Source organism: Squalius cephalus (genome assembly GCF_949319135.1).
Source record: "Squalius cephalus genome assembly, chromosome: 21".
Taxonomy (NCBI): domain Eukaryota; kingdom Metazoa; phylum Chordata; class Actinopteri; order Cypriniformes; family Leuciscidae; genus Squalius; species Squalius cephalus.
In genome coordinates, this window is record NC_137142.1 from 24,978,955 (window position 1) to 25,122,717 (window position 143,763).

At 36.9% G+C, this 143,763-nt stretch overlaps 5 protein-coding genes across 7 annotated transcripts in view; 3 read left to right on the forward strand and 2 right to left on the reverse strand.

Moving 5' to 3' along the window:
• The first annotated feature begins 21,905 nt into the window (after positions 1-21,905).
• Positions 21,906-27,675, forward strand: LOC307148870 (uncharacterized protein). The gene is made up of 6 exons (XM_079854778.1): positions 21,906-22,009; positions 22,111-22,196; positions 22,321-22,438; positions 23,942-24,060; positions 26,462-26,576; positions 26,726-27,675. The coding sequence occupies exons 1-6, from the start codon at positions 21,958-21,960 to the stop codon at positions 26,899-26,901; spliced, it is 666 nt and encodes a 221-aa protein (XP_079710904.1). The 5' UTR covers positions 21,906-21,957; the 3' UTR covers positions 26,902-27,675.
• A 406-nt stretch (positions 27,676-28,081) lies between these two features.
• LOC307148869 (coiled-coil domain-containing protein 172-like) lies at positions 28,082-40,798 on the reverse strand. Its single transcript, XM_079854777.1, has 8 exons — positions 40,705-40,798; positions 40,425-40,510; positions 39,188-39,304; positions 38,729-38,894; positions 34,939-35,040; positions 34,735-34,837; positions 28,360-28,447; positions 28,082-28,203 (listed from the first exon to the last, which is right to left on the reverse strand). The coding sequence occupies exons 1-8, from the start codon at positions 40,781-40,783 to the stop codon at positions 28,174-28,176; spliced, it is 771 nt and encodes a 256-aa protein (XP_079710903.1). The 5' UTR covers positions 40,784-40,798; the 3' UTR covers positions 28,082-28,173.
• Positions 40,799-40,914: 116 nt separating this feature from the next.
• gfra1a (gdnf family receptor alpha 1a) lies at positions 40,915-121,077 on the forward strand (the record flags this gene model as incomplete). 3 transcript variants are annotated; one of them, XM_079854775.1, is made up of 10 exons in its annotated part: positions 40,915-40,977; positions 45,507-45,809; positions 46,365-46,448; positions 59,063-59,200; positions 104,258-104,609; positions 105,936-106,045; positions 107,150-107,284; positions 117,039-117,244; positions 120,147-120,191; positions 120,934-121,077. In XM_079854775.1, exons 1-10 carry the CDS (start codon positions 40,920-40,922, stop codon positions 121,075-121,077), a joined length of 1,575 nt encoding a protein of 524 aa, XP_079710901.1. In that variant the 5' UTR covers positions 40,915-40,919. The 3 variants fall into 3 exon arrangements, with proteins under 3 accessions (XP_079710901.1, XP_079710900.1, XP_079710902.1); XM_079854774.1 differs by lacking the exon at positions 40,915-40,977 and adding an exon at positions 44,591-44,975; XM_079854776.1 differs by lacking the exons at positions 40,915-40,977; positions 59,063-59,200 and adding an exon at positions 44,593-44,975.
• Positions 121,078-124,653: 3,576 nt separating this feature from the next.
• Positions 124,654-125,775, forward strand: apcs (amyloid P component, serum). The gene is made up of 2 exons (XM_079855941.1): positions 124,654-124,804; positions 125,049-125,775. Exons 1-2 carry the CDS (start codon positions 124,747-124,749, stop codon positions 125,720-125,722), a joined length of 732 nt encoding a protein of 243 aa, XP_079712067.1. The 5' UTR covers positions 124,654-124,746; the 3' UTR covers positions 125,723-125,775.
• An 8,277-nt stretch (positions 125,776-134,052) lies between these two features.
• Positions 134,053-143,763, reverse strand: part of atrnl1a (attractin-like 1a) — a 260,286-nt gene continuing 250,575 nt past the window's right edge. Inside the window, exon 30 of the mRNA XM_079856417.1 lies at positions 134,053-134,274. Coding sequence (XP_079712543.1) covers positions 134,150-134,274 — 125 coding nt within the window. The 3' untranslated portion in view covers positions 134,053-134,149. The remainder of the gene's footprint in view (positions 134,275-143,763) is intronic.

Consider the following 143,763-nt stretch of genomic DNA (forward strand, 5'->3'; position numbering starts at 1 on the left):
AGTGTACTTGCCTAAGAAAGTACTGGGTAATATAAGGTAACAACATGGGTTAAGGTTAGGTTTAGTTGTAGGTTCAGGGTTAGTACCTTATTACCTAGTTATTGTAATTACTATAATAATTACATATTATGTACATGGTGAACAGGACTGTAAAATAATGTTCAACCATATATGTAACATTAACATAAAAAAGATCTAAATAAAATTATTAATTAAATCTTACATACTGTTAATGTGTTCCATACTGCCTCTCTTTTTAATAATTGTGTTTGCCATGTTGAGATCCAGCATGTTGTTATGTAATCTGGCAGGTCACTTTTAAGGTCTTTTAATGAGTCTCTACTGCTGTCTCTTTGAATACATCCTCATAATGAGTATTTCCCAGAGTGAATCATTGAGGATCAGGCATGATAAAGTCAAGCCCCTATTGGGTGTGCTTAGACTGGTCCTATTGGGTCATTGCAAAGCACTGATAGAGTCAATCAAATAAATAAACAAAGCAAACCCCAGGATGCCACCTGCGAGATGAGTTAAAAAAATTGATTTCCTTTTTGTAATAAGTATCTGTTCGCCCTTTAAAACCACATATAAGTATGTAATAAAGTCTGGAGTAATTGAATACGTGACGTGAATGAGGAGAGACGGGTAAGAGGAGAGGAAAACAGGAGAGATGGTGTGAGGTAGAGGAGTCTTGTAACGCATCTCAAAGGGTGTATCTCGTTATGGTACCTAATGAAAGGGAATAGATGGTAGAATGGGTTCTGTCATTCTAGGAAGCCATCGTGTGTAACCATATGGAGTCAGTTCTATGTGTGTGTGTGAGGAAAACACACTATACCGCCCACCATCACAAAAAGCATGGCTTCCATTTGAAGCTAACATGACAACGAGGAGCCACAAATACACAGATGATGTTCTTCCCTGGTGTGGATTGTGACAGATCTATCATCATTAATTCTATTGATAATAATGAGTGTAGGGGCATCTCTCACCTTCTACAGAGTCTGGATGAACAATTACACAGATGCTGAGAAATACTACAGAAAGTGAACAATCATTCTAAAAAAAATTATGAAACATAGTACTGATTCTAAAATATGTCTGGATAAACCATGGGATCAATAACCAGCCCTAATAAATAGACTATAATAATGAGGACCTTAGTAGGGGTCCCATCGCCACAGGACCCAAGGCAGTATTGACCATGACCATGAAATGGAATAGTGAAAATGACAACAACAAAAAAACCTGATACACAACAAATTTTATCAAATGTTTATGTATAAAATGCATTAAAAAACAAAAATTGTATGTTATAAATACAAATGATGTAAAATAGAGAATTTTGAAAATGAGAGAAAAAAAATATTTTGCGTTCTTTTGCAAATGTTTTGCGTTCCCCAAGAAACTTTGCGTTCGCTCGCAAAATGTTTGTGTTCCCTTGAGAAACCTTGCATTCACTCACAAAGAACACAAAAGTTTTGCGAACGAATGCAAATGTTTTCGTGAGCGAATGCAAAGATTCTCAGGGAATGTCTTTTTTTTTTTTTGAGAGAACGCAAACGCATTGACGTATTATTTTAGATTCCATCTCATATTTATTCCACCACCATGTCCCCCTATGCCTAGTTCACACTACAGGATTTTAAGCCCGATTTGCAAGTTAACGAGCTCGCCGACAGGTCGGGCTGTAATCGCGTGCAAATCTGCGGGTGATCCGCGCTCGCCAATCTTGTGTGAAATACTAAACGACGCATCAAAAACGCTCGCTGAAAACTCGCCGACGCCAGACAAATATCCAGCATGCTAAATATCTGGAGCTGTCGACAACCTGCTGCCCGCGTGTGCTTATTCATCCTTTCATCCATATTCTTTATTTTCTTTTTTGGGGGGTTCTGAACAGATCATTGCGCAAACAACTTGCACCGCCAATTTTGTCCCGGCGTCCATTTTCAAATAGACAACTCCTATTTTGCATCATTTCCCATTCCACTTCTCGCGTGTGTTTTCGCGTGACCGGGTAGAGTCGTTGGGTGACAGAGTTGTTGTCAGCTCGTGTAGTGTGTAACCCCCTGTTGCAGATCATTTACGTAGTGTCACGTAGTGTGAACACCACGACTTCAGAGCAAGTCGTGTAGTCGAAACAGCACAGCGATCTAACGACGTTTACAGTTGTGTAGTGCATTAGGGGCTCCATACTTATGCAATTAACAATGCTCAATATGCGTGACATAATGCAAGACCCCAAAATTTGTCTTAATGTGTACATCAACTAACATTTAAAGATATAGGCAGACTGCATGGTCCTTCTGGCAGGTATTCAACAAATAAACTGGATAAATGCCTATAACCTTTCATTGCATAAAACTATCACAGTTCTCACAAAAATGGAGACCAATGCATTATGCATTAAAACGGGAACATTGCTCACAGTGGGCGATCTGAAGACTGACAGTAACTGTCTTGAAATTTATTACCGAGTGCGGCAAATTTGTTACACAAGCGGTGTTTTGATGGCTGTAGTGGCGGTGCTTTAAAGGGGATGAATTTAGAGATAAAACTTCTCTGACAGTGTAGCAGCATGTTAAAGCAAAACACACTCTAAGCCTGCTAAGAGCCTTCTGAAGAAGCTGCATCACTAAATTCATCCCATTTAAATTAATTATATGATTGGCATTTGACTAGTCAACCTTCCTAACCCTTCACTACTTGTGAACAGCACACCAGGTGAATTATATATTAATACGGTTCCACTATTTTGATAGTCCACTTTAGACATTCTACTAACTATAAGTAACTTTGCAACTACATGTCAACTAACTCTCATTAGAGTATTAGTAGACTGTAGTAGACTGTTAGGTGTTAGGGTTCGGGTTAGGAGAATAAGTTGACTTGTAGTTGCCAAGTTATTACTAGTACAGTGTTGTTATTTTATTTATAATATTGTTATTGTCATTTATAAAATATGTTGCTATGTAGTTTGTTAAGATGATCTGGGGTGCATTTCCCAAGAGCATTGTTGAGACGAGTTAAACTCAGCAAAAACTCCGCATCTGACTCGGATTCCAGATGAAAGACTTGTGAACATCTCTGCGTTAATCATCAGTGACTGACGAATTGGGATCTCGTCTTAGAGCCCAATTCATCAGTCACTGACGATTAACGTCAAACGTGACTGACTGATAGGGAACGCATGTTGTGTAACAATATATTGGACCCGTGCATAGGCTCTTAAAGTGACAGCAGCCTAATAAACCTCCTGCTGTTTGTCATGTTTATCCGAGAACAAAAGACAAAGAGAAAATCACTCACTGCTCTTGACTGAATAACTTTTGTAACTTTAATTGTAAGCATTAATCTGTTTTAATTTTTACAATGAAAACTATCTAGTGTTATTTTACATTTTATTTTATTTCTGTAGTATTTCTTATTTGAATACTGATGTTAGATCCACCTGAAAAACTCAAAGGCATGTTTATTTCATTTGTCTCTTTATTCTATTGTATTTATTTGTGCTATCGTTTGCTATTTATTTGTTCTTGTTTTATTACTGACTGTTTACTTGTTTATTTTATTTGTAAATGTACGCTCTAAAAAAAGATGGTTCTTTAAAGGTTCTTTACATGTAGTAACAGTTCTATTTTGTACCGTATCATCCTGAAGAACCCTTTATATGCTGAAATGGTTCTTTGTGTTAGAGTTTAGGGTTCTTTATTCCCGCTTTTTTGTTTTTCAAATTGTAACTGTCAAAGCCTCCTCATTACTGATTTTCTGGAGCTCAGCTATAGACCTTATTCAGAGCAGCACCATTGTATGAAAGTGAGGCTGTGAGGGATAGACTTGAAAATTGTAACAATCATTTCCTAACAATCATGTCTTTTTCTCTTTTTAGTTTAACAGAACATGTAAGTGTGAGCAGCTATGCTCAGTTAAGGATACTCTTTTTCTCTTCTTCACAAAGTAAAGGCCCTTGCACACTTAGTCCGAAATTTTCGCACGTTAAAAATTAATACGACCTCACGTTATGTCAATCACGCTTGCACACTGCCTCCAAAACTTTCGTCCGTCAAAAAAAATTTGATTCAGGTTCGATTTTCTGCGTTTTTCGCATCCGTAGCAAGCATTTTGAATGGTGTTTTGACAATTCAGCCACCGAATCATGAATGCGAAAAAACGCATGCGATAATTTCGGACTCGCCTTAAGTAACAGAGATATGGAATTTATGATCCACACTGTTTGATTCTTTTAATTATGACTTTATGCCTAAACATACCCAGTCACAAAAAAACATTAAAGCTATACCATGACTTTATATCACATTTTCCTTTTAACATGGTAATGACCTCATACTGTCCATTTTTGCTAATTTTGGCCTTCATAAACAATTGTTTTTACATAATCAAATGGTAGAGACACGATGTAACTCTAAACTCAATTATGTATTTCAGATGCTGTCACTCACGTATCATAACCTCATCATCTGCAGAGAGAAACTGCTCAGAATACACACATAATGAAGGATGTAAAGACATCATAGGGGATTGTGAAGATATGTCACTAGAACTTGGTCTTTATTACATGTACATCTATCATGTTCAATGTCAATTGTTATTTATTAATGTATTCAGCTAACCTCTGTTGTAAGAACACTGTAATTTTTGCTACAATCTGCCATGTCAATAAAAAATAAAAGCACCTAATTGACACAACATTTTTTTTTTTTTTTTTTTTATGTAAAACCCAAATAGAAGCAACAAGATATAAGACCAGGCAAACAGAGGGCTAAAAAAAAAAACAATATTACCAAAGAACACTAATTTGGTACCGTTTAGAACCATTTTTCTTAAGCGTGTAGTTCATCGATTCAAAATAAAGCCTCCCTGTGCTATGTGTAAGCTATTACAACAAAATTACTCAAATTATCAAAAAGGTTTTCCATGTGGTATCGAAAATGGTATCGAATATTGATATTTTTCGAGGTATTGTATTGAAGTTGGAAATTCCAGTATCGTGACAACACTCGTGGATACCATTGAAAACTAATTCGACAGCGAAACTATTTCGAACGTTAAATGTGACTGCACTTTTAGTGAGTTATTTCTAAGGTGCTCTAGGTTGTTGCTTACTGGCTTTAAGACAGCATTCTGACTGTAACGCAAATGGTGCAAGAAGCATTAAGGACCGAAGTTTAATACTTTTAAGATTTCAGATTAGCTACAAGTGTTAACTACAAGTATGAGCAACAGTAGCAGCGACCATTAATCAGACAGCAATGTTTATGATTCGCTGTCAGATTTGATACATTTTGTTGCGCAAGCCTTTAATGAACACTGCAGATGCATGCTACTTATATTCAGCTTCTCCTTTCTACCATTCACATAAAGAGGGACTTGATCAAGTATGTGGTCACAGGAAATATATTACACATATATATTAAATATATTACACAGGAAAATGAGAATGTGAGCTGAAAGTCATGTCCAAAAATACCAAATTCCAAATGACAACATCCTTGCTGATTGGCTTGTTTTTCAATAAAGCTTGGTTACACTTCTGATAAAGAGAGGTGACCAACAAGCATACTAATGACCTGCTTTACATGTGTGTGGGTGAATGAGTGTGTGTGAGAGAGGGAGAAATGGATGGAGAGAGGAAGTGAAAAAAATCACTGAGAGAAAAAGAGAAAGTGTGTGTCTCTGGCAGTTCCTGGCCCTGGCTTTGTCCAAAAAGGCTCATTTGGACTACAGACACTGCATTGTATTATTGCTGAGGAAAGTGGAAGAGATTCTGGACTCAAGAGAGGACTCTTGGATCGTCACTTCAGAGAGTGTTGTAGGCTACTGGAGGAAACAACAAATGATAGGACCACAATAACATTTGGTTGATGAGCAATGTTGCCCAATCATAGGTTTTACAATGCATTTCAGTGATTCATTTCTCACAGATTTGTGATGTGGCGGAGAAACAGGAAAATATGTGTATTTAGGGAAGGCGGTAATGCCAGGATCACAGATGCCAGAGCCACATGGACAAAACCACACTGACACCCAGAGGACTGTCTGAGAAATGCAGCATGTGTCATTTATTTTAATACACTTGCAAACCTTGAGGTTATAAAATTAAACTCTTGAAAAACTACTTAACCTTGCAGTACTTTTGAAAAGAACAGTGAAATCGCATCAGATCGACCTTTCTTTCAATGACTCTTCCAGTGTCCAGTTTTTAATAACATCCTGTTGTTGGTCTAATCCTATTAGCTGAGGATATATTTCACTTTAAGTTACAACTTTCTCTATTGCCTTTCCACTGTCTTTCTCTTTCAGTGCAGTGTTTATTCTACGTGTTTGTCTAGTGGGTTTTTCGCCAGCTTAACTCCTTGGCAGTTTAGTCAATAGGCTATAATGAAGGCTGCTTTCATGATTGTGTCAGCTTATTCCCATATGGTGGCTTGCCTATAATTCTAAGAGATGGTTTTCAGCCCGTTGATTTATTGGTTTCAGTGATTTGAAGCTTCAAAAATCACAAAAAGAAAGATAGATAGGAGATTCTTTTTTTTTCAGGTATCCCAACTTCTTTTGACATGGTAAGCATATGTTTATAGAGCTGTGTATTCATAACACCGATTGATTATTGAGTTTTTCATTAGCATGTTAATGCTCTAGATATACATGTGAATTGTGCAAAGGATAAAAGCCACTCACTGCAAACAAGGATCAATTTGCGACACCCCTTTCACATAATGTGAGATTTAATGTATTCAAAAATACATTAATACAATTAATACAAAAATCTTTAATTCACCTCTTCTATGATGAACTATTTAATATGTTATTAATTTAAAAAAGTCAATATGGCATAACCAACATACAATAAGCCAATTTATTTCCATATGACTAAAAAAATAAATAAATAAAATAACTCATTTAGACCCTCATATTTTATATCCACATCAGCAATAGATAGATAAATAAATAAATACATATTGACCTTTGAATGAAAAAGCAAATTTTCTGATGTCAGATTGAGCAACTAGAGATACTTTCTTAATATCCATAAATATGTATAAAAAATATTTTGTATACAATTTTACAAAATTATAATTTGTGATAGATAATTATATAATAATTAATATGGGGGTTGGGGTAACTGATTTAAAGGGATAGTTCACCCAAAATTTAAAATTTTGACATTTTTACGCACCTTCAAGTTGATCCAAACCTTTGAACAAAAAGTTAACCAAAAAGTTCCATTGACTTAAATAGTATGGGAAGAAAATACTATGGAAGTCAATGGTGCCACACACTTATTTGGTTTCAAACATTCTTCAAAATAATTTATTTTGTATTCAGCATAAGAAATCAACTCATAGAGGTTTGGAACAACTTGAGGGTGAGTAAATGACTATCCATTTAAGCTGTGCATTCAAAGTGCAAAGAAAATATTGAAATACTTTTTACTTGAAGCCTATTTTCATGTCATTAATCCTTTTTTCAAAGTTCTTGTTGAAAATGGTATGAATAATTCAACTGTTCATTTCTAAGAAATAAGACTTCTCCTTTTCAAAACTGAAACCGAAGTGGAGGTGGCTGTTGACAGTGACAGTGCATACTATTCACACAATGGCTTTAAATCATTCATTTGCTTCTCCCTATAATTCTTCTTTTTCATGTTTTAAATTTTCCTTTCTAAAAAGCGTGTTGCTTATATACACTCAGAAAGTCTTCTAGTTTGGTGAAATTCCACACACAGACCAGCCACTAGTCAGGTGGCTATAATTACAAAATTACATTTTAATTTTAAATGTGTATGACTTATTTAATTATTAGCTTTTCATTAAATTTACAAAACCTTGCAGTTCCTTTACGAACCCCAGTTTCGGAAACTCTGATGTAATGTAATGTATTTACTTTAATAAATAGATTTTCTTTCTCTTTGTACTTTTATATCAATTTGGTACACTATTATCCTATTAATTTCAATGTGATAAATGAGTTAGGTTAAAAGTAATCTAAAACTAGTCTGATTATATTACCTAAACTGTGTAATGTCATGATGAATTACATTACTAACTACAATATTTATCATGTAATTTGGAATCAGTGACAGATTGCAATTTGTAAGTAATCTACCCAGCACTAGCTGTTGAGAAGATCCAAATATATATACCTTAGGACAATTCATCAAACCTGAGCAGGATTCAGAAATGTTGTTGTACAGTAAAGTGCTAATCGTACAACAAAGCATTACAGGATTTCAGTAATTACAGTTTCATTTAAATAGCTATAAGAGGAATGGAGTGCTGGGAGTGAAGGTGACTGGTATTGAAGAGTTTTGAAGTGGCAGCTTGATGAATGCCAGTCCTAGTATCCAAAGACACGAGTTCAGACTCTAGAGCATTTCTTTTGGTTAGAATGCTGGCTGAACAGAAAAGCCTTAACATTTAACACTAAAAACTGTATTACTTTTTTTTTTTTAAGGACAATATGGCCCTTTATAGTAGTAAAAGTGTTGTTAGGTCAGTTTCACACCAAACACATAAGCAGAACATTAACACTTCAAAATTAAGTGATTTCTGGGTTACTACATTGAGTAGATTCTTTAATAACAGACATGGATAATAAAATGGCTAACATTTTATTTTAGTGTTTTTACAAATGTTACATGTAGTTATAGCAATTACTATAAATAGTCAATAATTACATGATGCAACAAATCCTAAACCACAGCCTAATCCTTACCCTATAGTAAGTGTAGTTAATTATTATTACTCCATATAATTACACTGTAACACGGACACCTTATAATAGAGTGTAGAGTGTATATATGTGTAATTATTATTGCAAGTGAGCTACTGAGAATTATTGCAAACTTGATAATCATGAAAACTAACTTGCATGAGGAGGGGAAACATTTACATCCAAATGATAATAAATTTACATGAACACAGAACCTTAACTCCAAACTATAGCTAAAAAAAACCCACTAAACAATTGTCTGGAATCAGTCAGACTTATTGAATAGAAAATATCAATACTGAAATAAATGTGTGCTGCTTACATCAGCTTTATTACTCTCTATACATTATAGAGAGAACAAAATGCGGTATTGTAGCAACCCTGGAGCAATTTGCACAATTTTTGATACTCAAGGGCAGAACTGCTATGCATAGTGTAAAAAGAGGAACCTTTAGTTTTAATTAGAGCCCCAATGTATCATCACAATTGGAGCCCTACAAAAGCTTTGAACCACTGACCCTAGTATGTACAGACACAAACACTGCACAGTGTCTTAATTCATTTGTTCTCATAAAGACTTGGAAAAGGCAGCCACAATTTCTAATCAGTTTAGCAACTGTCTTTCCTAAATGCTTCTGTAACAGTTAACCTCTGTAAGAAAAATACTTTTGTGTTCCCACAGGACAAAGAAAGTCAAACAGGTTTGGAACAAATGAGGGTGAGTAAATGATGACAGTCTTCATCTTTTGGGCGAACTATCCCTTTATTAATCACACTGCCACCAGCTTATATTTCACTTCCATTTGAATGGCTAAAAATATCAAGCAAACCATTTTTGCGGTCGAAATCAGATCTCTGCATGTAAGCCTATCCATCTCTGGTATTTTTACTGTACTTACATCTTCAATCACCAACAGAGTCACAATTTATATTGTGTTTAAAAGCATAATAATCACACCTACAAGAGTTAATTACCTCTCCATAAGGATATACAATTTCCAATATCAAAGAAAAGTACAATAAATTACTTTATACTAAGAGGTACTCTGTGAGAAAAGCTGTTTTTATCTCAGATTATCATTAGAGTGTTAAAATCACAGACCCCTGCTGGGTCTAAAACCACCACACTTCTCCATTCATGGGAAGTATTCTCTGTTCCCACACAGTATGTCGTCTCCTGTCTGTTTTCCTTCTTATCTCTCTGACCCCGGACATGATGTGCACATGAGCGACCCACATGCATAAACACACAAAGATAAGAACTGTGCTCTGTAAATCAATACTGGGGAATTCTATGCTATATGCAATACATAATTAAGAATATTGGAAATTCTATTTCATATTAAAGGCTGAGTATGGGATTAAGACACTTTCAGTGATAAGAACAACTCCAGTGTCTCTTAAAATAGGAGGAATCCCCAAAGAGCCATTTACATCTGGGGCTGAGATGGAGTGTGAGGCTTATCTGGGCCTGCAAGCAGAGAGAAGTAAGGCATCGAAATGCCATCTGTGCTCATCCTGTCCATATGTTCCTGATGGATACCTTCATTTAACATGGGTAAAAATGGTAAAGTGAATAGGGTTAGAGGGCAAAATACCAGTCAGTTCTAAAATAAGAACAAAAACACAAATGAATTACAAGCAATAGGGCAAACGACTACAATAAACACAAATGAAATAGAACTACCTGAAAAACAGTAAGCACTAGACATAGAATTACTACATAAATTTACATTCATATTAAAGTTAAAAATGTGATTAAGTCAAGAGCAATGAGAGATTGTTTGATTAACATTAATGGCACAGATGGCAGCAGGTATTAGGCTGCTGTCACTTCACAACCAAACTGTTTATGCTCACTTTAGACGTACGACTATGTTTACTTGTTAACTTGCAAAGACGGGCATTTTGACACATGGGTGTGTATATTTGACCACTCAAGCCCAATATAGCACCAAATAGAACTCAGACATTTCTTTATCTCTCAGCACATAATACAAAAAGCAATGGCAACGTCACATAAAAGTAACCGTGATAAAGACGATAGTCCAAAATTTCAACCAGTTGACAAATTTCTACCGGTTTATTGTGTCTACTGGTATATCGCCACCTCTAAGACTGAATAAGTCTCAAAAAGACAACTAAGGCTAACTGGAAAAACATGCCTGCGACAACATTTCTGCAAAAATATACTACATTGCTTCTTGCTTGTTTTGCGAAATTTCCCAAGTTTAATGTCCATTGAGTGGCACTAAATAGGAGTTCAGTTTCATCCGAAACAGATGAATGTGAATATGGCACGTTGGTTGTTGTACAATACATAATGTCCGATGAGTAGCGCTAAAAGGCTATAGTTCTACTGTGTTTGAAAATAACGTGAAATAAAAACGCATTTTCTGAAGCAGCTATGCCCTTTTAGCTTGCTTCTAGTCTTTAAGCTCTTTTATTCTGACTTGTATTTCAAGCCCAAGTGCTCCATTTCGCATGTGCAATGCTGATTCAGGTGAGCTACTGAGCAAGTTTACTACATCAGAACAGCTCAGCATATAGAGCTGGTTATGTGATGTCAAAATGTATTCGTTTACAAATTATGCTCTATAGTAAAAGTGTTGAGGTCCGAATATAGTATTGTGCAAGGAACTGTGCAAAAATCTTTCTTTATTAATCAATAATCTTCCCCATAGTCATAATCTGTGTGAAAAGGGGAGGGTAAAAAAGTGTTGCTGTTTTACTGCAACTACAGTAGTGTTCATTTCAGCTAGACACTGCAGTGAATTGTACATATACATCTTTGGAGTTTTGCAAAAATGTAGGTGTGGCACGTTAAGATTTGTGACAGCTATAATACACGAGTAAGGCTTACAATGATGTTAGGGACAATGCACATCTCACAGCTGTCAAATGTCCCATCATCCTTGCATTTCCTCTCTGCTCTGCGCTCTAATGAAGAATCCAATTAACGAAAATAGTGAAGCATGCCACAAGCCAACGAATGTGCTCACATTCAAATCACATCCAAAGGAAACTTCACAGAGGAGAGATTCTCTTTTAGAAGTTAAAAATGTTAAATTAAACTTTCATTATAATGTACAGTCGCTATAAAACTGTAGTATAACTGGCCCCAACAATTCAAGGAAAGCTAGATTCCTCCATTAGGCAAGATTTCTAACAGAATCCAAACCACAAGCAAGATCTATACTGCTGTAGTCTAATGGGGGTCAGAATGGTTCAGAAAAAGCCATTTTCTGCATAGTTTGGTCTATGAACCACAACATTCACATGGTATACTCGAGCACACGCGTTCTCAGAAATGCACTACATAGTCGTCCTTGTATTGTAGTACAGATGATGTTAAAAGCTTGCCCTTGGTTAAAAAAATAAAAAGTTGACCTCATACCTGTCAAGATTTCACATGAGCCATTTACTGTAACAGTCATCCCCAGCTAGAGGTGGGCGATATATCGTTTAGACGATCATATCCAAATTGTTGTCTGGACGATATGCAAAATTGGGATATCGAATATTTCATAATTTGTACAATCCGACCCCCCAAACATGAAAAGAGCTGAAAGAAGTTAAAGAGAAAACAAATAACGCACACTATAACCTTCTAAACAATTATATGTAGCGATTTTTAATACTGTAGGGCAGTATTCCCGGAAGCAACCTCCGAGTGGCTCAGCCCATGGTCCCGTGTCGTCAAAAACGCACATTCATACGTAAATTCGAAATAGTGCGCGCAGAAGCACATGCGCAAAACCGTTTTGTAAAATGATATATGAATTATTTTTATTTTATCATATGCCATTTTACAAACCTAGCCTACATTTTGCGCATGTGCTCCTGCACGCACTTTTTCAGTCACAACACAGCAATCAGAGGAGGACGCGCTGAAAACTGTAATGCTGTTCTCTTCCTTCATAACTCGTACTGAGAAGGTTTGAGTTGCAGAGGAATTTGTGACTGTTTCACCTGTTCAACCACATCAAAGTTTCGTAATTAGTAAGTCCGTGCTTTTTCTCTTTTTTTTTTCTTATGTGCTGAAGGGCCGCTGTGCCTTGGTGAAACGGTGTTTGTACGTGAAGAGCTCTTTTCAAAACGCCATAAACCTAAAAAGCTGCCTCAAAGAACCAGAAAAAGTAATGATTATGAATATGTAAAATATTGCAATAAGACATTTTAATTGTTTATTAATTTCTGTGTCGGCTGCAAAGATGAAGTTGACGATATAGGCTATTGACTCGCGATCTTCTCAGTAGGCTAGTGAACGCACCGGAGAAATGCACATTTATTAGGCTACATAGTTTTATTTTGTTTTGGATGGTTTTGTTTAGAACCAGCTTTCTGTAAATATATTTAACATTTTTTAGGCCTGTGAGGCGAGTAGGCTACGGTTCGGTTCATGATGAAATAATCTCCAGTTCAAGCACCTTAGGCTATGTTGTGATTGCTAGACTATTTACTTTTTATGTATTAAATCCAGGAAATTGGTTAATGAAAAATGTATTAAAATTAAGATACAATTAATACAAAACGAAATTCGTTTTAAAGAAAGGCTTTGTGCTTTCTGTTTTGAGGTCTCTGTGAAAGTTTGAAAGTCTGCCGCTTTCAGAGCACTCGCGTCCGGAGAACTGTCACGTAATATTTTTTTTTCCTCATAAATGCAAACACGAAAAATTAAAAGACAAAATACTTTTTTAAAAAGACAAACCATCAATTTTTTGGGGGAAAAATGGATGGATTTATTGCGTTTTGGGGAAAAAATGGATGGATTTATAGCGTTTTGAAAAGAAAATGTTTTACTTTGAATTTATCATCAACAATATTGTTGTTTGATTTAATAATCACTGTTGCAAGAGGTGCCTAGTTCGTTTTTTTTTTTTTTTTGTAAGTGGAAAAGTAGGGGCTACCTCAGATTCTGTTTAGTTAGCTCCTTTGTTTTTTCTATAGCCTACAATAATAGGTCAAATGCAGCAAGTCAAAAGACCAACTGGACCTTCTTTGCCAGTTTGCACACATTTCTTTGAAGGATGGCAAAAATATCGTCTGAATATCGATATCGAGATATTGAAAACAAATATCGAGATATTCATTTTTGTCAATATCTCCCACCCCTATCCCCAGCACACCAGGCTGACAGATGCAACCGATGGAGGTGGATCTCAACTGAGGCCTGCTGTGCTTCTAATAAGAACACAAAATCAATTCCCCACAACGATAATGGCAAAGGGCATGCACGGAACAGAAAATATGGTGCTAAACAAACAAATCCAATCAAATTAGCAGCGAGAGACTTCAAATCACCTGCTGTGAGCAATATTCCCATTATTATACACAATATGAAGGTCTCTATGATAGTTTGGTGCATATTAAAGGGACAGTTCACCCAAAAATGAAAATTCTGTCATCATTTACCCACCCTCATGTCCGTTCCAGAACTGTACAACTTTGAGTGTTTGAGAGTTTTTTTGTCCATACAATGGAAGCCATTGGGCACCAAAACTGTTCCAAAATATCTTATTTTGTGTTTTACAGAGGAACGAAATTTGTAAAGGTTTGAAATGACAAGAGTGAATAAATGAAAATATAAATTTTGGGATGAGCTATACCTTTAAGTATGTTTCTTTGTTGATATCTGTTAGTTATAATATGGTAGAATGGAAGATTTACTCACTCTATGTTTTTTCAGTATCAAATGGTCTCATTTTCTCCCTGTCTGAAGGGTTTGGAATTGTGCACATTCTTGTGGTGTCATCAGCCAATCAGCATTTCAGAGGAAACTGTCATATGGCACTCGCAGCTTAGAATAGAGGCTAGTGATTTATGTCATTTTGCACATCCTTAACAAGTACAAATAGCATCCTTCATGAAAAAACTATCAGGGAATTGCATTTTACAGTGAATTACTCTGACTTCAAAATAATAAAATAATAGTGTTCATTCAACTTGCCTGCACTACTGGAGATTTAAAACAAAAAATCACTTCACACAAGTATTGTGAGGCGGCATAAAAGCTTTAGTGGGGGAAGTGACTATGTAACTATATGAAAATATAGTCATTGGGTAGATTAAACTGGGTCACTATATGCTTCATTACACAGCGCTTTGGCCACTGCAGGTTTGCAGATGTCACGCACACTGGCTGCACTATACAGTATGGATGATGCTATGTTTGGGATGAGGGATTGCATGCGCTACAAAGTGCATGCATTAAAGCCACTCAAGGCATATTTACATTTAACAAAGTTTTGCTTTTAAAAATTATCTAGTCTGTGATCTAGTAGGGCGTTTTGATTAAAAAGTCAATCCAGAGATTGAAAGAACTATAGTCTAAATTAACATTACCACAAAGCATAAGCCACTGATTGTCTACCAACATCTGTTGATATCCTACACAAATATATTATTTCATTAATTTACTTTATTTATAAAGCACAACTAAAACAACGTGATGTTGACCAATGTGCTGTACAGTCACACAATAAAATTACATAATAAAATGTTGTTTTTTTTCAGACAAAACAATGACTAACAAACATCTGTAAAGAGCCTCTTACCAATTAACCTACTGAACCAAACGCTAATTCTAGCAAATGCAATTTCAGATTTCGTTTAAAATAACCTAAAGAGGGAGCCAGTCTAAGGTGTAAAGGTAGATTATTCCAGCGCTTTGGAGCTGCCACAGCAAATGCCCGATCACCACTCAATTTCAATCTAGTCCTTGGAATGTCTAGGATCATCTGATTTATGATATCTAAATCTTATTTTTTAACAACCAACAACACAAACCTGAGACCATAATATAGTTATAGTTGGCAGTGTGTTGCATCTATAAACATTTAATTTTTTTGAAAGAAATTAATACTGCCATTCAGCAAGTATGCATTAAATCGATCAAAAGCGACAGAAAATACTTCAACATTGTAAAAAATTACATTGTTATTTTTAACTATTTATTCAAAGAACCCCTGATATTTGCACACAAATATTAAGCAGCACAACCATTTTAATGAGGATAATAAGAAAAGTATCTTGAGCAGCAAATCAGCATATTAGAATGATTTGTAAGGATCGTGTGACACTGAAGACTGGAGTAACAATGCTGAAAATTCAGATTTGCCATCACAGGAAAAAATTACATTTTGAAAAATGGTAAATGATGTTGATCGTGCCAATGATTTTCTACAACAGACCAATCTAGAAACTCAAAGCTAAAAATGATTATGGGACATGAAGTGAGAAGCCAATGAAGCCCCAACCCAAAGAAATGGCTTTTCTGATGGAAAGGGTGTAAAAGCATTAAGGACACTGGTGACATTTAGAATTAGGAAAGCACTGGAGAAGGATGCTTAACCAAGCATTGGCTAAGGTGTTCTGGTGTTGAAATGCCAGCAGGGTTTTTTTCCTTTTCCTCCACGTTCGCAGCTTTGAGCCAAAGCAGCTGTGACATGGCCATTTTCCTGGTTCTTTACTGCTTTGCACCACTCATAGAGCAGAAAATGCTATATGCTTAGAATGCCCAAGGGTGGATTTGACTCATAATTTAATCCCAAAGGTGACTGAATCTTACCTGGGACAGTCAAAAATAGTCTCTACCTCTTCTTTCATTTTAAATGCTGATCACAACAATAATGAATGAATGACAGCATATGCCATGCTTTTATTGCAAATGCAAATTGTATGCACTGCTAGTGCTAACATTAGGTGAACAATTAAGTAGGCCATTCGGTAAACTCAAAGTTTCCAGTATCTTACTAAACTGTGCTGCAACGCTATCCTTTTGGAAAAAAAGAAAAAGTTATTAACATTTATTGTTCAAACCATTCAAAAGCTTCTATGTGCAGAAAAATTGAGAATATACAACCCGATCTCACGGCAATTCATACGAATTTTACGAGGTGGCTAATTCGTACGAATTCATACAACCTCACTCGTACGAATTAGTACGATTTTTGCTAAATCGTACATATTTTACGAGTTGTCCAATTTGTGTGAATTCCCCTGACCCTGCCCCTAAACCTAACCATCACTTGGCTTTAGACAAATCGTACAAGTGAGGTCGTACGAATTAGCCACCTTTTAATCACTCGTACGAATTCGTACGTGAGATAGCATTGGAATATACAGTACAGTACCTGTCAAAAGTTTAGAAACATCACAATTTAATTTGACTGTTTTTGAAAGAAATCTCATTTGCTCCTCACGGCATACTGTGAAATATTATTACAAATTAAAATAACTGTTTTATATTTGATTATATTTTAAAATGTAATTAATTCCTGTGATGGCAAAGCTGAATTTTCAGCATCATTACTCCAGTCTCCAGCCTCACATGATCCTTCAGAAATCATTCTAATTTGCTGCTCAGGAAACATTTCTTATTATTATTATCAATTTTGAAAACAGTTGTGCTCCCTAACATTTTTGTGGAAACTGTGAAAAAAATATTCTGGATTCTTTGATGAACAGAAAGCTCAATGAATGGCATTTATTACTTATTTATAAAATGTATTAAAGCATTTATTAAATAGAATTCTTTTGTAACATTATAAATGTCTTTACTGTCACTTTTGATCAATTTAATGCATCCTTGATGAATAAAATTATTCATTTTTCTTATCACAAATATTTGATCATTGTTTCCAAAAACTATTTTCAACATTGACAATAATAATAATAAATGTTTCTTGAGTACCAAATGCTTGAGTACGATGCTGACACAGGCATAAATGGCATTTTTAAATTGATTAAAATACAAAACAATTGTTTTACATTGTAATAGTGTTTCACAATATAACTGTTTTTACTGTATTTTTAATTAAATAAGAGATTTCTTTCAAAAACATTAAAAAATGGTAAAGTTTCCAAACTTTTGACAGGTACTGTATTGTTACATTTCAAACAGGCATTCATGTCCGATTTCTGGAAGCTCAACACAGAACAGCAATTACTATTTAATTTGATCAAGGTCTGAAAAGACGCAGCTACTTTTTGACTGAAAAAGGTGAGAAGAGGGAAAAGAAAGAAAACTCACTGTCTTTCTCAATCCCTTCCCTTGAGTAAGTTAGTCTGTGTTGAGGCATCATGAACCCTCACTCCTTCTGTTTTATGCCAAGTCTATAAATACCATGGCCCTTGTGAGGCCTTGCATCAGAATTTGCCCTTGAGCTCCTCTATCCAAGCATACATCAGAGAAGGTTTCCAGCTGTGGGGGCATATTGGATAGATTACTGCCTGGGACCCTCTATAACAATGATTGGCCAACACCCGGTCCATGCCAAATTCCCAGCTACACAAATTTCTCTGTTGAGTATACTGCTTAAGGCATGCTATTAACCAAACCCTCCTTCCTTATACTCCCTTTTAAGTCTACTTTCGTCTCTTTTATACTTTTCCCTACACACATGAACATGAAACATTCAATACATTGCCATGTCAGCTCCCACTGTTTTGTATCTTCTCTTATAGAAAATATAAACTTCTGCATTACTTCAAAACTATGTCTTCTTGCTGCCAGTCTATCTTTCAAATTGTTAAAACTCTGTTAAACACATGAGTTACACTTACATTATGAGTTCGTCTTGAGTTAACTCTTACCCATCCATTTTATATTCTCCCATCTATTTAAATGACTGAAACTTTATGAACTTGTCACTTTAATCGCACATGCCAAATCTACCCTGTTCATGTCTACCCGTTTAACACCATAATTAGTCTGAGTAGATACTAAAATATGTAATAGCTTAAATTTCCGTAAAAATAAAAGACTTCCATTAAACCAACGTAAGCCATGCAGGGATGAATCAATCAAAAGCATTAACATTAAATATTAGAATGAAGAAAGATCAATAGCTTGTTGATAGTGAAAATGTCACTCTGGTGCCACACAACCATTTTAAATTGATGACAGCGAGGAAAGACTGGACACTTCAGCAATGAAGGTTTGCTGATTTAAGGCCCGTTCACACCAAGGACAATAACTATAACGATAATGATAAAGATATCGGTCTAAAAATCGTTCTAAATTAAAAAAATAAAAATTAAAAACAGAGTTCACACACCACAACTATAATGATAATGGCACAGAGAAGTGATATTATTGGAATCACTTTTCAAAATGATTTTTTTTCCCAGCTCAAAATAAAAACCTTTAAAATAGTGAGTTTAATTGTGAGTTTATATTGCACAATCCTGATGTTTTTTCTCAGATTTCTGACTTCATAACTCGCATTTGTGAGAAAAAAAAAAAGAATTGCAGGATATAAACTCGCAATTGCGAGTTATAAAGACAGAAATTGCAAGATATAAACACAATTCAGAGAAAAAAGTCAGAATTGTGTTGCAAAGAAGTCAGAATTGTGAGATAAAAAATATTTATTTTTTATTCGGTGGCGAAAAAGGGGAAAAAATTAATTCAATCTGATCAGTATCTTTATTTAATTCCCTGTCACAATAGGCCGATCAAGTGCTTATGACAAAAAGAAGAGATAGAATCTAACAAGGATCTTGCTCAATCCAGGCACTTTTATGAGTTATTCAAATAGTCCTGTTTACAGCTGTGTAAAGTTAAATTAAAACTATAACTCAAGGGTAGAATGTCATATGGAGGATAATAATATAGATGTTGGCCTACACGTGCAATGGTATGTTCGGTCTTCACTTCTAAAACTTCGAAAATATTAAATTAATTGTTTACTAGTGCAAAACTTCAAAAACAGTTTTGAGTGAAAAACAAAATTCACTTTGTATATGTGACAAGATGTGTCTATACTTTTCCAATACATTATATTCAAAATGTTTAAAAAAGGTAACCATAAAAAGCCCATTTGTGTTGTTGCATCCTGTCTGTCTTCAAGCAATACTTTGGGGGGGGGGGGGGGGGGGGGGGGGGGCTGATGAAATCCTTCAGCAACATTACAAGAAAGAACCTTTTTAACTTTTTAAATATTAATCTGTAAATGCCCCTTAGACACCCATTAGCATCAACAATCTCTCTGAGATATTAGTGAGTACATCCGTGGTTTCAGATGTGACAGTGTGTTGGCGGAGGTCCCAGGCCTCCAAATTCCAGAGAGAACATGTTTTATGATTCACAAAGCGCCTGAGCACACCTCAAATCTCTCCCTGTCGTTCTCACAGTGATTTCTTTGTATTACCATCTTCCATTTAAATAAAAGATGCCACTGAAATGAGTCAAACAAAACCACCCAAGCACACTGATGTGCACATTTTTTCAGAAACATTATCTGCTAATTTGTGTATAAAACGGTTTAGGCAGCGGTTGTCCTAACACAACATGAAAAGCATTCACATTTGTCCCTCTGCCAGGCTCTCACAGTTAATTGCCTCAGACTGAAAATAGATAAAGAACTAGGATTTATGCTCAGTAATTAAAATCAGAAAAATGCAACATTTTTTCCGAAGTTCTCAAGCTTGAGCAGCTACATTTTAATTTTCTTATATTGCTAGACATAAATCCTTTAGTTTGAAAGTCATTACTAAAATGCAGAATGAACATAACCCCAATTATTTGGCTGAAAAAGAATTACATTGCAATAGCTTTAAGTACTCAACAAATGTTTGATGACAATGACAGAAAAGTGCCACTCTTTTTGGCTTGCAGGCCAGTGGCTGGGCATTAAACATTTAATAATGTAAAGCTGGGTTTAAGCCGCTTTTATGTGAAGATACTTAAAGAATAGGTTAGGACATCACAGGCATACAATCATCCCTTCCAAACCTCTTAAGCCACAACAGGAGAGCTCTCATTAAAACAGCATTCTCCCTCAAAGACACAATGAACTAAAGACTCTACAATCAAGTGAAATGAGTTTAGTTAAAGCCTTTGTCATCGTGCTGTGTACTGCAGTAATTAATCCTTAAATTAAACAAACGAGCAATTAGAGGAGAAAGTAATTATTATGATTTAATTTGTTTGAGCGAGTAGTCCTCTGAGGCATGATTTAATGTCTAGGTATTCTTGCAGAGTGAATATTCATTAGCCCCAAAAGTAGTGCTCCCTCTAGTGAATTGTTTGACAACGGTCTTACATACTTTTACTGCCTGAAACACACTAATACAGTACAGATTAACTTTAAGATGAACTCGCAGTCAATAAAGGTTACTGCAGAAGAGATTAACAAATGGAGAAAATGCCAACAGGTGAACCCACAATAAGGGATTGGATTTGTAAATTCAATTTAAATTTGACTTGACATACAGTATCATTCAAAAGGTTAAGGTCTGTAAGAAGTCTCTTATGATCACCAAAAAATAAAGTTAAATAGTAATATTGTTAAATATTATTACAATTTAAAATAACTGTTTTCCATTGTAACCTATTTTAGAATGTATTTTTTTCCTGTGAAGGCAACGCTGAATTTTCAGCAGCCATTACTCCAGTCATCAGTGTCACATGACCTTTTTCAGGATTTGATTGATAGATAATAGATTTAAGTTAAAAAGAAAAGCATCTTTTGTAACAATATAAAAGTTTTTACTGTCACTTCTGATCAGTTTAATGTGTCTGAATAAATGTATTAATAACCCCCCGGAGCCATGTGGAGCACTTTTATGATGGATCATAGATGCACTTTTATGAACTTCAAAACAGAAACGGCCATTCACTGCCATTATAAAGCTTGGAAGAGCCAGGACATTTTTTTTTTATATAACTCCGATTGTATTTGTCTAAAAGAAGAATGTCATATACACCTAGAGTAGGATGACTTGAGGGTGAGTAAATCATGGGCTAATTTTCATTTTTGGGTAAACTATCCCTTTAAGTGACTTGCCTGGTTAAATAAAGGTTAATAATAATAATAATAATAATAATATGTTGTTATATATTAAGAATACTAGATTTTAAAACGTACTAAACCATAGACTGTTGAGTAAAAAAAAAAAAACTCAGTAATCCAGGGTGCAAAACACATCAAAGCAAACAAATGTGGAAAACAAAAAATGAAGTTATGAAGGTTCCCAGACTAATTGTTGTTTTGGCAGTTAGTCTATTCTATTTGAATAGTTGAAGCAAAGCATGTTGTCTGATTCAAAATGAACTACTAAACGGACTCTTTCAAAACTTCTGATTGTTCAAGGCAGGTGTGTTGTAATTTGGTCAACAAGATGAGCATACATTAACCTATGATGCAATATATTTTCCCAAATAGAAAGATTAAGAGGTTAACATCACAGTCTTTTCCCATCAGCACAAACAACATGAAATCTACAACAATAAGCAGAACATTGAAGATGCTTTTCTTGCTCTTTGGTAAGCATTGTTTCGGTTACTATATCTCATGTTAAATCTTAAATGAATTGATTCTAATTTCTCTATGACAATTTTGAGATGTCTTTGTGGTTCTTTTACAGCGTTTCTCTTGACTAGAGCTCATGGACAGAATACTTCCTGCAATTCCACTGAATTCTCTTTTAAGATAATCAACAAAAACCTTCAGGTACAGCATCTCTGTATCGACAGCTAAAACACTATGTTAACAATTGTAATAAAAGAATGGTACTTTCAGTTTGGATATTTTTTTTTATATATTATATATATATATTTATTTTATTTTTTTTTAGGATTTGAAAAATTGTTTGGAAACAGTTGCTTCTGATATATGGACAAAATATGAAACCGCACAAATTTTTAATCAACTACAAATGCTGACTGATATCATCCAGAAGCAACAAAACAAAGGTAATTCAGTCTGTATCTCTCCTTCAAAAAACAACATTTCCAAACAACATACAGGGTTCTCAAGTTTTATCAAAATCTTGGAGTGAGATCACATGCGGTTGGGGGAGGAGCCCTAATGGAGCCCCGCCCCCACCTGTCTCCGCCCCCCAATTTTACCCATTGTTCATAATTAACCAGCACAAATTGAAATTATAACAATTGGTAAATCTGATAAATGACAGAGCAATTAATCACATCAAATATACTCTTTAATGTTATATTTCAAAATTACAATTAAGTTACAAAAATTACAAAAATATAACAAATTGCTCCAAACAGTTTGGAAAAACAAATATTTTTGCATTTTGAATGTGTCTAGTCGAAATGGTATAATGATTTATTGTGTGGTGGGACATTGAGAACAAATGACATATTAGAGTATTATTAAGGTATGTGTGTGTTTGTGTTTGTGTGTGTGTGTGTGTACACAAGAGTACACACTCCAGCTTATGAAATGTGTTTTGTGTTGCAAGTGTTTGAAAAATAAATGCAATGGCAATCAATGATTAATGTAACGTTATGTTTTGACAGGATATAAAATATTAACGTTACCCAGAGCACTCTTTAATATAGCCTTAATGTAACTAGAAATACTATTAATACAGTATAATATATAATATAATTTAAAATAAAATAAAATAAATACATTTAAATTTATTTAAAATAAAATGAAGAAATACATCTTCATTCCTTCCCATACCCACTAATTTCCCTTAGTTTCAGATAACTTAAGCTAGCCAAAGCTTCTGGCCTGGTTGCAAAGTAGTTGTAGAGTTTTTGACTGCATCAATAATAATGTATACGATGGGCTGTATATTAAATGTACCTTAAAATGTTAGACGAGCTTTCTTCCGACTTACCTTCTCCATCATCACGACGTGTGTTCGCGCGATGTTGTTGGTTACCTAGTAACGAACGTACGGTGGCCGAGAATGTTCCGTCAACTTCCGTGTGTTCGCGCATCTATGTTGCCGAACGCAATCTGGCCGAGATACGTGCTGGCGGCAGGAAACTTCACTTTGTGTGCCCGCGCCTCATATAAAAACGTTATATATAAAGCTTGTAGGACAACTTGGTTGGCATTGCCTTTTCAGCGTGAGAAATACACGGTGTGGCGTGTGAGCGTGTGAACTGGTTGAATTGCGTGTGTCTCACGGCCAATGCGTGAGACTTGAGAACCCTGAACATATCAAAGAGATAAAAGAAACAACCATCACATCCTTTCAGCTCATCCTTATGTTACTTAATATTTTAGCATATATCACATGCTATTTTTCCAAAACTTCAACACAGTGCGGTATATCACTTATCCTAATATGTTTTAAAATTGCAAATATAGCACAGCACCTAATTATCAGATGTGTACCATATATTCTATTTCTTTCAAATATAGTTAGGAAACAGCAAGTTAAACACAGCTAATATTTATATCCATAAAAGTACAAACATATCCTGTCGTTGCAGAGTTACGGACGTTAATGCCAAAAAACTGCATAGCTCCAACACTGCCCGAGGATGGAGGACTGCTGTGTGCACCTGTGACGGATAAGAATAAGATCTACTGCAAACCTATGTGCAATGCAGTATGTACATTAGTCTCATTGCTTTCAGAGCACATTATATATATATATATATATATATATATATATATATATATATATGGGTTTTTTTTTTTTTTTTTTTTTACTAAAAAAACGTATGCTTTCAGATACAGTACTGTGCTTTAAACACATTTTGGATTAATTTTCAATTAAAATTGAAACGGCATTTTTATTCAAGAAAATACATTAACTTTTCCACTATTAACTACATCCTCATGTTAGAATGGTATCTGTAGGTTTCATTTTAAATCAAATTCAAGGCTTTTAAGATATTTTTTAAGGCCTGCAAACAATTTCAATTAATACCATTTTGGGGGAGAGTAATATTATACTATACAATATAATTATATTATATATATGACAATTAATTTATATATACACACACATTCAAAATTTTATTATATAATATAATATTCTAGATACCCTATTATTCTACAATTTTTTTATAAACATTAGGAAGCACATTAGCTTCTTATTGTTCCTCCAGTTAACAATTAATACAGTGCATGTAAGCAGTTTAAAAAATATGGTTCGATCCTCACATTGGTCTGGACAAAAACAGCAGACACGCTGAATTACAATTCAATCTCTGACAGATGGTGTTTATGGAACAGCAGAAATATAGCGGTGTTCCGCTCCAATTTAATGCCAAATTTACACTGCCAAGGTTCCTGCTCAGAGCAGAGGTGGCATAAATGCATTTACACAGCGATTTCAATTGTATACTTTGATTCTAGGAGCTGAGGTGGGTCAAAGCAGGTATAATCTGGGCCGGGTTTCCCGATAACGATGTATCTTAGCTCTTAAGAGCGCTTTCTACGTGCAAGATTACGAACGCTCGCAGCAATTCCACGAGCGTTTCCCAAAAATGAACTTAACATGAACGCGCGAGAACGTGCTCTACGTGCTACTTAAGAGTCGCTGTCCATTCGTGAAGTTCTGAAACATAACCTTATATGGAATCGTATTCTGAACGTTTAACCTAATAATTGTCATCTGTTATGGATTAGCAATCAAGACAAGTCTATATAAAGCACCTACAGGTGGAGGCACTGACAAAATGGCTGAAAAAAAAAACGTAAAAAAAAAAAAAGATGTAATTTTTAACAGATTTAAAGGATTTGTTTTATTTATTTGTTGTTCATTCATTAAATTTTGATTAAAATTATTAAATTAAATTATTTCAATTTTTTTGTTTTGTTTTCTGACCTTTTTAATTATTTAATTTATACATTAATTTAACCAACAACAAAAAAGAGTAATAAATTGTACAATAAAGTACAATCAAAACCTTATATTATAATCACATACATTTGAATAAAGTTAAAGGTGTAATCTGCCGGTTGTCCTGCAGGTGTCCTCATAAATCTGTCTTCTTACGATGAACTTGAGGATGTATGATTACTCCAGAGCACTCGTAGATCTACGAAGATTTTCAAGTGCTACTTAAGCTACGATGCTTTTGGGAAACAGACCGTAATATTAAGATCAGTCGTACGATCGTTTTTACGATCAACTTACGATGCTTTTGGGAAACGCAGCCCTGGTCTTGCTTTTATGCAGCATTATGTCTTTACACAGCATTTTGAGCAGGCACAGAGCAGCTTTAACTCTGCTGTGTACAGAAGCCTTAAGACCTCTTTAAATTCAGGCTTTTGTAATACCATTTATATTTAAGGCTTTTTATGATTTTAAATTTGATAAAACCAAAGACTTTTTAAGATTCACGGGGACCTTGTAAAATGCACACAAACTGGTGCAGGTTATAGGACTAACACATTTACGGATATACTATAGCCCAGTTCTCTTATAGGGCCTGTTCCAATACCCTCACTTGCGGTCTTGGCCACTTAAGAGTAAGTGCACATGACAAGTAAGTGGCAAGCTTGTTTCAGGTCTGATAAATGCCAAAGCTCAGTACCCTTTACGGACAGTAAATCCCAAAACACTTTAGAGGAGTAAAATTTGGGAGTAAAACATTGTACATTTTATTTTATTACTTAATTGGACGCACCATCTTCTACACGCAGACTACCTTGGAGACATTTAGAAGTTTATTTTAAAGTGCAAAGTATTGAAAATCAAAATGTATAAATGAAGCTATGTAAAAACTTCACTTGCATTTTTATAACACTATCCAAACACTACAAGTGTGGGTATTGGGACAGGCCCAAATAGTTGTATTTGTAAGTTTGTGAAGTAAACACATTATGTGTTTAACCGACTTTAATTGACAGAACCCAATGATTCATCAGCACCTCCCAGTGGACAACCCAAGACATTGACAAAAAGCTTAAAACCAGAATCCAGGCCAATAGGGTACGAACCATCATGACAAAACAACACGTTTATTTTTCTATATTTAATCTTTCCATGCAAACAGGGTTATGATTTCAGCTTTCTTCGAAGATCACGGCTGTTCGAGGAATGCAGTGCTGCCACACAACACAAATGGACAACACAGTTTATTGGTGGCAACAGGCTGGCTATATGCGACAGTAAGTTTTGCACATTTGTCCAATTTGAGATTTATAAATGAAGCAATCTATGAGGTTCACAGGTTACATTATTTAATGGAAATTCTGAATACTCTAGTACTGCATGCTTAAGTGTACTGAAAAAGGTGTTTTCCTACATTTCTCTGAAGAGTCCAACATTGCGGTATCAGGAGCCCCCTCTGCCTACTTCCCTAAGGGCAATGACTGTCACAAAGTAAAGAGCCATGAAAAACTACTGGAGAATATAACAAGCATCTTCCAATCAGAGCTGGAAATGGCAGGCATCACACAATCATTAAAGTCTTTCAGCCTTTTCTGCGGCTAGAACAAAAAGATTCAAGGAGCTCTAAGAAGTGTTCAGGACTGGCTTTGTGCTGGGTATAAAATTAGAAAGAAACCAGGTTTTTTTGGGCCATAGAATGTAAAGCATGATTCATGGAAGTGCAAAAACATTAGTAAAATGTAAACTGTAGAAAATATAACACTTAAGGAAATTAGAACCTAGTGGTGTGATGAAGAAACATATGTTGTGAATAATGTGCTCAAATCAAATTAACCACAATAATTTAATAACTTAAAATTTAACAATTAATAATGTATTCAAGGTTCAGTATGGAAATGCCACAGTAGATGACAAAGGTAAAACATAAGGAGCAAGCCGGCACAGGCAGAATCATTTACAAAGAATATATATTTTTCTAGCTCTAATTGCTGGGGCTGGGGAGTTTTAGAAAATCTTCAGACATTAGTCATGTTTTTCTAAACAATTTTACAGTATACAATTAATCACCCTCAGACAATGGAAAAATAAAGCAGCCTATTACAAGGGGGATTCAGACGATTTAATTTCCGTGGCTGGAATAATCTGCCAATTGGGGTCTAAGGAGGAGACGAGAATCAGACAGATCAGATTAATGGCAGATGTGCACCAGTCATCCAACTTAACTAATCATAGCCTAAGACCAATGAATCTGCCCCTGTTTATTTCATTCGCAAATGCTGCATGTGCAACAGAAATTGTGTGATTTTATTCAGTCCATTTCCATCTGTCCAAAATGCATATTAAAGCATTTCTTTACAAATAAGCAGCCTATTTTTAGGATTAATATGAATCCAATTCAGTCTGTAATGCAACCCTTTTATTTTCAAACATGGATATTAAAAAGCATTCTAATGTTCTCTGTTTGGCTGTATTGTTGCAAAAGGACCACTAGATGCCAGTGTTGTCAGCATTTAAAGTACTTATATGTGAATACATACTGAAACACAGAATCACATAATCTGTGCTTGAGATGAAGACAGGTATCTATAGAAAAAGAACATTTCTACTTTAGAAAGAGCTAGTATAGTTCAACACATTGGATTTATTCAAGCTTTTCTAACAGTACAAATAAGCAAGATCAAAACTACAGATCACATCATCTAAAATTGTTACAATGTTGGTTACACTGTATATGAAGTCTGTGTCCAACAAAATTAAATCATTCCCAGGCAAAACAAAACGGTCACTATAAAAAAGACAATCAAAATGACAGATATAAGCCTACGAAACAGGGTTTTTCAAGAATACGTTGAAGTCTGACTGAAGTCCCCAGCATCAACACAAAATGCCCTTCTGTGCTAACTTCTGCAAAGAAAAAAAAAAGAGACTACATTTTTCAGATTAAAGCGCTTAAAATGCTTCCTTGGTGCCTTAGCTTTGGGTATATAAGGATATTGCATTAGCAGCGTCAATGAGAAAGACCATTTTTTCTATCATTGTGTTTGGAAAGTACATAGTTACCAGTCGCAGGGATTGAATCTCAGAGCTGAGGGTCTCTCGCAGAAGCTCAAGCTCTTCTTCTTTATATAACTCCAGCTCTTTCTTGAGTCTAAATGGCACACACAGACACATTCATGCAGGAAGAGCAGATCATGATGCCCAAAGCGAAATAATACAATCTTAAAATGACACTAGCTATTTTAATGTCTTTGTAATCTTCAAATCTTTCATTTAATTTAAAAATTAGTTTAATTTAATGTAAATCTTTAATCTTGTTCAATCCTACAAGCAAGACTTAATACTTTATACTGTATTGAGAGAGATAAAAGAACAGAAAAAATGCTCTTGAATAGTGGTCGACCGATATATCGCCGAGGCCGATATATCGGCCGATATTTGGAATTTTTTAGATATCGGCATCGGCCGATAAATCTTTCTGTTTGGCCGATATATTTCAAAACAGTTTGTGACTGTGCATTAGCGCTTTTTTCCACTGACGCGAACAGAGCGAGCGTGAATGAACTGAATACACTCGCTCTGCTCCACCCAGCACCGTAAGACAAGCCACTCAGAAGTGAAGCAGACATCTGACAGACACAGTAAATGACCATTCGCATTCGCTTTCTAACCTGACGCTACATTGTGTTACACACAAAAACACTCCGGCGTGCAGCAGAGTCTGTTCAAACAGTACCGTGATATGTCAGATCCGCAGCCCAGCGGTAGCTCCAGTGGGGGTCACAGATGTGATATAAACGAATTCAAACAAAACTGAAAACATTTTACCTCACAAACAGTCAAAAATCCTGTGACTGGCTGTTCCTCAGATACGCGCGTTGTTCTCGGGTTACATTTAAACTAGACGCTGTTTTCCAACGGACTCGCGTGCACAGAAAAGCTGGGTCGCGTGCATTACAGATCAGTTGGTCGCGTGAGGTGGATGAGAGGAGAACACTATGTAATAATATTACGTTTGAAAATAAATCCTTGAAAATGTTATTCACTATCTACTGTATTTATTTATCCATGATTGGCGTAATATCGTGTGTAGTATACATTTTCATATGTTCATGTATGTCATGCAAATAGGCTACATGTGACGGCTTGCAACGTTTTAAAGAAACAAACAAGCAAAACTAAACACATAAATCATTATTATTTAAATATACTTGAAGTAAAACAAGTATATTTAAAACTATGTAAACTATTTTAAAGTAAATAGTGTAAATAAACTATGTGAGATTTATATTTTGTATTGTACATAAAATGTATGTAATTTCACATACTATTTTGTCATTAATTTATGAATATTGTTTAGATTGGTTCATTAATTATAAATGTTATTTGTAACCAGCAGTAAGCAGCTGTAATAATTATTTATGTGACTGAAAAAATGACTGTAAATATTAAAGCAGACAAGAAGTTGCACTAAAACTTTATTTATTGAAGTGTTACCTTACCTTTTTGTTTACATTTTAATTTCTTAGTAAATATTTTTTATTGCAAAAATAATTTTGCATAAATAGTATGTACAATAAATGTTCATTTAGTTTCACCAATATTCTTTATGTCTCTCATTTACTGTATTCACATGTATTGTATCGGCCTCATATCGGCCAATCGGCCAGATTGCTTTCTCAATATCGGCATCGGCATCGGCCATTAAAAATCCCATATCGGTCGACCACTACTCTTGAATGCACTTAGTGAAATGTGAAATTGTGTTTTCTACACCGATATTCAAAAGAGCTGCAGCTGAAACTGCAGAACCATGGAAAAAACTTAGTTGTGAATTAAAAGGGTGGTTGATTATGATTTCACTTTTGGTTAGTGTGTAATGTTGCTGTTTGAGCATAAACAACATCTGCAAAGTTACAACGCTCAAAGCTCAAAGCAAAGGAAGATATTTGCTTTTAAAAAAAAAAAAAAAAATGAAGGACTACAACAAACGGCTGGTAGGGACTACACGGCATTCCTCCCGGGTTAGTGCCATCACCAACCCTAAAATTGACATAAACCCCACCCCCGGGAACACGGTCCATGTTGAGAAGAGGAAGAGTTGTTGTAGTTGAGCACATTTGTAGTCTACTCAAACTGTCGCATCCTAACTGTCGCAGAATATGCTAATCTATCTAATGACTTAGATAGTTAACTCCACATCGGCGACATAAATTAATTTACTTATAGTCAGTAGAATGTCTGTTGGAGGAGCATCAAAATAAAGTGTTAGCAAATGTTAAGCATACAGTCTACTAATCCTCTAATGACAGTTAGTTGACATGTAGCTGCAAAGTTACTTCTAGTTAGTAGAATGTCTTGTCATGTCATGTCAAACAAATGCTTGCCTTGAATAAGCACCTATCCACTGACTTGAGAGAATATAATCGCATAAATGACATGAATCAGGGCTCCAGACTAACTTTTCCACTGGTTGCACCGGTGCTACCAACTTTCTCAGTCTCACCAGCACCTTTTTTTTTTTTTTTTTTGCTACATGCCATGGGATTAATCAATGCATGCTGATGAATAGTGGTCTTAATCTGCATACCCTAGTTTTGCACTGATGTAAAAAGACTGACAGTGACACAAGACCTCATGTTAGCAAAATGTTTTAATCTTTTAACTCTCAAATTTTTAAAAAAAAAAAACATGTAGGCCTATGTTCTTTAATGTTTGATTATAATTTTACTGTCTTCACATTGACATGGGGATTGATAAGATTTTATCAGTATCAATGCCACTGACGATTCTGCTTATCGATCGGATTCTTTAACGATTCTCTTATCGATTCTTGATAGCAATGTGTGGAAAAATGTAGTCATATGCTTATAAAAAAAAAAAAAAAGTGGTTTTATTTATTTTAAAGCTTAAGCTTGAGTAAGCAAACTGTACTTTTTATGTAATTTATGTAATAAATAGAACCTTATTGTAAAGTGTTACTGATTAGTTATACACCGATTCAGACGTCTCCCGAGTTCACTGTTGGAAAGATCAGTTGTTTTAACCATTCATTAAAATTAATCGGTTCAAAGGAGTCATTAGTTCGCGAATTGGACGTGTCATGCACGTTGTGTGATTATCCCAGCAGTTAGGACATGGACATCCAAGATTTCTGTCAACACAGAAAACATTTCATCACTGCATACCTGTAGTTTTTTTCGTTTAATTAAAGTGTTGTTTTATGTCAGTTGAATGTCTGGAACGCTTTTCAGAGAAGATAAGGCAACTTATTTAGCACAATTCACACCCAGCGGTAATTCAGAAAAAAAAAAAAACACGTTTTACCACCGTGTCGATTTATTTTGATTAATATGTGCGAGGGAGAGAGAGCAAGACGGTGAAGTCTTGTTTACACTTTCGCCTGGCTACACTCTCTCTCTCTCTCTCTCTCTCTCTCTCTCTCTCTCTCTCTCTCTCAGTTAAACATGCACCCTGTCACAAGCGCGCAGTTCTTCTACATTACTCACCGATCAAATAAGACTTTGGCGGGACAAAAATTCACTTTGGCGGGCACTAAAACAAGTTCAATGCAGGAAAATTCATGCGTGAATTTAACTTAGTAGACTACATAACCATGCACTCGCACAAATGCGACCACATCAAATTTTAACTCGCACATTCTCAAAAAATGGTCGCAGCCTGAAACCCTGTGAATGGTATGCAACTTTGCTCTTCCTTCATCAGGCTACAGCTACAACATAAGGAGAAAAACAAGCCTTAAAGGAGCAGTAAGCGATTTTTGAAAAACACTGTTGAAAAGTGGTTTGAACCAAACACCAAAACACACTTTTAGCCAATCAGCAGTAAGGGGTGTATACACTCATGATGGGGAGGAAAGAGAGCTCAGTTCACAAGACAGACATTAGCAGAACTACTACAGAAAGAGAGAGATGGCCGAGAAAATACAAAAGAGGAAAAGGCCAGAGGAATACAACTTTAAAAAGAAGGGTTATTATGATCAGGCAAGAGTCTTACGCGTTAATATCAGAGAAGCATTCCAGCGCTGCAAAGATCTTAAGGAGCGGGAAGGCCTGAAACTGATGCTGAGGTTGCTTTATTTCTTCTCGATACACGAGCAACGTTAGCTTTGCTGTGTTTCACAGAACCAAGATATGCTGTCTTTTGCTTGAATATACTCATGTGTCAACTTTACTTGTTTGTTCATTTGCATTATTATTATTATTATTATAAGCCTGAAATCTCTAAACATCCTCCACCACCCGTTTCAAGCAACGGCTCCCAAAGTGTGTCCGAAAAGTGAGATAACATGCTCCTAATATATGTTTTATCTTTTGGTTTCTCTTTTAGTGACCGCTATAACCCCTTAATCTTGTCACATTTGTAATATATTAGTTACTTGGACTATCATGTTATGTAGGGAGCTTTTCATGAAAACGTTTTTTTGTTTTTTGGGATGGAAGGGATGACTTCAAAAGGAGTAGAGGAGCTAAATAACAATTAGACATTCAACCTGAATTATCATAGTGACACAAATTACTTTCCCTTATTGATGACATCATACCCTCGGGCGACAGGCACAGCAGATTCCGCCATAGTCGCTGCATAATGTGGGGACGAAGGCATCAAGATAGGGGTGTGATCCTTGGGTAAGGCCATGTTTGTTTTGGTGATTTCAAATATCAACAGCATTTACAAGTCATCGCTTACAGCACCTTTAGGGGCAAAGAATTTCCACACTGTATGTGAACACAACAGCCTTGGAAATCCAAAAATCCTGTCTGTATAGTATAAATCACTTACTAATTAGAACTGAATATGTTTGATTTTCATATAAAGACATTATTACATTTAGCCTGGCAAGCCAGACCTACATCAAGATGTTAGGTCTGGCAACTCACCATAGACACGGATCAATCCGAGGGGCAGGATAAACGGCTGTCTTTCAAATTCCCTCTGCACGCAATAGGACAGCGCTTCAACCAACCAGAGCGTTTTCCCAACAGCGGAGCTAACGTTAGTTGATGGATTCAACTTTTGAATCTGTACGGCAAAACTACGAACACATCTTCCTTTTTTAAGAATGACTTAAGTGCCGTTCTTTGATCTTTTCTCAAAGAAAAACTTAACTCCAAGTCCTCCAGAGTCGCGGCCAAAGCCAATTCGAAAGACTGTTCGCCAGCAGCAACTCTTCTTTGTTTTCAAGTAGCAGGGAACCGTCGCAACTCTGTCGTCATTATGTTAAGCCCGCCCCGCCTACTCTATACACGATGTGATTGGCCTGACCCAATTTAGGTTTTTACAGCTCCGAAAGTCAACGGAGAGTTGCTAGACTACCCTGGCTGCAAAATAAATTTTGCTGCCGCTAGGGTGCGTCTAGATTTCTAGGCTATATTACATTACTACTTTAGACTAAATGTTGCTTTGGAAAAAGAAGTAAATCTCTTTGAAATGCAGTGTTTTTTGTTCGGGCTGAATGGGTTTCCAGGATATAACCAGTTAAGGCAAATCAACAAATTAATTTTAATGCACACTTTTCAAAGAGATTTAAGGATTTACGAACACAGTTTAGAACAATCGGTAAACAAATGCACTATATGAACAAGAAAATTTTATTATAATGGTTTGGTGTAACTTGCATCCCAAAACATTATAATGAGGAATGTGAATAAGCTCACTAAATGCTACTGGAAACCAACTGGTTTAAAAAAGTCTTGAATTAACCCAAAGTGCCTGATAAAACACATGAAACCTGAAACATCTTTACATGTGCAAAATAACTCACTTCAACCCTGCCATGTAGTAAAGTTTGGAATGCTAATGGAGTCTTTCTCGACATAACTTCCACTTAAATAGACACTGTTAATTTCAACTGACGTGTTCAATGTCGGATGATCAATACAAGGGAAAAACTGCCCTCTGCACGATGGGGGCATGTGTTTAAGAGTGATTCATGACTACATAGGAGAGGAATGAACATATCCTGAGCTTAGCAGCGCTGTCCTAAAAGCCTCGTCCTCAGCACATCCTGAGGCCTTATACAGTCTTTCCTATTAACGAGGAAGATTTGCTCCACACTACCCCCACATATGATTTACACACCCCAGTGGAGGAGCTTTCTTCCTGAGACAGGACAGCTATCGATCCCCTTTCCATCATCACTTCCTAGTGGGGCGTTGATCTGAAGGGGTAGTGTTTATCAAACTCTGGACCGGACATAGTAAGCAACATATCAAAGACCTAATTAATAGGATGGATCTAATGCTGCATTATTTACACATGGTGAAGTGACAGGAGGAGGACGATGTTAAAGATGGATGAAGGGAAATTCAGCATTCTTTGCTCACGCTCCTCATGGATCATGTTTCTCTGGGTAGATGAAGACACACTAACATTACGATAGGTCTTTAACATTATGATATGTCTTAACTTTCTTGCCTGATACAGTTGCTGTCCGTCAAAGGTTTCTGACGGACCGTGAGCCTCTCTGTCTTCAAAATCTCTGTCAAAACCACTGCTTCCTTCAGATCTCTCTCTATATCTGCAGAAGAACAGAAAACTAGGGAGTGAGGCCTTGTTGACACATGGATACTTTTAAACTATGTCAGAGAAAGTACAAAAGTTAGCAGAGCCTTGTTTCACCTGTAAGCTGTGATTTTATATCCTGGAGCTCAGCGTCTAGTGATCTCTTCTCTGCCTCCATGGAACTCAGCAAAGTGTTATTTTGCTTCAGCAAGTCAATCTCTGAGGAACAGCAAAGGTGATAACTCAAGTAACCTGCTGGCAAGCAATCAGACTACAACAAAGAGACCTTTGAAAAGCAATAACTTCTTCAATGATACTTTGTGTATCTTTGTATCTATTAGTGTACTTCATGCCTACAGCATGTCGACAAAAGCTTGAGAGTCATTCAGTGCTCATTAACACTAATTTTGGCTCAAATAGTTTGCTAAATCTTGTGTGGTAATTGATTTGATGGTTAGTGAATTAACAGTGTAAAGCATATTTTCAAAACTTAAAATTAAAGTACAAAATAAAAATGTTTAGTTAATGAAAACCTATATATGATTCTTAATAGCCATTTTGACTAAAACAATGTCTAGTTTGACTTTATTAAAAAATAAAAATAAAAAATAAAATGCTCAAGAATATAAAGCTAGCACAGACCAATAAAATTTGCTTCAGAGACCATGGACTCTTTGGCATGAGGTACACTACAGTTCAAAAGATTGGGGTCAGCAAGATTTTTTTGGAAGATTGAAAGAAATGAATACTTTAATTCAGCAAGGACACATTAAATCGATTATAAGTGCACTAAAAACATTTATAATTAATGTTACAAATGATTTCTATTTCAAACGAATACTATTCTTCGTGCTTCTATTATGGATTTTTGAAAATGACCTTTCATGTAGTGTGTAACATACTGCAGCTCTAAGTGAATGAAAACATCCTGCAAAGTTTTAAATCTGAAAATGCACCGTATAGTTATTGTCTCTCAAAAGTAAGAGTCGACTCTGAGTCAATTAAATTAATCGTTTTTTAAATGAATCCTAAGCCGTTTCGTTGTGACGTCAAGACGAAACATTAGCATATTGCCCGCTCACTTATTGCGCACGCAGAAACCAGGGAAAACTTGAACCCCCTCAAACACTGCAGCTGATTCCTGTGGATACTGGATAGCATCATGCCGAGAAGACGCTGTGCTCTACAATGTGAAGGTAAAGCCATTTTTTTTCCACTGCCCAAGGACGAGCATGTGAAGAATCAGTGGTTAAAGGTTATCTTTACAACGATACCACAGCAGTATAACCCGAACCTTGTGCTGTGTTCCCGTCATTTTACTGATGACTGCTTCTTCAACCTAAATGAGTTCAACGGTGGATTCGCTACAGTAGCTAGTTGTTATTGAAGGATGGGTCATTACATGTACTAAGTGTCAAAAGCACAAGTATTGCAGAAACAATACACAACCTGTCGTACTTCCTTGTAACAAAGATTTTCAGCCTCGCTTGGCATTTTGATACAGTTCCCACATGTGAACCTAAATAAATTCGGCAATTAATTTGTCTGTGACGCGTTACACTGAACTAACAAATGGCGACAGACAGCAAGATTAATCAGATTACAGCACGTCACTTATCAGCAGGGTTGGGAGGGTTACTTTAAAAATGTATTCCGTTACAGTTACAAATTACTTCATAAAAAAAGTATTCAGTAACGTAATCCAAGTACTATAATATGAAAGTAATGTAACTGATTACTTTTGGATTACTTCAAGGTCACGAATATAAATAAAGAAAAAAAAAAAACAAAAAAAAAAACTTTTATTTATAAAGAATTTGGCCTTAACACATTAACACAGGCCTGAATATATATTTATGTAAAGGGCTATACAGACATCTAGTGGCTAATGTATGGTATTACAGATTATTTTCTTTTATTTTTAACAAATTTTTAACTTAAAAATAAAAACACATTTAATTTTTTTTTACACAATCTACATATAAGTTTATTTTAAAATAAGCCTACATGTTGACTAAAGCCGTGATCTTTCTTAATTTGCCTGACTGAACTTGTGGCGTTGGCAGTGGGAGTTCCCCTATGTTACCTAGACAGCGAACATCGCGTTACGTGAGAAAAGATTAAGAAAGGACATTTTGGGTACTAAAAAAGCTACCCTCCGAATTTCTACAAAATAGCAGCGGAATTTCCATGAATTAAAAGCGATTTTACCTGCAGGCAGCGTCGTTTAGCAGCAGTAATTCAATCTGCATCTGAGGAGATTGTAGACAGCTGTTATTTGCACATGCACCAGCGCGTGGCACACGTGAGTCATTACTGGCAACAGAACCAGGAACTACTGTATAATCAAGCAGCGCTTAATATGTGTTATTATGCCAAAATAATTATTTATATAGTTTTAAATGAAACCATTGTAATCCTGAAAGTATTCCCCCTTTTTTCAAAATGTAACTATAATCTGATTACTACGTTTTTTGACGTAACTGTAACGGATTACAGTTACTGGATTTTTGTATCCTGATTACATAACGCCGTTACACGTATTCCGTTACTCCCCAACCCTGCTTATCAGACATTCTTACTCTGATACTGCATGTTTCATTGGCCTGAAGTGTTATAAACTACATTGACACCTACCATTGAGAAAGGGGTACTGCTCCAGTTGTGTTTGCGATTAACTTTCTTGTTCATCAGCAACTCGTTTCCTCGTCGGACTCTGGCTCGAATTGTTAAGGCAAAATTGATGCCATGTCTGTTCTTACACTGTATAAAATGTTCAACACTTGACAAGCCGTAATCCAGTAATGGTGATGGGCATTCCGTTTCCGACAAGCTCTGCATGCAGTATATCAATCACAACTGACTGGGTCATCTGACCAATCACTGCAGATTAGCAACACGCAAAGGAGGGGTTTGGGAAAAATTAATCGTTGAGCGAATCTTTGGGAGTCGTTGAGCAAATAAGGTAAAAATAAATGCATATTATAGACAATGAAAGTGTTTTTTGTCCTTGCATGCATGTAAACCTGTTGTTGGGGACTACCAAAACAAAAATAGGAACCTTTCAAAAGCCATAATATGGGCACTTTAAACTTCCTATTCATCAAAGACTCCTAAAATTTTAATCATTAATTCCGCAAAAATATTAAGCAGCACTTTTGCAACACTCATAATAAGAAATGTTTCTTGAACACCAAATCAACATTTGGACCCTTTTCACATTTCCAGGGTTCCCAGTAACCGAAGTCATTATAGTTGGGTAAACGTCTATGGTGGTGAATGGGAGATGACAGGAAATATAATTTATTTATTTACATTTGCTCTAAAAGCAAAAGCAAAAAAAATCTGCATTAGTGTTTCCATGACTTTACAAAAGAGGGAAAAATATAGAGATTTATTACAACATTCAGAAGAGAGAAAGATGTCAAATTTGCCATCACTCCCTCAGCCGATGTATTAGAAACACCCTTGCAGGAGCGTTAATTTGTATTTTGTCATTTTTATAATTTACTGCCAAGATAATATAACACAAAGTATAGCTTAATAAATGTGTATTATTTATTTTTTAAATGAAAATATTAAAAACTTTACTAGATTTGCAATGTTGATAACTGTGGAAATGCATCATCATTGTCCGTGAAAAAGGATAGAATGATAAACTGGAGTAATGTCTGCTTAATAACAACTTTTTTTCAATTGTTTAAATTATAATATTTCACAATAACAGAGTTTTTACTGTATTTTTTATCAAATGAGAGACTTTCAAAAACATTAAAATCTTACAGAGCCGACCATTATTGGATTAATTAAGATCGGATTGGATTTATGTACAGTAGGCTAGTTTGTAATGCATTGATGAGCAGTGAATGAAATACTTTTGTCTGATTTTCAACAATAAAACATTTACCTCTGTGTAGAGTTTCAGTTTCCAACTCCAGACTCTGGATCTTAGAGCAGGTTTGGGTGTGAAAAACAGCATTTCTGTTGCTGATTAGGTTGAATTTATTGTTGAAAGTTATCATCTCCTTCAGGAATTTCTCTCTTTCTTCACAAAATTTTCTTTTCAGTCTGTCCTGAATTTTAAAACAATGGAAAGACTATTATGCAGATTACAAAAAGAGTACAAAAGCACTTTTAACACTTCAGCATGTACATTGTATTAGATGACGGATAATGCATGGCTCTGAAATCTTCAATGGCCAATGATGTCTTTCTTTATCAGTCCACATGATGGTTACAAGCTTCATATAGTAATAATATTGTTTCAGGCTTAACTTTGTGGTGTTTTAATGGGGTGTGTGATGAAGAGACAATAGCCTTTCCAAAAAGACGGAATAGAAATATTCTTCAATGTGAAAGTATGTACCAGGGTTTCTTTGAGGTCTCTCTGCAGTTCCAGGAGTTCCTCTTTCTTCCTTCCCAGTTGATCTCGTCGCTTTGTCATCAAAACCATCTGCAGTTTGTTTTCAGACAGGAGCTGAGCCTATGGTCACAAATTAATCATGAATTTGACCAGTGTCTTATTCAGATGGTCCCGAAAAGTGTCCCTCAAATGAACTTTGTATTCACAACAGTGAAGTTTTATAACTGGCTGCACAAAGACATTGCATCAGCACAGAATGTTGCTCATCTGACGGATCAGTGGCTTCAGTGCTGTTTGTTAAGGTAAGCTTATGTCATTGTATTTGTAGGTCATTCTGTAATTGACATAGCATTGCCTTTTGAATTCAAGTCCCTGCTTCTCTCCTTTTACCAGCTCAGTCAACTGTGAAAGACATCAAGGATCCTTCAGGTAATTACTCTCTACCTGGCTTCAAAGAATGCAAGCAAATTATGCTTCGTAATTACACGGCACACGTTGGTCTGACCAAATATAATATTACGCAGAAAATTAGACACGTCTTTCATGACATTCACTACCTTAGGTGGATCACTGAGGTCATTCAAGGAGTCGGTATTTTAAATGTTCTAAACTTTCCACAATGCAGAACGGATGAATTTAAAAAACTGTGAAAATGTTAAATATAAATTTTAAAATGTAAAAAGTTAATGGGTGACATCTGAAGAAATCTGCATTCAGAATCCTATTGATTCTGTATTGACCTCAATATTCATGAAAAGAGTGACCTCTTTAATCAAATGATTCAATTGCTCATTGACTTACTATGTCTGACATTGGTTTCAAACAAACGGTGTGCCACATGTTTGCAAGGATAATTGTATTTTTAAAGGTTTTTCAACAATAATACTAATGTAATCTGAAAGAAACGAGATTGATTTTGCAGTGCTGCTTTGAATTGATCCACTCCATTTTAATGTATCCTGTCCATTAGATGAAGTGTTTTAATCATGAAACAGAATGTCTTTTCACAGCGCCAAAGGATATTAATACTGCATATCAGCTTTCTGCACAGATAAACTTTAAAGTGAGCGACAGTGGACATTCTCTGCTGTGTGGCAATATTTATATCAGATGTAATTTAGGCCTATATATTCAGATAAGTTAACACTTTAAGAAAAAAATTACATGGGAAATGTATCTTTTCTAATCTTCCATTGTGTGTGTGTGTGTGTTTTAAACACTGGGTAATAATTGTCCAAACCTTATCGTCCAGTTCGTGATGTGCTTTCTCCAGTTTTTCACATGAGGAGTTTATTTTGTCCTGTACACTCTTGATGGCAGCTTTAACTGAATGAGCAAAGAACCGAACATTATTAACTTTTTCTTACTCTACGAACGTATTTTTTACAAAATACTTTAATATTCAATGTAAAATAACTTTAAAATATTGTTGTGTTGAATTTTATTTGTTCAAAAACACTCGCGAGCTCATCTCAATAAATTAACCGTTAACCTGCCCATGTACCCAGCGTTAACGTTACCTTCATGAAGCTGTTTGATATTTTCCGACACCTGCTGCTCTGTCAATAAAATTTGCTCGAAAAGAGATTCTAGGCTCATTTTTCAATCATTAAATGCCAAATACCAAAATGAAGGAAACTGGCTAACTTAGCTTAGTAGCAGTCAAACGACGAGAACAGCTTGGTTGATAATTTGTTTTGAGGGAAAAGGCGTTTCGTATTCACGCGACGTGAGCATGCGCAATCCTGCCGTTACTGCGCAGCCGCATTCGCAAATGCACGCGCGCCAAAGACGTAAGTGATTTGTTTTCTTTGTTGTTTTCTCTTCTAGTCCGCATTATAATGCTGATTCAGTGTTGTTTAAGACAAGAACATATTATTTTGGTAGGTCAGAAATAGTAAAGGTAAATTAATTAAGGCATGTTAAAGAAATAGTTCACCTGAAAATGAGATTTCTGTCATTATTTATTCATCCTCATTTTGTCCAAAACTAGGCCAAACTAAACCTTTTTTTTTTTTTAAGTTGTAAAGAAAACAAAGGTGATTGGAGCATATTTTACAGTAATTCAATGCGTTACTTTTTTCTTTTCTTTTTTTCTTCTTTTTTCGAATTAGGGCCTACAGGAAAACAGGACTCGTTGCATCCGCCTGTTGTAACAGCAGTACGAACTTACTGCGATATCTATGGACTTTTAAGGTAATCAGCTAACCTAGCCAGTTCTTTTTATTGTTAGCGTTTTATTTGACTTAAATGTCTAACTCTAAATGTTAGTGAGAATAAGAAAAAAAAAAGTAGATCCATCTGTATCTCTTTTTATTCATATATATTTTATATTTCTAGTAGCATGATATTTGTGTACAGCATTAAACAGTTTGTTTAAATGCATCTTTTCATATATGCTACATGCAGTTTCTGTGCTGCCTTTCATGAGTGAAGATGGCAAAAACGAGGAAGCTGTTCTTCGTACTTCCTGGAATCAGGTGACTTTATTCTCATTATTGTTTCAGTTCAAACTTTTCAGAAGTTGCACTGCCATTACCCCATTTAGAACATGTAGAGTGCATACAAACAATGGCATCAACTTCCAGGCAGTGGCTGTCTGACAAATAGCCTTGCAGTAGCCTTACAAACCGATGAAACACTGGCAGAGATGTACCATCAGTGTTGCAAATGTCCAAGTATCGTACCAGAAGGTCAAAATTATTGTACACGAGTCAAACGTACAGAATACAGCTATTTATCTAGACCAACAACTTGTTGACACAACCTGCAAATTAGGCTACTTTATTGTTGAACTATCGACCTCAGCTTGGAAACAACTGACCTAAGCGCCACGGCAGGAACGGATTTTTTCTTCTTCTTGCAAAACATACAGAGATGACATGTTTATGATATGCAAATTTGTATACAATATACAAAAGGAATGTTAACTTGTGCTCATGAGAGAGAGTCATTCTCCTCGATGATTGGCCGAGAAGACGCAATTTGAGATGAGATGGAAGACGTGTAACACCACATTCACGTTCGTTCTCCTCACAATCATGACGATAGATGTAGAATCCACTGCTTCTAGATCAATGAGTATAGAAACCCAATGATTACAACGACCATCATTTGAATTGTCACAAAATTCTGAAATTATCGTACAACATGGGAATTTATTCATTATTGATCGTACAGAGGTCAAAGTCATCGTACACATATGATAATTATTGTACGTCTGGCAGCACTGTGTATGTACCATAGATGCACCACATGTGAGAAATGTGTCAGCCCATGGGATAGCTAAGTCGTTTGGCCTCCTCAACTAACAGTTTCATTCATTACCGGCATACTTTGAAGTGCAATTTAAACTGCCAGTCACTGTATTGTTTGGCGTTTATAAGCACAGTCAGCAATCAATAAGTTTAATTTGGTGCCATTTGGTCCTGCAGTATTTGGCATGTCTTTCTTTACTTTCTACATCTTCCCAGACACTGCTGGAAAGGATGGTTTTGATCTGGTGCCACACAGCACATTAAAGTGTTCTAGTTTATATGACTACGACTATATCATTTTGACATTCATTTGCAAAATGAATAGTCCATATTGATTGAAGTTTATGTTTTTCAGACTTTTTCTTCAAGAATCCGAGTGAGTCTGACCCACCTTAAATCTTAGAGCCGAAGCCAGGCCTGGTACAAATACCCTGCTTGTCACCCATGGCCTGTAGAAACCCAGTTCTCCACTTAAGTGTATTAAACTGAAATGAGCTCAGGTTAATTGAGAAATGCATTTAAATCAGACATGAAGCATGCCTATTGATTGAACAGTTGTCAATAGATTTGGTCAAAATTATTGATCCTCATTGAACAATGGACAAACGTATATAGGATAAACGTCAAATGGTTTTGATTTTTCGTATGTAAAAATTAATCTCATTCATAAAGAGAAATTGATCTGTGTTTAACCAAGTTAACTACTGTATAAAGCAATTCAATTGTAAAAAGCATTTTAATAAGTAGAATGTAATTCACCAGCCAGTGTCTTCAGAATAGGATATTCCAGTGGTTCTTAAGTGGAGTGACGTCTTAAAGTTATTTAAACCAATTATATCTAAGTAATTTAACAATTAAAATAATAAATCCATTAAAACACACAAATATATATATATAAAAATGTAGGAATACCTCTTAGCCACTAACAGCTTGGTGACCTTAATCATTGTAAACTGTAAAAGGTTTAAAATGCCAAATTCTCTTGTGTTTTTTTTACCTTTCAGAGACAGTTACTCATGTTCAACTGTAGGTTAGTTGAACTTAGTAGGGTGTTCTTAAAAAGAATTTCCATAATAACCAATTCTGCATCTGGAGAATTTCTACAGTTAATAAATAAATAAACATAATCATTATCACTTCAAAGTATTGACATTCCTCTTGTACTTTATTTTATTATGTGTTTTGTTATTTTATTTTTATTTTGAATTCGTTTTTTTTTTATATTTCTTTTTGACATTTTTACGTTTTGACGTTTTTGTCATTTTTCTTAGTTTAAAAAAAAAATTATGTCTATGTAGTTTTTTATTTTTATTTCAGTTTTAGATGAAATAAAATATTTTTTTTTATTTTACTTAACATTTATTTAAAATATTGAAAATAAAAGGGGTTAAGCTTTAGTTTCGTGTTAATAAAAGGTTTGAAAACAGACACCTTTGTTCTTTCAGCAGAAGTACAAAAGGGGATAAAAAGCATAGACTGTTTGGATGACCATCTAATACTGACTTTGACAGTGGAGGACCCAAAGTTACAAAGGCAGAGAACCAGTGGTCTTGTAGTCATTTGTTAGCTAGATGCATATACGGAGGCTACCAACAGATGGCGACCTCCACCAGTCTTTCACCGTGAACCAGATCGCAACAAAACTTTGTGAAGTATGTTTATCCGCAAGGAAAGCCATCATAACTTCAATATATTGTCATTCTGTTAAAGTAGGACCTACAATAAAAACTTTTTACAAATGTTATGGCATGTTCCCTATAAGTATTTACAAGAACCGAGATAGACTTTGATACACTGAACAGTTTAATACATGCAAATCATTTACTTGATTTCACTGGTTAAATATGCAGGCTACTAATCTTCCCAATTCTATTCAGACCAGATTGTCCTACTAACATCTACAAGTAAGGCAAACAAAAGCGATTTCAACGTCTGCAATGTAATTTCTAAGACATACTCGGATCACCAATTGACAAGGGGAAAAAAAGCATATTGCATGAGGCTACTGAGTGAAGACACTCAATAATTGACGTGAAAAGAACGAAAGAAACATTATATCATATACTGTAAACATTAGGTTGGAGTGGCAAAACGACACGTCTTTGTCCTGTTGCCGTGTTTTACGCAGAAACGCTGAGCGTGCAGTGAGTCGCGTGTGGTTTTTGGTTTGGGTTACAGCACAACTGAATGCCACAGTGCTGTCGCGCGCTCAGTCGCACGAGCATATCTTGAGAGCTGGAGTTTTATTCTGCTGCCTCGCGACTCATTTTCTGCTTGTTTGTTACATCGTATATGCGTCTTAATCATAGAACCCGCTAAATATAGGTTACTGACAGTTTTGGACCAGGTTACGGAGCATTTGTTCTTATGTAGCCTACTCTGGATGTACATTGGACCAACGATGTTTCAATGGACCTGAATGAGAAGGATTATTCTTTTCATCAAAACTATATATTGCGTGTTTGAACCAACTTACCCACGGATAAAAAGCGCAATGATCATCTCCGCGATTTACATAATTTTACCACTGCTGGGTGAGTTAGAGTGCGGTTTTACATATTCAGTGATTGGTAAATTATATATAGTCTACTGGTACATAGACGAGCTGTATTGTATTTAAGTTTAACACTTAAATGTCATCATAAGACCATAAAAAAAAATGTTTTTACACTGCTCTTTTTGATCCCGTCAAATATATTGCCATAACTATATTCTAGATATGCACTTAGGATGTGACAAATTTTAGCTATTGAGAATCGGCTCTGTCATACTTCCACTTAAGTCTTCTTAAATCTTCTTGTGTTAATATTTTAATCTCTGTCTAAAGCACCTAAAGTTTATTAAATCCCTTTGTATTCTTGAACAATATTAACAAATGTTTAATGGGACAACAATATTTATGCAAATTAAATATGAATTGTTCATTTGTTAGTAGCCTAACAGATCTTGTTTTGCTTGTAACAGTCTGAGTAGGCTAGTTCTTGGAGCATTTGAAATAAAACGGGATCCTGTCCGTGATATGCTTTTTTTTTTTTTTTTTTTTTTTGTATTGTCGCCCTCCATAGATGTGCTGTTATCTGCCGAGGAGTCTTACTTTACTAGTTCAAACCGGCTGGACTGTGTGAAGGCGAACGAGCTGTGTTTGAAGGAGCCGGGATGCAGCACAAAGTATCGAACTATGAGGCAGTGCGTGGCGGGGAGGGAGACCAACTTCAGTATGGTGACTGGAATGGAGGCGAAGGATGAATGTCGGCTTGCCTTGGACGCTTTAAAGCAGAGCCCTTTGTATAACTGCCGCTGTAAAAGAGCCATGAAGAAAGAAAAGAACTGCCTACGCGTCTACTGGGGGATCTATCAGCATTTACAGGGTGCGCGGACCTCATGCACTAATAATCATTAATTATAGCTGTGCCTGTGATCATATTTAGGTTTAGATTTAGATTGATGTCTGAAGTTACACACATCTTTTTTTCTGACATTCTCTTTATTTGTAATACTTAGCAAGCAATAATACTAAGCCAAGGAGTTGCTTTTCTGGGTTCTGTTATCAGATAGGGTCGGTGTAAGTCTTCAAATGCCTCTCTGAAGTGTTTCCATTAAAGTTTATGGAGTGTGAGGTCATCTGATGCTTTATGTTAGTCTATGTGTGTGTGTGTGTGTGTGTGTGTGTGTGTGTGTGTGTATGCTGGAGGGGGAGGGGACTTTTTCAGTTCAACTGACCAGTGTAGCTAATCAACCAGAAACTGGCTCCAGAAATGTAAACCAGTCCCATGAATCAATGGCCCAAATACTAACAAACATAAAGGACAGTTTGCAGCTTTGTTGTTTAATAATAATATTAAGAGTGCAGTTGAGAAAAACAGTTTTAATAATTCATTTAGCATTATTGGTATTTAATCACATTTCATTTGTTAATATTGCAGGGAATGATTTACTTGAGGATTCTCCATATGAGCCTATGAACAGCCGGCTTTCAGATATATTTCGACTGGCCCCCATCTATGCAGGTATGTGCTTATTTAATAAAGATGCTGTTTGAGAAGAAGAAAAAATAAGACTTTGAGATTGTACAGTTCAACCAGTGGGGTTGGTATCTCATGTCATACTTGTTTTCCTCCCTCTTTTTCCTCTATATGCCCTTGTGGATGCATGCTATCTTCCGGTCTCTGATCCTCTGGATCTTGCATGGGGAGATATAGTTCTGAATGTTCATGGTTAGTGCTCAATGAACCATTATAAATGCTGTACACTTCACCGAACTCTATGGGAAATGGAAATCGCTCGGTTCTGGGATGCAGCCTATGTGAGGTGCTGCTGATGTGACAGTAGTAGCAGTTGAATGTGTTTTATTTGGGGGAGGGGTTGCAATGAAATTACTTTTTAAATGTGCCTCGGGTTACTTACAGTAGGAAAAATGGTCGTTAGGGTAGCAGGGGTTGTGTGAATCTGGCCTGAGATGCTGGATGCTGACTTGGATCGTCCTCTAGGTGGCAATGTTGTTCCCTACTTCACCATGTAAAGGGCCCTAATAAAAAGAGCAGAGATGCACTGCCAAAGGTGTGCACAACAGATGGTGACAGCAAAGGTTTAAGAGCACCAGATGAAGGCAGAGGGAAAGTTTGAGTTTTCTGAAGCAATTGATTTCCTCAACATAAGAGAGTGTAGATAAAGAGAACGCTTAATTTAATTAACTAATATTAAAGCATTTGTTAGAGATTTGTTGTAAAAGAAAAAAAAACTTGAGAGAAAACTTAAACCTTCCAAATTCAATGTCACTGGTAAGTCATGTCAGTCAAAATAACGAAAGCGAAGAACTGCAAATCCTGGTTGGAGCTTCCCTCAGGCTCAGGGAACCGGAATAAGGTGGTAAACACCTCAGTAATTAAAATAACATGTAGATAGCTACTTCCCTCAGACTCTCTCACTCTGTGGTTGTGAGAACAGAGAGAGTCACGGCAGATTGCTCTAAATCTGAGGGTGCTCCTTATTCCCCATTGGAAAGCTTTTTACATTGATTGACGGCTGAGTTCCATGGCTAAGAAACAGGCCAAGCGGGGAATCATTTCCCCACCTACATGGGGATTTATGACATATACACTGAGACAAGCCAGACTACATTCTGGGTGTCTGGAAGTAGTAGGTCAGTTTGATTAGCACTTTCTTTTCAACAGCCAAAAGATTCAAAATAACTTGCATGTTTCATTGGTCTGGGCTAATTTAGTTTTCATTTTAAATTGAGTTCAATTATTTACATATGTTCGTTTTTAATGTGGTGGAGATATGGTAACAATAAAGGAAATGTCTCCACAATATAGTTATGCTTATGATTCATTTATAATTTCTGCCCGTTATTGAACCATTAACTACATCTTTAATTTGTCTGGTCAGTAACGGGCAGAAATTATAAATGAATACAAGGCAGATCTAACAAATCTAAATTCTCACATCCGAAATTATAAAAATTTAGATTTGTTAGATCTGCTGAGTGTTGCATAATTAATTTATGTCAATTTAGATCAGGGGTGTCCAAACTCGGTCCTGGAACCACTATTGTTCTGCAAAGTTTATGTCCAACTTGCCTCAACGTACACCTGGCTGGAAGTTTCTAGTATGCCTAGTAAGACTATGCCTGGTTCAGGTGTGATTAAATGGGGTTGGAGCTAAACTTTGCAGGACAGTGCCCTCAGAACTTTTTGAATTTTCATGTTTTTGAAATCCCACAAACACTGAGAGCATATTTTAAAATAAAAGCTGAAACAGCCAGGGGTCACAAAAACTTTGTTCATGAAACGGTCTGCCTTTATAAAACACAGCTGTGCTCTATTGGGGTGTGGAGCATGGTTGTGTGTTCTCTATGTGAAACATACTGAGTTCTCATGAAAACTACCTCTCCCATGTCCGTTTTCCTGCTGAGAATCCTGCTGCGTTTTACCTGTATTGATGTCTGCTCTCCACTCGATTAAATGACTTATTGAATGCTGCAGGGCTCCTCTCTCTTGGGACTATTGGCCCTTATTTGCCTGAAGTGCCCTTGTATGCCTCCGTCACAGTGCCAATAAAACAAATCCAAAGACAGGGTAATGCAGGGGTCAAAGTTTCTACATTTTCTATAACAGAGCTGCTGCAGATAGATTGAGTGCAGAAGTCTTGCTTCAGAATGGCCTGAAATGTCAACAAATAGGTGAGGACAGGGAAATGTAAACTGTTTGAGAGATCCATTTCGCCTGGCCTGAATGTTTCCTGAGGTGTTCCAGTTTTTTTCTTTTCCCAAGTTTTGCCAGTTAGGCTATTTAAAAGGGATAGTCCACCTAAAAATGTTATGATTTGCTCACCCTCACATCTTTCCAAACCTTGTGACTTTCTTTTTATTTTTGTGGAACATTGAAGAGGATGATTTGAAAAGTGTTGGTAACCAACACCCATTAATTCCCATTAATTTCCAAGGTTTAAACTAAAAATACAATGGAAGTCAGTTGAAACCAAAATTGTTTGGTTACCTCAGATTTTTTATTTTTGGATGGACTATCCCTTTAAGAAGCCTGGTGGAAACACCAGAACACTGCCATCCAAAATGCATCTTACTGTATGCTGGTCTTTTCAAAAGAAGTAGCTGGTTGTAGGTGTGATGAAACAAAAACTTACAAAAATGACACCTAATTGGGTAGAATTTTCTCACTAACGGAACTGGATGTAAATAGAGAATTAGTTAGTAGGAAGCAGTATGCTTAAAGGAGCGAGGAAACCACCACTTTTCACAGCTAGTTTATTCACACTTATTTGGCACTCTCTCGTCCTCTGATCTGAGTTGACTTTGCATTACCTCCACATCATTAGGCTTTATGCAGGAGGAGAAAAGAGAGAAACGAAGCGCCTGAACACTCAGAGCACCCTTTACTCTCCTATGCTGCAACATTTCGTACTGTATCTCAGCAGTATCTGTTTCTACAGTGTTCTGTTGCAGAATATCTGAACCTGGCCTTGGCAGTAGTAATTTAACCTTGTCAGGGGAAAATAAAAATGCACAAGGTTGGAAAACAAAAGCTGTTATTGTCATGGAGAGATGCATGGTGTAAAATTTGGAGTTTGTTGATAAAGTCCTTGGCAATATCAGGCAATTGCCATTTAGCGTTCAGTGGCCCTGTAAAACAAATGGGACTAGGTTTGTTGGATGCAGGGGGAAGATGTAACACAAAATGTAATAGCCAGCTATGCTGCTTGAGTTGTCTGGGATGAAATTGCCTAAATGATGGGGTAGCCATGAGAAAAAGAACAGGACATCAAACAATTTCGGAAAGCACGGCTCGGCTATGAATAAGGATGAGTTGCCGTATAAATGTGTTGTTTCTTGGCCTCTCTGGAGTGCTCTTTTTGTTATAACAACTGTTTGTCTGTCATTGTGGAGACATAGCTCTCAGATCTATTCTTCTGTCTGTCTGTCTGTCTGTCTGTCTGTCTGTCTTACTATATCTGTCTGTTCTTCTGTATGTCTGACTCTAAACTTTTTGTTTTGGCTAACTATGCTTTAGTTTATGTAAGGGATAATGTACATCAAGCCAGTTAATGTAGCCATGTAATAAGCTTATTACACAGTTACTTGCCATGTAAGTAAACAATTAGACATGAAATATTGATTTGAGTTGAAATATTTTATTAGCTCATTAAACACAAAGCTTCTGCGAAGAAAAACAGTTCTTACCAAGCAGCTTTGAGCCTAGACGAACAAACAAATTCAAATGGATAATGTACAGAGGCATTTAAAGTTGACAATTATTATTTTGATAGAATATTGTTGTATTTATTATAAATCATTTATCCATGCACATCATCATTATTATTATTATTATTATTATTATTATTATTGTTATTTTAAATTCATGTGTAATCTTTAATTAAAATAACTTCCCCATCCCTCTTGCAACGACATCTCTTCTCTCACTAGCTGCGTTTACATGGACCCTAATTATCCGATTGTAATCGGACTAGTGGCTTTTTTATTCCGACTGTGCTACATGTAACCACGTCAATCGGAATGAATTTGCCAAATTCAATTAAAATTTCATTCAGATTATAAGGGGTGGTTTAAACCTTTTCTACTCTGATCGTTTTTTATTTTATTTTTTTTGTTCAAGAAGCTGGTTTACTCAGATATACGTCACAATAGGGAAGAAAAGACTGTCTTAACTTCCGTTTCATGCTGACTTTAATACTGACATCCTCTGGTTTCACTTTACAGTAAAAACAGTCAATAACTGAGGAGCAAGATGGCACCAGCTGCATTTGAATGAAACAAGAGAGAGCGCGTCCATCCGCGGTGTGATGGTCATTATCATTGAGTAATTATGCATCCTGTTTGCGGCTCAATTCTCAGTTCAAATTCAGGAATTGAAAATATTCTCAATTCATTTCTGAATGGCAAACACATTTCAGAATGCAACATACAAAATTAAGTTTGTATGAGTTTGTCATCATCTCTACATGGTGTTATGTTCGATGTTTGGTATGTTTCTCGGCTAATCAAGGTCTTGTTTTACTTTGTAATTTTTATGTCATTTTGAGGTCTGCAGACGGTTATAGAATTCCCTTTCCTTTTGGTGTCAGCTTTGTGCAGTGTGAGTTGTATGACCTTCCAGGCAACCTTGTCTTTTTTTCCGCAGTAGTTTCAATTTTGATATTTTTAGGTCAAACCGTTCTTGTCTGTCAGTCCTATAATGCAGGTCTGTGGTCACTGTCACAAAGAGCATGCACAGAGTCCAAATTAAAACAATTCCCCATCGTCCAAATTAAACAATTCCCCATCGTAAGTACACATTGATGGCCTAAGACACGAAACGAGCGGTTTGTGTGAGAAAACGAACAGTATTTATATCGTTTTTTAACTCTTGTACACAGCCACGTCCAAGTGATCTGAGGGCGCTCGCGCATCCTGGTGTGTGACGTGTAGATATATATAGATATATATACACTAGAATAGATGCCGCCTTGGCTACGGCATTCGTTCCAATGAGCGCCCTCAGATCACTTGGACGTGGCTGTGTACAAGAGTTAAAAAACGATATAAATACTGTTCGTTTTCTCACACAAACCGCTCGTTTCGTGACCTGCATTATATGACTGACAGACAAGAACGGTTTGACCTAAAAATATCAAAATTGAAACTACTGCGGAAAAAAAGACACCTACATCTTGGATGCCCTTGAGGTAAGCTAAAACATACCAAAATTTAATTTCAAAGTGAACTATCCCTTTAAGTTTGTATGAGTTTGTCATCATCTCTACATGGTGTTATGTTCGATGTTTGGTATGTTTCTCGGCTAATCAAGGTCTTGTTTTACTTTGTAATTTTGGGGTCTGCAGACGGTTATAGAATTCCCTTTCCTTTTGGTGTCAGCTTTGTGCAGTGTGAGTTGTATGACCTTCCAGGCAAGCCGTCTAACACTTCTGAAAATCCCTATACTGACATGATGCTGTGAAGCTGTCGGCACCTGGCTAGAGTTGCAGCAACACTCGGTTAATCAGTTCCAGACCGAGAACACGTTGTTTCACAGAGTACGCTGATCACCGTAAACTCACCATGACAGCAGAACATGGATATCATTTGTGTAAGATTATAGTACCATACCAGTAATGTTGCATAATGTTCTCTGGGTTTTTAATTAGCAAGTATTTAGTGTTGACATGATTCACATGCCACTTACAGCTCTGCTGTTTCCACACACTGCCTTCCCAGCATTGCTCTCCACTGCACAGGTATTTGATGCCTCTCTTGACACAAAGCACCGGAACTCCTTTCATTTTAGAGGGAGTGGGAGCACAGCACTCTGCAAGCGCTCCTTAAATGATTCACCCTTCGAAGTCAGCCTCTATTCCCCATTATAAAAGCTTTGTGCGCTGCGGTGCTGTTCTGGGAAAGTCCATCACCCAATACAAAAGCCTTTCATGTTGGCAACTGTACGCTAACTGTGCTTAAGCAGGAACTGTTAGTGCAGATCAAGCAGGCCAAGGAAGCATCAGTTTATATCGTTTCCCAGCTCCCCTTTCTCTATTTTGTGGGTTTTGTTCTGCTAAAATCTCTTCTATCCTCCTGAGCGAGCTGCTGCTCAGGGAGACTTCAGATATGAAAGCTAATCAATAGCAGGCCATGTTAAAATAGAAACCTGAAGCTGTGAGTACAAGAAACCATCGATTTCTTTGTTTCTCTCTTATTCCTCCCATTCCTTCCTTTTAGATGGATCAGAGGAATATCTGTCTGTCGTTAATGCTCAGGTATACAATTGCAGTACAGTATAGAACATTTTAAACCTCAAGTGAAATGCAGTAGTTCCAGTCTGACATGCATATACTGTATGTATGTATGTGTGTATATATATATATATATATATATATATATATATATATATATATATATATATATATATATATATATATATATATAGGCTTATTTCTGGGCAGTACATGGTAATATTAATATTCAATGCAATCTTTTTGAGGACATTTTTTTCACTTTTTACTTTTTTATTTCTTACTTTTTTGGGGGGCCATAAGATGATGTCCAGTGTACGATCTGGGTAAAAAAAAAGTAGAGAGCCACTGATCTCCAAAAACTAGTAGAGAGCCACTGATCTCTATTAACAGTGTTCCCCTTTAAGAGATCAGCTCACCCCTGTCAACACTGAGCTTGTTATTGGCTAAATGCCAATGATGAAGTGTAGAGATGTGAAGAGTACATTTAGGGCTTTGATGGAGGACTGAGAGCTCTTGAGGGAAATGTTAACAGACTGGCTATACAGCATGATGTCAACTAGATTTTATGTGGCATAGAGCTCATCACATAACCCAATCACATCCAGTCCACCATCTGTCTTTCCGCTTTCTGGAGGTCAAACATTCTCATGGCCTAGGGGGAGATGGTGAGAGAAAAGCGGAAAGCTAAGGAAAGTGATTGATACCCATTGACCTTGACTTCTAACTTGCAGGACCACACCAATGAAAAGTGAGACCAAAGAGATGATAGCATATCTACTTCATGATGCAGAATGGTGGTGGAACAACTGTTCATGTAGTATTTTTTCAGTTGCAATTAAATGCTTGCAATGTTTATTTTAGACTTTCAAAAGTCATGCAAATCCAATATCCGATACTGTGTGTCTGTTGTAGCAAATGTAATGGCTGTGGTAGCATATACAGCTGTGCTACCAAGTTTTTGCAGGTTTGCACTTTTTAGTGTTATGGTTTCCACTGTTCGCTTTCCTCATTTATTCATGCTGTTGTTTTGCACTCCTCTGGGGCTCTGAGGGACTGTTTAAGGACAGCGTTAGGGGATACAATAAATAATGATGTCTATGAAAAGTCCCCATAAAACATGAAAACCCAGTATGTGTGTGTTTGTGTGTTATTTTAGTATTATTTTAACTAGAATAATTAGAATAATTGTTTTTTTGGATTAGATTTTATATTTTTATTTTCTGTTTTAATTTCAATTTAATTTAAGTTTGTTTTAATCATTTTGTTATGTGCTTTTGTCATTTTCATTATTTTTTATTAAATATTTCTATATTTCACTTTCATTTATTTTTAATTCAGGTTTAGTCATTTTAGTACTTCAGGTTAAACATATTTTATTTCAGTTAGTTGCCAAAGCAACATTACTATTTTCAATTTTTTGTGTACTTTTTTTTTTATTAAAATTTTATCATCTACTATTTACATTTTATTTGATTTCAGTTTTATTTCAGTTAATGAAAACTATCTTTAATAGTTTTAGTTAATAATAATATACAGTCTATGGGTGAATTGGCATAAATGTCTATATTGCTCTACTAAGGCAATATGCAGGAATTGCACCAACACTGAAACTGGCAAAAAAAAGTTATTGGATTGAATTTTGATAGATTGTTTTCCTCATAGTCAAAACCAGGGTATAATTTAGTTCTGACAACATGTGAAGTTGCTGTGTCTTGTCTGTGCATGACAGTATAAATACAAAGAGCTACATAAAACGGTGAGCTCTACATGTTTTGGTTGTGTGTCTTTCTTTGTTGTTTGAGTACCACAGTTACAAGGGTAGGCTGGAGGATGTAAAGCTCAGAAGCCTGCTGGCTAATAGCGTAATCTAACACAAAACGTCGACCGGGTGCTCTGGCGTGCCGCCCCACGCTGTCCAAAAATCATTTAGTCAGAGGTGACCAGATCTAAGGCCTGCTGTGGTCTCTATGATTGGATTGAGAAGTGGGGGAGTGATTCATCATTGTTAATAGACACTGCTGACAGCTGGAATCAGTAGGGGCGATGTCTGTGCCAGCTCCAGCCTCGGCCAGTCACCACAGATGCATGCAAAATTTACACAATTACCAAGGCAACAAGTGCCAGTCAGGAAGCAGGTAGATGGGGCAACCACGTAATTACTCTGTTTTTAAACAGTTGGGAGGGATGCACCCAGGAGACAGTAATAAATGGACTTTTAGGCAATAGCATAGAAACTAATCCTGTTAATCACTCTACCAGGATTTATAAGCAGCTTCTATATATGACTACGCCGAAACTGATTTTTTCTTAAATAATTTTTATATATTCTGTTATATACATTTTATTTGATTGTTTATTAGATAAATATATTATATTTTTCCCCTAAATGTTCATCTCTTCTTTCTTGTAGCATAGATATGTATAATATTTGAATAATGAATAATAAAAAATAAATAATATTTATGTTTCTAGGTTTTTTTCTTCTTCTTCTGTCGCCTTTATCTTGCTCACTAATCACTATTTTAAAACTCTGTTCTGTAAAGCTGCTTTGGAAAAAAATATGTACAAGATTTGGGGTAAAAATAAATAAATAAATAAATATATATATATATTATATAACCTAGTACAAAGTAAATTTCACGAAAGCCAGTCATAACTCTGCATCAGTATTGTGGAAGATATGGGTCCATAAGTTTTAGACCACATTGAAAATCAGGGATTTAAAAACTTTTAAACAATGTTTTATTGGTTTTCAATAAAAAAAAAAAATATATATATATATGAATAAATATAAAATAACTGTTTTAACTGTTTCTGGGTCACTAATCAAATAAGTAAATGTGACCTTGATCATGTGATCCTTTGTACAGATGGCCAGACATGTCTTAAGAACTATGGAAGCATATGGGTAGCAATATTCAATTTGAAATGTAATATGCAAAATGACAATGCAATATGTAAAATGACAATGCATTTCTGTATTTAAATGTAAATTTTCCATAACATTTGTGCAACGTTTGGTGCAAAATGAAAATGATAATTCAATTATATAATTTACATTTGTCCTTTCATACACTAGTTTTAATATGTAAATTGAATACATATTTTAACGCTTTATAAGTTGATAAATTAAAATTAAAATGTATTACAGAAATCATTAGATATGTTTAACATGTTCAAGCAAAAACTACAGCAAAATGATAATGCATTTTTTTAAATGATAAATGTTATTTTTCTTAATTGCATTTACACTCACAGTTAAGACACTTGTGATGCATTTTCATTAAATGTCCCGCAATGAATTCAGTGTGCAAATTGAAAATGCATTCCGAGCCGATCACGTCCCCGCTCCGCCCCGCTCTGTTAATCACTGCATCAAGGCGGGGCTCGGCAACAGGTAAACATAGGCTATATATGTTACGTATTTTGAGGTGTTGGAAGGAAACATGGCGGTTTAATTCACGAGCAGATGAAGTGGAGCGTGAACAGAGAAATTATAGTGTTTCTGAAGATTATTACATGTCTGCAGGTGATCAGTTATATAATTGATTTTTCATTTTACACCAACGTTGCACAAATGTAATGGAAAATGTAAATTTAAATACAGAAATGCATTGTCATTTTACAAATTGCATTGTCATTTTGCATATTACATTTCAAATTGAATATTGCTACCCATATGCTTCCATAAAGAACTAGTATGACCAACCAACAGTTAGTTAGGGGTCTTACTTTTCGGTATCAGTTCGGTAAAGAAAAAAATAACTTCAGTTTATGCAACCGGCCTCAGGTTTACACTTTAACTCTAATTGCTTTTCTAATAAATGCAGTTTCTACTAAATAAAACTACATTAAATTAGAAAAAAATAGCAAATTAGAAGCAATTCACTAATGGTCTCAGACTTTTGCACCCCATTGTTGGTGGTTTTGTCCAGACAGTTGAGAAATGTTGGCTTTGTCTCACCAAGACTTCTGGTTCACCAAGGATTTGGCGAAAGCTTGGTGGGAGGGGAAAAGAGAGGCTGGCAGGGCTTGAAAGAACAAGAGATAGAAAGGAAGATAAAGGTTGCAAATTAATGAACGTTGAAAGCCAGGGAAAAGACACATTAATACATGATTTTCATCTCAGCATGCTTCCTACTCTTCTAATCATGCCTTTGCTTCATGACCTACAATTTGACCAGTCTAGACGCATCGTACTTCCTCTCAGAGCATCCCTCTGTTTTATTCTCTCTGTTCATCTAATCACAGCTGCTCTCCACAAATATTCAGGACAAAAAAAAAGAAATAAAAGAAATAAATAAATGAAATAATTAACGAAAAAAACAGCTGCCCTGGTATCCAGCTGTTCCTGGCTGTGTTCCAGTCTTACAAATTATCAACCCCTCTCACTCAAATCCTCTGTTGTGTTTTCATTTCACTCCTTTTTATACTAGAAATATAAAGTCAAGTACAAAGGCCATTAATCCATCAATCCAAGTCACAATATTTCATAGGCTGCTGAGTAAATATATTCTCTCTGTTAAATAGTTATTCTTAGAAAATAAATTTGATACTTTTTTAAAATATGTCATGTTTTTTTTTTAAAAATTGTAATATATAATCGTTTTTGCATTTCTCATGTAACCACCTTGCAATTGGTCTTTATCACATCTCAAAGTACCTTGAATTTGTGTCCAAGAGTTTCTTGGACTTTCTGTTACTGTCTGTATTGTGCTGTACAATATCTCACACTGCATCCAAATTTGTTCCCTGTCAGTATATATACTGCAATACTTGACTGCTAATAAAGTGCGCTTTATGCATGTGTGTAGTATTAATAATACAATCTGTAAAAACTTTCAGTTATTACCTTAAGGTGCTTTTTCTAACAAATATACACTACCTTTCAAAAGTTTGGGATCAGTAAGAATATTCTAAAAGAAAGTAATGCTTTTATTCTTCAAGGGTGCATTAAATTGATCAAAAGTGACAGTAAAGACATTTACAATGTTACACAAATGATTTCTATTTCAAATTCTTTTTGAACTTTCTATCCATCAATGAATAAAAAAAATAAAAAAATGCACCAATCCACACAAATATGAAACATCAAAACTGTTTTCAGCATTGATAATTATAAGAAATGTTTCTTGAGCACCAAATACAGCATGTTGAAATCCTTTTTGAATGATCGTGTGACACTGAAGGCTAGAGTAATGGCTGCTGAAAATTCTGTTTTGCCTTCACAGGAATACATTAATTAAATTAATTATTTCAGAAAATAGTTATTTTAAATTGTAATAATATTTCACAATTTTTACTGTTTTTACTCTATTTTTGATCAAATAAATGCAGCCTTGGTGAGCATAAGAGACTATAAAAATATACCGATCCTAAACTTTTGAATGTTTAAATTAATTTTGAATACCTTTAAATTCATTTTTGTTATTGTAACCTAATATATTTAGGTGGATTCAGTGATTTTACTATTTTTGGCTTGAAAAAAATCAATGAAGTTACATACTACCTTAGGAATAAATGCATTTTTTTCCCAGTGTACTACATCCACCATGTTGGTATTGGCATGTGACCTACTGTACAACGTCAGCCACATTGCTGTTCTGCGCTATTTATGAATATGACTACTCTTACTCCTCTCCCATGGCCTCATGGAATAGTAAAGTGTCCATCTTTTTCTCTTACTATTTCATGAACACTGCATATTTGGACATAATACTCATTTGACATACTACTTTTGAGCTGATATACTATATTCTTAAGGAGAGAAGTACACATTCAGATGCTGGGTTTCAACTTCTTGTTCTTGCTCTTGTTTTGTTTAGAACTATACTCCCATAATTCTCTTTTGTCTCACCTCTGCTTTATGCTGATTCCCTCTGTTTTAACCTTGCCATCTCCTTTTATTTGCTTTTGAATGCATCTTCTTCTCATTTTTATACACAGTTTTTGGGTCTGACTACTGTAGCTCCCTTGTTCTGTTTGTTGAGTGTTCCTGGTTGTCAGATCTTTTTGTGCTCTTTCCAGCTTTGTATTACATGGTTTTAATCTTGTTTTTGTCCTCGCCTCCCTAATGTACAGATCTTCGTCTTTGTGTTTAGCTGAGCATTGTCTGTTTCAGATGGTCTGTTAATTGCTCTGCAATGTGATTGAGTGACTTTGAATGCAAAAATTACTTTCATTAGTATGATAGCAAAAATTATTTCATTAACAAGATAATCTGTATCACAGTAGCATCTGAAGATCTGTAAAAATGACTAGTTTATTCTTACTTTGTTAAACAGAACCAATTAATACAGCCCGCAAAATGGACTTCCTAATCTTAGTTGGCGTCTTTTAAAATAACTTTGGAAGGTACTGAGTACTAGTCTCTTTGCAGAGGGAGGGACTGGTGGCGGTCCCTGGAGCAGTCCTGTCACCGTGGGCCCAGGGCGAGGGTCCCAGGGCAGGTCAAGACCACTTGAGCCTCAAGATCCCAGTAGAAACAGAAGGGCACACCCAAACTGGGCAATTCTGGGTAAATACGTCACTAATAAATACGCTGAAAAAGACTGGAGTAAGTGGATAAGTGTGCATGCCATTAATAAAGTTAATATTCTCCATTGTGTGCCACAATGACTATATTGTGACGTTGGTTTGTAATGTCAGTAGGGGTCGTGTTCTCATTTTGCTCTAGGTGGCTGAGGGAATAGAAATAGAAGAGGAACGGATTAAAATAAAAGTTATTCCGTTACGGGAACCAATACCTATATGCAAAAGGAGCCACTTCAATTTCAAAAGGTCTTGCAAATAATGAGCTCTTGAACCTGATCATTGACAACAAACAGATATACCAGGGAAAGGGTGCAATGGGTATTTATGAACTCATTCAACTAAACAGGTAGGGTTCCAAGTTGCATACTTGCCATCTGTTGATCACAGTTTTGTTATATTTAGCAATAAAGCACTTTTGTAATTCACTTTGGATAAGAGAGTAAATGCCCTAAATGTAAATATGAATAGCTATTCAGACTTACATGTGCTTGCTTGGTTGTTTAGTCTCTCTGTCCTCTGCAAGTCACATAATGATCTCTAAGGTTCAATAGAAAATGGGTAATGGTTATGAGTTTGTGCACCAGTAAATGTGGCAATTTAACATAAAGTTGAATGAATTTAAATGAAAACAAAATATTTGGCTGTCATAAAACATGCCAGAGGTTAGATGGCCTTCATTTGGGGTGTGTTCAAATACAAGACAAAATGTGTATGAACTGCCTTGAACCAAGTCAAACGCTGCCTAAATGTTGACAGAAACTATAATACAAGAGGAACATTACTTTTTTGCTATGTATGACTTTTAATTTTCAGTGCAAACAATGAAAATATGAGCTTTTTGCACTGACATTCTTCATCTCCACTCAATCCCTCTCCATCAGCAAAGCTTGCCAGAAACAGCAAAGAAAGCTAAATGGCATATGGTGAATCATTTGCATAAAGCAAACAATCAACTAGTCAGCTAGTCAATTAGTTTTCTAGATGACTAGTTAACTATTAAAAATGAGTAGTTGTGCAAGCACTGGGATTTGGCATGCGTTTGTATCACAATTACTAAAAAAACAAATCTGTGCAATTTTTAACCCTGTTTGCCAGCAAGGTGAAGGCAATTGACGGAAAATGTTACATAGTGATATATGAAAATTACACAGAACTGTTTTCTTTGTTGTCAAAAGTAAGAACATAGCTAGACGTCTTAGGAAAGAAAAGCTCTTTATCTCCCTTTCGGAGTAAACAAAGCTGTAAAATATAAAATGGAATATAAAGTACAGATTAAGAGGCTGGAGTTTTGGCTCTGAGTGAGACCCCCGCGTTCGTACATGATGAATAATTTAAGCACCTGCAATATTGTGTGTGCTGCAGAGGGAGACAATTTCCCTCTTGTACTGCTGAACAAGTGGCGCTCATTCCCTGGGCCTCAGATGCTGCTTTCCGATTGCCGCAATGGTATGTTATTGGCATGCTCTGAACTCAAAAGGTTATAAAACAGAAAATATGTAAATGGCAATTCATGGGTTTGATGTTAAACCAACAGAACAGTGACAAGAGAACTTGAATATGGAGGCATTATTCAGATTTGTCAAGAATAGCACTTTTCTGTACAATGAATATGAATGGAAGACTTAAATTAGTATACCATATGCAACAGGGAACACCTCAGAGAGACATGGATGCATACAGGAATACACACACACATACACACGTATATCAAGTTTTCCTCTCAGATCTTTTCTGCATTGTAATTGTCAGGGCACTGACATGGAGATATGTCAGATGATCTATTTCATATTTAACATGGAGTCGACTAACCCATGAGTCACTGAACAGAAATTAACGAGGTCTTCTTTTTTAGGGGATAAAAAATTATGATATTTAATGCATGAGCATGATGTGCTTCAGTTGTTTGCATGATAAAACCCTGTCAGAGGCATTGTGTCTTTAAAAAAAACACTGAAACAGCCATACACGTCAATGATTGCCATTGGCCAGTGCGTCGTGAAATGTTTTCTGAGCATCTTGCATTTGTATGGTGTCAAGTTAAAAATAGTTCAGTAACCAATGACATTGTCATGATTTCTTTATTCTGTTAATGAAAATGTCCGATTATGGTAGGATTACCGAGGTAAAGAAAATAGCATTTGGCTGAACAGGTGATGTCATTTTTGGACCCATGAGGCTCAATGTAAAATTTATTTGCATTATTTTATTTAAAAATGTTAATCAAATAATGAATTGTAAATTGGTTATTAAATATTATTTATTGCTTTATGGGTAAAATAAATAATGAGAAAAAAATTACACTTTAAGACAATTAGCCGACTAGTAGTTCAGGCAACTCACCGACTTGTTGATTTTGAAATCGTAGTTTGAAGTATTTATCATCACTATTGATATTTCATTCCCGTCCTTCCATTCTGCTTTTAAAATATATTTCCTCAGACAGCTGTATGATCCTCACTGTAGTTTTTTTGAAGTGTGCTACACTGTATCAATATTTTAAATATATATATATATAGCCAAATATATTAGCATTCAGAGCCTCCAAACATGGGCCAAGGTCTGTACACACAGACCAGGCTGGGTAATATTAATAATTTTATTGAGAACAGTGGAATAGAAATTAAATCCAGCTAATTTGCATAACAGACAGTGCTGTTGAGGCATTGGTGAATGTGCTCAGCTCTGCGTGAAGATTCCAAGCTGTTTACAACGGACTGGGGAGGGGATTGTTTAGCCATGTGGCCCCTCTCCTCCACGCTCAGCGCCTTTCATGTGCTGTTGATTTAGTTCCTGGCCGTTTGAGTCAGTATTTAGAGGAGGGATGAAAGCAGGAAGCAGGTCAGCGAGCCCTCTGCGAAAGAGCCTGGAGGATTTGCATGGGCCAGGCCCAGTCATGCATGCAGTCATCACAGCCACTCGACAGGTGACTCTGGATAAAATAAATAAATATAAAAAGGCCGAAAAGCGCTGGCTATTCCCGGAGACCTTGAAATTATTTTCCAGTTTTAGAGCATTAACTGGATCCAAGCTGGCATGGCAGCTGGCCTACAGGGCAATAGACGAGGGGTAATGGAAGTGTGGCGTGAGCTTTAGAGAGCAATCTCACTGCTGCTCGTTACAAAGTGCCGGGTTTTATCCAAGAATTTACCAGCCTAGTTTTATTCTCTTTTTTCTAGATGCTTGTTGTCTGTTATCACAATCATGTATTTTCTTTCAAATTAAATGACTGTGTTGGCCCAACAGGACTGTGGATCTGAATAAAAGCCATTACTCTTAAAATGAGCATTGTCTGGAAAAAGGTCATAGGGAGGTTGTCACAGAAAAAGTGTTGTTAAATTTTGCTCATATTTAATGACTTATGATTCTACTACACAGATATTGATTGATTTTTCATACATTGGTGTAGGGGAGCAGATATGATGTCATTTACTGCTGTTTTTGAAACAAATCTTTTAAAGTCCCCCGTAGTCAATAATTGTATCCCTTAAAACTCACCTTTAATCGCCAAAATGACATATTTAAATGCTTTTTCCTTGAAAAAAATATTCATGCCTTAAAATAGCTTGAATGTAACTCTACACCCTTGCTTTATTTAGTATATGCGGTTCTATGAATATGCAAATTAGCCCTGCCTCCACTCACTCACACCAGTTCAGAGATCCACTCGTTGACAATTACACGTTGACGTGATTGGTTACAAGGTATAGACCTTATGCGGCAGAGAAACGAGGGCGCCGCCATCTTTAGAATATTGTCTTTTAACTAGCGTTTTGTGGTCGCTCTGTATATTTCTATGGCATTGCTGTCCAGGAGTAATTAGCTTTTGAAGTGGATTTACTTAATGTAAAGTTAAGGAAAGTTATCATGAGGACTGTAATATTTAAAGCAGATGACTAAACAAATGTCAGTTGACTGGGAAGATTTTAAAACGAGCCGTTCATTAATAAACACGCAAAATCGCTGTGAAAATACAGACCGGAAGTCAAAAGATAACGAGCGCAGCGCTGAAAAGGGGCGGGGCTACATAAGGTCTATACACTTCACTCATATTGTTTGTTCATTCAAGTTTCTTCATTTTGTTGCACTCAACTGCTTTACTGCCTTCAAAGACTGACTATAGCACAAACCAGTAGCCTTTGAGTGTGAACTGTAAAGAAGCATTTCATTGATTGGACTTATTGAATGAATACGCCCTCTTCACATAATGAATCGATAGTTTTATCTGAAATCGCATCCTATACCCTCATTCACTGTTCCCGACTTTACTCCACTAATGAAGTCCACTTGAACAAATGAATGAAAACGAGTGAGCTACTTCAGACACGGAGTGCACTGAAAGGGCAGTTCTAGTGAGACATGAGAATAGTCCATTTGGGAGTCAAACAGCGATGACGTTTTTGTGGGTGGAGTAGGGCTGTCGCGATAACCGCAATATTGTAGTACCACAAACCTTTTTGGACAAACCTCAGTAACCTTCAAATGTTGCAACCATAAATGTCTGAATGCAACCATAAATGTCTGAATTTAGCATCAGAGGGCATCTTCAACAATGGTATTCACTAAAAATGGAGACTATTTTTTTTGTTTTCCGATTCTGACATCCAAAAAGGCACAAGACATTTTTTGTCTTATTACATGGATTTTGCCCATTTTCCTCCACTTGTTTAGCCTGGGAAAACCCAGACAACTTCCGGCAAATTTAGATTTGCTCTGCAAGTAATCTGGCAAAGAGCTCATTCAAGCCCATTCCAAGCCGTCGAAATCGCTGCACCAATCAGAAACGTTGAGGCGGGCTTTACACGATGACGATCGCTCTGATTGGTTTTAGGTCTATCCAATTGCGCCCAGAGGCATTTGAGTGACGTCCGTTGGTGAAGCGCACCAACTTTTAAATGCATTATTATATTCAAATTGCAAACACATGAGGACAGTCTCCATGAAAGACCCACTGGCAGATGAACGTGCTACTACATTTCTCTCCGAAACAGTAGGAAATTAAATTACATTTAATAGAGGATTTTAACTGTGACACGATGATTGACAGGGCAGTTTACGTGACAGGATGCACGCGACAGATCCGTCCAATAAAGATGACGAAGTAGTATGTCCCAAAACTTGCCTACTTTTTTGCTACACATTCAAAAGTAAATACCTTTTCTTCACAAAAAGAGTACATACTTTTATGGCGTAGTTTAACTTAGGCGAATTGGGATGGGACGCAGCATATGGCTTTACACGATGACGATCGCTCTGATTGGTTTTTGGTCTATCCAATTGCGCCCGGAGGCATTTGAGCGACGTCCGTTGGTGATGCCCCTTTGGAAATGAGTTATTAAAGAAGCTTTGCCAGACCATAACTCAGTTACTACTGAGAATGGTCTGGTTTTAACCAAGCTACCACTTGTTACCACTGTTTTTCTTCCACCACAATGTGCACGCAGCTGCAAGTGACGGAAATGAAAGCGTAAGCGTAAGTTCTACCAGAAAGACTCCACTGCCACGTCATTAATTTATAATCTCGCGCAGCCAATCACAGCTTGACATCAAATATAAAAAGACTGATCTTACCCTCCTATTTTGCTGCCTGTATGTGTCGTAGCAAAGTTCCCCTCCATCCTCCCCACCACCACCAGGATGGCTCCCGTCCACTCATCCGGGGGTAGGCTCCGCCCCTGCCTCTATCATCAGGCAGGACTTACCAGTTTGGCCTATGCCAAAGAACTTTGAGACGGAGCTTGTCGAGGGTTTACTTATTTATTTTGTCTGTAAAATCATTTTACAAAATAAAATCTATTCATACGAGAATCCTGCTCCAAAATGGTCTTTTCATTCGACATAATGTTTACAGTGCATGGGTATTCCCTAGTAACCAGTTGTTTGCTGCTTTGTGAAAGTCTCACAAAGACTTTGCCATCACCTACTGGCATAAATAATGTAACCTGCAATGAACAAATTTCAACTAATCTTTTTAGCGAACGGATTTAAAAAATGTAAGTCACTATGAATCAAATCTCCAACCACTGACTAAACCTTACAGAAAGCAATGTTTTGTGGCATACCTCTCAGACAGCTTTTCAACAGCTCATGCCAACCTCTCCACTGTGCTAATGTGAAATAAATTTTAAGTTTTACCATTTTTTCTTTTATCCCAGCCTGCTAACTTGCAATTTGGCAATCTTCTTGACTTTAAGCACAAGAAAATGTCTGCCAATTTTTCCCCTAGCAGTTTCCTTCAGTGGTGTTATTCTACCCTTAATGGCATAATTTCTACAAACAGGCACTGAGCAATTCATTTCACTTTTTAAATGTTTATTTTATTTTTATTTTATTTTTTTTATGACAGGCCCCTTTAAGCAAAGCAGAGCTGATGAAGATACCAGTGTCTGTTGGTGGATACGGCACAGAATACCGTCTGTCTGCTCTAAACTTTCATTTTGTCGCTGCCTGCAGTGCTGTCCAGGTTTTCACAGCTTGTACCTTATACATTATTCACCAGGTCTGATTCACTGAAACCTGAGAAGTCAGGCGCATGAGAGAGGTAGTGAAAGAACAAGGGAAAGTGATAGAGTATGTATAGAGGAAGTGGGCAGTAATAGGACCTGTCTGGGGTACATCTATACATGTGGTTGTTTGTTTCTTCACCATAAGCATATATAGAAAGCCTGCAGTGTGTGAATTTATGTGAGTATATCTGAGATGCGGCAGGTGTTAGGCTTAAAGGAATAGTCCCCCAAAAGAAAAAAAAAAAATCAGCTGTATTTTTCCATACAATGAAATTCAGTGGGTTGAATGTGGTGACAGGATTGTAACAATGCATGCAGGGAAGCTGAAGACAGAAGACTCAGGTTCTCAGAAAAGACTAATAAGTTTAATTAATCAAAAAGCAAGCAAACAGGCAGTGCAAACACATCTCAGCATAACAGACGAGTGAAGGCAAGGGTGAGGCTTAAATAAACCTGAAACAAGCTAATAAATGACACACAGCTGAAACCAATGAACTAATGACGGTAACCATGGAAACTGAACAAAAGTTGGAAACTGAACAAAGGAACATGTGAAACAAAACAGGGAAACAGATACATAAAAACAAACATAACACTGACAAGGATATATAACAAGGATATGGAGACTTTTTTTCTCCATTTTTTGGGTTAACTGTCCCTTTAAGTATATCTTGCTACATCCCAATTTGCCTACTTATACTTTACTCTATTTTTGTGAATATAAAGTACATACTTTTGTAGCAGAAGGGTAGGCAAGCTTTGGGATATACTCCCACATCAATTCCATCTTGAAACCACGCACCGTTTTGTCGCATAGTTATGTGCGTCATGGCACTGTAAACTGGTGATCTTGTCATAGATATCATCCTCATATGCACACTCCACATTTACGCTACTCAACATACTATCATATAGAGTAGAAAAAAAGTGTTGTTTTAGTATCATTTATATACTTTTGTTGTTTATTGATATTTTGAATCCGCTTTAATATTTTCAGTTCACTTTAATTTTAGTTTTAGTATTTAAACCCTCTTGGAATTGCTCTGTTTTTAGTTACTTACTTTTTCAGTTAGCATTTCTAATTTTCTTGTTTTTCATCTAATAATTATATTTTATTTTTTTCCAGCTTTATTTCAGTTAACGAAAACAAATTTTAATAGTTTTAGTTAACAATAACTTTGGAAAAGACAACTCATCTCATTGTTAATAATGTTGTTACAGATGAAATATGACACAGATAATATAAACAAATGTATATTTTTCATCAGGTTACATATCGATTATTAATCACTTAAACCCCTTTCAGGGCGTCTCTGCTTTAACCACTGGTCTCACAAACATCTGCCATGTTTGTAGTTCTGGGCCGAATCCTCATCCAAAGCACTATAATAGCAGGTGGAATGTGCATGCATCCATACTTCAAAATCTACCAGAATCAGTTGACAATCCGGGTAGTTTTGGCATACTCTCTTCACCATACAGCACTATGCTTTGCCATACCGCTCTGCTGACTAAATGACGGGCAGAGCAATTTTCCTCAAACGGATCCCTGTGGGAAATGATTGCCCCAAGCAGCAGCTTTAGGCTTTTACTGTAGTACTGACTACATCCACTCACCCTTCTTTCGACCACCTGAAAGTCACTGTTGACCCATCAACGAGACTGGAGAAAAGAGCGAAGGAAAGAACAAACTTGAAAGCGTGGTTTTGCTTGGGTTCCTCCTTTAATTCTCCTTCCCTCCTTGCGGTAGGTGAGTCACGGCAGCTGTATTACAGGCCAAATCCCCACAGTGTGATGAGGAGGGATTTACTGGGCTGCTTATGAGAGAGACGCACCCGACTCTGTGCTTGAGTTTCAGATTTACATACAAAGAACGGAGTGCATGGGAGAAAGCGGGTCTGAAATAGTAGTGATGACTTAGAAATGCCCCAGCAGGTTAAGTGCAGCAGAAGCACAGTTTAATATCCATAATGGGAAATGCCAGCCTGGTGGCTTAATAACTCTGTTGTTATTACTGATTTTACCCCTCGCTTCCCTTTTATGAGAACATCTCTGTGGATGTTCTATTGTGTTTTGCATGGTCATTTCTTTGAAAGTTTTTGGAAACTGAAGGTGTGCATGTGTAACAGGTTAGATGTCCTAGCTAATATTATATAAACTTTTATAATACTAATACTAACATGATTAAAAATCCTAATCATAATTTGACACTTAAGGTGCAGAAGTTTTAAGCTGTTTTAAGGCCTAATGTGGTTTGCATAAAAAAGCACCATAGAAACACAAATTATGTATTTATTTATTTTTGGTTGTGTGATTTTATGGATTTGAAAGAAGTCTCTTATGCAGACCAAGGCAGCATTTATTTGATAAAAATAGAGTAAAAACTGTATGTAAAATGTAAAATATTACTACAATTTTAAATAGCTTTTTTTCTATTTTAATTTATTTTAAAATGATGAAAAAGCTGAGGGGTTTTTTTCAGCATCATTGCTCCAGTCTTCAGTTTTACATGATCCTTCAGAAATCATTCTAATATACTGATTTAGTGCTCAAGACACATTTCTTCTTATTATTAATGTTATACATTTATGTACATGCATTTGAAATCTTTTTTTTTTTTTTCAACATTCTAAATGTCCTTACTGTCATTGTTTTTAATTGAATTGAATGCATCATTGCCTAATACAAGTATTTTATATTAGAAAAGTAGATTTAGTTGATCATTATACATTTAAGTACTGAGTAATATATTAATTAACTACATGTATTTAATATAGGTCAGAGTTTGGTTTAGTTGCATGTAATTATGCATAATTTAGAGTTAATATACACAATGAAATAAAGTGTTACCGATCTTTTTAAAAAGCAAAATAACCTTCCTGACCCCAAACTTTTCAACGTGTGTGTGTGTGTGTTAGGGGTGTAACGGTACACAGAAGTCACGGTTTGGTACGCACCTCGGTTTTGGGGTCACGGTTCGATTCAAGTTCGGTACAACATGAAAAAGCAACAAATCCCTAATTCTAGGTTTCTTTCAATTTATTTTGAAGCGACAGTAGTGCAAATTAGAGTTTGTTCCACCTAGCGCCATTTAGTCCCCCCTGAGGTAGTTGGTACAGTACAGAATTCACACTTGCATAGGTCATATCTTTTTTGTAGGGCTGATAAAAGAATGGAATTACTTGGTCACTAATTGATTGACGCATTCTCATGTTCATCTATGTCCGTGTCATTTTTCCATCTATTCAGGGCTTAAATGATTTTGCCACAACTGGGATTTGATTCAGTGCAGTGTCTCATTTCAGATTGAGTTTTATAAGTACAATGGCCCATATGCCATCTCAAGTGACACCAGGGTTACACGGGTGAGACTAATTGGAAAAGTCTGCCGTGAAGCATAGCAGCAGACAGGCCATGTGAATGAGAGAGGGGGAATGAAAGGACGAGTTCAGGTTTCAGGGGGGACTGTATCAGACGACGCACCTGTTCTTCCCTCTGAACCAGTGCTGGCTGAATGAGGATGGTGGGTCATGTGTCCATTCACCATCTGCTGTTGGCTTAACTCACAAAAAAACACTCTCAGGCTGGTGCACAACACTCACTGTACCATCACAAATGTCGTGCCATGACTACAAAATAGTATAATGAACTGCTTTATACAAATATTGAAATCGGTTTCCTGAATTGTCTAAAATTTGATTGTGAATGAATGTAATTGTAATCTCAGTGTCAGTGTGCCCATGTATCAGCCACAGTCCGTCCACTGTAATATACATAACTTAATCATTTACATTTTAAATTGCAATGATAATTCACAGTATTACTGTTTTTACTTTATTTTTGATTAAATTAATGCAGCCTTGATGACCATAAAATACTTCTTTTAAAAACAAAAACAAAATATTCTAAATACAAACGTTGAATGTGTATAGTCTGGTTGTTTTTGTGCATTTATAATACCTTTTTTATGTCCACCTGTTTTGTATGTTGCTGCAGCTGAACACACTTGAGTATTCCACTCTATGGCTGCGTTTACACTTGGCATTAATACGACCTATATCCGGATGTTGTCCACATACACATTGAAAAGACAAGTGTAAATGCGCTTCTGATCGGAATGTTATCCGATCAGCGTGTCCAGGTTCGGAGGTAGTCGAGGACGCATTGTGATCGGATCTCAGTGTAATGTAAACGCAATCTAGCCATCGTGTCTGCATTCACAGGTGGACGTCACACAAAACCCCGTCCACTGTCATTATTCCCCCTCCTCACTCCAGGAATTGCTGCACGTAGCTGCGTGGTTTTGCGATACAGTCGAGTGTGAAGTACATCGCAAATATATTGAAATGTTTGCCTTCGCAGTTCTCACCCAAAAGTTGCAGAACCATTCAATTTCTGTAAAGAATGCGCATTTTTTCCACCACAGCTGGCAACGTTCTCAGACCCATACGTTTCTCTGTACCGTTTCCATTACGGCATCTATCCACATTATTAGTACTTGCAGCCTCTTCATCCTCCTCATTTTGAGAGATTTGTAAAATGTACCCTGACTGAAAACTGTTTTTAAAAGAAAACCCACCACTTCAGGTCGACTTTGCACCGACTTTTTTTTCCGCGGGAATGCGAAATCCAATCTGTTATCCAGATACAGAAGCCACTTGATGTGGACAGGTGTAAACGCACCGTGTCCTGATTGGCTTATGATCCGATCTGCTTGATCGGATCACGGTGATAGCATAATAATGCCAAGTGTAAACGCAGCCTATGAGACACCAGCAACATCACAATCCATGTGCTTATTTGAAGGAACAATTCAGGACTATTGCGAGGACATGGTGGCTTACTGGTGGGAAAATGTCATCTGGGTCTCTTTTCCTTGCAGATTTAGGTGGTGAGATGAATGTTGAAAGCCTATCAGCAACTGTGAGATAGCGAGACTATGGGTCTGCTGAGAGGTTTGTTGGTTGAAATTAGAAGGAGATAAGTTGTTGAGAGAATTATTTTAACTATCCAATCAGTTTGCATTCTGTCCTGCAGTTTTGTTTTCACTCAGAAACATGCACTCACACTTTGCACATCATAAGGATTGTAAGTCACAGAAATCCCTCACTGCCATTCAGCCGCCTTGCATCTAGATGCCGATCAATAGGGCAACAAAGATTGATCTCCCAATGGGCATGGCTTTAATGAGAGCTTTACACAAGCAACAGATGCAGAATTATAGACTTTTGATGCCCAGTGTTGCGCGCACACACACACACACACACACACACACACACACACACATAATAACAATCCATAGACATAATGATTTTTAGTTTGTACAAACTGTATATTCTATCCCCTAACCCTTCTCATCACAGAAAACTTTCTGCATTTTTACATTTTCAAAAAACATCATTCTGTATGATTTATAAGCCGTTTTCCTCATGGGGACAAAAAAATGTCCCCACAAGGAAACGTATTTTGGATATTGCCATCTTTGTGGCAACATTTTTCCCTTTGTCCCCATAATATAGGGTATACCTGAACCACACACACAATAAAAAAATAGTAATTGCATGTGTGGATATTGTAGCACACATCCCCAGACAAACATATATTTACACTTCAGCATGTTAATTTCATACACCCACATTTACCATGTTGGTGGAGTTATGCCTTTGAATTCATTTCCGTATTAATTGCATACGTTGTTTGGTAGTGATAAAATGCTTTAAGTAGATATGTTCAGGTAATGTTGTATGGTGATAAATGTGCCCAAATGAACCGACTATAGGCTGTCATAACTGTTAATGTGCATCTGCAACACCTTTTTGGGGGTTGTCCATGAGAGGGCACTCAGCTAATAACCTTGTGATATCTGCTCAGCAGGGGGAAAGATTAATAACATGTTGTTAACCAGAAACAGGAGTCTTCGTAGCCACATCATTATATAACGACTCATTCATCAATCATTTAAAGATGTTATGCTTGTAGGTCACATTAAGGTCTTGGTGTCTTTTTTTCTTCAATGATGATGTACCTGAATATATTTGTACCGTGGTATCATTATTTTGAGAGAGATTTTTGTAACTAAACAAGTTACAAAAGTTTTTTTATTTTACATTTAAAATATTTTTTAGTTGAAATGTGACAAAAATTCTGTCACAATCCTCATTCACCAGTTGTCACCTCAGTTGGCATGATCTTCAGTCACCAGTCCAGTCACTTCACCGTCATCGGTCACCTCTGCACTACATTTCCCATAATCCCTCCTGGCTCACACTTGCACACACTTCACAATCATCCACACCTGCCAACATTTACCCTCATCAGCTCCACTCAAGCAGTCTAACCAGAGAGTCTAACAATTTGGTAAAAGTCATGAGCTTAAACCAGGAAAAATGCTAAGAACAATAAGCTTATTTCAAAATACACATCTTAATATCTTAACCATTTTTTGTTTGTCAAGTAAATTTATCTTGTTTAAATGATGAAAATGAATACAAAAACACTGACAAAATGCAGAAAAAAATTTGCAGTGCATTAATAGTTTCCATCTCTTTCTTTCCTATATTCTCCTTCCACACATTCTCAATAACCTCTCCATGCTTTATACACAGGCAGCATAAGATAGGGACATCGATTTCTTTCTCCTCTCATGAGCGGTATTTCAGTTGTCAGGGACATGGAGAAGAAGTTGTGCTTGAGAGAAGTTATGTATGTTATTAAGGGATGGCTGTGCCGAGCTTCTCCTGAGAGCTGAGGGATCAAGCTCTTTTCAGCACAAGACCTGATGGAGTTAATATCACGGCAGCTGGAGATCAGCCCTGCAGGCGGTGAGCACGTACATGCATTTCTGCCGGGTAATTATAGTCGGGTGGCAGGGAGGATGGCCGGCTGGGTCTGGTAGCTCTGTCGCTGGGAGATGAGGGACCCTAAGCCTCGGAGGCGTCCATCCTCAGGATGCCTAAGCTTTAGCTCCGCCGTTCAGCATTCTGCCTCCAGCATCCTTTGTTTATATGGAAACAGGTCAGCCGTGTGCTGGGGGGTGGGTATAGGGAGTTTGGGGCTTAGTGGAGCTGACAGTCAGAGACAACACAATTACACAAGCTCATACACTCAGGCTTATCCAAAAACACATTTACGGTCATGCAAGCATACCAACAAACAAGCCAGCACTCAAAATGTAATTAAAAAAACCCTCAACAGACACTAGCAGACAGAACATACTGTGATGCTAAAAACATGGTATTTACAGAATCTCCTAAAACACGTTGGGACACTATTTTAAAGGTTCCTAATTTTGTTTTGGAGGTCTCCTACAATAGATTTACATGCATCCATGATCAAAAAACACTTTAATTTTCTCATAATATACTGTAGGCTATATTGCAGCATCACCTCTTTTCTCACAGTGTCTGAAATGGTTCGATAAAAAATTATTTCTCTCTAAAACCCTCCTTCCCGAGAGCCTACTATGCTTTTATTGGTCAGATGGCCCAGTCTGTTGTGATTAGGTATTATCGGTTTTGTGCGAGCTATGTATCATATCGTGAGGTACCCTGTGATTCCCACCCAGTTGTGATTGGTCTAGTCTAGTGCTTACACTGTATGTCAGAAACTAAGTGCCCATTACCATATCTGAATTTCAGCTCTAGAAAGGCGAAGGCGGCAGTTTTACCATATAAATGCGAGTCGAGTCTTCATTGTTTGGAATTGCATGCACGAACCAAACACTTCCAGGTCTCAGCTACAACTACAGTGTTTGAGAGCAGGTCAAAGTAGATATTGTTCGTATAGGTGGCCAATGAATAGGCTAGCATTTTTTAAACCTATTGACCTTATGCGCCAGAGAAACGAGGGCGCCGCCATCTTTAGAATATTGTCTTTTAACTTCCGTTTTGCGGTCGCTCTGTATATTTCTATGGCATTGCTGTCCAGGAGTAATTAGCTTTTGAAGTGGATTTACTTAATGTAAAGTTAACGAAAGTTTTCATGAGGACTGTAATATTTAAAGCAGATGAATAAACAAATGTCAGTCGACCGAGAAAATTTTAACAAGCCGTTCATTAATAAACACGCAAAATCGCTGTGAAAATACAGACCTGAAGTCAAAAGACAACGAGCGCAGCGCTGAAAAGGGGCGGGGCTACATAAGCTCTATAGGTTCGTGCAAGATGTAAAATTGGAATTACTGATGCATCGTTTTAGGCATCAGTTATGTCTTTTGGTAGACAACTCTATTTATCGTGCACTTTGATCTTTTAAAATTTTCAAACCTTTTACATTCACAAACAGCTATATTCCACTCTACATGAAGGGCAATATCCGAAAAAGCCTAATAGGGGCACTTTAAAATGGCATCTATTTTGTAAATTCATGTTATAGATCTTATTGTGGGTTTTTTTGTTGTTTTTTTTATCAAAATGTGAACTTGAACGACCGGTGAAACAACGGACTTCTCTCTGGTACGTTTGCCTGACTTCTCCAAATATTTAGGGAGCTTAAACCCCACTCCTTTCATACAATCCACTGCCAGCTTATGCTGCATTCCTTTTACCTGGAAAGAGGGATGTTATAGCTGGGACTGACGTCTTACCTGAGTGGACCTCGCTTCAGTAAACGGGTCAGAAAACTAAGATGGACTTGTCCAGGCAAACCTTTGTTGTGCTTACTCTTTCGGAATACAAATGCATAAAAAAGCTGTATTGTGCACAGAAAATGCCGAAGTATCTTGTCCACAAATATAGGTTGGATAGTACTGTGGACCACTGAGTTTATTGAGACACAGTCAAACAGTAGTGCTAATAAACAATATATTACCACTGTTTCACTACGGTTGATGCGCTTAGAAGCCATATTAGATTCTGAAGTCGAGGTAGTTTGCTTCCCTGAGTTTCCCAGTCGCAACTCCAACTTGAGGGGGCATTCCAGTGAAAAGTTCCTACTGGGGACTAGGATTTTCCCACTTCCGAGGACAAGGGGATCGCACCAAATATAGATCTACCTCCATTCAATCAGCAATATTTTAACTGTTAAAAAATAATCTGTTTCATCACAACTTTATGTCAAACTTAAATGTCTAAATGTATTTATTCAGACATTTAAGAATTAACATCACTTAATTTAACTAACAATTGTGATTCTTTACATTATGAACCTGTTGTACATCTGGGGCCGTATTCACAAAGCATTTTATCTTACCACTAGGAGTACTCCTAAATCACACTAAAAGATTTTAGCTAGGAGTTTTCTCTTAGAAGTTATTCACAACGCCGTTCAGACCTACTCTTAGTAAAGAAAAATGACAACTCCTAAACTAAGAGTGAGTCTTCGTTGCTATGGATGACGTCATTACTCATGCACGAGCTTGACTGAAGTGACCACCTTGATTGGCTGATGATTGTAACACGGGAATGATTCCAAACACCTCCCCTACGATGATGAGTGACAGGTGACAGGTCTGAGAATGCGTGCGCTACACAAGCAGTGCGAAGGACGGAAGATGATGAATAACTGAATACATAGCCTAAATGAATAAAGAGTAGGCTAAGGCAAAATAAATAGCCTAGTAGCCTAATGAAACATATGGATTGATGCAATCTTTGCAACATTATTTAATTAATCTGTCACTATATGCCTCTGCCTACGTTTGCAAAGAGAAGAACATTTTAATTTGATTCACAATGAAACGTTACAAATAGTTTACATGCAATGAGTAGCCTAGTTTTGGTTGTTGTTGGTGGCGTTATTGCATCCCTAGTTATGCTTACAATGCAAAATTGTTCCCTCGCGATTGGAAGCTCCTGTAGCCTCCGCATACGCATTTCAAAACATCGCAACGTGAAATGCCACAAAAAGCGGTTTGTGAAGGTCTTAGTGAGTTAGGAGTCCTCTCGACTTCTTTTAAGCTGTCCCAGGCTTAGGTGCTACTTTTAGGGCTAAAATGCTTCGTGAATTACTCTGTCAAAAAAAATTAAGAGTCCTAAAGTTACGAGTGACACGCCCATTATTTTTAGGAGTTGCTCCTAAATTCGCCAGTTAGGAGCTACTTTTAGCCTTAAAATTATTTGTGAATACGGCCCCAGATGACTAGAAAGTGTCACAGTACTTTTTTTTCTTGCCATTATCTAGAGCTTGCCACTGTTATCAACTTCATATACTATGATATAGGCGATGTATTGCAGAGTTTATCATGTTAATGTAAAGGTGAAATTAACTTTAACATTAACATTATTTTTGTCTTCTTTCCGTTCACTTGGTAAACCCACTTTCTTCCAGCTCTTCTCATCTTGATTTTTAATATCCATGAGACCTGTGCGAGACGTTCCCTGTCTGTCTCTATCATGCACACATCATTCCTGGAGCTGATCTCTGTCCCAAATGGCATGAGCACAGACCAGCCCCTCACTGCTTTACACAAATCCTCCATCGTTAATGGTGGTTTATGGTTTTTACTGCTAATGCGGGGGAATTGAAAAAAGGGCCCCCGGGGTGTGTGACTGGGCCTCTGGCAATAGTAAAAGAGCAAATGTACATTTTCATAGGTTATTAGGCATTGATTTTCTGCGGATTAAGAGGTCTCGTAACATTAAGCACAATGAATTTAAAATGCACGCGGTAATGCCGTTATCAGCTTAACAGAAAGACTGAGTTGCACACATTCACTCTCACACATGCATATATTGTCTATGATACATGATTGTCAGTCTTTTTTACATACAGTACTTACTCTTTCATGTTTCTCATGTTTTCTTTTAATCCCCTCTGTGCACATAGTCCTTTTCGTTTCTACTGTCTCTTCCCATCCACTTTGGTCTTTACTTTTGATTTTCTATTTTTGTTTCTAATTTTTCTCCCCTCGCCACTATTTTAGCAGTCACTAGATGAACTTCTTCCCCAATTAGCCTCTATTATCCCAGGCTCTGAGGCTAGACCGTAAACACCCAGAGGGCTACTGTCTTTTTTGAGTTGTGGAAATTGGTAAGTGAGACTGAATGCTTCATTGAAGGGCAGCCCGCAATGTGACTGACAGAATGAGACTAGCTTGGCACATCAAGGTCAATTGACGGTTGTTTTTGGCTTTTAAATAAAACAATCTGTATTGTTCTATATACAGTTCACAGTGGTATCAACCACTTTTAATTTCGAAGACCTACTCTGGTGCAGTGAGTCAGGGCTTGTTTATACTTGTGTTTATACTATACTCTCCCACAACTGTTCTGAATCATTCTAGTTGAATGACATGTATTGTAAACCTTAAGCGTCATATGAGGACATTGTTTTGCCTAGAGAAACAGGCCTTAAAACTATAGTATTATAAAGGGAGGGAAAAAAACCTTGCTAGGATGTGCACGCTTTTATTTTTCACTTAATAACGAGATAGCTCAAAAATTGTAATCCTACCATAGTTTACTCACTCTCATGTTGCTGCTGAAATGACTTTCAATAAGTCCACTTTATTTGTGCACTATATTCTAGGATCTCTATATAGCCATACATACATTTAAGTAATTTATTTACTGATAATATTTCCCCTTGAGTGAGTGTTTAACTTGAGAATTGGCAAATGGGTTACAGAGTCAATGAGTTGAACTCGAGAACTGGATCAGTAAATGAATCGTTCTTTGAAATCAGTTCTTTTTAGTGAACCAGCTGATTTGGTTCAGAAAATGGACTGAACAATTCAAACATGTTTTCTTTGTTATTTCGGAGCTTCACAAAAATTGTCACTAAAAATGACTTGACAAAAAAGGTCACTATGAATGGTCATATGGAAAAGAATGTTCAAAAAATCTCCTTTTTAGTTCTATGAAAAAACATCATGGATTGGAACATGTGGTTGAGTAAGTAATGACAGAATTTTTATTTTTAGGTGAACAATTTTTTTAAAATGATTTATTGCCGATAGGCAACTGTTATTGGAAGTGCTGACTGCGGAAAACATCTAGACTTCATTATTTGTATCACAGTAAACATAAATAAATTGAAATGGATAGTTCACCCAAAAATAAAAATTGCTTTTAATTTACTCACCCTCAGGCCATCCAAGATGTAGGTTTTTTTTCTCTTTTTAGTTGAAATCGTGTTCCTTGGTGATTCATATAATGAAAGTCAATGGTTGTATACCGTCACTTTGAGACTCAAAAAAACACATACAGGCAAAACCAAATTGATACCTGTGGCTCCTGACAATACACTATGGATTTATGAAGCAAAAAGATCAGTCTGTGCAAGAAACTGAACTTTATTTCCAACATTATTTCCTGTAATCCACAGCTTAGGCAAATGGTCCTGGGTGTGTTCACGGTAGAGCATGAGCTTCCTGTCGCAGTATGACGTACGTGCTGGAGAAAACTCACACATGAGCTGACACTATTTGTTTACAACACAGAGGGAAGACGTGTGTGTTGTGTTGTTCATCAAAATGGTACTTACTTGTGCTTATCCTGGATACTGTAACCTATATAAAAAATTAAGATTAAGTTCGTTTGCACGATCTCAGTCAGGGAAGATTGACTTTTAAAAGATTCCCAGCGTGCTCCTGCTCATACGTCATTATATGTCAGGAAGCTCACGCTTGGAAACACACTCAGGACTGTTTCCCGAGGCTGTGGATTACAGGTAATAATGTTGTAAAGGATGTTCAGTTTCTTGCACAGACCGATCGGTTTGCTTCATAAGACCTGAATGTATTGTCAGGAGCCACCAGTATTAATGTACGCTAGTTTTGCATGTGTTTTTTTTTTTTTTTTTTTTTTACTCTAAAAGGGATGATAGCCATTGACTTATATGAAACTCCAAGGACCACGGTTACAGCAAAAAACATCTTTACTGTTCTACTGAAGAAAAAAATCACCTATATCTTGGATGGCCTGAGGGTGAGTAAATTAACAGCAAATTTTATTTTTGGGTGAACTATCCCCTTAATGCCTGTCATACACTTTAGGTAATAATGTTGTCTCTCGCAGAGCAGAAACAGACTGTCTCAGACTCAAAAACTGTGGGGACTTTAGAGCTGAGAGTGATGGTACTTTGTGGGGGGGAAGGGGGTACATAGGGGATTAATTATGTGTTCCCAGACCCACTCATCCTAAACTCAAATCTTTTATAACCAGACCAAACCTTACTTGTGCCCTGTAATCAATCTATCTATCTATCTATCTATCTATCTATCTATCTATCTATCTATCTATCTATCTATCTATCTATCTATCTATCTATCTATCTATCTGTCTGTCTGTCTGTCTGTCTGTCTGTCTGTCTGTCTGTCTGTCTGTCTGTCTGTCTGTCTGTCTGTCTGTCTATCTCTACCTGTCTGTCTGTCTGTCAATTATATGAAAATTATTCTGCAAAGGAGGCCATAAGTTGGTAAGACTCAGCATTGGACTTTATAAAAATGATCTTTTATATGTTTTATTCTGTGGCGGAAACAAGCTTCCATACAAATTAATATTTAATATCCATGCATTTATTTATACCCACGTAGATTCAAGTCAGTGTCCTGGTCACCCTGTCTGGGTTTGTCTTAATGACTGTCTGGCTGTACATTATCCTATACTTGAACTGTGAGTGTCAGTACTTCAGTGTGGCTGAACGGTAAATAATGAAGTCTGTTTTCCTAGAAAAGCGTCAAGTTAAAATAACAGAGGATGAGTTAATGAAAGGAAATCTGACTTCAGGTTCAAACACAGCAATGCATATGATCTTCATTAGTTTTGTAGGCCAATGAAAGCCTCCCATTATCTGTGGATTTTGCATGCTTAATGCAATGCAAAGTTGCCTCCTTTTAATGTGTGCCTCCTTTTAATGTTTATGCACATTCAGTCATTGTGCACATCAGAAGCATGCAGTTAAAAGCGAACTCATTTATTGTCTTTCTCTCTCTGCCTATCATATTAAACAAATAAAAATGACAATGAATGTTTTCTTGAAACAGTGCCATTGTTATAGATTTGGCTGGACTGAGAAAGATAATGAAATACAGGTTCTGGAAAACGAGTCGTATTTGCTGTTTTTAAACCATGAAACAGAATTATTCAGATTGGCGTTTTATTATGATAATTACTTGGATTCACATGCAAAAAAGGAACATGTTTTTGGACTGCATGGATTTATGTTAGTGAGGAGAAAACTGATTATATAAATAAATAAATAATGAACAGTAGTGAAAGTTAGTCCAGCTTTTTAAATACACTATATTGTGTACTTTGTGAGATAATGTAGAATAATTTTTTTCATTCTCTCCACTGTTCACAAATCAGATTAATAGCATGTGCAGATTTTGGTGAGGAATTAAATGGGTGAATAGTATATAGGGATTTGACTTAATATGTCAGTTTATCCATGCATTTACACTAATAAACAGGACTGGACAGACAGATGGAATGGATTTACAGCTATAAAGTTGACAAACAGTTTCAAATGTGCAAACTGGGTGAGATAATTATTCATCTGAGATTGTATTTAGAAATAAATTACAATTGAACACTGCATGCAACTTATAGATTTCCTATAGAGACTTAAAGTTGATTGCATTACTATGACCTCTTTCCAACAGACACCATATTGAGGCATCATAGTTTTCCCAGCAAAGGTTTTGCTGTGATATATTTTAATAATGTGTGGGTTGACTCATGTAATGCATTTTCAAATATGGTTTTGTGAGGGGGAAAAAGAGATTAGATTTATAATGTATTATAATCACTTGCCTTGGAGATGTTTGGTGAATTTTCAAAATTAATAGGGCATTTTAGAATACCTTTTATTGCAAGTTACTATGGCAACAAAATGCTGCACATTCTCATAAATCCTTGGACATTATGCAGCTCTCCCCCAAACCCTCATCACTGTGTTCATGGAGTGAATCATTTCGGTCTGTGTGCACACGTGTATGTGTGTTTGTGACTTAGAGAAAAAAATCCCCTGGCTTTTGCTTGCTACAGAAACAGCAGTATAGATATGTAATGACACAACCCACTTTTCTAAGCCCCTGCTAACGGGACGTAAATGTTCTCACAGATGCATTAACAACAGCGGCAGAGTTCCAGCTTCTTGTCATCCAAACGCATGAGTCAGCAAATCTGTAAACAAAGTTGAACATTTATTCCACAAAGCAAAAACAAAGTAATCCAAGCATAATAAATCTTAAGCTATAGCCTATTGTAGCTAATACCAATTAAGTTAGGTCACGGCTCCACTTCCAAATTTTTTAATCACAAGTAACTCACGGCAGTAACCAACAGCAGATAACATAACTCTTAAACTTAAAGTGGGAAATTTTGATAATGTATTGATTGCACTTTTTCATACAGTTACATGCAAAAGCACCATAACGGTATCATAAACATCAACCATATTACCAGTGAGCTTTATTCCAAGTCTACTTAAGTCATATGATAGTGTTTGAGTTCTTTTCAAAGACAGTTTGACAGGGATCATATATCAGTGATTCATTACTAAATTACTATAAATAAAAATTATTAACATCTTTCAGTAATTACAAACAATTCAAACTGTCATGGAAAAGTCACGAAAATGCATTGATCAAAAAGTGTGAAGAATTATAGTACACAAATCATATTGACCACTTTTTTCTCTTCCTCACTGTTTGTGTTCCACATAAGAAAGTCATACAAGCTTGGAATGATATGAGGGCAAATACATGACAGAATGTTTTAATGGGGAGGAGCAAATGTGTAAGTATGTTGACTTTCAAGAAACTAATGTTGCTATACAGACACGGTAGGCATATGCACAATACAACTTTTATTTCAACCAAGTATTTTGAAAAACCTCAGTTTATTCATGTGCATTCAGTCACCTTGTACAGGAAGCAATATCTCCACTTACTGTAACTGCAAAGAAACTTCAAGACATAACATCCTTTGTTAATCAATGCTGTGAAAACCGTAATAACACTTTTTGTGTCGTTACGTTTATAGTCTACATTAATTTTTGTCAGAGGATTTTTTTTGGTTGTGTGTATTTATGGTATTGGTATTACACAAACCCTGTGATGCTCTAGATTTGTTTACATTTGAGAAATCTCACTGAATCTGGCATATTGTGGTGTTATCACATTTATCACATCTCATTTTTACCCTCAAGTTTAGTGTTCATGTGATCCATGTCTCTTCTTTGTTCCCCCATTATACTTTCTCCTAACCATCAGTTTTGTTTTTTGTTTTTTTTAAGTTGGAGCTGATGTATCTGAGCTCAGGTGGAACACAAACAGATTAAGAGACGTTTAATTCATGTGAGTGCAGTCTCTCTTGCTCTCTTTACCTCTCCTGTGCACCTCGTCTGTTCTTTTTTCCTCTGTCTCCCTGGACACACTGAAGAGTAATGGGAGCACACACTCCATTTGTTTCCATTTTTGCCTCATTAAAGCTCATAGCTGTAAGCTTATCCTGATTACTCTGGGCAGATATCCCACAATGCTATGTGCAGGTCATATGTGTCCAGTCCCTCTGTAGGGATCTTTCATATCATCAAATTGGCTTCATTGTGAGAGCAAATGAACTGACAGGGAAGACACTATACACACATTAAAGAAGGCTACTCTTTTGATCTAACTAGTTTTCTAGACATACCACATTAGGGTCAAATATACCTAAATGTGGGCTTTTCTATGATACATAGCCTCTTGAACCTCGAAATTGATGATACAAATTGTTTAGGCAACTAATAACAAATATACAGCATTGATGATGAAATAAAACCATTGACTGTCGATAGATTTAAGTCAGTAATTTGCAAATATATCATAAATATCGTTCACACATTAACAAGTGCTTACTTTTTAAGAAAAGAAAAATAGTGTGCAAAGTATTGGGTTTGAAAATTAAGATAACACAAACATTAGCATTCAAAAGTTTGGGGTTTGTAAGAATTTTTTTGTAATTTTAATGATAGTCTCTCAAACAGTAAAAAAAAAAAAAAAAAAAAATATTGTGAAATATTATGACCATTTTAAATTTTATATATATATATATATATATATATATATATATATATATATATATAATTATAAAAAAAAAATGAAAAAGATTTTTTTTTTCTTTTTTTTTTTCTGTGATATCAAAGTTGAATTTTCAGCAGCCATATCTCTAGTCTTTAGTGTCACATGGCACTTGATCTTTCAGAAATCATTCTGATATGCTGATTCGGTGCTCAAGAAACATTTCTTATTATTTTGGAAAGCAGTTGTGCTGCTCAATATTCCTGTGGATTCTTTGATGAATACAAAGTTCAAAAGAACAACATTTGAAATATAATTTTTGTTTGTAATAATGTAAAAGTGTTTTCTGTAATTTATGATTAATTTAAAGCATCCTTGCTGAATCAAAGTATTAATTTCTTTCAACTCTAACTGACCCTAAACTTTTGAACAAATGTATATGCAATAACTTTTACACTTCGGATTTTGAACTAATGAACGTGTTTGACAATGTTGTCATCTAATCTACATCTTTACAACCATGACTAAAACCATTCCAGCTTATCAGCGTAAGGAATGTATAACATTTAGATAACACTTCACTTCCCTGCATCTGGGCACCTTTTCCATCATCTACAGGTCACTGGTTTCAATGGATGATTGCTTCCTTGGGATTTTTGACCTGTTAAAACTTGCAGGTTTGCTCTTCTTTCCAGACACCGTGTCAGGAGTAGTGTTGTGCAGAAAGACACATTTCTTCCTGGGCCTGTGAATGCTTCATCACGATACTACACATTTCAAACACTGCAACAGCTCAGCACACTGCATCAGCTAACCAAAAAGCTTTCAACAAAAGTGCCGTCTGTTACCACTCCAATCTTCACAATCCCAGAGAGGAGGAAAAGACATTGGAAAAGGAAAGTGCCATAGAAACTCTAAAGGAGATTTGAAGGGGGTTGTTCAATTCATTATGTTCTTAAAATGTCAGACAGGCACAGATTAGGCTCATGGGATCTAAACGAAAGCAGGTGGTCTCTGTTTTTCTGCGGGGTATGTGCATATTGTCCTCACACACCTGCCTAAGCACTAATCAAGAGAGACTATGGGCCCTATTTAACTATCTAAGCGCATGGTCTAAAGCGCAGGGCGCATGTTTACTTAGGGAGTGTCCAAACCAACTTTTGCTAGTTTAACGACGGAAAAAATGGTCGACGCGCCAGGCGCATGGTCTAAAAGGGTTGTCCCTATTCTCTTAATGAATAATGGGTGTGTTTTGGGATTTACGTGCTTTAAACCAATCAGAGTCTCATCTCCCATTCCCTTTAAATGCCAGTTGCACTCACGCCATGGCGGATTTACATGACAGAATTTGATAGTGGAAAGACCAAAGCCGTCTCCAGAGCGCAAATGGAACTGCTCGTGTGCGAGGTAAAAGTGCGCAAGCAGACCATCTACGGGACAAGCCAGATTCCACCATGTCTTTATGTACACAATAATAATATTTTACATTGTAATCCTTTTTAAATAAAAAATAAATAAAATTGTGCCAGGTTTCAGTTGGTCAATGGCGCAGTCTATTTCTGTTGCCTCAAAATAGCAACGTGCCAACAATACGCCTGAACACACCTCGTTTTCACGCCCATGGGCACACAAATGGGCGCAAATGCATTTGCTATTTAAACAACATGGCGCAGGACATGAAAATGATAATTGCGTTGGACTGAAAGTAGCAAAAAACACTTGCGTTGCGCTTGCCGCTGCATTGCGCCGGGTGTAAGATAGGGCCCTATTTCTCCCCTATTGTCTATTTCAGTGGTTCTCAACTCCAGTCCTCGGGACCCGCTGCTCTGCACATTTTGTATGTCTCCCTTATTTAACACACCTGAATCAGATCATCAGCTCGTTAAGAGAGACTCCATGAACTGAACTGAGTGTGTCAAATAAGAGAGACATACAAAATGTGCAGAGCAACGGGTCCCGAGGACTGGAGTTGAGAACCACTGGTCTATTTCATAATAGAACCTTTAAACACAAATCCAGAATCATGCAAATCTAAATTGTTTTAAACAAGTAGAGAGGATTGATTAAGCTTGAAGATACATTATGGGTTTTAAAATAACCACAGCAGAGCTACAGCCTGCCAAATGGATTTTCCAAGTGCACCAGAAGATTTTTAGGTCTTAATTCCCCTAATTAAGAGCACAAAGAAAAATTGAGATGTTCTCTGACACAGCTTATATCAAGACTAAGAAATAGAGAGGTGAAGCACAAAGGGGGAGAGTTTGTATGACCTTTGGCAGAGTCATAATGGCAGAGAGCTTTACTCAGGAGCAAATTTAAACTCAGAGCATCACATTGATGCTTACCAGGGTGTTTTCTCATCATCCACACACCAGAATAGAGCCATTAATTACAGACACGGGAGCCAGAAAAGATTATAGCCTGGCATAGACCTGGGCAGGATTCTAGACAAATACATGCAAACACACATCTCAGAGAAACGGTTAAACACCTTTTATGTAGGCAGCTCCAGTGAAGTCAGTACCTGGCACTCACTTTTCTCCCGATAACTTACAGACCAACAGCCAGCTGTCATGGGTGTTTAGATCATACGTCACATACTCTTTGTCAGGGATGTCATACATTCTAAAATCATGTCACACATTATTTATGTTTTATTTTTTCCCCCTGAGGTCCACTTATATCTCTTTTTTTTTTCACTTTTCCCCCCAATGTATTCACAGTTTATCTTTGTGACAATCAGTACGATTTTTTTTAAAATAAGCCTCTTATGCTTTTCAAGGCTGCATTTATTATCTATTATGCATTTATTTAATCAATGAAATAATGTTACAATTTAAATTTATTCCTGTGATAGCAAAGCTGAATTTTAGTTGCAGCCACTACTCCACTCTTCAGTGTCACATGATCCTTCAGAAATCATTCTAATTTGCTATTTTGGTTCTCAAGAAACTTACTAACCCTAGACTTTTGAATGGTGTATATATATATGGTTAACTTTGACAGCCCTAAAAAAAACTCTTTTGTTTTCCTCAGACCCTGTAACGCTTCCTTGTGGCCCCCTTTGAAATCCACAGATTACATTATGAATTGTGAAAGTTGGCATGTGTACTTTTCATATCTATTGTACTTGCTCAAATTATGATTTTACACAGCCCTTGCTGTCATTATTAATAACCATCCACTGTAGTTAAAAACTTGCTAATTAGTCAAATAAGTGTGTAGTAGAACACAGCTGGAATAAAACCCACAGGACGTCAAACCCCTGAGGAGATGAGATGAGCGCCCATGTTCCAAGTCATCAATGGCGCTCTGGAATCAATTATTGCTGGAAGCTCTGCGAGTGGCTCATATTGCATTGCGTTGGCCTTTTCAGTTGGTTGGAAAGGAAGTTGGGTGACATGTTAAGTTGTGCTTAATAATTCTGCTCTCCATCCAGAGTAGAGTTATTACATGAAGTAGAAAAATCGACTTGTTCTTTGATGAACACAAATCTTTGAATGTGTCCTGTTCGTTTAGCGGCATGCTACAAGACTATTGATCGGCATACGAGTCAATTCCTCGTGTTCTGGCTCAAAGCGATTGCTGAACTAGACATTTCTTCCATCATTCAGTCCATTACAGTGGGTCAGGGCTCAGCACTAATGCAAAATCACCAGCATACACTTTCACCCGACACAGAACAAGACTCAAGCCTCCTGATTTCACCCTTTATAAACTTCCCTCTTTTTAAAAAAATTCCCTTTCTACTGCTAAGTACTGCACTGGTCTTTAAATATACATCACAGCATACAGGCACTTAACTCTAAGTACAAATCAAAGACCTGGCACTTGTCTTGTAATGCTGCAAAGAGTCCAGACTGTGACTTTAATCTCCTGTCATCCAGTTTCCTTTAGACTGAAGTTCGTCCTGTCAGACAAGCTCATACTAAACTCATAACTCTTACTAAAACGTCTGATCTCCCCCCTCTTCACTATCAAAGGACAAACGACAGTGCTTTTTTCCTGAGGGAAAATAATGGTTTCTTTTGATTATAATGGAGCCACACTAAAAACTCGCTACATCACTGATATACAGGATAAATTGATAGAAAACAGAATTGAATTTCAGAATTGAAATGACCCTTATTCCCAGAGTTCTACCCTATGCCCTGTGTGTTCATGAGATATTTTGGTTTATTTGATTATGCTTAACTGGAATGTGGTAATCTCAGCTTCATTTAACACATTTTACAGTGTTTAAATCCATTTCACCCAAATATTCAGCTGAGGAAATGCTTTAAAAAGTCTTTAGATTTTGTCTGGGCTGGCTGATAAGTAATGCAATAGCCACCGGCTCTTCAACAGAACTTTGCAGGACATTGTGATTTAGTTTCCTTAAGGGTCCATTTAGCTGTTTCTTGAAGTAGCAGGCAAAAGCAAAGGGCACCCTCACTCAATCTGAGCTATGTGCAGTGATCCCTGCCATATGTTTCCACCTTTGAGAACAACTGTTTCCTTTCTTCCAAAATCAGAGCAGTGCAGTCAGTCTTGTGCTGGATAGTTGGATCTCATTGTCTTTTATTGCTGCTTTTATTCTGTATTTATGGTCTCTCATAAGAGATTTGTGACCATGATTTAGTACAGGGTTTGGACAGGGTATATGGAAAAACTCAATTCACTACCATTCAAAAGTTCAAAAGCAATTTATACTTTTATTCATCAAGGATGCATTAAATTGATCAAACGTTTTATAAAGACATTTATAATGTTGAAAAAGAATTCTATTACTTACAAATAATAATAATGCTCCTTTAAACTTTCTATTCCTCAAATATCATGGAATGAAATGTATCACAGTTTCCACAAAAATATGAAGTAGTATAACTGTTTTCAACATTGATAATAATAAGAAATGTTTCTTGAGCAGCAAATAAGCACATTAGAATGATTTCTGATGGATCATGTGACACGGAAGACCGGAGTAATGGCTGCTGAAATTGCAGTTATTTTAATTGTAATAATATATCACAATATTACTCTTAATACTGTGTTTTTCATAAATGCAGACCTGGTGAGAACAAGAGGCTTCTTTTAAAAACAAATCTTAACAATCTCAAACTTTTGAACAGTAATGTATATCATGGAATATAAAAATGTTTTAAATCAGAAATGTATAACATGAAAGGTCATATTTCATTGGATAGATATTGCTCTTTTGTAGTGTTATTGTGTGATCCATCCTGTGTGATTCATGGGACAGCACATGGTATAAGCTAATAGATAATAATTATAGATGGTAAAGTGGGCTCGGAGGCTCAAAAAGCCAAATCACACGTGCAAAAAAAAAAAAAGGAATGTGGAAGGTCATGGAAAAGTCATGGAAATTCATTGGTCATTAAGTGTTAGAACCTTGTTTGGCTTTTTACAGCACTTAATGTTGTAAAACTGTTCATTTCCTCATATATTGATGCATGGGTATAGGAATTAGGCCTACTGCGATTCAGTTTTTCCTCAGACTGTTAATTCTTTATTTATGTGTGTCTGGGTTTCATCACTAACACTCACACTGAAAGATTTCATCATCACATCTTCCCTAGCTATTGATTCACCCCTTCATTTATTATCAATGTCTTCTGTTTCTTTTCTTTTTTTCCTGCTCTAGCCCCCTCACCATCTCTTCATCTCTCTCTATCATAGTCTGAGCTGTATGAGTGATGGATGCAGTCATTCTCATTGTGCTGTGGTTTATAGTCCTGTAGATAACCCACCAGCATGTCCTGACTGACCTCCATAGTAATGGGTATTAATGAGAGGTCATAAAGCATATCTGGTCTGACCACAGTAAAGTATGCCGCCAAATGCCTGACAAACCCAGACGAGCGACTGTTTCAAAGTATACATCCTCTCACTTCCCATGCAGCTCCATTAATTATGTGCCATGCATTCATGAAGATGATGGAACGGATTTTATGGAAAGCGCTTGTGCATCTATACATTCATTTGAATGTGCCACTGTATGAACTTAAAAAAGGGAAGTAAGATGAATCTGTGTGTACTCAGTCTGATTCAAATTCAATCATACTGTAGGCTCACTTTCTAAAATGTTCCTTTGTTGCTCCTATGATTGTTAGACATTAATTTAGTTAAACTTTCATCAGCCAATCACAATAAAAAAATATCAGATTATGATTGGCCTTGGATTACAAATTTGCACGATCATATGCACCCTAGATTTATGTTTCTAGTATTTTAGACAAAAAAACAAACAAAAAAAAAAAACTGTGGTATTGGTGCATGGTGATGGTTTTGTGGCTTAAATCATGAACATCACTAATCCAGCTAATCAAAGAGTGTTTTCAACAAACCAGCCTTGCTGTGCTCTATGAAACACTCAGACAATGTGATTAAAATGTTGGCTTAATGTTGAGGAAGCGCACACTGGTGTCTCCAAATAATTACAGGGGAAGTTATCTGGCAGTTATTGGCTCTGGAACCCCTGTGAAGTCATTAGGTAATCTCATTAGGTAATAATGACCTCATTGGCTTGTTCCTTTACCTCCCAACTGGTGTAAGCGAGCAATCTGGGAATAAATAAAATCAGAATGTTGTGCGTATCTGCATTGTTTTCAGTTCTCTCCCCCCATCCATTTCTGTTATACTTTAGTTTTTTAAGTAGGATACCAAATATCCAAACTCCAGCAACAGTGACAGTGAATGAAACACCAGCAGTTTTTAGCGTTCAAAGAAGGAACAAAATGCAGGAGAGTAAAATGTTGGTGTGTTTGATGTGAAAAATATCTTTGCATCATTGCTGTTTCTTTGAGGGCAGAGAGACCGATTCTCCAGAGACCCTACATCTCCTCCAATTAGATATGAGAGCAGTGAAGTGCGCCTTCTTTCTTTCTTTCTTACTTTCTTTCATGATCATACTGAAATTTCAGGATGGCCAATATGATAAGCCAATAATTACGTTCATGTTATGTCCGATGAATGGCCAGTGTTACTACTACAGTGTTACTAAATCTATACTACCCTAACTATTGTTAATTTAAAAAAAAAAAAAAACATTATAAAAAAGAAAGTGGTGTACAGTTGGCATCACAATGTTATAATGTACAGTATGAAAGTTAGTCTCTACCAGCCTCTGTGTCGCTCTCTAGGTCTTTCTGTTTCTCTTTGCCCACATCTCTGCCAAACCTGACTGTTTTTGCTGTGTGATCCTCAACTATACCTGCCAGAATTGGGAGTGCAGTAGTCATCCATCTTCAGGGCATACTTTGGCACTGTGGATGTTAAATTAAAAATGTATAGCCAACAGAACTAGGTCATATGCACTTTAAGTGTCGAAGACAGCGCTTAGAAAATGAGCATCATCAATCAAACCTGTGAGTATGCAATGCTTTGTGAATTCAGCAACACTACAGCCCAATTATAAAGGTTGATAGACTGGAGACAATGTTTGTTTTTCGGCAAAATGTAAACTTTTCAACTGTAACCACCAACTGTGTAGATTAAACGTTTGCTATTATGTCGCATTATGTTAATCACTTTGTTATCTTTAAGCTCTTGTTCCTGTCTTCTAGAACAGTTCAGCTCAAATACTATCCAACTTTGTCTCTGAAATAAATTTTATGTTGATGTTGTTTTTAGTTTTTATATTCAACCATCTCTTGTAAGTTTAGATCAAATGATTCCTGCTTTGAGAGTTATTTTTTTTCAGGTGTCTGAAAATCCCTTTAGATGCATGAATCCCTGTCGTAACCTCTCAAACTAAATGAAAGCTGTAGTTTTCAGCGTTTAGAACAGACTGTTCATTTCCTCTGCATGGCTCCTATGATTGGCAGCTGACATTCTGAGTAATGATAAGGATGGCAAAGAGAAATATCATATCACTGAGATAATAATAGACCAGGGACTCTTAAAAGCTGGGGAGAGAACAAGCGAGATTACATTCTCTGATGACTTTTGCACCGCTGAACACTGAGCGCACCCAACTACAAGTGTCTCATATAGTTATTTAAAGTGGTGGGACGCTGATTTAAATATAGTATGTATAACTGTCAACTTATATAAAATGGATATTCATAACTTTTTTATTTTGTTTAATTTGCGAAAATGAGATTTTGGCCTAATAAATAGAAAGTGGGGATGCATAGAACTACATATTTTCATAATCAACTAGTCAGTGGGTTGTCTGAAGGACTAGTTGAGTACACCGTCTTAGCCCTGGATAATTGGGCTGATTTATGGTCCACCACACATAGGAAAAATGTGTGCGTTAATGAGCAGCTAGATGGTCTGCATCTGAATGTAACCAAATGCTTGAGGTCCTGAGATGTGCTTTTAAAGTCGGCATGAACATTTTTTTTTTTTTTCTTGTAAACGATTCTTCAATGCTTTCCTTAATTTTATATTTGACCTCGTAATTTTTAATCAAAATGTAGAAACTTGATCTTCCAGTGACTTCTCCAATCATTTTGATTCTCTCACTGCTCAAACTCCGCCCGTCTTTACAATCGCCGCAAGCTTTCATTCAGATTTGCCTGCATCCAATCAACAACCGTTGGGTTGAACCAAGTTCATGCCCTACATTTTTTTTCCTTTTTCGATAATCTGTTTTACTTAGATCTATCAATATGGAAGAAACTACTTCTGTTCATTGCGACTTTAAAAGTTTTACTATTTTTAACTTGACACAGCTTCCTAACACAAAATTCAATGTGTGAGACATTGAAAAAACAGAACGAGACCCGATGCAGTGGCCAATTTAAATCTAAAACAACGACTAGAAAAACTATTAATTTGGCCATGCTGACCGCTAATAGAAAGCACACTTTTCTTTTGATAAGTTGTTTAAACTGAGTTCATACAGCAGTAACACTTAAGTGAGATGATGTGAGAATGCACGTTAAAACGTGCCATTTGTTGCATCTCACAGCCACATTTTGCTCTCTCATTACAAAAGCCCCTGGGTCTGCTAAACAGCTCTCTGTATATTTGTTTGTGAATGTGACCAGAAAGAAACAGTACTTGTATGATTTTGAAGTGCAGCAGACGCAGATGACTGCCAGTTTAAATAGCCACACTGATACTCCACTCCCTGTGGTTTTCCACATTAGTTCAGAGCAATCTCTAATTTTTCCGGTCCTTTATGAGCAGTTCAGTAGGTGGGCGCCTTTTGAACATGACTGCCGTTTAAGTATTTTCCCTCCCACATCGTTCCTTCTCTCTTAGAGGATTCACACACGAGTAGAGCTGCCTGACGGGCTCTGATGCGATGTCTCTTCACTTAAGCGTGACCTTCGACTCATAGTCAGTAGGCGCAGTGATAAAGAGTGCAGTGATGACTGTGACGTCTGTCAGATGTCATAGGACTAGAGCTGTCTGATGCTTCACAAGTCTCAATAGTAGTTTTAGCTGTCATTTTAAGGGCGCTTGGTAAGCCGCACAGCCCTCTGAGTTTCAGAGCAGATGGCCTCTATCAGTGCTGCCAGTTTTGATGCAACAAGTACTGGCCAATCAGAGCCAAGCACTGCTGCTTTAGCCTGATTGCACTGTGGAGGTTTATATACTACACTTTAAGCCTCTGGCAATAGATGCACTTTCACTGAATTTTCACCATTCTGTCTCACTTTGGTGAGTTGATCGATTCTAAATTAAATGGAAAGTTATTCACAGTCATGAAAGCTTTGGGTTTGGACCTAAAAAACTTTTATATCACAAGCTGCCCAAACTAACTATCGGTCCAATGACGGTTTTCCTATAATACGGGTAAAGGTCTTTGTGCGTTACTGTCTTTCCTTTTACACAACACAACAAGATTAAATGAAATACATTTTCTCATATGTATTACCTCATTATTTCATCTGACTCCATAAATGAAAAAGGTTTTAATGATATCTGGGCATCATTAAAAGTGAGTGAATGTTTGATTATTCTTTTGAACTCTTTAAAGCTGCAGTCCGCAGTTTTTCCTCTTTGTCGCCATCTCTGTTCGAAATCTGCAATTGCAGTTTTTCGCGGAATTATCAACTTTACGTGCGTTGTGCCTCGGCATGGCACAGCGCGGATGAATCCAATGTTTTGAGGAGAATGAGCGGCTGTCAATCACCGCGCCGGTGTGGATACTGTCATTCGCAATCACAGATTCTACTTTTTGGAAGTATGACCAACATAAGAATTTTCACCGGAAAATGTCGTCTGAACAAGTAAGTAACATCCACTTTTGTTCTGACCAACTAAGGGGAAAAAAGCATTGCAGTAAATCGTGCCGATTAAATCTAACGATCGCTTATCATATCACGTCAAACCGTGCAAATTATACTTTGTTCTCAAATTGTTAATGTTAACAATATCAGCATTGCGTGACTACATTTAATGCCCTTCCGATATTTATCCGCATGGCCCGGTTGCAGTCTCCGGAAGTTTTCTCCGAAGTCTTTCGTGTTTTACAACGGGTGAATCTCCAGTTGTCACTGGTGATTGTCGTTTGAACCTTTCTGGATCCGCCATCAAATTGATAAGTTTAATTATATCAAGTGCTGTGAGAAAAGGCTATAAATCTCCACCTCCAACATCCTCACACGCAATATAACCTACTAGCTGAGACACCTTCTTTATGTGTACAGATGTGACGTAAAGACGCAAAGACATGGTTGAATTTCCAGCGGAAATCCACCAGTACCACTGGAATTAAAAATCACATTCACGTTTACACAATCAAATATACTTTGGTATAGCCCCCATGGAATTGCATACACTTGAATTTAATTTAAACGTTTACTTCAGTAGAGGTATGGCCACTATTACATATATAAGTTGACCAACATTACTTCTCTCATAATAGCTTTGGATTGGCCATGCCGTGGTTTCCCACGTACACTTATCTAAAGTAACATCAAATTAAAACAGAGATAAGACACACCCAAATTTAGATTGGTCAAGCAGCATTTGCTGTTCTAAACGGAAATTCACTTCTTGTCTTTGCAAACCAAGTACACTTGAATTGATGCCAAATATTAGTCGTCACTAATCTGAAGCAAAACAGAGTCAGTCAGAATAAAATCAAATGTAACAATTTATTATGTCAGGTAAATGTATCATGCCAATTTTATAATCAGTTCAAAGATAATAAATACAAAACATCAAATGCTCTGGAATAAAGAGAAAAGATGCGAACCTGACATTAGAAAATACATGATGCTGAGAGTCTCAGCCACTCTCAGCATCACAGGCCAATTTGAGCTACAAATCGCCACGAGCCTTCTTCAGCATCTCCCTAAATACTCAGACCAAGAAGAAACCTCTTTTCAAATTTAAACATGAGTTCACAGTGGGAATTTACATTAATCACTGTCCGAGACTTACTTGCGTCTCAAATGGTGATGCTAACTTCACAAGAGAGGGTTCAAATGTTAATTTCCAGAAAGGTCCTTTGTCTTATTGGGGAGTGGGCGTTCCTCAACCAGACTGCCCGGCATTTTCTAATTTCTCAAGTCTTACAGTAATGATGTTGTTTTTGGCCATGTTTATCAAGACCTGCAGCTAAGCTCCTGCAAACTGCATGCCCTGCTTCATTGTGCTGTAGATGGTCCTCACTCTTTCTGATGCCATTGTGGCACCTTTAAGTTGAGGTCATTACAATTTGTCAAAAAATATTTCAATATAATCTTAAATACAATATATGTTCACATTTAATGTATGAAACCAATGAAAAAACATGAAAATACATATATGTTGAAAAGTGTTTGTTAAAGGAGACATATCATGCTTTTAAATCGTTCCTTTTTACATATAAATCATACATTTGTAGTCTATATAAAGCAGAACTGCAATGCTTGGGTCTGAATTCCTCATTATAGCTCCACAGGCCCCTTTTCTACCCCTTTTCTGATGTGCGTCTGAGAGCAACTCGTTTTGGTGCGGTCTCTTTAAATACAATTGAGACACTTCATACCCCGCCCCCTCTCCAGGATACAGAGGTGACACTCGGTTCAACTCCACCCCGTTCGGCCATTTTTGTAGTTTGATACGAGATACGATTATCTAGCGGCACAGAAACTTTTTATTCACACGTTATTTACAAAATGTCAACAACGGAAGACTTGTCCAGCCAGCCTTACATGTTCGCGCCAGAGTCGGAGCCGGAGCGAGATGAAAATGAAGACGACGAACCTGCGGAACAACGTCTTCATATGGATGTATCGCAATGGTGTGTTACTGTATTTACACATGAAACTTTGGTCTTCCAACCTTTTACCACCGTGTCGATTTATTTTGATTAATATGTGCGAGGGAGAGAGAGCAAGACAGCGTCTAGTTTGGAGACGGTGTCTTGTTTACACTTTCGCCTGGCTCCGAAGAGAGAGAGAGTGCAAGCACGCGACCGGGTCTCTCTCTCTCTGCTCTTTCTTTCAGTTAAATATGCGCCCTGTCACAAGTTCATCTACATTAGACGGTGTAATGAAGCGTGTGGGTTACTACATCCAACAACCAAACATTTTAACTTACCCTCTCGTAACTTCTGCATCTTTTAGCTTGGACTACAAAATTGCAGCGAGAAATAAAAATGGTGGATTGCTCGAAGTGTTGGGCTGGAAGTCAATGTCCTTATTTGGCAGTTCCGCTGCAAATACTGTGACGTAATAGTTCACAAAACGTCATAGATAACAGAAAAATAGCAACGAAGCACCTGAAGAGAATAATTTTTAACTTTTCTGTACTTCTAAACACTCCAAATATACAACAAAATGCATTTAAGGGCTAAAAAAGTGGATTTAGCATGATATGTCCCCTTTAATGTTTTGTTTTAATATATTTCTAAATTAAACTTTTATTATTGAATTACCACTGTATGAAATGTGCTATACAATCTTGCCTTGCCTAGTGTGAAGGACCTCCATTAATAAATAAATAAATAAACTATAAATAAACATTCAAAAGTTTGGGTAAAATGTTATACTTTTATTCGTAAATGTTACTTTTTACACTTTATTCATCAAGGGGGGGGGGGGTATCTAGGTTTCGGCAAACATATTAAGCAGCACAAACGTTTTCAACATTTTCAAACGTTTTCAACGTTTTCAAGACAATTGATAAGACAACATTGATAAGACAATTGTGTTTCTTGAGCACAAAATCAGCCTATCAGATTGATTTCTGAAGGATCATGTGACACTGAAGATTGGAGTAATGGCTGATGAAAATTTCACTTTGCTATCACTGGAATAAATTACATTTAAAATATATTAAAATAGAAATTGTAATAATATTTCAAAATATTACTGTTTTTATAAAAAAAAATACTACATACAGCCCCACACTTTTTGGACTTGATCAGTTTTTTCTTATATTGACCACAAATTCTAAACTATTTTCTGTTTAAACAATGAATGAAAAATGTATTACTTTCTCTATATTCTTTTTCAAACAAGAACAGTATTGTCTTATTTGTACATGGTCAAAGGGAACTATGGGCTATGTGGTTTGGGCTATGATTCAGCAACATTCTGTTTGCATGCTCTATTTCATCACGTCCAATCATGGGAAATAGATCACAGCTCTACTATCTCTTGCATCCATGCAAATACAGCAGCAGGTCTAATGATTCTTACTAGTATAACTTCCCCTGAAACGGAGGTCTCTTAGTGTGCCGGTACTCTGGGGCTAGAACAGTATATCTCTGTGACAGGCTGGGGGGGGGGGGGGGGGGGGGGGGGCTGTGCATATTAATGCCTCACAGATCATGTTTGTGTACAGGGCCTGGATCGAGCAGGCAGTCTGGGCCATGAATCCTCATCATTCGAGAGTTCTAGCAGGATGGTGAAGCTAAAGCTGGAGGGAGTGTGTGTATGTGTGTGAGGGATGTTAACTTCTCAAACAACCTCCCATTTTGGTGGGAGTGGAGATATCTGCCATATTTAAAATAAAATGGGTACTGCTCATAAGTCCTTCAGGCTAATCACATAGCCAAGGCATCAATTGCTAGTTTACTCAGAATTACTCAAACTGTTACTAATACTAAGTATCATATTTTCTAAGCCAACATAATCTTGTCAACACTGGTTTCCTTACCAAACCCACTATTACCCTAGGACTTAATCAATCACTGCCTATGCAACCCTATGCACCCCGAAGAAATATCTTAGAGGGATGTCCTTCTCCGAGAGCATGCCACCTTGATCGAAAGAGTGAGGAGAGACAGAAACAAGGGCTTCAGGGATCAATTACAGAGGTTTTGAGTTATAGGACGGCTACTGTTTCATTTACGGTTATTACACTGGAGGATTGTTTACAGAAACAGAGAGTTTATTAAGCACTACAAAGAACCAAAAGACAGGAGAAAAAGAGGGTCTTCTTTCCAACCATGTGGCTTCTCTGGTTCAATGATGGTAAACAAGGAAAAAGTTCTTGTACTGAGTACCAGTGGTGAGAATATTTTTAATGTTTAATGTAGAATTATTGGGATTAGGATTTTGGACCAATGAGATTTTGCTGTGGGTGAGGCTACTGAACACAACGCTTGGAATAGAAACCATGCCATCAGCAAAATTACCTGTTACTCGTAGCTTTCATTGCATGATGTTTCAGTTGTATTTATTTTATTATATGCTTTTGTATTTATTTTATTCATAAGGTGTTCATAAGGACTGCACGGGGCTTTGGCAGAGCCCCTGTATAGCTGACTAATTACAAAACATTATCAATCACAGTCCTTACCTTATATTATCAAACATCTCCAATGAGGAATCTACTTCTGGATGAACACAGGGAAAGAAAACCTGGACACACACCAGCAGTGTCATTCAAAGTATTTGTTAATGTTTCCCATCCTTTTAGTCTTATTAAAATGTCTTTGTTTTCAGTCACTGGACTGCAGAGAAAGCAAATGATGAGACAATTATAGAAACAATCACCTGAAAGGCACATAAAAAGTTACAGTGAGAGACTAACACACACACACACACACACACAGTGCACACACTCAAGAGGACATCAGGTTCTAATCACGGTGGTGTTTTAATCAAATCCACGACCTCTCCGCTAATCGCTGGTGACATTACAGTTCCAGATAAAGTGGGAGAGGAGCGTGCTGGCCTCCCCTCCTCGTTTCACTGTACGTTTCCCATTAACCCTCAGGTGAGGCTTTTATTAGGATTTAATCAGGCCTCTGTTTTCTGATCCTGGAGAGAAAGTATGTTAAAACAGCAGAGACGAGAGAGAGAATTAAAAGAGTGACTACAGTGCCTTTGCACTCATTTTATTGAATTGGAATGTGTATGTTTTCTGTATTGCTACGCACTGGCAAAACAAGTTAATTGTTTTCATTTATATTTTGGAGCTTTTTGCCTTTTTATATCCATCCAGCCATTCTATCTATCTGAGAATTGAACCCATGTCCTTGGTGTTGCTAGTGCCTTACATGTACTTTGCAGGTTGAGCTGCTACAGGAACACAAACCTGTGAGATAATGTGAGCTCCACCTTCTAAAAAACACACATTCTATCTGCTGCACTAAGGCTCCAATTTATTGTTTAATGTAAATTAATATGAATTTTTAAAAAAATCTGGAAAAAAAACTTTACTTACCCACAGTTGGATCACTATTGTACTGGCTCAAGGAAAGAACAGATGATAACAGAGGTCCAAATAAAACACAAGAAGCAGATCTGTAAATACTCAGGTTTGCTAATAGCATTCAAGGTCATTATTCAGACTGATTCTCCTGCAAATTGAAAATTAGAGCCAAAAGAGGAAGGAAATAGGAGACACTAATCAATTTTAGGCTTTATCAGAGATGAGACACAGTAGGGGAGGGGGTTCGTGCTCTACCTACCAGGCAAGATGTCCAGTGTGTGTGAGGTGTGGGGTGAATGTGTGATTTCGAGATGCACTGATCGACTAGGGAGGGACCGGAATCGGAAGATTTTCCTCATGATCAGCCCGGACCGGTGACCGGCCAGTCAGTCTCACGTCTTTCCAATTCCGTGCTGGTCCGTTTTGTGTCCAGCGGCACAGGCAAAAACACCAGCTGCGCGTTCTCGCTATCTTCTCTCCGATGGTGAATTGACACCTCCTCTCACTTACGCGTCTCATTCGCTCCGGTTAAATAGTGCTTGTATTGAGCATCATTTTACTAATTCCCGCAGATTTAGTAAAAAAGTTTAAATTGCTATTACAATTGGGTTTAAACCTTGTATTATATAGCAATTCTTCACACAATTCACACAACCAACTAACTGCAAGTAAATATTTTTTTATTTACCCGCCATAGCCCCTTTTTACTTTTATGTGGTGCTTGACGAATGTAAATGTTAGACACTGGTTATATGGACTGTGTGTCTGTGTGTGTTCCTAACACCCCAGTAAAGTGATGGGGACACTATACTGTAACAAGCACCGTCCTTCGGATGAGACATTAAACCGAGGTCCTGACTCTCTGTGGTCATTAAAAATCCCATGGCACTTCTCGTAAAGAGTAAGGGTGTAACCACGGTGTCGTGGCTAAATTCCAGCCCATAGCCCTTGCCAGTCATGCCTCCTAATAATCACCCTTCCATTGAATTGGCTCTATCACTCTCTCACCTCTCCACCTATAGCTGGTGTGTGGTGAGCGCACTGGCGCCGTTGTACTGTGGCTGCCGTCACATCATCCAAGTGGATGCTGCACACTGGTGGTGGTTGAGGAGAGATCCCCTGACTGGATTGTAAAGCGCTTTGGGTGAACAGTAGTACATATGAAAGCGCTATATAAATGCCTCATTCATTCATTCATTCATTCATGTGTGATTTGGTCAGTCTCTTCTGTGTGACATCTGGTTCTAAGGGTTCATACAAGAGGTGAAAGATGCAGACAGCTGTAGAGGATTGTTTCAACCCGAAGCCCTTTGTGCCAAGCCACAGAATAGGTATTTTATTCTTGTCAGCCTCAGGGCATCAGATCAGAAGGGCACATCGCACACACACACAAACACTCACACACACAGAGAATGTCTTTTTTTTTTGATGATGACATCTGACAGTAGTGTAACTCGGCAGAGAGGTTTTTTTTTTGGCTTTGAGTGTCTGTGTGAAAGTTTGTGTGCATGTCTGATGCTCTGACTGAGAACATCACACTGTTTATGAATAGGCGAGATTGCATTCCACTTTTTCTTCCACACAAAGATAAGCACCCACTCTCAGAGAGCAAAACAGAGACAGAGACTTTTCTGTGCTGAAGGGCTTGAATGGGCAGATGTTGTCTGGGCAGATAGACGTTAAGTGTGTGTGTGTGTGTGTGTGTGTGTGTGTGTGTGTGTGTGTGTGTGTGTGTGTGTGTGTGTGTGTGTGTGTGTGTGTGTGTGTGTTGAATTACAGTCCAGACCGCTAACAGATGGAGTGGAGCGGTGTTGTTTTACAATGTTCTATGGAAGGTCAAGGGGTCATAGTGCATCTCATAATGATATATGATATATATATTTATTTAAAGATTTGTGTTTTTTTATGTTTTTGAAAGGAAGTTTCATATGCTCACCAAGGCTGCAATTATTTGATAAATGCTCAATTAACATTTCTTGTTGCTTTATATTAACAGGTTTGCTGCTTTATATTTTAGTTGAAACCTTGATGCAGTTTTTTTTTTTTCAGGATTATTTGATGAATAGAAAGTTCAAAAGAACAGCATTTAAGTAAGGGATAATGTATAGAGAGGCGGTCGTTATAGCGAATAACAAGCCCGACAGGCTGAACGAGACCCCGACGCGAAGCGGAGGGGTCTTGACAGCCTGAAGGGCTTGTTATTCGCTATAACGACCGCCTCTCTATACATTATCCCGCTTATTACATGGCTACCTACAAAATAAATAAATAATTTGCCACCAAATATTGATTTAAAAAGGAGTTTATTGATTTAAAAACGATTGTATTGCTTCCGCCAAAGAAAATAGTCCGTTCCGCGTCCATAGCAACGCGCTGTTTTTCATGGCAACGGTCTGTTATACTTCGCAGCGGTCTGTTATCAAGAAATAACAGACCGCATTCTACATTGGAATTCAGCCCAGCCATGTAATAATTACATGGCTGGGCTGAATTCCAATGTAGATAATTACATGGCTGGGCTGAATTCCAATGTAGAATGCGGTCTGTTATTTCTTGATAACAGACCGCTGCGAAGTATAACAGACCGTTGCCATGAAAAACAGCGCGTTGCTATGGACGCGGAACGGACTATTTTCTTTGGCGGAAGCAATACAATCGTTTTTAAATCAATAAACTCCTTTTTAAATCAATATTTCGTGGCAAATGATTTATTTATTTTGTAGGTAGCCATGTAATAAGCGGGATAATGTATAGAGAGGCTGTCGTTATAGCGAATAACAAGCCCTTCAGGCTGTCAAGACCCCTCCGCTTCGCGTCGGGGTCTCGTTCAGCCTGTCGGGCTTGTTATTCGCTATAACGACCGCCTCTCTATACATTATCCCTTACATATATATATATATATATATATATATATATATATCTTGTAACATTATAAATGTCTTTAATGCATCCTTGCTGATTGTTAATTTCTTCTTTCTTTCTTTTTTTTTTTTTTTTTTTTTGATGAAGTCTTGCTGACCTCAAACTTTTTAATTATTTTGTTATGCTATTGACTTCAGCACAGACTGACATTAACGTGTTATAGAGACACTCAGCACTGATCTAAGTTATCTACTTATTATTGTGCATCATTATCAGAAGTGTACCGCAAAACTGTTACCAGTCCATTTTACTTACACAATTTCTGAGTGAAGCAGGATATTCAACAAGAAAAAATCCAGGACAGGAATTGATTAGATCATGAAAAGCTACATGCCACAAGAAGTCAGGTATTGGAAGGGTAAATAGGGATTTATGACATTATTTAAGGCATTTCAGAGGCAGAACTTTGGATACGTTTTGATAAAATATTACTACATTTTGCTTTGTGCACAATTTGAAGCCTCCTTTTCACTATGTCCAACAAATACAGACTGGATGTCATTCATTTCGAATGGAGAGATTTTAATGGAGTTCTTGCATATGGGAATTTTTTAGGTCACATGTGACCCAATGTGATACATTATAATCAAAACTATGAGCGTGAGGTGAGAATTACTAATTATTATTTCTGTAAAATGGGCAGAAATAATAATTTTTACATAATAATTTACATTGATTAGCCCTAGAAAACCTACTGTGCTTTTCTTTCAGATGTAGGCCTATTTGTTTTGTGTGGATATATTCATACATTCATTATTCATTAATTTTACATAAGCGAAGGTAAACGGCTGCTTCACAAAATTTTTTAAAAACTTCTGTGCGACTGTCACTAAGGGGCGAAGTGCGACAATCGTATTGTACGCTAATGTTGGAGATTGTGGGAAAGTGGCTTAAGCCATTTCATACACTTGTTTTTAGCCTTGGTCTGATCCAACATGACTTACATGAGCAAATGACATCACCTCCTGCTGCTAGAGGCTCTGTGGATACAGTCTCCTCCTGGGCTCCCTTAAAGACAGCCATCTTATTAGCACTGGCCTTACATGCACATGTACGCTCCACCCTCGCTCTAATACAACCCATCTCTTGTTTTTAATTGGCTCTCATTATATACCAAACTGCTGCTGTAGCTCAGCAAGTCTCCAGAAATGTTAGTTAATGGTGGAATGTGCTAGAAAGCCAGCAATTAGCCGCAGCTGACAGGCGAGAGAAGAGCCGTGCTGGCCGCTTTGATGACTCCCCTGTTCGGCCAAGATGACTGTTTGTTTAGGCTGCAGGGATCCAGAGGGACGAGCACTGTTTCATTTAACATAAAAAAACCAGCCTAAAACAAAAAACAGGTTCCTTATAAACAGCCTCTGTGTTTTGGCAGACCTGCAGAAATAGGGATGATTAATTCACATGCCTGACAGTGCCGTGGGGTATTCAAATGAAAGATTTTTTTTTTTTTTTTTTTGGGTGGAGCAGGGGTTTCAGAGCTGTGGATAGTATCAGACTGTTTGTTTTTCATTGTCTGTTTGTTCTGCTTTCTTTTTTTATTTCTATTTTATTTTTACAGATTTAAAGATGATGTAAGCTGTTGATTATGCTCATTTCAACCACACACCCTCTCTGCAAAACCCCGCCTCAAAAGACTTGCAAAATGATTGACAGAAAAAGAGTGTCTGTAATTGGCTATTGATTCTGATTGGCTTCTGATTAGCACAATTAAATTGTAACGTTCTGATCTACCCTGCGGGATATAAGTTGGCATACACTTGCTGCATGTCTCATAAAGCATTCATTGTGAACATCTGGGAGAAAGAGCAGACATATAGATAAATCTGAAAAAGCGTGACGCCGCGAAAGAGAGCTCAATTCAGTCCGTCTTTCAGAAAGCCGCATTTCAGACAGTACGAGTTCTGAATTGAATTCTCTTTTGCATCTTTTCGCGCTTGAATGGACTAATACACACAAAAGTTTCGGCGAGTATTCACGTAAACAGTCGGTTAAGTCTTAAACGTGAACAGTTGGGAGAATATTGGATGTGAATCAGTGTTTTGGATTCGTGTACAGTATTCGCCTTAAAGTGACAGCAGTCTAATAAACCTGCTGCTGTCTGTCATTAATGTTAATCAAACAACAAAAGAAAAAGAATCACTCAGTGCTCTTGACTGAATAACTTTAATAGCTTTAATTTTTATTTTTAATGTATGCAAATAAATATGTCTGCTTGGAAGACTGAAGAATGTTCAATGCAGTTTTGTTATAAAGAATGCATATATCAATTGAAAAGAAGAACATGTTCTTGTTTCTTTATGAGAAGTGGTTTTATTTAATTTTAAGATAAAGACATGTTATATGTCAAAGCAGTTAAATCTGTCTGTATTGGATGTTCAAAAGAGTATATAATGAGTTTGGAAATTTTAGAGTAATGCTTAATTGTGACCCTGGACCACAAAACCAGTCTTATGGGTAATTTTTTTTTAAATTGAGATTTATATATCATCTGAAAGCTGAATACATAATATTTCCATTGATGTATGGTTTGTTAGGATAGGACAATATTTGGCCGAGATAAAACTATTTGAAAATCTGGAATCTGAGGGTACAGAAAAATCGAAATATTGAGAAAATCGCCTTTAAAGTTGTCCATTTCTATTGGCGATAGTGCTGCATCCATTCACAAAAATAAATGTTTTATATATTTAAGGTGGGGAATTTACAAAATATCTTCATGGAACATGATCTTTTACTTAATATCCTAATGATTTTTGGCATAAAAGAAAAATCGATAATTTTGACCCATACAATGTTTTGTTGGCTATTGCCACAAATATACCCGTGCAACATAAGACTGGTTTTGTGATCCAGGGTCACAATTGATGCATTAAAATGTAACTAAACCCATTATATTTACTATAGATTTAGTCAACTAAAATCTTATGATATTTAGTTGACTAAAACTAGACTAAAACAGTTTAGATGACTAAAATATGACAGACTATGACTAAAACTAAATCAGAGTTTGCTGTCAAACTTAACACTGTTAAATACTGTACACTACAGTCAATAGGAACACACTTCACCAATTGATTTTAGTTATATTGTGTATTCTCTGTCTTTGCAGGTGAGCCTGCGCTAGCAAAGGAGAACAACTGCTTGAATGCAGCAAAGGCCTGCAACCTAAACGACACCTGTAAGAAATACCGTTCAGCTTACATAAGCCCCTGCACAAGTCGAGTCTCAACGGCTGAAGTCTGCAACAAACGGAAGTGCCACAAGGCCCTGCGACAGTTCTTCGACAAGGTGCCGCCAAAGCACAGCTACGGTATGCTCTTCTGCTCGTGTCCTCTTGGGGATCAGTCGGCCTGCTCTGAGCGCAGACGCCAGACCATCGTGCCAGCCTGTTCATATGAGGACAAGGAAAGGCCCAACTGCCTGACACTGCAAGCATCATGCAAGACCAACTACATCTGCAGGTCTGAACTGGTTTACAAAAGGCAACTTAAAATGTTATTCTCTTGAGCATTTTCTTAATATTGTTAGGTTAATGAAGTTCTAATAAAATAATAAATCATTAACACTTTACTTCAGTGAAAGGTTAGATTTCATAGATCAAAAGGATAAACAATGCAGATTTATTTTCACAGCCTGCTTTGCTCATATTTACCAAGAGGAACAATAATTCTGAACATAACTACATGTATAAAATAAAGTCTGCTTTTTCCTTAAATTGTTATAATAGTATATCATTTTTTTATTATATTATTACATTACAAAACTGCAGAAAAGAGAAGCATTTCACTACATATAGTAGTAAAGTCCATACATCCACACTTCACGGCAACACTTATCTTGTGTGTATTAACACATGGCAGTGCAAAATGAGCTATTTAGAGGTGCTAAGAAATGCATCACTGAATCTGAGAGGCAAGATCACAACATGTCATCTGTAATAACACGCCATCTGTATTAACACATATTCACCACTAGGGACAGAAATGGCCATGAGCAGCTAAGCTGCATCTATTGGGAAATAAAGTGTTTATTAAGGTAAGGCAGAAGAGCACATTGCGAGGACAATCGAGGTGATTATTGAAGTCTAGCAATAAAAACTGCAGCCCTAAATCTGGTTTGTGCAGGAAGGAAGCAACCCCAGAGTCCTCTAAGTGGCTTGTTAAGGATTCATTGGCACAACGTGGATGTAGTTTTGCCAAGCAAACGTCTTTAGGCACAGAGAGAGCGATAGCTAATGACCCTGCTCAATCAGAAGAGCCACCGCTTGGCATTCTGGGGGCATACTCAGACACTTATACAAATAAATGGAATATATTTGCTCTTGTGCTCCGGGTCTGTACAGTTCACATTCTCCATTCTGCTCGCTTTTTTTCTCATTAATTGTCTTTCTCTTTATATCTATCCTGTTTATGTACCCGTGATCATTTCTATGCTAGGTGTAGCCCCTAGCTGTACCAAGAGCTTCTGTGTAGTTGTGCAAAGATCCCACACTATTCCAACACCATGTGTCTTAGGACACACGGCACAGCACATTCATTTACACATTCCTTCTCCGTCCTTAACACTACGACAGACTGCTGCTGAGAGTCTTCCAACACATTTAACAGCCAAGAACTGTGTGTGTGTTGTTTGCTTTACAAACACAGATTTGGGCAACATATGTTTTATTTCATTTATAATGAACAGTATTTAATTATAGAGTAATGTTGCTAGTACTCATTGTACCAGAATAGATGTCAAGAAAAGGTGATAACTATTCTATATAAAGTGTGTATTTGGTGTTTCAGGTCTCGTCTGGCTGATTTTTTCACTAACTGTCAGTCTGAGCCCCGCTCTCTCTCTGGTTGTCTGAAGGAGAACTACGCTGACTGCTTGCTGTCGTACTCTGGTCTCATTGGTGAGTCTGTCTTGTAACTTGGATAAACAAGTTCATACAAAACATCTGAGAAACAATGCATTTATAAGTGTATCTTTCATGCTGTTAATACCCCCCCCCAAATGGTTTTAAGTCATTTATTTATATATTTTGCTGTAGTGTGTCAGTAGGAAATATCAGTTTACATTTCCAAACATTCTTTTTGCCATTAATTGTAATAATCCAGTGAGATTTGTGTATGCACAAGGAGTCTGACAACAGCCGGTATGATCTGATCTAACCATCATCGAGTCCGTCAGTGATTACATGAAGAAACAGAAGAAACTGAGACAGACTAAATCCAGAAAAACTGCGGGAACGTCTCCAAGATGCTTGAAGAAACCTTCCGGCAAAGCTACCTGAAAAACTATGCGGAAGTGTACCTGGACAAAAGCTGTTTTAAACGCAAAGGGTCCTTACACCATATATTGATTTGAATTAGTTAATATAAGTTAAATCATAAATAAATTCAATTTGTGATTTTATTTTTGAAAGCATTCTCACTTTACAGCATTTTAACACACGGGGCAGTACTTTTCACAGTACTGTAGCTTTGCAGAAAGGTTTCTTCAAGCATCTTGGAGACGTTCCCGCAGTTCAGACAGACCATGATATATGATCATTAACTAATACTGGGTGACTGCTAGTTCTCTTCATACAATATACATACATACATATAGAGAAAGCCTATGTGAAGCCGTGCTTGTTCTCTAGTTCTTTATGTGCTGGAAGTCTTCCCAATGTCGTGTGTGCAGCACTACACAGAAACAGCAGCTGGACACATGGGAATACAGCAGTGCAGCTATTAATCTGTGATTAGCTCATGTTGTTGTTCTACCAGTGGGAGACTGTTTCTTTTTGTGGGCTAACAGTGTCACATCCCCACAGCATAGTTTTTATGAGGCACACTGCACCAGAATTATTATTTTTTTAAGAAAGCTCAGTGAGAACAAGATAACAGCTAATCTAAGATGACAAGGCACACATCAAGCATATATTTAGTTTTAAAATTTGAAACTAATGCTTTCATTTTTAAAATACAATATTCCTAAAGAATGTTGGAACATGTATTCTTTTGTTATCCAGGTACGGTGATGACCCCAAATTATCTGCGTTCACCCAAGATCAGCGTGTCTCCATTCTGCGACTGCAGCAGCAGCGGCAACAGCAAAGAGGAATGCGACAGATTCACAGAGTTCTTCACTGACAACACTTGCCTGCGTGAGTTACTGCTCTGGCCCCGACTCTCCCTGCTTCTGTCTAAAGTAAAATCGGAGGCACACTCGCTGATTTACATGTAGAGTTTGTGTTAGGGCTGGGCCATATAGCTAAAAAAATAGATCTCTTTTTTTACATTTTCAGTCTTTTGATGAGATCTAAACATTTTGAATTTGTTTTGCCGCAAAACCAAATCAAAATGTTTAGGGCCCAATTAAATGAAAACAGTAAAGGTGATTCTCTATATCAGTAACTATATCAGTAAGCACTGATTCTGAGCTACCTAAAATGCCTCAATTGTAGTCTTAAATATTTTTTCTTCCAGGCACGCACACGTCACAGTATTCCTCATTTAAATAATTCCCGCCTAATGCATACACAAAAAAAGGGGGACGAGGCCTGGATCATTTGTATTAGTAGTGTGTTTCCTTTTTTCACTCTTCCCAGTAGTTAAATTGTATTTTTAATACTATTCCTCAGTATACAACCACAACTTTCTGTTGTGTTCTTACCATTTTTCTGACGACTGCTCTCTGAACCATGCAGTTCAATGCAGGTCAGAGGTTATAAATGACAAAGTTAACGTCACATCTGAAATGTGGCAGGTTTTAAAGGAGAAGTTCACTTTTAAAATGAAAATTCTGTCATCATATACTCACCCTCATGTTGTTTCAAAGCTGTATGAATTTCTTTCTTCTGCTGAACAGAATGGAAGATATTTAGAAGAATATCAGTAACCAGACAGTTTTTGGGTCCCATTGACTTCCATAGTAGGAAAAAAATATACTATGGAAGTCAATGGGACCCAAAAACTGTCTGGTTACTGATATTCTTCTAAATATCTTCCTTTCTGTTCAGCAGAAGAAAGAAATTCATACAGCTTTGAAACAACATGAGGGTGAGTATATGATGACAGAATTTTCATTTTAAAAGTGAACTTCTCCTTTAAAGAAACCAAAATTAAAACAGGGTGAAAAATTAAATTATTTAAATTATAAATATTGAGTTTGTTGAACATCAAATTTTGTAAACGTATTCTAGTAGACCCCATAAAAAAATATGAACCTGTAAATGAGCATAATAGGACCCCTTTAAACAATTTACAGTGTTTTCACTTAGGAACATTTTGAGTGAGTGATGATGCCAAACTTATCTTTAAATCAGTTTGGAATTGCTTCATTGAAATGAGCCGTTTGAAATGAAAGTAAGGAAAGTAAGGCCAAATAAAAAGTGACTGCTTCATTTATATGTAAGCTCTATTATATGTAAGACATTGACCAAGCAAATAAAAACACCTCGGGTGTGTGTTGTTTTTCAAATAGTTTAACCGCCCGAAGGCAATTAGGCAACGTTTACCACAACTCAATACATTGTTCAGATGATTTATTTCAAGACATTTGTCAGGTTTTTGTCCTTAAAGCTCTCTCGTGTGTAGGACTAATTTCTTAAGCATCTCATCCCAAGTTTCCATTTTTAATTCCAAAACATAATTTAAGAGCTGATAACAGAGGCTTGATATGCAGATAGAGATTGATAGATTGCTTGATTGGTCTCAACAAAGTTCGTTGTTACTCCTCGATACTGAGAATGTCATGTACTGTAGTTTTGCAGATGCAAAATTATATTATTGATAAAATTGCAGGGCAGCGCTGACAAGAAGTTTCTGCGTGTGAATGTTTCCGTCTGTGTGTCTGTACTGTGTGCATTTATGAGAGAGAGAGCGGAAGAGAGCAAGGTTTTCATAGATAATGAAATAGTTTTTCCTTTTTATCCAATTTTTTTTACTATATTTATTTGCTTGGTCAATGTCTTTGTAGGGTTTTTTGGTTCATTTGCTGTTGTAGGCTGTAAGGACCTTTGAAATAACTGAAATCATTTGGCGAAGTTATAAGGAACTGTAATGCAGTCAAGACCTGTCTGGAACTACTTACAGTATCTGTGCATTTAATTGGGGAAAAAATGCACATGTTAGAACATTCATCAGTCAATCAGAATCAAGCATTCAACAGTCCCGTATATAGTACATAAAATAGGCACATCAATCTGAGCTTCAAACAACACTCCTCATATCTTCTGTTAGTTTTTTTTTCTGTCTTGTTTTCTCTCCATTATACTCTGTGCGTCCATCCATGCCATCTCTCTCCTAACTGTCCATTTGTCTCATTCTCCCTTTGCTCTGTCCATCTCTTCAGACTCCAGCAAGTTGTTTTTCAAGGCTTTTAGCTGTCCTGCTGTCAGCCCGTTTTTACCTCTGCCTCTAAAAAGGCCCTTCCATCTTCCTTTTATGTGCACTTCTTTCTTTACCCTTTCTCCTGTACGTCTCTCGCTCGCTACACATCCTTAACTGCACCAAGTGTTTTCTTTTGTTCCCATAAACTCTTAGTATGGCGTGAAAGACAAAGTGGAAACAGCAAATAGTGAGCTTTCAGGGAGGGCTTGTAGTACTGAAAGATCCATGAAAGGATCAGTTTAGAAAGCACTTGAACTAAGTTTCTTGTGCAGGACATTGTGGAAATGAATTGAAATAATAATGGACGAAGAAGGTCCTGTCAACCATCATGCCCAGGGCTTTTTGAAACAGCTCAATTCCCTGCTAACAGTCAGATCTGTTCACAGTAGGGGGGGGGGGGGGGGGGGATATCGAATTGTGATTTTTCTGATAAAAAATTTGAATATTAGGGTCCAATTCTTACTATTAACTAACTTTTAACTACGACTATTGACTCAATAAACTCATAATTACTGCTTATTAATAGTTAGTAAGGTAGTTGTTAAGTTTAGGTATTGGGTAGGATTAAGCGATGTAGAATAAGGCATTAATATGTGCTTTATAAGTACTAATAAACAGCTAATATCCTAGTAATATGCGTGCTAATAAGCAACTAGTTAATAGTGAGAATTGGACCCTAAACTAAAGTGTTACCACATAATTAATGCTTTAATCAATAATCAATAATTATTATTATTATTATGATTATTATTATTATAACTACTACTAAATTAAAAATGTAAAAATTACAAAATAAAAACAAAATAATAACAAAAAGAGGAACTATTACTGTTGTATTATTTGACTAAAATTACAGAGCTGCGTTCTCACACTTGAATAGCTCTTCATAGCTTCACTTGGTAAAATCACACCCCTTGTGATTTTAGAATCGCAAAGTAATCGTGCTTTTTAAGTTGTAGTTTGTTACTTATATATTATGTATATTTGATTTAAAGATTGGCTGTATGTAGCTGGTAAAATTCACCATTTAGCCACTGTGGATGGTGGGCAAAAGTTTATTTTCCAACCTGATTGAGAGTCTACATGGAATATTTGAACTTTTAAAAATGCACACAACAAACTGTTTCACATCAGGACCATTTACACTGAATGAAGCACTGAAGGCAAAAAAGTGATTAAAAATAATGATAAATGTAGGAATTGGAAAACTTTCTCTAAACCAGTTCATTCAAAACAGCAAAAAGATCAGATCTTCAAATCAGACTGTTTGGCGTGTACCACCATAGGGCAGGGTGGATTCACTGTAGGAATGAATCGCTTTGAGGGGATGTTGAAGGAGACTCTTCAGGAGGTTAAACTGGGTTAAACTGCATCTTTATTTTTCTATCTTTCTTCCCCTACCCCCCGCCCCCCTCTCTCTCTTCTTCTCCTCATTACCTCATTCTCTCGTGTCTCATTACCGGATTTCAGTGTTAAGGCATCCTGACAGTTCTGGGGGTTTGTTCCCAGCGCCGTCAGTATCTGGGTGTTTAGGAGGCTATGACGAAGCGCTTTGGCCTCACACCCTACACTCGCCCCTGAGCGTTATGCGTCTGTCTGCCCTTGGAACACGCTGTCCTCAGCACAGAATGGAGCAGAACAGATAGCTCGAGTAAAACTGTGAGATTGTTTAATAGTTTTAAAAAATATTAAGTTGGGAATGTTTATTTTCCCTCTAAATATCTTCAGGAGTCTTTGGCAAATGGAAAGTTCAAAAGAACAGCAGTTTTGTAACAATACGAAAGTGTTCATGTAATACATACATATATATATATATATATATATATACATCACTGATGCGCGGGTTGATCCAAAATGAGTGGGTGCCTGCGGTCACCCGCGGTTACGAGTCATCCAAAAATATTTTTAATGATATTCGGGTCGCGGTCGGTCAGGTCGTTTGAAATAAATATGCCAATTAAACTGCTCGTCCGACTATCTGTACTGTACTGTATTTTATTTTTTATTTTTCTAAACTGTTTTAATTATTCTTATTTCTTTTTATTATTTTAATTTCTTCTATGTAAAGCACTTTGAATTGCCATTGTGTATGAAATGTGCTATATAAATAAACTTGCCTTGCCTTTGTAATTTATATAGTACTAGACACAATTTTCTATGAAATACATAGGCCTACACTTTATTGGCTGAATAATTGGCGCGAAGATGACGCACGAGCTCAGTCTGCAGGTAGAGATGGAGGCGGCAAGAGAAAGAGACTGAGTGGAAGCTCCGCAAATACACAAATAGAAAGAGCAAAGTGTGGGAGACATTTGCCGAAATAATGAAAGATGATGACCAAAGTGCTGGCTTTCTCCTGTGTACTTCTTGCGATGCTATTTACACATTTGATAACCACAAAACTGGCACGACCAACCAGGCACAACGCCAGGATTCCAGTTTCGGATGGGCCAGTGGGTGGGCCTTAAATTAAAAACGTTAAATAAAAAAAATAAAAAAAACTTTATCCAATCACTGCTTAACCTAATAAAAAAATATTGACTAATATAGCCTACTGTTATATTATCTGTGCGTATACATAATATAGATTGTAATAGCTTGATGCTCTTTAAATATTTTGTTGCATTGTTAAAAGTAAATCCGCGATCGCTCTCCATGGTTCTGACCAAAGAAGAGTGCTTTGGAATCTCCATTACGCATCATACGCGTCATACCTGGGCTGCATTTTCCGATAACATTGTCTCTTAGCGCGCTACGAAGACTCTTAAGGTATAACTTAACTAAAGGTATACTACCACTAAAGGTATATCATTGCTAGGCGTCTTCAGGGCTATCATCCACTCGCGAGGCAGAGGCGCTGAAAGGCAGAGGCACTGGCGCCCTCCTAGCTACGGCTGTTTTTGGTAAAACATGATTTTGACCACTTCATTAAGTTTTGTTTTATAGAAAATTATTTTTAAAAGATTTTCGTTTTGTATGAATTGTATCTTAATTTTGATCAATGTTTTATCAATCAATTGCCCGTATTTAATAAATAAGAAGCAAATATATAGCAGACAATGTAATAAGGCGTCGGCACGATCACTTGCATTGCATGTGAACTGGAAGGCACCGAAACTCAGCTTGTGCCTCACAGATTTGAGAAATATAGGCTATATATTACAGAAAGCTTGAAATGTCTACTTTTAAACGAAAGTATTCAAACCAAAATAAATAGGCTACTCTCTGATTATGTAATCCATATGTGCATTTCTCTCTGGCGTTCATGGTGAGTCCGCAATCTCCGCATCGTCAACTTCATCTTTGCAGCGACACAGAAAACACCAGTTTATTACTAAACGATTAAATGTCTCCTTGCTAATTTAGACACATTCATAATCATTGTTTAACCGGTTCTTTGTGGCAAGCTTTATGCGTGCGGTCATAACGCTTATTATCCTGTAGGCTATAGCCTATTTAAGTAATTCAATTAATATAAAGGGGCGATTTGTCCACAAATGGCTTAAATGAACAACTACTAGTCGACTAGAAAAAAAAAATTAGTCGGAGGCAGCCCTTATTCCACATTATTTTCGAACCAGCAGGCCATTCTGCGTTGGGCGAGCGACCCTACGGAATGAGTGAGCAGAGCGGAATATTCAGAAATGTGCTCTCCGCTCGAGCTCTGATCGGAACAAACCCGAACCTCACTGTCTGCTGGACTTGCGCAGAAACATCAAAATAGACATAGCTAGCTTTTTAAAATTGTTTTTAAAGCTAAACATTTAGACTATTTTAGTACAAATTATGAGCTTATTGACGATTTTTTATAATTCTTGACAAAATTAGAATATATTAAGTAATATTAAGACGCTACGCTGAGCATTTACTTCTTTTAAAAAATGCGGGTCGGGTACAATATTTTCTTTTTTTTTTTTTTTGCGGTCCGAGTTGCGGGCGGGTTAGTTGAAAACGTCGGTCGGGTGCGGTTTGTTTATACATTGACCCGCGCATCACTGATATACATATATATATATATATATATATACATGTGTGTGTATTACATGAACACTTTCGCAATTATTATGTACTTATCTATTTTACACAAACACTTTCACATTGTTAATGTGTGTTGCAGAACAATTTGCTTATTTTAAGCTGGTCTTCATTTAATCAGAAAAAAAAACAGTAGCCTGATATTGCAGTACATTTTCCTTTCTTTGGAACATAAAACCTTGTGGATATAAAGGTCTCCAGACATCAGCTGGTGAGGTGTAGACTGGATTCAAAGAACATGACTCATTGAGAGACATACACATGAGAGGAAACTACACGATTCATCTGCTGAAGAAAATGTGTCAGGGCTCATAGACTCAAAACAATGATCAAAGCGCTCGGAGCCTTGTGGGTCTTTTCCAGTATTTCCTAGAGAGATGGAGAAAAAAGCATCTAAAAATAGAAACAACAAATTCATCCCGTGTTTGTTCATACTATTTACATTTGAGTATGATAAAATTAGAGGTGGAGATGAAAAAGAAACATTAAGAGGTAGCGTAGCGACAGAAAGAACTTAGCACTATGAGAGAGGGCGGACATTTCTGATAAAGAACAACACAACTACGCACAGTATGTGCCAAACATACTTGTTTTTTTTTTTTTTTAAATCTCTTCACAGACTAGTGTGCTATCTGTACTATTTCAGTGGAGATGGCAAAGAGAGCAAGAGCCTGTCAGTAGGACTGGGTATCGTTATTTATTTATTTTGTTCCGATACCTTGACTTCGATACCGGATCCTGAACGATATTTTTTTCCGATTATAATTTTATGAAATCCGTTTTAACAAGATTACAGTACTTATTACCTAAAAAAAAACATTGGTTTTATTTTTTCATTTTGTTGACTGTTTTACAGACTCAATGACTCATATAGGCCACTAGGGGGGCAGAACATATGCCTCACGCTCAAGCGCACACATAAAGCTTTCCGCAATGCACTGGCAAAAGTAACCTAATGGTTATGAATGTGTCAGGGAAAAAAACAGCAAGGAGACATTTTAATTGTTTATTAATAAACTAGTGTTTTCTGAGTCAGTGTTGACTACAAAGATGAAGTTGACGTTGCTGACTCGTCATCTCCGCAGTATAGTGAACGCGCGAGCCTATAGAGAGGATTCATCTGGATTACATAATCGGATTATTTGTTTTCTATTTGAATTGGTTTCGCTTAAAAATAGATATTTCAAGCTTTCTATATGCATATTTCTCATGTCTGTGAGGCAAGTAGCCTATACGCTAAGTTTCGGTTCATTTGTGACGCACTCCAGTTCTTGCAGTCGAAGACAGAGCAACTTTCTGCTCTTAGGTTTATTCTGTGCACTGTCAAGTGTGTAGCAAATTAGCTCTACGAAATATTAATAATCAATAATAACTGGTTATAATTGATTATTAATATTTGGATCAGTTAATACAATTAACTTAATGTCGTAAATTAATATTACAATCAATTAACCTGTTTGTCCCGTGAACACTCAGGATTAATTGTTTATTAACTCTAAGAAATGTACATTTCCGGGGCATGGGAAATGTCTTTCTTAATTTACAGTACTACTAAGAGCAAGTAGTCAAAATCTATGATTAGAGACTCCAGTTATGAGCTTGATACACAGACAACTTTACGTGTGACATGAACAAGATTTTATTAACTAGACTAAACACTTAAACTACTCTAACATACACATACATACGTGCATACAGTTTACCAAGAGAAAGAGAGCTGAAGCAGAATACAGGAAAGCAAGAAGTTATAGCATTGTTTGGAATTCAGCAGATCAACAGCCTTGAGCAAACCATCAGCTTAGTTCTAACACACCCTTCTTTAAAAGGGGTAAGGTCCTCATCAAATAATGAGACTAAGTTTGATACTTGCATGTCTCGCCCATTTGAATTAAACTGTCTTGATCCAATTTGTTGAGGCTCCAGTTGATCTTTGCTGATGTGGTCTTGATGAGAGAGAACCAGTGGGAGTCAGAGGATCTTTGGTGAATGGAAAGACAAGGCCACAGCCTGGCACAAGCTTGTCCTTAGAAAACTTTGAAAACTTCGAAAAGTTCTAGTTCAGCATCATCTTCACGTCAGCATTTCAGAAAAGGACTAAGAGCTGATCTTGTGATCAGTGATTTTTAAAGCGTGAAGATGTCACACCCTCTGGAGGTGTGTGAGCCAATAAGAAGTTTTTTCCTTTGGAGGGAATTTCTTTATGACCCATTGTTCAAGCAGTCCTTTGAACATGTAGTTTGATTGGATGTTTAACACAAGAATCTTCAAGATTCTTATAATACTAATGCGTCACAAAGTTAGCTAAATGTAATGTAAATTAACAAATGGGGGACGAAGATTGGAGTTTATAGAGACCAAACATGCCACACATTTGATTTTGGTTAACCATAGTATGCAAAGTCTGATACATTAACCCATTAGAGTTTACAAGAAAACATAGGCCAAACAACAAATCATGAGACTGGATAATTAGATACATGTTTATACATTTGTCAAGTGGTTATATATAGAATATATAGGATTAACAGGGTTTATTTTTCCTTCTCAGCGAGAATTAAGTGAGAGTCACAGCTCTCTGGAATTTTCTTTTGGGGTCATAAAACTTTTATCAGTCTCAATGTGTCCTGTAACAGGACCCCGGGTTCTGCCAGTGTGTTAGCTTCACTTGTGATGTTAGTTTTGGGGGAAGTTTCATAGGCCTTTGTTGGGAGAGTGAGTTTGCTGGATTATTCATTAAAAAAAAATGTGTGTATCTGATTGATCCAGACGCTACAAGTGCTTCATCAGATTTGTTGTGTTGCCGTTCTTGGCAGCAATTATCTTGTCGCAAATATTGCATCGTGCGCTGTTGGCATCGAGCCTGGTGAAATGTTGCCACACTTTTGATCTTTTCCACATATTTTACATCTAAGGGGGCTGGAACGCTTACACATGAGCCTAGTTATTGGGCATAACCGGTGTAAACAAGGGTTTTTCCTTGATGCCTCGCCATAGCCAATCATGCTGAATGATTATTGGCTCTCTGACCTTTATGAGATTAACCCCTTGGGTATCGAAATCAATGGGATCGATGCAATTCAGTCGGTGCCTAAAAAGTATCGAACTCGATGCCCAGCCCTACCTGATATATTTATATTATATATTTATACCTGAATAATATTTTTTTATTTTTTTATTTTGAGAAATCTGTGCTACATGCATATACAGCATGCACATAAATATGTTTATGAATTCCAGTATTTATTTAGGCCTTGTTTTACAGTTGAACACATTTAAAACACTAATAAACAGACATAGATCTCTCATGACACTCTGATTTTATATTAAACATCTCCTAGAATATCACGTTGGGCCTTTGACAGCAAACAGGAGGAAAACCTATCCACAGTGTTTATCCTGTGTATCTTTTTATTGGCCCTCCTATTAATTATTGAAGATTTCATATCTCTCTTTTAATATGAGGTAAATACTATCTTTGCTCTTTGTATGTAGGCAATGCGATCCAGGCGTTTGGAAATGGGACAGACGTGAGTGTGTGGCAGCCGATGCCCCCAGTGCAAACCACCACCTCTATAACAACACCATCCCAGAGGGCCAGGGATCGAGAACGATCACCTAATGCCATAGAGCCGGCGACACACATCAACCATCTCAACCCGGCTGATAACTCCCTCTACCAGTTCTGTGGTAGCCTGCAGGTCGGTGCAACTATTGCAGACATAGATCTTCAAGTTACATGGTTTGGTGTATGTGCCCCAGGGAATGCAGGGTTGCAAAAAAGCCTATGTGTTTGTGGTCCTTATGTGTTAGCAGATAATAAATACCTCTGGTGATCTTGAAAATAATGCTTTTATGAAGGGAATATTTCAGTTGTGTATGCTTGATTTGAGGGAGAACGATTTGTTACTTCTTACTCCACTGAATATTTGGGGGTAAAATTTTCAAGTAAAAACCTTAAAGTCTTCCTTACAAAAAAAAGCTATTATCAATGACCTTTTGTTGTCAAAAACAACTGAAAACGCTGTATTATGCATGCTAGGCAAATAGATGGCAATGTCACTTTATAAAGAAACACTATGCGCATTGACTGAACACGTACTACTGTATATCACCGTTTTTACTTAGAGTCAATTGCACTTTGAAACCGTTTTCAAAAGTTTCCATTTTCAGGCCCCAAAAAACAACGTTGTGTAAATGAACAGCCAAAATCCATAAAAAGTTTCCCATTTTAGTTGTTAGTTAGATGCTATATCATGTCTCTTCTTCGAAAACACTTGGCCCATTAACACTTTCTATTCCATTTCTATTCTATTTTTTCTATTTATTAACAAAAATACCTTGCTAGACTAACTAAGACTTGTCACAGCACTTACATATTGTTGCCATTTGTTGATTTAACTTATTCTATTGTTCTCATTTGTAAGTCGATTTGGATAAAACTGTCTGCTAAATGATTCAATATAACTAAATGTCTCTCAGCAAAATGTAAAGAGTAAAACAATTATGAAACACAAAATGATTCATAAAACAGCAAAAATGTAAGGTAACATACTGTACAGAAAATTGCAGAAATTGTCAGCAATATAGGTTCAATTAAAATTTAAAACATGACAAAACATTGTTTTTATTAAAATTTGCCTTCATTACATGGTTGACTCTTATCTTTGCCAGCTATAAATGAAATGTTATGATATTCACAGTCCACATAATTTTCACAAAAAAATTTCCTCATTCAAGGGGGTTTTGTACTAGGTGTTTGAAGTCAGCAACATTTGCGTAATTAGACTTTTGATTGATAATCTTATAAGTTGAGCTCAAACAGTAGAGCTTGGTGTTAGCAACACCAAGGTCATAGGAACGATTTCCAGGGAATGCATAAACTGATTAAAATGTATACATTAAATGCAATGCAGGTCACTTTTAAAAGTGTCTGCAAAATGCGTAGATGTGAATGCACTGCCTTTGTGACAGCTAGCCCTGCAACACACTGTCAGAGCTGGCCATATATACGGCATTTGTCTTTTAATTAGAGACAATGCAAATATACAATCACAGACATTAGGGCGAACACACACTCACACCCGTACACTCCAACAGAGAGCAGCACAGCAGCAGGAGAAAGTGAAATGAATGAGTATACATGTTTCTGTATTAGCCTCGCTGCTAAACGTAGTCCTCTGAGGGGGAGCAGCTGTCAATGTGAAAATGAGGAGAAGAACAGATACAGGGAGTGCAGACTCATGGGAGATGTCTGTCAGTCTTTCTTCGTCAGTTACAAATGATCGCAGCACATGCAGCTGACCTCCAGGAAAACTAGAGAGACGACTGCAGCATGCAAATGCCATGTTAAGCTGCATATCAAACTGCCTCTCTCTCACTCTCGTTTAGAACTGAGATGTTTACAGCCAGCTGTACTGCTTGCGTCCCCCTTTAGTTATGTGCTAGAAAGGGGTTTTGCCTTTGCGTGTTTTCGTGTGGGTAAAATGACAGAGCCAGATGTGCATTACCTCCCTCAAAACAAAGAGACATATGGTAATACCTCGTCTTGTGTAAAAGTGTCAAAATGCAAGTATTGCGTACATTTGCTAAATTACTGAATGCTCTGCTTTAGCCGTACAAATCAGATCTCTTGGTTCAGTGTGAACTCATGTTCTAAATATACAATTAAAGTGAGAAACTCTCTGCTTAGTATGCTGTCAAGTGATTCAGTGAGATTAAGGGCCAATTTCGTAAGTTTTGTTCTATTTTTCCTTTTCTTCCTTTTTTGGACTATTAGAGTGACATATCTTGCGCTTCGGGAGCTGTAATTAAAACAGCACTTGATGTGTTCAGAGAACAATTATCCAACTTTTTTTGTGCCTGAGAATTATACTGTTTTTTGTTGGTTTATTTCTTCAATTTTGAAAATGTTTAAAGGGTGCTAGGACCGCTCTGGGAGAAATTAATCATTGATATTAAACCTCAAATCCTCTTTTTGCCTCTTGATGCAGTGTTTATAATGTTTCATGCTGGTCGAGGCATTGCTTTATCATGCTGGGCTCTGGCTTAGATTCAAGTCAGCTTCTTTCAGGAGGATACCGAACCGCCAACACACAGGAATCCATTCATTATACTGTCACCAGCTCTCCTATATCACCACCGCTTCTCACTTCCTTAGACACACATACCTATGCACAACAAGAACACACACATAAGGATGTGAAATCCATACTTAATTGTATGTTACATTTAAAATGCTAAAATTTGATTACTGTTTGTGAGAAATTTAAGGTGGCCTCAAATGAGAACCTTGCAGTAACCTACCGGCTATGATTAGTATTTATATCAACTTGCATGCGCATTTACCTCTCAATGGTTATATTAACACTGTATCTGAGGACAGAATCACAATAGCATAATAAAGCACATCACTAATACAATGCAATTAACAGCTTTAAAATTGCAGCTATAAGTTTTTTGTTAATGATTATCTGGTGTGGATCATTCTTGAGCATTATATGTCAACATAGAATGTTGTTTGGCAAGGATTTTCTTGGTCCAAGATGTTATTATTTAATTTCGATCAGATTGATTTAATAGAGCTTTATGTTTCCTTTCTAGGCTCAGAAGCAGAAGACAAACAACACAATAGATGTGTTATGTGTGGTAAGTATGCTTCTTTTTATGCACATCTCAAACCAGACATACATCTGATATATGTCAAGTGCTATTGAAAGGAAGAATAATAATGAATGAAAACAAAGATAAAGCAGTAATTATCTCATGTCACATTAGCCCAGTTCTGCTGAACTTTGACCCGGCACTAGAGGGCCCTTCCCGCCCGGTATGCACATGATCTTTGCGGTGGGCGATGGCAAAATGTGAACGTTGCTTATCTTCTGCCTTTTAAAGTTCACTAAATGTCACTGTACATAATAAAAGCAACATTATATGCTAGAATGACATTTAGTGTTGCAACGGCAGGTCCAACCAGCCCCTAAAAATGAGGACCTCTTTTCAGCGAATAATTTCATTGCAGAATCAGAGCTTTTTAATCTCTTAGACATCTGAACCCATGTTAACTCAGACAGAATGGCATTTTTATTTTTGAAAGAATTTGAAGTGTTTTTTATCACTATATATATATATTTTTTTTTTTTTTGCTGTTCTGTTGGACACTTCTATAGTGTTTCAAGACATTTGCAGTTGTTTGCAAGGTGAAAGTCCAGTTTTAAAAAAAGAAGACGCATTACGGTGTATTAAAAGGCTTGAAAGCACATATGCGTACAATTTCTGATAGAACAGTTCAAGGTAAAACATCATAATGGAAAAACATGTGCATTTGTTTGGCTGTTAAGAATAATTGCTTATTCGCTTTCTCACATATTTACTGTTATGTTCCTCCAAGGACCCACAGATCGATGACCCCAGCTCCTCCAACGCCATCTCCAGGAATTCGTCCACTCGGCAGGTGTCTTTATCAGCCCTTAGCTCTCTGCTGCTCCTACTGGCTACCTCCTTGCACTGCATCTTCATCACGGCGATGTTGTAGCCACCTAAGAACATAAAACATGGACAGTCACAATTTGTATAAAGTCGATCGCTGTTCCTGGTCAATCTGTTGTACTCAGTTCTCTCTCTCTTTCTCTCTCTTAGCCCATCCCATCCTCTCTTTCTCTCGCTGTTCTGTTTTTTAAGAGGTTTTGTTGATGTTGTTGATGCAATGAAACTAAGTGGTCTTGGTGTACTCGAGTTTCTGTCTCTTCCCTCCTGATTTTGCATTGGAAGATGAAACGTGAAAGAAATGCAAGAGTGCCTCGGATTCATTGCAGCATTCCCATGTGATGTTGTGCCGTCTACGCAACCGCTGGTGTTTCGAGGGCCAGAAATCATAAGGACTCCTGTCACAGCAGTAGAGATTAATCTTATCTGTGCGTATGTGTACTTAAAGATGCAGTGTGCACCATCCATTGCTCACTGGTACACACAAAAACAGCAAAAGTGAGAACAAGACACTATAGAGATGTGGTCACTGTTTATTTACACAAATTGTCTTCTGTCTATCTTTTATTTTAGATGACGTTTTGGTGAAAATTAGATTCTCACAAATTGTGCTTGTCCTCTGTAGTTTTTCTATAGCATCATTGCCCCGTCTGTAGGTCAAACATATCAAAAAAACATTTGCAAAACATCTAGTCACAGGAAGTGAAAGGTGGGTTTAGAGGGGAGTTTAATTATAAAAAATGTCCAGCCCAAGCTTAACTGAATGACCAAAATGACAGTAGCTAGTCTGATAAGACAGTGGCTGCACGTGTGAATGCGTAATGCTGTTTGTTTGTCTTTGTTTGAACATGAGGATGAGGTCACAGGTTGACTGGATGGATATGTCAATAGAACTGGGGTTTCTTAACTCCTATGGCACAGATTACAGAGAAAACATGGACTTAGGTTAGAAAGCTATTGATTTTTGCGTAATCGGACAGTATGTCAAGGTTCTATTTTACAATTGCTTATACAAGTATCTGTAAATTGCACATCACCACTCACCAGGCTAAACCAACCGGCATCCGCGTATCTATCAAGTGTATATTGCCTTTCTGATGTTGCTTTGACAGGGATTTTCATACTTCGGCCCAAACTAAACATGCAGACTAGTCATGTATGTATTATATACTGTAGCCAGTTTTTTGTACTGTATGTCTATACAAAAGTTACTGAAAGAGTCAGTATCAGTGATCCTGCGCCATAATTACTTCAAATCAGTGAGAATTCTATATGTCAGTATGAGGCATGTGCAGTTAAACCACCTCAGCGGTACACGTTAAAAGAGTCTATGACATGCTGCTTTGGTCCATGTGGCATTTTGAACAACAAAAAATAATAATAATGTATTGTTGTACTTCATGTTATTTACAGAACATTTTAAGTGCTACATAAAATGAAAAAAAAAAAAAAACACAAACATATGTATACTTCAACATGAACTATGTTTATAGAGCCTGCTATATTTGAATTGGGATCTGGTTGTACAATGTATTATCATATTGGATGAGGATTTATTGTTTTTCTCAGTAACTATATATACAGTATATATTTTTGTTTAGAGATAACAGTACAAATTGAAGACTTACATCTGTTATTATTGCTGTCCAGTAGTATCTCAAATGAAGGAAATGTACAACAGCCATTTATTTACTATAACACTATGCTATTGTTTTATGGTAAGCCAAAAAGAAAAAGGAAAGAAACTCTTATTTTTGTATCTTTTTGCATTATGGGTTTATTTATTGTAATGTTGTCTTTTCTGCTGGTAAGCAGTACAGGAACTTTAAAAGTATGAACATTAAAAAACCAAGCATGAGAGATGGAAATGCAATAAAGGCTGTTGGTATTGTGGATTCTACGCAGGCATTCTGCGGTGGGCTGGTGTTTCTGGCTTTGAACGCAACACAAAGTTGCTGTATGCTTCAGATGGGAGCAGGAAAGTAAGAATCCCACATTGTAAAATCTATATTTCTCTATATTCACATCTTATTGCTCCACAGCATTTAAAATGCAAATACAAGACTCCTCCACAATCTGTCACATTTCTTCTTAGCTTGTGAAAATGTAAAAAGTATTCTATGAAACCGATTACAGATGTTGACACATTCACCTTTGTTGTTGTCTCTTCTTGTGATGAGTGTTTCATTTTGTTTTGTTTTTTATGTGCAGGATGTATAAGAATAATTTAGCCTAAATAGCCAAGGCAATGGTTTTGTTCACAAAAGGAGACAGCAGTACATCAGTGAAAACTGCTTTGAGGGCTACATAATAAATCAAAATAAAAAGCCATTGTGGCTTTGTGCAATAACCATATCATAACACGCAGAGATTTAATGAATTCGATGAAAAGTCTGTTGCGCTGTGTTTCAGAGTGAACCGCGGCACTGTGTTCATTTACATGCGTTCAGCTTATGTTGCGGTTCAGAGTGGCTCGGCTCACAGTGAATGCTGCAAACTTATAATGAGCATGCATTTTGCAAACAAAATAAAGTTACATTAAAATATAATTTTTTGTATTTTACAGAACAACTGTGTTATTACATGTATCCTTAGTGTTTTCATCTTCATTTTTATAATTAGAGTTAAAGCTATAATAAATGATCTATTATTCAAACTGAGTTGCTGTAAAACACCAGTGTGACTGTGATGTTGACTGAGACACAATCATAACAAAAAAAAAAACTTTTTTTTTTACTCTATTCAGTTTGATCACTGAAAGAGGTATTAGTTGGTTCTTATAAAGACTGAACCCAGCTGTTTTCACTCTTAAAAAGCAACTCCATTGGCTCCAATTTTAGTTCTTATCCCAGATCGCAATTGCAGCCCAGGCTCATAAGAAAAACGTTAGTGGCAAAATATTTGCAAAACGCAATACGTTGCGTCGTTTCACAGTTTCAGAGTGAAATGTCCGGTGAGTGGCGCTAAAAGCGTGTTTAGTTTTTTTTTCCGGAACTGATGATCTTGAATATGGCACCATTTTATTACGCTGGAGTTTATACGTATCGCAGCAGTTCTGAATTGAAGCTTAATATGCTCCATTTTAAAATAATGCACACCTACACTAAACCCTAAACCTACCAGATAGTGTTAACAAAAGCAAATGTGACAAAAACGCCAAAGCAAACGTAACCATGGCATTTTAGCTCGTTTTTGAACTCTTCCCAGACAGCAACATGGTGTCGGCCCACATCCGGCACGCGTGGAATCCGCATGTACCGGATATGGGCCGACACTATGTTGCTGTCTAGGTTGTCTTTGAGCTCTCTTATATCGTGACTCGTCTCCACATCACAAGTACAATTCTGCACCAGCTGAGCTATCAAGCAAGCTTAGTAGCCTACGCTCAAACCGAACATACTGTATATGGAGCTGGTTACGTGATAAGAAACTCCAAAGTATGTTTACAAATCATGCACTATGAAAAAAAAAAAAAAAAAACATGGTGTTTTGAGGTAATAACATTTGTGCAAGGAACATTGTGAGCCTGTGTTGCATAAGGTAGTTGTTTGGCAGCCCAAATCGTGCAGCCCCCCTCCTTAACTACACTTGTGACTGAACTGCCGAATCAGCACTGACATGCTGTGTCCTCCTCACTACGGTAGTGTAGTATAAAAAGAGTCGAGTGAAGAGCTCAGGTAGGCTACCTCTCTCGTGCTTGACTCGACCCAAGACGACCATGCAGAGGCTCGCTTCATACGTTGTCTTTATTGTCTGTTGCGGTCTGGCGTTATCCCGTAAGTACTAGCAATGTAATACTAACAATACGATTTTTAAAATGCAGAGGTCATCTAATTAAGACCTCTGGGCAAAGAGAATTAATTTCGACTGCTTTCATTATTTCATCTCATTTTTGCCTTTGCATATTTGCTCTTTAATCAACTACTGTAGTATCATGGGTCAACCAGTGTGGGTTCACATTGTTTGAAAGAGTTTTTAATGACATAGAATCATAGAAACATCTTATTACATGAACAACAGAGCCGAAACCAGACCAAAAATGTTTGAGGGAGAAGGTCATCACATTCCCGCAACTGACCACCAGAAGCTGGGCAAAGCTGCACCCGAATGAATCCATGGATATGTCTGCAGTCACCGTGTGTTTGAGATTCTACTCTGACCAAGTGACCGGCCAGCCATCTCTGTTTTCTCTGGCCACGCCATCCACCCCTCAAGACTTTTCTTTATCTTGGTCAGCTGACCTCAAACAATACCAGATGGTGATTCATAACAACCCTTTTCAATTCAAAGGGTTGACATTCAATTTAAATCAGTGGAACTCGTTGTGTGCGACCTGGGATGCCAGCAGTGGTCTTGCACAGATGTTTGTGAATGAAGTAGCCAGCATTAGGAAGGAGAGCCTGGGAGGCCCTAAGACTTCTTTTAAAGGAGCGCCTGTCATAATACTCGGCCAGTATCAGACCCAATATGATGGAGGGTTCCAGCAAGTCAATGTCTTCACAGGTTTTATATCAGATGTGCACATGCACAAACAAGTCCTTTCCACCCGTCAGATTAAGACCTACATGGAGGGAAAGAAATACAAACATGGTGATTACATTAACTGGCACAATCTGAAATTCACCATTGCTGGGTCTGCACAAGTGGAAGAAAAGCAGCAAGTAACCTTCCATACCAAAGAAGAGCAGATATAGTGTGCTGCTGTGTTGTAATGTCATGAGAAATGAATAAACATTTTGACAGTGAATTCTCTGCTGTTTTTTTTTTTTAAATATTGACCAAATAAGAGCAGTCTAACAGACTTGGGTTTCATATTTTGGTGCAGTTTAATGATCAGCTTGAGTAAAGTTGCCACAATGGCCTTGAGTTCTAAATTATTCCCACTCACTCACTCACTCACTCACTCCCTACCCACATAATGACTAACTGATAGAGTGGCAGCACTTACCACTCATTTTGTAAAATGACCCACGCAAGTTAATTTGATCAACTAGCAACATTCTGAATGTGAGGTTTACTTTTTTTGTACTCTCAAAAAATCATTATTGTGTTGAACTTAACTTCCCTAATTTGTCAACCTGCATTTTTCTTTATTTACTTACAAACAAGCAAGTACAGGTACAAAATTACTATTTACTATTTATGAAAATCTTAAACATTGGAAAGCAACTAATTAAATAAGTTAAAGTATTAACATTACTAAAACAAAAACTGGAATCAAAATAAATTAAAGCTACAGTAATATAAAATAACTAATAAAAATGAAAAAAAGAACATAAAAAAACTATTTAAGCTCAAACTGAAATTAAAATGAAAACTGAACATATAAAATGAAAAAGAAATGAAAATATTAATAAATACTATAAATATTACAAAAATAACACTTCTTAATAATAACCTGAGACAGGAGAAAATGCACTGGTTTGCTGAGTCCACATTACAAATGTCCTCTTTAAACGTCCATCAGCATGTCTCCAGAAAAAAAAAAACAGGAAAATACAGGAAACGAAAAAACAGTCAAATTAAATGACATTTTTGGGTAAAAATTTTAAGGTGCATTTAATAGGCTTTATAACGAACGTCACATGAACTAACAAATAAACAGGTCTCATTGCATCCGCGTGTCAGAGAAGTGTTAACAGCTACGACAGCAGTATCTGTGGACTTTTAAGGTGATCAGCTAACCTATTATTTTTATGGTTGGCGTGTTATTACATTTTAATGACCGAATGTTAGTGTGAAGAAGAAAAAAAAAAAAACATTCAAGATATCAATATGTGATGGACATTGGTTATGCTCATCTTTGTTCGCTCCTTTGAAGGCATCTTGAGTAAAACGGCTTTATATTTAACGAAGCACATGCAAAAGACCAGGGGCCATATCCATAAAACATCTTAAGGCTAAAAGTAGCTCCTAACTTGCTGACTGAATTTCAGCAGATTTCTCCACTGTTATTTAGACTGATGATATGAAAATTAAGCTCTTGAAACTTCCAACTAATGAACGAATGTGGCTCCTCACAGACATGCACGAATTAGATCATATCTACAAATAATTTTTGTGTGCACAGTTTATGGGCTTTAATATGTATACATATATGGAATAATAATATTGCATTAGCATGGAGAGAACTGGCAGCTTGACTCATATTGGCTCATGCTGTGTGGTGTCAGGGGCCAGGCTCAGGAGCCTCGGGCATGTGGGGTCCTCACACATATCGGCATGGGGAGAACAGCTATCTTTAACATGGCAGCATCCATAACCGTCCAATAATGAACACCCACCTCATGCAAGTCTGATCAGTGTCTTGAGGCAAAGTTTGAGACTCGAAATGCAAGGGACAATATGTATACGGAAGATTGCTGCGTTTCTTTGATATGCAGTGAATTGTTTGTTTAGAGAGGTCTGATATGGTTGAGTGTGCAGGTCCCAGCACTCAACCAGAAGAGTTTGCTGAAGATCCTAAAGGACTAAAGTGAAACTTTTGGTATGTAAACATTCCTTTTAAAAGGGCCTGTAAAAGATGCAAGCCATTCTAGAGACTTGCACCAGATTGAACAATTGATTAAAACACGCCCCCTCTTTCTACAGCTCAACTGCTTTGGCGTAATCATGGTATTTTATCTGTCAACTTATTTTTACTCGTCTTCTTTTGGCCTCTGCATTCCCCTCATGTAGCACACATTTTGCACGCTCCAAACTCATGAAAACTGCTCCAAGTTTATAGAGTGCAAAAATTGGGTTCTGGAATTAAAAATCTCTTATTTTTTTATTTTTTTTTTAACAATAACTTACTTATAAACCTTTAAAAATAGACTTACTGTGAGCTAAGAGGTTGTTAATCTATGTTATTACATGGCTTGGTTGAATTCTAATGTAGAATGCGGTCTGTTATTTCTTGATAACAGACCGCTGATAAGTCTAACAACCCCTTCAGGCTGATTCAAGATCCCTCCGCTTCGCATCGGGGTCCTGATCGGCCTGTCGGTGTTGTATTCGCTATAACAACCGCCTCGCTCTACATTATCCCTTACGTAAATGCTTTTGCTGAAATATCTGATATTTTGAAAGAATCACATTCAACAGCAGAATTCCTGGCAAAAAAAATACATTAACCTACCCATGATTCTGCAGAGAACTCTCCACCAATCAGAGAGTTTTGCCAAGCAAATAGAGTGCAACAGTGCCCGCCCACTTTTTCAGCGGCGTTGGTTCCGGATGTATTTTTTCCATTTATTTCTCCAATATGGATTTAAAATTTTTTTCATTAAAGCGTTATAAGCCATGAACCAAACCAATCAGTTATGGTTCATAACGTTACGATTCGATTGGAAGCAAAATAGTATTTAAAAATCGGCCAAGGTACAAACGTTATTTTCTCAGCTTTAAATCAATAGTTTTATATTTCTCCATTGCTTTTAGTTCAGTTATGTCATCCGCGGTGCTTCATGGGATTGTAGTTCTTTCCCCCATTAAAGCCATGAAGTATGCAGTGTACCTTTGTCTTTTTGTCTGATTTTCCATGACTTTTTTGCTTCAAATCAAAGTTGTGATTCACTTTCGTAGCTGGTTGGTCACAGCTTATAATTCTGTAATGAAGACTTTTTAAAAATCCCTATGGGAAAAATTAATGGGAAGAATACTTGCACACTGTTAGACTACTTATGGCTTCTGTTTTCCCTTCGTGTGAATGAGAAAAAAATGTTGACAGGCAGAAAGAACCTCAAAAGGTTCTGATTGGCTAAACAAAGAATCTGACCCCGTTTCGTGGCCACTGTTTATTTAACTGCTTTAACTGATATCTCAGGATAGTTATTTCAGTGATACATTTCTGGGATTAGGATCATTTTCTGCATGCCATTCCATAATGAAACGTTTCACAGCACCTTTACGTCCCCCCTGCAGTTGCAGTCTTGTCTTTGCCTAGTCTGAATTACAAGACAAACATTATCACCACCTGCTATGTTCAAATGAAAAATCCATTCATGGGAATTGAAATTCGTGTAACAGATTTTACTCGCTGATACACATCTGGAAGCGCGTTGACTGCAGACTGTGATTTTTAAAACCTTTTTTCTTGCTCCATCATTTGTGGGCAGTATATTCACACAGGCATAAAGACTAATTAACTGAATTCCACAACAGCTATGCTATTATTCCAACTTCATTTGCAATAAGGATGCGTGATAATCATCCTGAGTAGCTTTCTCATTCTTTTACTCACTCTATATAATCATCTGAACAAAAAAACCAAACGGATCATCATGACTCACATTAGCAACCTGATGACTCTGACCGATGTGACTTCATCACTGACATTCTAATCCTATTACCATAATGGCACATTGTGGCTGTGGCCTGGTGAACAGTGAGCGGTGGCTTTGTCAGCAGTGATGTAGGCTGCTGTGAACGGCCGGCCCAACAGGACAGTCTTTCTTCTCACTGTGTGGGTACATGTGACCCTAAAACAACTGCCGGCTTTGTAGTCCAACTGCACTGTGATTGACCATTCACCATCAGATGACAACAATTACCAGACATAAATAGAACATAATGGTGTAAAGATTAAGTTCTGGCCTAGACATCAGTCTCTAGATGAGAGGCGTTCTGACCACTGCCATTCAAACACAATGGGCAGAGGAGGGTTGATAATGATGGGTTCATAATGCCGCGGTCATATGAGACAAACCATGATATTTTACCAAATTTGTGTCCCTCTTACACAAAGTGTAGTGACTTTGTCTTAATACAGACATTTTTAAATATGTCTGTATTTTTAGGTAAATAAAGAAAAAATATGTAAAAAATTCTGTACAATTCTGTCCCACCCCCTGTGTATTAATCTTTTCCATGCTGTATTAGCATTATACACATTTCAATAAAAACAAATTACAATTAAAAAAAGCTAATATTTTTTATTTATTCTTTCTATATATTTTAGTTGACATTTCATATACTTGAAGTTATGCTTTAACCCTGTTGACATCACATTTTTAAAGTAATGAACTGTTCCATAAATCATCATAATCATCATCTTATCTTTTTGTGAATGAAAGACCAATGACGAGGTCTACTCTTTTTTTTAATATTTGATCTTTACTCTTTATGTCGGTCAGTAGGGGATGATCTTACATCTCAGTTGCTGCAATTGTGTATAGAACACAAGTGATAATTGAAAAATGGAAATATCAGCAGCAAAATTCTTTCTAGGAAGCACTGAGTAGTTTCCTGACTCAAAGTTAGTCAACCTTGTTACTTTCCTGAACATAATTACATCCCAACAAATATTAAAATGTATTCATTTTAAAATGACAGAGTGCAGCTTATTAACACATAAACACATTTACATGTTTAAAATTATACAAAAATGTGCTTTAAAAATCTTATGACCCAATTTCGTAGAATAACCACAGCATGAGTCATGAAAATGCATCTTGCAAACATAATTTTATTATGTGCATTTCTACATATTTTGAGTGCTGCAATTTAAGTAATGCAATTAAAACAAAGCATTGTAATTTACTCACAGTGTGCTTAATAATAGCTTTCAGAGTACTTATTTTTGTGTTCAACTTTTCATTCATTATGATCATAGCAGGGGGGACAAGAAGAACTGCAGAACAATAGCTCATACTGTATGTATGTATTTTTTCTATAACCCATAACACACAGCAGATGGCTGCAAGAGGGTCAAATAAGGTCAAACTGGAAGGATTTCTTTGGTGTTTAACTTGATTGGATTTATCCAGATTGACAAACAATCTGATAACAGCATCGGCAAGTAGAACATTTAAACATCTGTCTACTATCATACTGCAAACTCACTGAAAAAGTCATTTAAATCAGTCATGTACGAATATAAATACTCTGTTCCGCTTAACACCTATGGCAACAGCACTTAATTACAAACATATGTGATTTCCTTTTCTTTTTTTAAAATGAAAAATCAATATAGCAACCAGTGCATTAAACTATTGTATGTTTGTGTAGATAATATTTGAACAGCTTTTCAATCTCATCTGGGTTTGGTAGCATATTTCAAATGACTTGGTGAGTCAGCTACATAGGTGGTTATAGACAGATTTAACAGATGATTCATCAGTAGACAATCTGAGCATGAAAGTAGGTAACTTTCAACAACAAAATTGATATTTGTATTTTATTCTTGGTAAACACTGCCAACAGTCTACAAGCCATTTAACCCACATGGTTTGTCCTGTAAGAACCAGCTAGTCACTCGCTGCATCTCATTACACAGATCTTCACTTCTGATGTTGCGTAAAAGTTACTCGACTCCTCGCCTTCAGACTGACGGTCCGTGGGCGACGTGAAGCTGAAACTACTTCAACTCCTAGAGAGAGCAGTTTCGGAAAGAAAACTAAAGCATACAACAGATTTATCAAAATGTTTATTTCTGCATAAACATAAACTTTCTTTGGCTGCTCTTCATTTGTTCAAACTTGATTATGTATAAGGTAAATTATTACATAACGCTGTAAGACCAGAAATCTCCTCAACATTTATACAATTTACAAAGGTTATGACTCAAGTATGCAAATGAGAATAAATAAACTAAAACAAATACATTTGAGACATGAGAGATAAAAAAATGTTATTGTTTCTGCAATGCAGTAACATTGAACCTGCATGGAATGTTTTAACAGTGCAAAAGAGCCAACAGCCCAATGAGCGATACATTTGTTAGACTGAAGTTGGACGGGAGTCATTTATATACAAGTGCTTGAATTTGAATCAACATTGTAATGAAAAAACAAAAATGGATCAGTAAGTCTCTTTGGAAAGTGTCCCATGTTCTCCCAAAAACTGCAATTCTGTCGTCAACACGAAAGACAATAATTTGAAAAATTATTAAATTGTTTTTTGTCTATACAATGGAAGTCAATGGGAAGCAGAACTGTTTGGTTAACAACATTGTTCAAAAAAAGAAGAAAGAATGACATACAGGTTTGGAACAACATGAGGGTGAGTAAATGATGACAGAACTTACATTTTTTAGGTCAACTAGTTTAGGCTGGTTTCATTAAAGACATTTTAGACAAAAAAAAATAAAAAAATAAAACATATATATTATAAAGGATTCAATAAAATGAAGGATTTAAGTGCAACACATTTTGGTTGTTAAAACAATGGAGAAATACATCAAAATTTTATAGAGGACATGTGAGAATGTTTTTGGGCCTATTTTAGTTTAACAAACTATTAATCTATTTTCATAATAAGAGTTTTTTAATAGAAATTATACAGTTTTTACATGTCTTGACTATCTGAGACAAACAACTCAAAACATTATGACAATACATAATTAGAGTTACAAATACAGGCAAACAATTTATTGGCTTTATTAACATGTTGAACAATACTGAGTTAAACTGACATTTGTATTATGTACTAATGAAATTTTAGTCTGACGACTCCAGACATTTCAAATAGAAACCAATGATTTTGGCCATAATAATATTTGAAGTCCACTTCAGTTGTGGGTAACCTTGTTAACTCTCTGCTGGCATTATCTGTTGATCATAAGATGTTTCAATACAACCACTGTCTGATAAATGCAGCACTACTTTATGACAACTAACTGTACAAAACTACAGTACCAATAGGTAGATCTGTCTGCAATCTAGTGCTGAAAAACCCTGTGGAATTGATGATTAAAATGCTTTCTTTTATCTCATGCACACACAAGCTATTTGTATAGGTTAATACTCCTAAAAAGTGTAAACGTTCTCCCTGTAGTGCCATCAAAACATCATGTGTTGTGTTTGAGCATGAGAATCTTTTTCATTCTAGAAACATTGATTGGACAAAAAAATTGCTTTGTTTTCCTGGAAAGAACAATTTATAAAATGTATATGTGTACACTATCTTTCAAAAGTTGGTAAGATTTGTTTTATTGTTTTAGAAAAAAAAATCTCTTATGCTCATTAAGACTATGTATTTAATCAAAAACAGTAATAACAGTAATATTGTGAAATATTATTATAATTTAAAATAACTGTTTTCTATTTTAATATATTTTAAAATGCAATTTATTCTGTGATGGCAAGCTGAATTTTCAGCATCATTACTCCAGTCTTCAGTGTCACATGATCCTTCAGATCCTTTTATCTAGCATATACTATAGCATACTAGCATGCAGTCAAGTTCAAAGATAAATGATATGGACTAAAAGCCTAAAAACACTAGCTTTAAATTGATGTGGTCTTTTCAGTTCTTGAATTTAAGTGTATGGCCACTAGGAGATACAAATGTCAGTTCTGCAAGACAAAATTAAACTTTCCACACACACGTCCTAACTTTGCAGAGTTAGACACGTTCAACATATTTTGTTTCTGGAACAACATTCCGGTTCGAAAATTTTGTGCTAACCATATTCCTACCCATAAGTTATGTCTAAAATCAGAGGGAAGTGACAGGTGAATAACTCTGATGTAGAAGCAACTAACCTTGGTTGTAAGCCTAAACTTGACATAAACTTTAAACTTGTCCCTCAAATCTGATTGGTTGATTGGAATGTTGTTCCAGAATCAGCAAAGATGTTGATCCAGGAACACGTTGCACATGGTGAAATCAGGTTCTGCCTTTCCGCTCACCCAGACTATTACAAAGCACCATATGTATTAAATACAGTCCTCGGCTAACGATAATTACTGTATCAGAGTCATCAAAAGACATTTCAATAAATGACGGGACGAAACCCTAGAAGTAGAGAAAGGTTTACCTCTACATATGTGATCAGATGATTAATTCTGGCCTGTAACCTGTTACTATTTTGGGTCAGAGTGAGTTTCACTCCCCTTTTGAGAAGCAGCTGTTGAAAAACAGAAACACAGTGGGCACAATCAAAATGCAGATGTCCTCTACAGAGGTTCAATCAATACTGAGGGAATACGAGCTCCACTATGGAGCGTGGAATTCAGGAGGATCCACACACGGACTACTAATGTCTCGACCCTCCTTTGTCATTTACACTTCAAGAGCTCCCCTCTCATCAACACCATCCCCTTCTAGTGGTACGAGAGAGAGAGAGAGAGAGAGAGAGGAGAAAAGAGATCAGAATCAGTGCGTCCCGGAGGTTCCTGTGAGGTCAGTCGGCTGGTTCAAACACAGGTTCCCTGGTGCACCGTGTGCTGCTGTTTGCGGCTCTTTAGACTCAAGCCCTTGTCTTTGAAGTCGCCGGGCCTCTGCTGAGATGTATCAATAAGAGCACTGGCTATGGTAATGCCTGTGGGGAGGAGGAGGAGATGGAAGTGAGCTTCAAAGAAGAGGAGTGCAGCATCCTGATAAGAGCATATTAACGCTTACCAATCAAACCTGTGTCTGTCAATATCATCTTACAATCATCAGCGCAGAGTTCATATCCTTATTTGTTCTTTCTTCTTCTAAAACTATAGGCCCTTCTGGCCATGAGGAATTTTAGAAAATAAGCTCTCCTCATTTCCACTCATTCTGCGGTCAAAACGACGGTTATGGAAATGACTTTTTGGAATTTACTCATTTCATAGCATTTTACATGCATTTATCATTTATAAATATTTATCACCAATACAGACATATTTTCATAATTTTTCTATATTTTCTCCACACTTCACATCTCAGGCCCTGTTTACACCTGGTATTAAGATGCATTTTGGTCGATCAGAGGGAGGGAGACATCCTCGTTTACACCTGTTTTGTCCACTTTCGACCACCTCTGTCCTGATTTATTTGAGGGGAGGGTCTATGGGTGGGTAAATGGATGGGTTTTTCAGATTTTTCAATCTAATGGACAAAATAAGCTCACGCAAATTATGAATGTGCACAGAGATGACAGAAAAATGTATGGAGATCATCAGCTCTCATTTCTGCTCCGACAGCCACAAGATCACGCCAAACATGGTGAGAGTGTGTTCGAAATTAGTAATGGTGAGTACATTGTGCTTAGTATTAAAAAAAAAAGCAGGCAAAGTTTAAATCCTGTCTGGCGTTAGGACAGTAGGCGGAGAGAGCACATGAACGTCTACACTTTGAAAGCAGTCCGGTCAAATGCGTTTTCGACTACCACTGGAAGTGGTTGAAAGTGGACAAGCTCAAAACGTTTTAGACCCTGTTTCCACCTGTATTTAGCATTGTCCACTTGTGATCCAATTGACCAAAACGCATCTTAATACGCTCGATGGTGTTTTTAGCCCCCAATGGCTCCTTCCAGGCAGCTAACCCTAACCTCAACCTTAAACCTACCCAATCCCCTCGCTGCCTGGAAGACACCAAACACCTCTTAATACCAGGTGTAAACATGGCCTCATATTTCATCTTAAGCATGCTCTTCACTTCATTTCATGGTGACCACATACACTAACTTTTGATACAACTTTATTAGTTGCAAAACTGTTGGTTGCCTCAGAAATGACATAACATATTGAAATGGTTTGTGTACGTTTTTTAAAAGTTTGTTTTTATTCTTTATAATAGATTTTAGTAGTTTAAGATTGAAAGTCTGTGTCTGGGACAATGGCAAAACACGAAATCTATACATAAAATGAATTTGAAAAGTAGCAAAAATAAAGACAATGTGATCTTCACATAACAAAAAGTAAATAGACTTGAGTTAGTTTTACATGCTTTTATGAATAATCCTGATTTACTTAAAAATATGAAAAAATAAAATAGTATCGATAAAAAAGTAACTGTAGTCTGATTACAGTAATATACTTAAACTAAAGATTACTAGAATTGCAGCAGGGGTGTTTTTTGGTTTTTACATGTCATCGATTTAAGAGAAAAGCCTCTGAAAGCTCATGTGGAACAACAAGTGGTGTATCTGATATTGCTTGATCAGATAATTCTACATCATCATTCAATGAGCATTCAGAACAGAAACTTGAAAAAGGAGTGGAGGCTCTTTGAGCCCTTGAGTAATCTGGACAGTAATTCGTGTTTGTTTTACACACCAGAGATTCCTCGCAAGTCTATTATTGATTATTTATTACTTATCAAACATATTTGAAAAAATTTAATGAACAATGATTGAATGAATTAAAATGAAATAAAAAGAATAAAACAAAAAATACATTGACTGATTCAATCAAACGAACAAACGAAAGAAACAAATGTATTAGTGGATGGAGCTACAATGAAACTCCCAATCCACTAAAGCATGATTGTAAATGTGATTTATTGCAATTACATTTTCAAAATATCAAAGTTCAAATTCACCTTCTTGACCCAATATTTCAACGAACTGCATTTATTTACAGCACACACTGTACATAACAAAAGGACAACATCTTCGGAAGAACTAAATGTTTTCTGCTGAGTAGAGATGTCCGTCTCAAGTGAATTAATTGCGAGGCTGAATCAAATCAGGTGCGCATGAGGAGAAGGCTAAAGTGCTCTCGACTAATGGAAAATCAAACTCGTTATTGTGATCTTTGGCAGGTGAGCTGCGCGCATGATTAACCCCGATGAATTCTGCACTTTGAGACAGGATGTGCGAATCCGAGAACTCCATTAAAGGTAATCAGAAAGACTCTGTTGACCTGAGACACTGTAAATGAACACTTTACAGCTACTGCATTATTGGAAACGGCTGCTGTCTTGTCCACGTGAAACTTAAATGCCTTCTCGCGTTCGGCGTGAGCGATGCGTGTGAGACAAGTTTCCAGTGATAATCGGAAGAATGTCTCGGTGGGTGTCGAGCGAGCAGCTGTCTGCAGCGAGTCCTCTTCGCACCACCTGCCTCTTCACAAAGTGTCATTATGCCACACCAAGGTCACTCTTCCAACTGATGAGTGTTTTCCGCAAGCAATCAGCCACACTCCAGCCTCAGTGTGACGCCAAGGTTATTCTGAGAGGGAATACACTCTCAACCTGACTTTCTATTTCCTTGAGTCATAATGACTTCACCCGTCATTCGCAGGCCATTGTCAAGAAGACGTGAGATCTGGTGTGGTGGGTGTCAACAACATCACTTCAATGTTACCCATGTGATTTAGGATAGTGTAATGAAATCACTTGGGGCCCTATTTTAACGATCTAAGCACATGGTCTAAAGCGCAGGGCGCAAGTGCTTTTAGGGAGTGTCCGAATCCACTTTTGCTAGTTTAATGACAGGAAAAAATGGTCGGAGCGCCCGGTGCATGGTCTAAAAGGGTTGTCCCTATTCTCTTAATAAGTAATGGGTGTGTTTTGGGCATAACATGCAATAAACCAATTAGAGATTTTTAATATTTGGCATGTTTGTGTGCTGCTGCACGTCTCTGTGTGTGTAATAAGCATGTGCACGTGTGCTGTGGACCCGCCTATAGGCGCATATTACTAATGCGCCCTTTAAATAACAAAAAAATACTGTGCCATTGACTTTAGACTAGGTTTCAGTTGGTCAACGGCGCAGTCTATTTCAGTTGCCTCAAAATAGTAACGTGCCAACAATGCGGAAATGCATCTGCTATTTAAACAACGTGGTGCAGGATGTGAAAATGATAACTGCGTCAGGCTAAAACTAGCAAAAAACACTTGCTTTTGTGTTTGATAGGGCCCTTGGTGTTTATTGTATAACAGGCCTGGCAGCTCAGATGACAGCGGCTAACAATGCTAATGGGGTTTTAGAAGTGAAGAAAGGGGGATATAACACATAACAATGATTAATCTTTATTCTTTAGCTGAAATGATTGAGCTATATGTGGCATATTTTATAATTATAGTCACTGCTCATTTCTATGATAAAGCTTGCGTTTAGCTGATATCACTTTCCACATTAGCAGACCTTCAGATCTCGCCTTTCAGTTTTCTGCTGACCAAAGAGGTTTTGATCCATCCGCTATGAGGCCCACAGCAATTAAATGGATAGTTCTCTCATAAATGACAGTTATGCCAATTATTTATTCACCCTTACGTTGTTTCAAAACAAAGAGAGAATGTTATATAGTATTTTTCCATACAGTAGCTCTTTCCATGATAAATCATAGTGACAAATGGCTTTCAAGCTCCTGAAAAGGCCAAAAAACATAAAAAACAACATAACAGTAGTCCATATAACTGTTGTGCAATCTTTTGAAGTCCTACCATAGCTTTATATTTACCAGTGTAAATGGTTACAGAAAAACTGGTCAAAAACAAATTATCACACAGACTTTAAAGTCATACAACAAACGCAGAAACATGTGCCTTGTTGCTTGGTAAATGCGTGACAGATGAAAAGAAACATTTATGTACAGGAGCTGACAGCTGTTGTTATTAGTGTTGTTTTCTGAGTTGAAAAAAAAAGTGCATTTGGATGCGGCCTTGGGTGGGAAAGACAACTGGGGGAAAACACATTATACACTACAATATGTGTTCTAAAATTCAAACATTTGATATCCTCCGACTGGATGGATTCATAGTCTGAAGCTAAAGAATATGTGGCCATCATACACTATATGCAATTTCCTTTGAAATCTGTCCACTCTGACTGCCCAAAATCTGCAGACTGGATCTTTCAGCAACTGAAGTCGTCTTGTCCAGACTGCAAATCTGGGCAAAAGTCATATAGTCAGAGCATTCCAGCCTTAACTACTAAACTATAGTTTAACTTTACACTGTAGAACATTATTGTAACTTTTCCTGTAAAAGACGTTAAAAACCTGTTAATTGGTTCTATTACTACACATACAGGGAAAAACTGTAATAGATTTAACCTTACATTTCATGTAATTTTACACTTGAAAAACTGTTAAATGTAAAAAATGTATAAGTAAAAAAGAACAAATCATCTTATAATTTACAGTCAAAAGCCATAAAACTGACATTGGCAGAATTCCCTGAGTAACATTTGATGGTTTTTCATTTGAATAAATATTCTTCTTGTTTTTTGTTGTTGTTGTATTCAGTAGGGTTTTATGTTAAATCTCGTGTTGTCAAATTAATGTTTATTGCATTATTGTAGCAGCATGTACTATTTTGGTAGCCTAGAATTCTAGATGCACCCTAGCGGCAGCAAAATGTACTTTGCAGCCAGGGTAGTCTAGCAACTCTCCGTTGACTTTCGGAGCTGTAAAAACCTAAATTGGGTCAGGCCAATCACATCGTGTATAGAGTAGGCGGGGCGGGCTTAACATAATGACGACAGAGTTGCGACGGTTCCCTGCTACTTGAAAACAAAGAAGAGTTGCTGCTGGCGAACAGTCTTTCGAATCGGCTTTGGCCGTGACTCTGGAGGACTTGGAGTTAAGTTTTTCTTTGAGAAAAGAGCAAAGAACGGCACTTAAGTCATTCTTAAAAAAGGAAGATGTGTTCGTAGTTTTGCCGGCCAGATTCAAAAGTTGAATCTATCAACTAACGTTAGCTCCGCTGTTGGGAAAACGCTCTGGTTGGTTGAAGCGCTGTCCTATTGCCTGCAGTGGGAATTTGAAAGACAGCCGTTTATCCCGCCCCTCGGATTGAGCCGTGTCCATGGTGAGTTGTTGCCAGGCTACTATTTTGGTGTTTTGTGTTAGTGTGAATGACCTTGTGTGCACCTTTTGTATGTTAGTATTTACCTAAGCTTGTGGAAAAGCTATTTGCGCTCACTTTGATTCATCATATGGCTTTCTCTTTATCCCCTGTGTTGTTATGCCAGTTATCAGAATAGTTACAAGACATATTTTAGTTGCAGCGTGGCCTAGCTAATTTAGCCTAAAGGGCTGTTTGATTTACTGGTTAAATATATATATATATATATATATATATATATATATATATATATATATATATATATTTTTTTTTTTTTTTTTTTTTTTTTTTAATTAGGTTTAAATTGTACGATTTACAGGTTGTTCAATTAATATGTTTACCTTTTACTGTATTTTTACAGAATTATTCTGGCAACCACAGCAGCCATTTTTTCCTTTGCAAAAAAAATGTTTTTGCAAGCGTTTGAGAGCCACTGCCCTCCTCAGGGTCAATAATGCCCACGCTCCTCTTTGTGCTGCTATCACTGTCGGCCGCTGACTGGCCACATTGACCACAGCCCAGTTACCTGACATGATAAGGTCAATAGTGTTCCTCCCAACACAAAAGCATGAGTGAGAGACAGAAAACACAGAACACAACGAACAAATAGATTAGACAGGTCTGCTCCTCCATGCCCTTGCTAACAAACTGCACAATTAGCTACTTTACATCTCATAAACAACATGCTGGGGAAAAAAGCAAGAGAGAAAAATGGGTGTGTGTACGTGTATGCAATGTAACCTTGAGAGCAATTTTTGAGCACTCAAACGTGCGCAGCCAAACACCTGTCATGCCACTAATTACAATACATAATTGCTAATAATATGTTTACAGCAGCAGCAGAACAAATACAGTACACATGGGCTCATAACTTTGGTTTCACTTTATTTTGATGGTCCCTTTAAGTAGTTCAAGGTCTTGACCACATTACATTTCCATATCACTTTACACATTATCATTTCAATTATTGTAGTCTAATAATTCACTATAACAGCAGAAGAACCAAAAAAAGGGGAAAAAACCCAAACCCACCAAGACACTGGCCAACGGCAAAGCTGAATTTTCAGCATCATTACATAGTCTTCAGTGTCACATCATCCTTCAGAAATCATTCTAATATGCTGATTTGTTGTCGAAGAAACATGTCTTATACTATTACCTGTTTTCAATATGGATAATCTACTATTTTGAATGATAATCTCAAATTGGCAATAGTAATGGAATGGAACCAAAATAACCTGTAATATTATTTTTGTTTATAAAATGATAAATATTATGATTACACCAGAAGTAATATTTTTTAAAGTACTCCGAAATGCATTTGCTTGAAAGGGTTATAAATAAGTCAGTCTGCCACGACAGATTGGAGCTGCAGATAAAGCAGGTCAGAATAAAATCAATTTGGCTTTGTTGCTCACTTATAAAACTACCAAAAGACTGCACTCTCATTCATTCCCTATGCGACTTCCCCACGGTGCTGACTGTGCTTTAAATGCACTAAATGGACATTTTAAAAGGGTAAACAGGCAATATAGACACATCGCAGGCTTTCTCGTTCTAAAAAACACACAAAAAAAAACGTACTGGGAGGATACTCTATAACCCCATCAGCCAATGTCATGGTCGTCAAGGGTCAAAGGTAATACAATTAACCAAAAAATATTCACTCATGACATTTTTGTCAATTGAAACTAAGCAATCTAAAGCCTCTTTTCCAGAGAAAAAGAACCTCAATGGCCTGCCAAAAAGAAAAACTAAATAGAGTAGTTAAAGGTGAACAATTTTTATGTGCTACCTTTCTTCATTTATAATTATTTCTATTCTAATAAATATCGAAGGTACATGTATTTATTTGATAAGTAGCCATGGAAATGCAATAATGAATAATCATTATTATAAAATAAACCCCTTCAGGTGGTTTCACAATAGGATCTCGATCACCCTGTTGGGCTTCATTTTGCCATAATGGCCAGAAGACTGTTCATTATCCCACGCTTATTGTGCTCTGATGTGGCTTAGATCTATGTTTGACAGAAATGTTAACAGTAAAAATGAAATGTGGATGAACTGGAATGACTTTCAGTGCTTATTACTTCTTCCTGTTCACCACACATCGTCCCAGTCACTGGCGGTGAACCTCTTCATCAGAATAAGCAGATGAGATGGATGCATAACTGGGATTGTGTTTTGCAAGTGCTCTGCTGACATGTTGTCTGAGAGCTGAGGTTGTACTGGCAGGAGAAACAATCTGTTATCTTACAAACAGATGTTCTGCTCTGCTGTTTCCACCTGACTCTCAGTGTGAGACTCGCTACATTCACCTGTGTAAGTGTGTATGTGTGTGTGCTCATGAGGGCTACAATGTAGGAAAACAGAAGTTATAGGTAGATTGTACATAATCACTTTGTGCTTGTAACTGAAAAAAAATTATGACGTGTCGCATGTCATATCTGCATGTTATTCCAAATAGAAACAAAAATTGTCTTTCGATATCTTTAATTAGAATATAGCAGCTCCTTTTCTGAAATGACTTTCCTTTTCTGCTGATGTCATACTACTGTTCAAAAGTTTGGGGCCGGTATAACTTTTTAATATTTTAGAAAATAGTCTCAAGAAAAAAATATTAGTATCAATGTTAAAAAAAGTTGTATTGCTTATTATAATTTGTGAAAACCATGCTATTTTTTTTTTTCAGGATTCTTTGATAGAAAGTTACAAAATAACAGCATTTATTTGAAATAAAGTGTAGTCACTTTTGATCAATTTAATTCACCCTTGCTGAATAGTGTCTTTAAATAAAAAATAATAAAAAAATCTTTCTCTTCCCCCCAACTTTTAAATGGTAGTATAGATCATATTTAACAGCCAAATAGCTCTTTAGGTATTGTTTCAGCAAACTCAATCAAACCCAGCAGGATAAAATCAAGTTTGACTCGGAAATATGTCACACAATAGAAGTAAAATGGGTTGTGAATAAGATGTCATTTTGATTTCAATCCATAATTTTAATTGAGTTTGTACCAAAAGGTGAAATAAAGACCCAAAGCGACCTATGAAGAGATACTGATGGTGCAAATGATGAAAGAAATAACACTCCACAGCTCAAAAGCAATATGACCTCCATGCAACCACACACACACACACACACAGACACACGGACACACACACACACACACACACACACACACACACACACACACACACACACACACAAAAAATGTACAAACTGTATATTCTATCCCCTAACCCTACCCATAAACCTACCCATCACAGAAAACTTTCTGCATTTTTTTACATACCAAAAATATATATACCAAAAACAGTCAAGCTGGCTTTTTTGGATTGTTCTTCAGAGACAAATTGTTTGCACTCCACAGTTCAGATTTGATCTAGCATGACCCAACCCTGTCCTCTCCTTCAGTGCTTTTCAGATGAAAGCAGAAGAATAAACTAAGACAACTTTTCACACCAAATGCCTTCTATTTTGACATCTCTCCTTACTTCACCCTTCATCTGCAACTTTTAAGAAGTATCACACTTGAGAAGAAATGGATCGCACACACACACACACGCACACACGCATACACGCACACACGCACACACGCACACACACACACACACACACACACACACACACATACTGGTTTCCATGCTGAATGGGGACCAACTTTATGATCATCACTTGTGGGGACCACCCTTTCTAAAGGTTCTAGAGGTATGAAAAAAATTAGGGATACTTACCATAGCTTTGATAACTTATACACGCCTTCAGATATCTGAATTGATGAAGTAATGATTTGACCATGCGTTATGGGGACTTTTGAAAAATCGAGTTGACATGTCTTATAGGGACCAACTTTGCATAATATTTGCATAATTCACACAACCTCCCATTAGATTTGTGGGGACCTAATTTGCATAATTCACACAACCTCCTATTTGATTTGTGGGGACTTAATTTGCATAATTCACACAACTTCCCCTTTTGATTTGTGGGGACCTAGATAGAACAAGAAATATATTACTAATGACAAATAATAGGCATTTATACGAAGTAATTCCTCAGATTGCATTTGTCCATTTGCCCTTAAAAAAAATGGGTTCAATCTACAACCAAGCTTCACTCTTGCATAGAACACCTATGGCCAGTTTCACAGACCAGCCTTAAGATAGTCTCAGACTAAAGTGTGTGTTTAAGCCGTTTTAACTGAAAGCACATCTTAAATTAAGTCCTTTGTGTCCAAGTGCCATTGTTTTGTCTCAAGAT

Excerpts from the sequence above, each read along its gene's own strand:
- LOC307148870 (XM_079854778.1), top strand. The coding sequence starts at position 21,958 with ATGAAATCTACAACAATAAGCAGAACATTGAAGATGCTTTTCTTGCTC. Across the intron at positions 22,010-22,110 it reads GATGCTTTTCTTGCTCTTTG|CGTTTCTCTTGACTAGAGCT; the intron begins GTAAGCATTGTT and ends GTTCTTTTACAG. Across the intron at positions 22,197-22,320 it reads TAATCAACAAAAACCTTCAG|GATTTGAAAAATTGTTTGGA; the intron begins GTACAGCATCTC and ends ATTTTTTTTTAG.
- apcs (XM_079855941.1), top strand. The coding sequence starts at position 124,747 with ATGCAGAGGCTCGCTTCATACGTTGTCTTTATTGTCTGTTGCGGTCTG. Across the intron at positions 124,805-125,048 it reads TTGCGGTCTGGCGTTATCCC|AGCCGAAACCAGACCAAAAA; the intron begins GTAAGTACTAGC and ends CATGAACAACAG.
- LOC307148869 (XM_079854777.1), bottom strand. The coding sequence starts at position 40,783 with ATGAGCCTAGAATCTCTTTTCGAGCAAATTTTATTGACAGAGCAGCAG. Across the intron at positions 39,305-40,424 it reads ATCACGAACTGGACGATAAG|GCTCAGCTCCTGTCTGAAAA; the intron begins GTTTGGACAATT and ends TTGTGACCATAG. Across the intron at positions 28,448-34,734 it reads ACGGACAGCAACTGTATCAG|ACTCAAGAAAGAGCTGGAGT; the intron begins GCAAGAAAGTTA and ends TGTGCCATTTAG.